The following is a 144,179-nucleotide window of genomic DNA, read 5'->3' on the forward strand; positions in this document are numbered from 1 at the left end:
CTATACCTGATCAAGAGTTACGTTCCCTTTTTATACTTGTTTCCCTCCCTGTATGGCTTAGCTATCTACACGCCCTTTTCATATTGGGTACCATTATGTATTGTTGGGCTGGGAACATGCCCTTTGATACTGGGAAGTGGGCATGCTTGTGTATTATTGAGCTACATGCATGCCCTTTTCATGTTGGACACCCTCATTGTACAATTAAGTTTCCAAATGCCCATTTGAAGCTAGACACTCTCAACACACTGCTAAGCCACATGCCCATTTCATAACATGTATCCTTGCCAAGCTCCTTACCACTGAGCCACATTCCTCTTTCATGTCATGCATCCTTACCATACGATCATGCCATTTTAATTTTTAGCACCCTTAATCTACCACTACCAAGTCAATTATATGTCATCCTTAATGCCAGACACCATTATAACTAATCTAATTCTGTGCCAATTTCACACTGAACACCCATATGGTACCATGAGCATTGAGATCCATGCCATTTCATTGTTGTGTTCCTTTCTATATGCCCTTTTATTATAAGGAACCCTTACTATACCATTGAATATAACATGACAGATCAAAGTTTTATTAAGATCCATGAAACTGCTTGGTTTGTGGGACAAAAAGTTATTTCCTATTGAGGCCAAACCTTTATAGAAGCATGGAAAGTTAAATGTAGGTATGTTGTATTAAGTAGATAAAGTCTATAAAGCCCATTTTTAAGTCTTTTTGAATAAAAACATTTGACTACTTATCTGGGCAACCCCCTCGGGGTAAGTTAGCAACTATGTTTGGGTGATCTTATACCAATTTGTTCCTGGCATGCATCACCCTTGATGCCCTTCCTGCAATATCGTCCATTTTGTTGTTATGAGATACCTTTTTGCCACCAATTATTTCGAATATCAAGCATTTTTTTAATGTGGTTATATGCCTTTAATTGGAGAAAAAGAATTTCGTTAGATCTCTACTTCCCCCAGTTGAGCAAACAAGTCGTGAAGTTTCCCAGTATGAAGCTGGAGAGAAAAAGAGTCACAAACCTAGCAAGTCTTATTGTCCCATTATTCTTTGGGTTCCCTCTATCTACTTGTCTTAGGTTGTAACTATAACCTGTGAGCTTCTCCTCAATTGAGCTAATGCTTTTCTTCCTCTCCATAGTATATTTAATTTAGATATATTTGTATCTAAATCTAGCATATTATAGGGTTGAACTGGTTGATATGCTATTGTTTTTTTTTTATAGTTTAGCTGTCCTATGGCAGCATTTTATGTAGTTTTTCCTCTCCCTTTTGTGGATTGGGCATTCTCTCTTTTATGAACCAGATTTTGATCCAATTTTTACATTGTATCTCCCATTTGTTTTTCATTCTATGAAGGAATTCCTTGATGATCTTACATGGGAGATGTTTGCTACACATAATATCCACTCTTTGTTTGTAAAGAATCAACAACTCTATCGCTTCCAGTGCAAGCGAGTATGAATTTAACAACGTTGTTTTATCTATATCGACTTCCCAAGAAGAAAGCTTCTAGTGCTATGAGGAGCTCTATTAAGCTTTAGGATATTCTTGCTACTAAGATGGCATCATCTACACACAGTAAGGTTTTTAATATTACTACGATGTTCATCCCTTCCCTGCTTTCTCGTTGGTCCATTTCTATAGATGGTTGATGTATAGTTAGAACAACATTGGGAGTAATAGGTACCCTTGCTTCACCCGTATAGCACTGCTAAGACAGTCCAACACACCCTCCTTGGTTCAAATTTTGGCTTCATCCTTATCATGCAAATCGTAAACTGCTGCTTTCCCTATCGGCTGGGAAGCCTATCCTGGAAAGTTGATCCCATATCACTAGGGACCACGTTAAAATATTTTCTAAAGTCTACTAAGTAACACAAGTCATCCTTTGCTAGAACTGAACTTAACTGGATTGCAGATTTTGAGAATATTATGGAATCTAATGGAAAGAATGAAGTCAATTCTTTGACCTCGCTCCTATTCATTAGATTCTAGAGCATTTCTAGAATCTACGATCAAGATAAGGATGGCACTCACCTACCATGTCATATCTATTATGTACCATCACTGTTGACCTATACATCCTTTTCATGTCGACCACCTTTGTTGGTTCAATGTTAAGGCTAAGACTAGAAAAAAATATAAATCAGTTAATTGAAGAAAATTGGTTGAGTACTCTGCTACTTTCATTTTCTCAACAGCCCTAAATTGCATTACTTCGGATTCTAGAGTAGATGATGTTACGGAAATATCTATTTTGATGTTCAGGAAATATATCTAACATCAAAACACTCAACTTTGTGTAAAATTGATAGCCAAGAATAGATCATCCTACCGGAAATCATCAAACCTTCAAATCAAAGCACTCGTTCTAGTGAATATGAGACTATCACCAGGAATCCATGTGAGAGCACACTGCATCATGAATACTATGTTCAAATTATTTTTCTTCTATCATTCACTTCATTCATGTTCCTGATTTTATTTTAGCAGAAGCTTGAATACATGATGGAGAATCCCCAAGAAGCAAGATGGGGGAATGAATTTGCCTTTTGGATGCTCCTTTTCTGATTACAAAAGCACCAATAGGAGGATGTCTTCCTCAAGTATTGCCTTGTCGTGAGAGTCGAATTAAAGAGGAAGAAAGCATCTTACCAGCCTACATTCAACTTGTTTCTCAAAGGCTTATTTCCCTGCATTTTTGGAGTTGATGTATTCACTGACCTTTTGCATTAAATGTTATCCAATGCATTTTTCAGTGATTTATTGATCAAATTTGACAACTAATAAAATCTAATCATTCTATTAATGGTAGACTATAATGAAGGCACTATAAAGAGTATAGCAGAACACGACTCTTCTATTTTCAAATGTAATGGGCCCAATGGGACTAGTTCAATTCCTTGACAACCCGGAAACTCATATCATCACCACCGACACTAGAATGCCTCAGGTGGATCTTTAAATCTGAGTTCCATATGTAATTTTTGAGGTTTCGGGATATATGATAATTATACATGGTGTATCTTTTTTTTTTTAATTATACTTATACCTAGTGTCTCTTTTTTTAAATTTTGCTTTTTGGTTTCAGGGCCTAATAGTACATTTTCTGAGTTATGATGGGAAAGAAAATCCTATATCAAATCTTGTAGAGGATATTAGCACTTTGTTTATGTGGAAATAATCTCATTTTCCACAAATATGGCAATTATATTTGTACCTGGAATGAAAGGAGCCACATTTTTCTACACCCAATCCTATGCCCCAGGCAATTTGTTTAGGCCACATGAGAACCCACGAAGCTAACACTCCAATAAGTAGTAATATATTGACAATATTTGGGTAGATCACACCTGCTCCCACATATTTTGTGCTCAAATCTAAGTAAAAACTGCAGTGGGTAACATATATCACATATTGCATAAAGCCCAATTCAGAAAACATTTTGATCAGCATTGTAATCAGAAAATTTACCTTTGTTTCCAAGCTTTCATGCCAAAGGTAGTGAAATTTACAAAGTTGCAATAATCACCACCAATGAAGAACCAGTGGAAAAAATCCACAGAGGAAATTGAATGTGAAGTATTTAGAGAAGCATCTGATTTGTTTCCTGCATCTAGATCAACAATGGCATAAAAAATATCAAATGATTAATTTTGTGACTTAAACACTTTCATTAGACAAAGGGATTGAAGTCAATTTCAATCTCATAAACACATTATACTTCTAACTACTTTGTCTAGATTCATGTTAAACTTGAATTTTATTAATCACAATGAACAATTGGAAAAAATAAGAATCCATCTTAACTCCAAATCTCTGAATCTATTAAGCACTAAGAGGGATTTTAAAAAATCAGGACCAAAACCTCTCTATATGAATCTATACCAGATTCCACATTAGAGAAGCAATGATAAAACTTATATAAACCTTACCTTGCTAATTTGTCTCCCTGAGGTGTGTGGAAACCATTGATGAGCACAATTGTTACAGTACCACTTGGATAATGTTGTTATTAATCAATACTAGAAACTAGTACAGTCTAATAAATTCAAACAATCTGAAAATTCCATTCATAACCAACATTAATATGTTGTGAAAGCTGAGGTCATGGATAGTAGTCATCATCTTTCTTAGAGGTACCAAAAGTAAAATACCACCAAAAGTGACCAGGAAAAGGAACCCAACCATCTAGCCAATGTTGGGTTGCTTTATGGTATTGGGAGAATTCCCTTCAACATTAATTCTTGCTTTTTCATGTCGTACTATTCATTTCCAAAAAATAAGATCCAAATCCACTTGAGATCTTCAATAAACAAAGGATATCACGAGCCTCCAAAATTCTTCACCGTTATCTCAAACTACTTAAAACTACATGTGTTCAACAAAAATATAATCTTAATAGGAGTGAGTGTGATGATACCAATGTCATACCTCCATAGCCAATGCTATAACAGGCCACAATGCAACTTTGTATAATAGTGTTCTCCTGTCTTGTGAACAGAGCATTCAATAACCCAGTCTTGTCCAATACTTTGCTCCAAGTTCTCATGAAAACAAAACCCAACAGTCCAGCAGAGATATTACAACCATTATGACTTGTAGATGGAAACCATTCCTTACCTTCTTCTCAGGTCCAACACTAGCTAGTAATTTACCATCAGAAGAGAAGTGGCAACATACAACTTTACTCGTACTAGCTCAAAGGAAACCAAACTCACTAAAGGAAAACCCTGTAAGTTAAAACAATGTGTTTATGTGTTGACATGATTAGTATTTATAACATTTCATTTAAGCCAAAGGATGCCAACAAATATCAGCAGAACCTCAAATAATGATATAATATTTACAAATAGTCTCTCTATTTCTTGCTTGATGCAACATTTGTAGTGATGTAGTAATCTCCCTACTTGTACAACTCTAGCTTGGACCTTTTTCTCATACCTTTAGTGACTTCCATGCATCTCCCAGCTGGATCTCCTAGATTTGTATCATCATGCAAAAATGAATCCACATTGTCATCCAATGATCCATCCTCCCCAAAGTGATCCATATCAAACTGCAGTTAAAGTTTTTATCATCATACTTCCAAAATGGAGTGCTCTTGAGACTGCATGCAACAATTTTTAGATAACTTTGCTAGGAAAATTGTTAAAGAAGTTTCAATTTAAGCTTAGTAAAAGTATTTACATAACTGTAAATAGATTTTAGTATCCTTACCAATTGGTTGGATGGGGAAGCAAGTGTCCCATTTGAGGAGCTAATGTTGTGCTGCAATGCACCTGCCATAGAAAACACATCACCAGGTGTCTGAGTAGATGGTGTTGAGGGTGTAGAGCTTGGGGAAGGGCCAACATTATGCATTGTTCCAGAACTAATTGTAGGACCGAAAGAGGAACCATACTTCTTCCTTTTTCTTGTAGTTTGACTCTTGGAGGCATCCTTTCAAGATCACAACATGGCAAAGGTAAGCCCATTAATGGAGTTCAAAGGAGTGAAATTTGAAGCAACTACAACATGGAACATATGTTTCAACAGTGGATGCAATGGCCAAGACTCTTTATTAACCCAAGAATTAGTTAAAGAAATTTTGGGGGTGGGTGAACAACAATCCCTTTGAAGTCTTGGCACAACAATAGATTTATCCAATGGCCATAATATCAGTCTCCAAGAGAGATATCATAACAGACATAATATGGCCCAAATCAATTCCAACAATTGATTAGATGTAGGAGATGGAACCAAGGGACTCAGTTGCAGAGTGGGTGTGTATTTGTTATGAAACCAACTCAAGAAAAGATAGAAAAGATAGATCAATGCCTTAGAATTCAGCCTCCTCATGGGGGCAACCTCCTTTACGTTACTTAAATGAACAATTCTTGGATGATACAATTGAAAAGACCTCCTTTCTATATATAGGAGTCTAAGGGGTCATAACATAATCAGAGACGACATAACAATAATAATGTAAGGGCACAATAATAACAATAGTGGGCTTCTATGGGGCACAATAGTAACAATATGGGCACTACATGGGTATATCAATATAATAAGTGGGTTGTACTAATAACAATGAGGGGCTACACTAATAATATAGGGGCCTAACATGCCCCTCTCCTTCAAAAAGCATTGTCCTCAATGCTTGAGTAGTTCTTGATGCTTCTGTATAAATTTCTTGTCCTCCCATGTGGAATCTTCAGCGGGTAAGTTCTTCCACTTGATGAGATACTCTAAAATTGATCGATTTCATAGCTGTAGGGTTCTTGTTTCTGTGACTGCTCCGAGTTCCAATATGATTTTTCCTTCCTCTTCAATTTTTGGCAATATTGTTTGAATTGGGATCTTTTGCAACTTTTGAATAAGTGGCCATACTTCTTCGTCCTTCTTCCATTGATCCCTTGCTTCGTTTATCCAATCTGGTTGGATAATAGAAATAGCACAAAACAATGCTTCCACATCCTCATCCTTGAACAGTATTCCCATTTGGTAAGGTCGCCATTTGTTAAGTGCATATAGTATTGCCAACATTTCCTTCTCATAAATAGCTTTCTTTAGATGTAGCAGTAAAAATACCCAATCACCTACATCAAAACATTTTTCACTATGATGTTGATCTACCTATTGTTTCATTTGATTTTGCACCAAAGTGGCGTTATCCTTTAAAAGTTGGAGAACTTGTTGTTGATGCTCGATGTGATCTTTCACTGCTTGAACCTTCTTCTTCTTGATATGTCCTTCTATCTTTAGAGTTTGAGGAGTGGTAATTTCTTCCAATCCTTTACAAGATATGGTTGGATTCATTTCTTGACGCTTGATGTGATCTTTCACTTCTTGAACATTTTTCTTCTTGATATGTCCTTCTATCTTGATAGTTTGAGGAGTGGTAATTCCGACCAACGAATTACAAGATATGGTTGGATTCATTTCTTCTTTATTGATGTGATCTTTCACTTCTTTCACCTTTTTCTTCTTGATATGTCCTTCTATCTTGAGAGTTTGAGGAGTGGTCATTCTTGCTAATAGTTTACAAGATATGGTCTGATTCATTTCTTCTTTCTCTAGGGTTGAGTCCTGGCATATATCCTCTTCTTTTGATGTTTCTTGATCGTTTTATTCCTCCTCTTCATACTCTATGTAAAAAAAATTCTTCTCAGCACACTTATGACCTTTAGTGCATTTTCTATCACAATTGTAACAAAGCCCTTTTTCTCTTTTTTCTTCTAATTGTTGTTGTGTAACCCTTGTAGGTTGTGGAAGGCTAGGAGAAACAACACTTCTATCTTTACAGTTGTGAGGGGTATACTTCCTTGTTACCATAATTTTACTTTCCAATTGTTGTGGTGTTGCTCTAAAAAAGGTGTTGCTCTTTGTATCCTCATAATGTGCTATGATTTCCTCCATAAGAATTGACCACGTAACAAGTTTTTTACAAGAACAAAGCCCTTTATACCATTTAAATTGATCCAGTTCTAAATATGAAGATGCAATACATACCTTTTGTAATAGTGGTACACCATGTAGATCAAAATATTGCTCCATCTGAAGTATCCAATTTACCGGATCCTTGCCATCAAACTTCCTCATCTTGCTTTTTCTTGATTTTAGGACCTTGATCTTGAAATAACTGTAACTCTATAGTTTCAGAAATTTAAGTTCTAAAATTGATACTTGTAGTAGGCCTCTTTGTCCTCTTTCCAATGCCACTAGTCTAATCCAAATTTGATTCTCCAAAAAAGAGTTATGCACAATGTCCCGAGATGACCTGATTATAGACCTTTCCAGAAGAGCAAAATTGTATGAAGTGCCACGTGTCAATTTTTTGACCTATGGCTCTGAAAAATATATACAGGAAACTAAAGTATGTCCTCTTTCTGTACCTTCTTACGAAATTTCAATCTGATGCTTAGAGAGAAAGTTATGATGATTTTTCCCAGGTCACCTGTTTTGAATGTAATTCAGGAGTCTGCAAAAAGACCAACTTCCTCAGATCATATCTCCATAAATGTAGTGCGAAAAGATCTGAAATTTGGACCCAAGATTTAGAACGATTTCTTCTCAAATGGGTTTTTGTTGTGACTTCTGAAACGCTGCAGAAAAAAAGTTATAGCAAAAATTCCATGATGTTTGGAGCAACGAAACCCTAGAATCCAAAGCTCTGATACCAAATGTTATGAAACCAGCTCAAGAAAAGATAGAAAAGATAGATCAACGCCTTAGAATTCAGCCTCTTCGAGGGGGAAACCTCCTTTACATTACTTAAATGAACAATTCTTGGATGATACAATTGAAAAGACCTCCTTTCTATATATAGGAGTCTAAGGGGTCATAACATAATCAGAGCCAACATAACAATAATAATGTAAGGGCACAATAATAACAATAGTGGGCTTCTATGGGGCACAATAGTAACAATATGGGCACTACATGGGTACATCAATATAATAAGTGGGTTGTACTAATAATAATAAGGGGTTACACTAATAGTATAGGGGCCTAACAGTATTCCCATGGTTCCTTATATAGCTAAAGGGGAAAATAGTTGCAATTTTATGAGGATAAAGTTAAGAGAAGATAAATTTTAAGACTTGGAAAGAAACAAAAAGAAAAATTAGAATGGAAGCAAACTAATGCAATAGCCATAGACACAAAGGACAAAGTTGATTTGGTCTTCTTGCTATATGAGATGATAAGCTCCATATTCACTTGCCAACAATATAAGCAAACTCACTGAAGGATGCATCAATTTACAAAACTTTATCGTTTTATTACTTAGGTTCTTAAATAAAAAATTTCATGTAGGTTCTTAAAAGAAAATTTATCATATACTTATTTTCATAATAGATAGAGGAAGGACCTTAGAATTTAAAAAGAGGATTCATACCCGACATCATGAGATTCTCCTGTGATGGTAGTTATGCACTGCCTGTTAGATCACATTGAAAGGAAATTCAAGTAGCAACATCATGCCCACCAATATAAATTTCTCGAAACATGTTTTATTCAAAGCCCAATTTCAACAACAAAAAATTAGTTTGGTCTTTCAAAATTTTCCAATGCTGTAATAGATGATAACAAGTTTAAAGCATGCCTCGCCAAACTCCTGGCATATAAAACTCTTCTAGGACCTGTAGGTTCTCTAGGTTTTTTAACAGCAAAACAAAAACAATGCTATTTTAGACATTTGGAGATCAAACATTTAGTTGTGGACTTGGGATCCCGCACATGTATATTTTCATGATTTCCCTTCAACAGTGAAAATAATTCAATCATCAACTGTTAAGCCATGCAACCCTTCAACTGGTGTCAACATTTGTGAAAAAACCAATAATTGGAAAACAACTTTCCCAACAAATGAATTTCAAGAAGCTCAAGTAAGAATTAGAAAACAATAACCTAGAAGCAAGCATGATAGGAATATGTTTAATGGAAAGAAAGTGTATGAATTCCACTATGGCCTGATAATATTTGGTCCTTTGGACCTTCATGTAATCCAAGATTACAAATATTTTGAAGCATCCTGAGATTTTTCTGATTCCACTTAAAACAACAACTACAATGGCATCCTACTGAATATTTTCAGCCCTGTGAAGGGCATCAAGAAGCATAATACAAATTTTAACACATATTTTACATCCATTCAATCATGTTTCTTCAAAAACCTTGAAAGCTTCGAGTGATTTATTTGCATTGCTCAGCCCAGTTATAAGGCCATTATAACATGCACAATCAGGCTTACGGCCTGTGGCTTTTAATTTCTCAAATAAATCATAGGCCTATGTTATATTCCCAGACTTAGCCAGACCATGAATCATAGTGGTGTATGTAATCACATTAGGGGTATGGCCAAGCTTTTGCATTTCTTACCAAAACACAAAATATTTGTTAAATTTTTGCACTGTGCAAAGGCCATATATAATAATACTATAAGTCACAACATTTGGAGAGCACTTCAAATCTTTCATTGACCAAAAACATACAAATGCCTCATTTATCTCCTCTGCCTTGACAAGAGCGTGAAGTAGACAGTTCCATGTATATACATTCGGGTTCAAGGCTTTCTGCATCATTTCATCCATAATCAATTATGCCTCGTCTATTCTTCCTACCTTTCCAAAACCATGTACAAGACTGCTATAAACAAATACATTCAAAACTATGCCTTTGGCCTTCCTCAAAAAGCATGTATGCCTCATCTAGTTAGTCAACCTTTGCAAGTCCATCAATAAGTGCTCCATAAGAAACTACACTAGGAGAATGGCCCTTTATCCTCATTTCTTCAAGGAGTTGGAAGGCTTTTTTCACCTTTCTTGACTTCCAAAAACCATCAATGGTAGTGTTATATGCAAGAGTATCAAGTTCACAACCTTGCTCTTTCATTGCATAAAACAACTTGTATGTTTTTTATGCTTCACCAGTATTTATAAGACCATGCAGTAGTGTAAAGTAAAAACATCTGGAACATATCCATGCTCTTCAATTTCTTCAAAAAAATTTACCAGCCTTGTAAATTTGCGCTACTCTAGGAAGAAAGTTCAGATATACATTATAAAGTGTTATATTTGGTGTGCAACCTCTACGAAACATATCCTTTAAGATTTTATGCCCACCATCTTTCCTACCCGACTTGAAAATTTTCTGTTGGAAATAATACTGAGAGGGGGGGTGAATCAGTATTATCAAGTCAATAAAACTTTTTCATTTCCATATTCAAATTCATATATGCAACTTCCATAACTTCTTATGATTCAGTTAGTTGATCCTTAATGAGTGCATTAGAATATTATCAACTATATTAACAATAAGCAGGTGCAGTAAAATAGAACAGATCATCGCACATAAGCCACACACATGAACACCATGATATAAGGTGGAAACCCAATGTGGGAGAAAACCACCTGCTGCAAGTTATCTCAATCTTCTTCTTAATAAGAAAATCCTTTTACAATATTTCTGTACTGGTGCAATCTTATACCAGTACGCAGGCTTCTACCTGTAGAGAGCTACAACTCCCATAGATCTTGTACTAGCCGATGCATTTACTAGTATGCAGGCTGCTACCTACTACAATGCTCCAAAGTTTTCAACTGCTACTGGAAGGGAGCTACCACCCCCTTAGCTCTTGTACTAGCTAAGATACTAGTATGTAGGCGCCGACCTACAATCTTCTCTCCTCCGGGTACCACGTTTCATACATTTTCAGACTGGATACACCTGAAGCACAACACATAATCTGAAAGGCCACGTTTCATCCAATTTTCATACTGGACCCATAAATATCATTGAAGCACATGATCAATCAATCTTCTAAATCACCCAATCACTAGATCAATACATATACGAGGATAATATGTGTGTCAGTAATCAGATCTAGTCCATTAGATCATATAAGGATAAGTCATTATGAACCTGATCCATTCATCTATCAATACTGAAGCTAAACATAATCAATCACTTCTCATAATGTTGTTATCAGAACATAATACTAGTAACCAAACATCACTTCAGATCCTAGAACACTGAAATAATAAGCAGGGGCAGCTAAATAGATTTCATGAAAAGTCCGCAGCTTCACCAATAAAACACCTACGTATATCTGCACCTTCTCCTGCTGCTTGTCTGCGTACCTCCGCACCTGACTCAACTGCTTGCCTGCGCACCTCCACACTACGTCAATTGCTTGCCTGCGTACCTCTGCACTGTGCCAATGACTTGCCTGCGTACCTCCGCACTGAGTCTTATGGATTGCCTAAGCACCTCCGCACTTGTGGCGCTTCTGGGCCTGCATACCTCCGCACTGTTCCTTGTCTGCACTTGCGGTCCTGCAGGTATAGACAAATTTCTAGACTTCAGGAATACCCCAAACTATCATATCTACAGATCTCATCATGCGCCGAGGAGATCTCAACCCATCAGTAGATCCGACTCGTAATCCACATGTTTCTCCTTGATTTAGATTCAACTATCACTCACCAACCGATCACAAGAATTTCAGATCTAGCTTTTCTTAAGATCTTCAACTTTCACAAGTGTCTAGCCAAATGATCTCCTTTCCTTTTTATAGTCAAGCTCTTGCTAAAACCATGAATCAAAACCATAGATAACCAATACAAGGGATCCAAATACCTGGGGCTCAATAGTTTAGATCTTATACCACGAACCAAAACCATAAGATCACTTAACGATGACTTAAATACCATGGACCAACCATCAAATTCCCACACATGCGCTTTTCTCTGCATGAAAGTGTGTGAACATTTAGGACCGCACCTTTTGTTTTGTGAATCTGCAAACATGTTCGCACCTTCTAAACAGAGTACTTGTGTACCCAGCCTATGACCACACCTATTACACAGCGCACCTACATACTTCTTATTTTCTTCATTCTTTGTGGGCTGATCATCAATCTTTGTTGTTGACCTGTTTTACTGTGATCTATCACCTGTATGATTTGCCATCAAGGACAACACTTTAGCCATAATGCCAACAATCTCCCCCTTTGGACTTGATGGCAAAGCTTACTTGTCATACTAAGAACTTGTCATTTGATTCCTTTGAGCTGTCCTGCATCCCATGTATTATGTCACATCTGATATCTCTTCTGTAGATTCATCTGATGAGATGTTCTTCTATGAGTGGGTTGCCATCAAGTACAACACATGCATCATAATGCCAACAATCTCCCGCTTTGGACTTGATGGCAACAACACCAAAATCACTCTCCCCCTTTGAGATCAAGGGCAAAGGGCAGATCAAGACATGCTCTTTCCTTGATATACATTCCACTGTCTATACTCCCCCTGAGTACCTGCTGAAGTCTCTGAATGAGCGCCCCCTTTGTATGTCCCATGGTGCACCAATATGACCATGCTCTTTCTGAGAACATGCTGAAATCTCTGCTCTACTGAATATGCTTGTTCATGCTCCCCCTGACTGTAGAAAATATCTGCAAAAGATGTTCTTCAAGAACAACCAAGACTTATACATCATAAAAGACCTTCCTATCACCAAAAGACTCAATACATACATCCATCACCCAACCAAGTGGGGATACATCAGAAATATGACAACCAAATACATTACATCTTCATCCCAAGCATAGTGGGGAAACCAAAATAGGCCGTTACATGACCTTGACATCATAAAAGAGATACATGACATAGAGACAAAGTATCTAGAGCAAGACTTATGAAAATCACTAATAATTGATAGCAGCAACATCTGTCAATCACCATTCAGATCAACAATCATTATTTCCTTCTGTTCTCGCTCTGCATTTGTTCCACCTGAATCCAACAACAGCTAGCACCAAAAGCTTCTAAGGTAATGCCAACAATGCATTATTTAGAAGTTAATCTGCTCCCCCTGAACCTGTGCCAGATGGTTTCTATCAGACCCATATCAGGCTCTTCTCACCCTAAGTCTGGCCCACTGATTTCCTCCATATTAACATATACGCGACTATATCCACAAGCATATATACGCGGATGAAACTCACGTACAACCAATTCCAGATTAGCAACTTGTAAATGTCTTATGACAGGGTATATAGATATCAACTTATCATCATAAAATCATTCAAATTATATCATATGTGAAAAAAACCATAGCCATCCAGATCTGCATGAACCAAGTATCATCAATTGGGAATATTTTCATCAATCAACATATGTATGAAACAACTTATCATCATATAGGTAAGAACTCATCATCATCATGTCTCCAGCAATGAAACTTTGAATAATCATCCATGTATCCAGCCAACAATCATCATCCATATGTGTGCCAAGAACAATAGGAGATGACAACAGCATACGAGTGACTCATCAACAAGTAAAGAAGATGTGAATTCAAGCTATGTACTTCTCCTTACCCTTATGAAGATCACCATGTAAGCACCACAAATCTGATCTAAATATCAACTATGTAACCCCAAGACTCATCTGAACAACTCATAACCATATCATAGCAAGATGAATCATTTATCCATATAAACATCATCACTAAGGACAATTAACCATAATGCCAACAATGCATTAAAATCATATGCTCCCACTAAACCTATGCTATCGTGTTTATTGTCAGATCTGATCATGCATATTAGAATCAAAACACTTCTAACCATCAAATCATTTCCACACATCATCAGCAAATTGCAACCATTATCAACGAGAGTAAAAATGAATCATAACTGATCCTTTTTTTGAACCTGTCCCTACTGCCTTTCCTCAAACAATCATATACGTGACTATGCAGTAACTAACTTGCGTATATACATGACTTCCCTTTATCAAACTTGCATATGAGATTTAGGATACTGAAGTTTTACACTTTCGGCTCCCCCTGAGTCTGTTATGTCTGTAAGTTGTTCTGTGCCACATCTCTCTGATTGTACTTCCTTTTTCTTCCATATCTTCAAGCATGATGATGACATTTTCTCATTTTGGTATGGTGCCCATACTTTGTTCCTACATTCTTTAGCTATATGTCCAAGCTTGTTACATGTGTAACATCTTACATGTCTCATATTTCTTCCATAGCAATCAACAACTTTGTGACCAAACATATTGCAAGTGAAGCAATATCCATTAAAGTACCTTGAATGTGATGATCTTTCTGCATGATGGTCCTGGACCCTTCTTCATATACATCTGGATGCACCATGTCCAACATTATGACATACATAACATTCAACATTATTCATAGGAGGAGTAAAAGATTTTCTTTGAAGAATCTCTTTCCTTGATTGTTGGGGTTGATCTCTTATCTCCTTGTTGATCATTTTAGATTTCTCTTTAGAGTTCCTTGCCTCTCCTTGTGAACTAGATTCACCTTCAATAGATTCATGAAAACCAAGACCAGTCTTGATAGCAAGAGACCTTTAACTATTAAGAATATCATCCAAGACCTTAGTGCTATCTTGAAATCGTAAAAGCTTATCCTTATCTTCTAAATTACCTTTCAAGATATTTACCTCAACCTGAAGTTGTTCCTCCTTTTCCAAACATTGCTTCTTCAAGATTTCTTCAGACTTTCTTCCTTCTTCCATTCGTTCCCTTAGTTTGAGTATCTCCTTTTCTTATTCTTCATTCAGATCCTGCTGCATTTGACGAATTCTGAAGGCACATTCCAGCTGAGATTTTAAGCTGATGACTTCGTTTTCCTGTTTTTCAATAGCTTGGAGTAGATCTTTATTCCGCTTCTTTGATTCTTCAAGATCTTCTTTTAGTGAGAAGATTGTAGCTTCAAGACTTTCATAATAACTGGATCTATCTCTGAGTTTCTTGATTGTTGAGTTCTTTTCATTGACTTCATTTCTTAGAGATGTTGCTTCATCATGCAAATTTTGATATTTATCCTTGAATAACTTCCTTGCTTCTTGTTGAGTCTTTAGTTTGGTAACAATTTCCTTGAAGGCATCATCTTCTTGATCTCTAATTTTATCTGTCAGTCTTTTAAATTATGCCTCTTTGATTCTTTCTTGTTCACCCATAAGAGCACATTCAGTTGTCTCGCTATCACTTTCATCTTTTCCAAAAGGATAGATAGCTGGAAAATCAGAGGATAACAAATTCATACCTGATAGTTCATCTTCATTCTGAAATGATTCTGAATCTGATTCTGAATCGCTTCTGCATAGTCCCCAATTGATTCTCCCACTGTCATAGTTCTTCTGAGATGACTTCTTCTTCTTAGGAGCTTTCTTCTTAAGCTTCTTTCCCATTGTTCCACGGATCTCCTTCAAGCGATCAAGCTTCTACAAAAGGACCTGCTCTGATACCAATTGTTGGAAATAATACTGAGAGGGGGGGGGTGAATAAGTATTATCAAGTCAATTAAACTTTTCATTTCCATATTCAGATTCATATATGAAACTTCCATAACTTCTTATGATTCAATTAGTTGATCCTTAATGAGTGCATTAGAATATTATAAACTATATTAACAATAAGCAGGTGCAGTAAAATAGAACAGATCATCACACATAAGCCACACACATGAACACCATGATATAAAGTGGAAACCCAATGTGGGAGAAAACCACCTGCTGCAAGTTATCTCAATCTTCTTTTTAATAAGAAAATCCTCTTACAATATTTCTGTATTGGTGCAGTCTTATACCAGTACGCAGGCTTCTACCTGCAAAGAGCTACAACTCCCATAGATCTTGTACTAGTCGATCCATTTACTGGTACGCAGGCTGCTACCTGCTACAATGCTCCAAAGTTTTCAACTGCTACTGGAAGGGAGCTACCACCCCCTTAGCTCTTGTACTAGCTAAGATACTAGTACGTAGGTGCTGGCCTACAATCTTCTCTCCTCCGGGTACCACGTTTCATACATTTTCAGACTAGATACACCTGAAGCACAACACATAATCCGAAAGGCCACGTTTCATCCAATTTTCATACTGGACCCATAAATATCATTGAAGCACATGATCAATCAATCTTCTGAATCACCCAATCACCAGATCAATACATATACAAGGATAATATGTGTGTCAGTAATCAGATCTAGTCCATCAAATCATATAAGGATAAGTCATTATGAACCTGATCCATTCATCTATCAATACTGAAGCTAAACATAATCAATCACTTCTCAGAATGCTGTTATCAGAACATAATACTAGTAACCAGACATCACTTCAGATCCTAGAACACTACAATAATAAGCAGGTGCAGCTAAATAGATTTCATGAAAAGTCCGCAGCTTGACCAATAGAACACCTGCGTATATCCACACCTTCTCCGGCTGCTTGTCTTCGTACCTCCACACCTGAGTCAACTGCTTGCCTACGCACCTCCGCACTGCATCAATTGCTTTCCTGCGTACCTCCGCGCTGCGCCAACAGCTTGCCTGCGTACCTCTGCACTGAGTCTTATGGATTTCTTGCGCACCTCCGCACTTGCGGTGCTTCTGGGCCTGTGTACCTTCGCACTATTCCTTGTCTACACTTGCGGTCCTGCAGGTATAGACAATTTTCTAGACTTCAGGAATACCCCAAACTATCAGATCTACAGATCTGATCATGCGCCTAGGAGATCTCAACCCATCAGCAGATCCGACTCGTAATCCACATGTTTCTCCTTGATTTAGATTCAACTATCACTCACCAACCGATCACAAGAATTTCAGATCTAGCTTTTCTTAAGATCTTCAACTTTCACTATTGTCTAGCCAAATGATCTCCTTTCAATTTTATAGTCAAGCTCTTGCTAAAACCATGAATCAAAACCATAGATAACCAATACAAGGGATCCAAAAACCTGGGGCTCAATAGTTTAGATCTTATACCACGGACCAAAACCATAGGATCACTTAACGACGACTTAAATACCATGGACCAACCATCAGATTCCCACACGTGCGCTTTTCTCTGCATGAAAGTGTGTGAACATTTAGGACCGCACCTTTTGTTCTGTGAATCTGCGAACATGTCCGCACCTTCTGAACGGAGTACCTGCGTACCCAGCCTATGACCGCACCTATTACACAGCGCACCTGTGTACTTCTTATTTTCTTCATTCTTTGTGGGCTGATCATCAATCTCTACTGCTGACCTATTTTAATATGATCTATCACTTGTATGAGTTGCCATCAAGGACAACACTTTAGCCATAATGCCAACAATCTCCCCCTTTGGACTTGATGGTAAAGCTTACTTGTCATACTAAGAACTTGTCATTTGATTCCTTTGAGCTGTCCTGCATCCCAAGTATTATGTCACATCTGATATCTCTTCTGTAGATTCATCTGATGAGATGTTCTTCTATGAGTGGGTTGCCATCAAGTACAACACATGCATCATAATGCCAACATTTTCTTAGTAAGAGATGCATTTACAACATCATTTGGTGCATGACCGTCATCCAACATCCTTTCAAATAGCATGTATGCTTCATCAACCCTACATTGCCTGCCTAAACCATCAATCAAGGAAGAATATGTTACTACATTTTGCGTAGAAGCCTTTTCTCTTAAATTATCAAAAAGGTTATAGGAATCATCCAACCTCTGATTTGTACACAACCTATCAATACGTTTGCAAACAAGCCTGCATGTGCCATTGTCTCCAAGACTCCAACACTTTGTAAGCATTATCTAATATATTTGCCTTGCATAGGATATCAATCATAATATTGTAAGTGGAGAGATTAGGTTCTACATCCATTTTCATTTCAGTGAAAAGGATATAAGTGTCATCCACTCTGCTTCTCTTTCCAAGGAAAGTAAGAATATAGTTATATGTTATGGTGTCAGGTTTCCATCTTTTTTCTCTCATTTTGTTTAGTAAATTGTAAGCTTCATCAAACTTTCCAGCATTTCCAAAGCCCATAATTAATGTGGTTTATGGATAAGCACATGGAACATTTCTGGTGAGTTCCATGTTCTCCAAAAATTATTCTGCTTCATCCAATCTATTTGCCTTGAAAATTTGGTATTAAATCCAACACTTGATGTGATTCCTGAGGACATTCATAAAAGAATTGGGAACTCTATTCTGTTGAAATTTTTGTTGATTACAGAGATAATGAGACCAGCAGTAGAGACTTTTTTTCCAAATGATTTTCATCTTGCAACAAATTGGGAGAGGATGAACAACAGATTTAAGTTGTTATGAGGAACTTCTCCAACCTTTGTATGGTGATATTAACAACTAATTACAGTGCTACTTTTGAATGAACTATGTTGGTCCTTTTGTGACTGAAATTTACATGGAGAAGGTTCCCTAGCTTGAGGAGTATTAGCCTGTGTTCATGGTGTTATTATTGGCTAGTACTTGTAGAGGGTGCCTACTTTTGAAACCATTTCAGTCTCAGTTAAGCAATAATATATAGCATGCAAATGAGCATTGTTTTGAAGAGATTAACCTATGGATGAGAACTTGTTTGAGGAGATATTTTTGTTGTCTTTACACCTTTTGAATGTAGATCTATTAGCATGAGATCGAAAATTTTTGGTTAATATATTATCATTCTTAAGGGCAGGTAAATATATTAGCATTCTTAAGGGAGCATCCCTTGTGGCCATTTTTAAACACGCATTACAACAATAGTGAGGAGAAGAACACACCAATGGGAGTTGCCTTACCTGCATTACCCTATGAAAAATCAGAGGATATTACATCAGAAAGTGAAAAAAAATGGCCAAGAGAAGAATGAAATTGATTAATTTCTATTTAACAAAATCTCACAAGAAAAAAGTCTTTGCACTTTTGACCTGTGTTTGATTTTCAATTTTCATAACAACAATATTTTCATGGGCACCATGAAGCCTATTCGATAAGTAGGAGTTCCAAATGAACACACTTTATCTTTTCCTTCATGACAAGTATAATCAATAGAAGAAAGTATAAGAATGTATGCCATACAGTTAGCATTGGTCATAATGGGAAAGTCCAATTTGTAGATTAGGTACACAACTTAAGGTTCAATAGTTGATTTAATACATAAGTCTTGAAGAAGCTTATATTTCCTCATAGAATTATGACAGACCACCAACTTAAAACATGTTCCATACACTTAGAGTTGGCCACAATGACAAAAGTCCAATTTGTAGCTATGCCACACAACTTAAGGTTTAATGGTTGATTTAATTCGTAGTTCTTGAAGATGCTTTTGTTTCCTCATAGAAATGATGACAGAGTATAGAAACCACCTTACCATTATTTCAATAGATATCTTTAAAAGGGTTTCATTTCAAAACTGTCAAATATGATGTCTAGACATAATAATGTTTGGTCAAGTCTAGCTTGATCATATTTTACTGGGCATAAGGGTTGCCTAAATGAAAACTAATATATGTAAACCAGATTTCTTTTCAATACATTCAACATTAAATGGTTGATTATAAATGTGTTAATAGAATTACTGATTTTCTTTACTTTAGGTGCCATGCATCTTCGTGCTTCTACATGTTGCATGCATCCCCGCTAACTCAATGAGGTTTGGATAGCTGATTTTAGTTCTTGATGTCAAATGTGGCTATCCTTTCAGCCTGCATTTATTGTGTAATGAGAGAAGTCAGAATACAATAGTTGTAAGAGGTTACAACTTTGAGGTATTTTTCATTCAAATAATAAATTTGAATTTGGTTTCAGAAAACAAAGACTGATCTTTATCCTCTATATTTTGATCCACTTCATGAAGTGGAATTTCCAGAAATGATTAAAATACCAGTCAATTTGAAAAATAATGTTTCACTGGCAGGCCTTCATATGCAGGTCCAGTCCCAGAGAATGTTGATTCTCATTATGTGAGTGAATCTTGTTGAGTATTTTCATTGCATTTTTGGGAACTACATCAGTGATTTCAAGCCTATTTATAATTGTTATTAAAGATTGTAGTGCAAGACCTATAAGACATTCAAGAACCATGGAAAAGTCACTGCATGAAATAAGAGATATATGAGCTCCTCTCTCCATGGAACATGTTGTCAAGGTATCACGTTGCATCTTGGCTATAAATGAAATTTTAGAAAAAGAAAACTTAGAAATTTGAATATTTGTTGAGCAGATATTTTTTTGTTAAAATAGGAATCATAAAAAATGCCCTCCAAAAGGGAAGCAGAGTAACAATTTTGCATTTCTGGAAATAAAATCAATAGGTACATTAAACAATTGTTAGGAGTGAAAATACTCACATACAAGAATAGAAAACCCCAAGAGATCAAACATGGTAGTAGAGAGATAAGATTTTTGCAATTTTCACATCATTGTATTAGGTATTTATAGAAGTACAAAATTGATGAAGTGTGATCATTTTTTACCATGTCTCCTAGGGTTAACCAAAATATACATATTTTGGTGGGTGATTGGAGTCTTGGACCAAGCCCCTTATGAATCATGTATAACAAGATTGGAAAAATAAAGTGAAAATTGCAAATTACAATCATAATACATATAACAACTAAGTCCATTGGAAGTGGAACTTAGTGACTAAATTGCATCAACTTCTCCCTGATAAGAGAAAATCATTCACAATTTATGTTTATGCTAACCTTCTTTCCAGTGAAGGAGACTGCATAATTGGTAAGCACTATGTGTGGGTTGGATTGTCCTAACAGAACACTGGAAGGTAAACCACTATTGAAATGTGAGCTCATGCAACCATTGGTGCTTGGCGAGAAGAATAAATGTCCTTCCTATAGTTGTTGAAGGGTAGGCTAAAAATCTATAACCTGCATGTCTGTGTGGAGAGGGGAACAATTAATAGGGTATCCTGAGAAAGATTAGTAATATTGTAGTCTTCTTGGTTGTGAGTGGGATTTTTTCAAGGCTTATATCAGTCATGCTTACTTACATTCCATTTGGCTATATGGTATGTCATCCTCCCTTCATCATATCCTATCATGTTACATATATTCATATATAAATATAAATTGTTTTAATCTAAAATATATATTGTCTTATGCACCTAGGTTCAGAATAGTGTAAATCCTCAGCTTACAGTCTATCATAAGATTAGCAAAAAAAAACAGTCCTCACATCATTTACTAGTTTGTCCATTCATGCAAAATAAAAATTTCCCCACACACACACCAGGCTCTGTATACTATTGTAATAGGATTTGGTCACATGCATGCCAAATGACATTGAGCCTCTCCCTTGGTTGCTTGCTTAGATCTCCACAAACAATGCATAATCAAACACATAATTGTCTCATGAAATGTTTTATTGTCAATGTGCCATTGACAATCCAATATGAATCACATGTTTTCTTGTCAATGTGCCATTGACAATCCAATATGAATCACATTTTTTCTTGTCAATGTGTCATTGACAGTCTAACATGAATCATATGAAAGTTGGTTTGGCTGTGGTAGAGGAGCTACAACATTCCCTGAATGGATACTATGTGGTGGTTGGATGAATTCCTCCTACTCCTTTAGGGGAAGGGAAATCCACCCCAACTGTCAGCCCATGTCAAGCACTTGGTTCCCACTTGGGCCAAAATGTCACCTTTCTAAACTTCTCTTTTCATCTCATACAAGAAAAGTCTTTGGCTGAAAAAATTGATTGAATGACATGCTTTTCATTGGCTGACCTATGAACACCACACATTAATGAGAAGTTTTATTTATTTTATTGAAATGTAAAACCCACAATATTATACTGAATTGAAAGGAGGAATCTAAAGGGTATCAAATTCAATAATTTGTTTTTTGGGTCCACAATTAATTGTCTAGAAGAAAATCAATAGAAAAGTCGCAATAGTAATGCAGTATTGAAAATTACAATTTTTTTTTATATTTAATGGGACCATTAATGTGGATGTGACAGCGTATCAGACCAATATTGTACCATATCCTCAAATTCATTTTATGTTTTCTTCCTATGCTCTAGTAATCTCTACAGAGAAAATTGATCATGAGCAACTACATTGGCCTGAGATTACAAATGCAATGTTTGAACCCTCAAGCATGATGGCCAAGTGTGACCCAAGGCATGAGAAATACATGGCTTGCTATCTCATGTACTGAGGGGATGTTGTGGAAAAATATGTGAATGTAGCAGTAGCAACCATCAATACTAAACAGACTGTTCAATTTTTAGAGATAGGCGAAATTATCTTTTTGTTTCACTTTGAAGCCTCACTAGACCTATGAAGTTTATTCCTCTGTTTCTCATAATGTGGAATTGGTGGTTACTAGGTGCCCCACAGGTTTCAAATGTGGCATAAATTACCAACCACCCACAGTGGTGGCTAGGGGAGACCTTGCCAAGTTGCAATGTGTTTTGTGCATGATCATAAGCAATATTGTTGTCGATTAAGTCTTTTCTTTGGTAGACCAAAAGTTTTTGGTTCCATTATGTTAGATATGATTTACATTCTCCAGTTGTTAGCTTTATCATTATGTACCATATGCAGATATACCAATACACTAAAAAGGAATCACACATTTATAATTGGCATACTTCTAGTAATGTGCAAGCATAAATAAGGTAAGAAATAACTATTAATACACAAATTTTGGGTCCGATTACCATTTGGGTAGGTAAATCTCAATATTTAGTCCCTTGCATGATAATTACAATGCTAATTTTTGAGCCTTGGTAGTGCTACATTAATGGAGGCATTAAACTGGACATGCCATCCTCAAGTCGTTCATGTGTTTTTATTTTTCTATTTGGGCTTCTGAATTCATGGAGGTTTAAGGTCTCTGTAAGACCAACAATCCATTCTTAGTTAAAATTTTAGTTGTTATAGCTTCATTGCATAAGGATTTTGGGTATTTGAAGGCCAGTTAGCTCAAATTTCTGCAATTGCAGCTCTGTTTTCTCATGTTGAGGATTTCTATTTGTGTACATTTTTCTCACAGGACCCAACAACTGATAATGTCATAAATCAACTAGATTACCCTCTTTTTCCTTTATTATGGCCCAAGAAGACTTAAGATCCTTGTTGAGAGAATCCAAGGCTATTTCCAAGTCTGTTAATATTCCCATAAAGCTTACCTTTTCTTCTTTTCAAATCAATGTTCTTTTATTCAATTCAGTTTGTAAAGAAGTGTTCTCCTCATCAAAGAACATTTTTGGAGTAGCAAGTGATGAAAGATGATCCTGTAAACCAGCTAATTGGAATCCTTTCTTCTCTACCATAGCTAGAAGCTAACTCTCTATATAAATGATTTGACCATCTTTTTCATTTGCAACATCTAAAATCTTGATACCTAGTTGAGCTATTTGTTGTTCACCCTTGGAAACATATTCTATCATTTCTTCCAAAGAAGACTTTGTGGAAAACAACTCTTCTACAAGTGCTTTATAATAGAGATTTCTAACAACAGTCTTTCATAAGAGAATATTTTTCTTTCTGAATCTGGAATGAATCGTTTGATACTTTTTTCATATCTTCTTTGATCTTATTCAGTTTAGTAGTTATCCCATCACAATTTAACTTTGTTGTCACCAATTATGTATGAAATCCCAATGACTAGCTCTCTAGGTCCAACACTCTCTAATCACTATTCAAATATTTCTTTGAAATTTCTTCAGATCTCTTAGTTTCCTCCTTGAGACTCAGAAGAAGAAAAATTTTCTCACTCCTAGGAGAAGGATTCTCTCCTTGCAGTGACTTGAACATCTTTCCTTGTTCTTCATTGTATTTCAACAATTGAAAGTGTTTTTCCTCAACCTGTCTAAACTTCTCAGCAACCTCTGCATGTAGTGATTCAAATGCCAAATTTTTCTCTTCCTTTTCCAACCCTAGCTTGATATGTGCTATCTGCAACTCTACAAGTCTCTTACTCAACTCCTCAACCTGCTTGTTAAGTCTAGATTTTTCGAGAATAAATTCTTCAATTCTTTGGTACTACCCACCTCTTCTTGTAGCATTTCATTATGTTGTTTAAGAGAATTTTGTTAAGCAAAATGAAGCTTTTTAAGCATCCCAATATTGTATGCCTATTTGAGGTTGTTTCTCAATGTTAGTTGAACAAAAATAGGATTTTGGATATATATCGATGATAAGTATTAATTGAGAATGAAGACTACATGGTAAAAAGGCCTTCTCTAATCTGGTGAGCTCTAAGACATGTGAAGTTTCTGATATATACAAAGAAACAAAAAAAGGGCACCTCTAAGAAAAGTCTGATATTTTTCCACCTAAATGCACACAATTTTGTAGAAACTTGAAGAATGCATGAGAAACGAAAAAGAGTCACTGTTGTACATTGTAATATACACTATTAAGGGAACATGATTTAGCTACTATTGTAAAAAGAGATATAATGGTTTATGATCAAAATGCATCATGTACCTGCATCTGTATCTTATGGGCATGCATTTCCCCAATTAATTTTGCTAAAGCCTATACTAACAAGGAGGATGAGAATAACCTTCCGTGATCCCTTTTCTAAAATTTGAACCATCAAAATAATGTCATAACCCTTGTTTCAAATTATCATTCCTTCCATTGTTTACAGATAAAAAGTTAAATGGAGGGTGTGTAATTTAATCTTGTGTGCATATATGGGTCGAAGATCAGGTATAATGGAGGTGCAATAGTAGCTTTCAATCTGTATGACCATAGTGGAACTCTAATCAATCCAGAAGTGGTACAGAAACTTGTAGAATGAAATAGGATCTCCCTTGGCTTGGGTTTTCTTAGTCATCTTTGTTTGATGGAAAATTATGCAGAACTCCAAGAAGCTTTGGATTCAAATAATACTTCTTTATGTGATCCCATGGCCAATGGCCGCTATGAAGGCAAAAATATGACAATTTGAGTGGGAGTTGTAACTACATCTCTTGGCTTTTAAATCAATTTTGAAGATGTGTACAGGATTTGGGATTTTGTGGAAAAGTTTCTCAATGCAAGTTTTGCAAAAGAAATCGATCTGAGTTAGTTACATAATCTGGAATAAGGTAAGGAAACTGTTAATTTTGGCCACTAGGGAAAAACTTCACATTGGAAAACACATATGAGGAAGCTCATATTTTTCATGGATTTCTCTCTTTGAGAGGTGTAGGATTGATCTAAATATCATCCCATTCTGACATGTACAAATGGAATTATGAATTTATTTTGATTATGGACAAATTATCAAGGGCGGCTAGCAAACAAATGTAGGCTCAGAAGCCCAACAATGACATCTATTAATCATCAATGTTTGCATATAAATACATGATGCCTCCTCCTCATTTTGGACACTTCACTCACTCACATCTTCTCTCTTCTTCATTGATTGGGTACAAAATTCAGAGGTTGCTCTCCACAGAGGTGAAGGAAAGGAAGGGTTTTTTGTTTCATCCATTAACTAGAGTTGACTGAAATTGCAAAGGCTATTTTGACTTGCGTTGAACAAACGGTGACCTATTTTGGTGTGGAGGATTTATGTTTGAGCTAGCCGCAGTTCTGGGCACGAAATACGAGGAAAATTTGACTCTTGTTTGACCAGCGTTGACTGTGCTACGGCTCACCGAAGCATTGACCTTTGTTGACCAGGTTTGACTAAACTTTTCTGGACTCTTTTTGGGCTGATTAGACTTGTTGTTGGAGGCCTAAGTTGACTGGGTTTGACCAAGATGAATTAAGGAAGATGTTTTCCCCATTGACCAACATTGAATTTCTGGTTAGGCCTTTCTGTTTCTGTTGTTTAATTGATCAGATTTTCATTGTACTTGGACAAGTAAATATTATACATTGTACTCTCTCTCTGTGTTGAATTTTTGAAGAATTATAAGAATTGATCAAGGGTTTCCCCACATTGGGGTTTGTCCTTGGCTAGTGCCATATCTTGTGTCCTCTAGTCTTGGCCAGTCTTCTATTGTTATTGTTTATGTTCTATCTGCATTTTACTAATATGTTGATGTGATTGCTAAACTGGATACTGATATTGGGCTAATAAAGAAATTGAAGTAAAATTTATCTAAGCATAGAACAGACCATTGTTATGCTAAAATTAACATCGTATGAGAGCTGAGGTGAAGACAAAGCCCAAGCAAGAGTGAGAAGACCAATCATCAAGAGGGGAAATCACTGATAAAAGACAAGATTCAATGGCTTCCACATCCTACTTCAAGTCTGATGATAAGCTTCATGATAAGTTTGATTATCATGCATGGAAGATGTTTCTTGATTTGACATTAGAAGAGCAAGATGTGATGGACTACCTGCAGGGAAATATTTTAGAACATCCTTCTAATGCACCAACTCCTACTAAGACCAAGTACAAGAAGGGTGAATTCAAAGCCAAGAAGATCATCAAGGATTCTATTCATAAGCATTTAGTTTCTTACATTTCTGATTTGAAAACTTCAAAGGAGATATATGACATGTTGGTTGGCATGTTCAAATATGGCAATGCAAATCAAATTCTTTTCCTCAAGAACAAGTTGAAGGATATAAAGAAATGAAGATATTCAATCCTGCTTCTTGAGGATTACAAAGGTCAAAAATGATTTTCTTTCAATTGGAGAAGCTATTATTGATCGGGAGCTTACCCTCATTTCCCTTAGAGGACTCCCTCATGAATGGAACATGTTCAACACTACTATTCTTAACAACCACAAAATTCCAAGTTTTGAAGAATTGTTGACTAGATTCTCTCAAGAAAAAACAAGGATGATGGAATTAGACATGCCTTCAAATAGGAATTATCCTACTGCATTCTTTGCTCATTCTAAAAAGAAGAACAATGTAGGTCCAAAGAAGCGATGTCAAGGAAGGTTGGGTTTTAAAAATGAAAGCAATGGAAGATGCTCCATTTGCAACAAGTTTGGTCACTATGATAGGGAGTGTGCTAATAAAATGTATACACCTCATGATGATGACAACCACAAGAAAAACAATTTTAGGGGCAAAAACAATCAAAGGAATGACAAATTCAACAACCAAGGAAAAAGGAATGCTCTTGTTTCTCATCAAGGAAATGGTCGCCCTCCCAAGAGATCAAGAAACACCAGGTATGATAAAAATAATGTTGTTGATAACAAGAACAAAGAATTATATCTTATATTATCTTCACTTTCTACTTCATCTCCTCCGGACACTTTGGGAAATTGGTTTATTGATAGTGGTACCTCAAGGCACTTCACCGAGTATAAGGAAGCTCTTTAAAATCTGATTGAAAGGGATAAAAATTTACGAATTATCCTTGGAGACAATGCCACCTATCCTGTTGAGGGAGTTGGGAATGTTACTCTTCAATTAAATCAAGGTAATACCATTCATTTATAAGAAGTAATATATGTACCCGATCTAAAGAAGAACCTGGTATCTATCTCGGCAAAGGAGGAAAAAAAGGTATGTGTGTGGAATAGAAATTTCAAAGATGCATTTACACTTGGCTTCAGGGTTGATAGCCTATATCAAGTTGGAGGAAGCCCATTAAGAGCTATGTCTTGTGACACATCACTTCAATATGAATTATGGCACTGAAGGTTTTCTCATCTACATTATAAGGCTCTACCTTTTGCAAGGAAGATAGTGAGAGGTATGCTTGAATTTAAAGTAGAACATGAAGGTGTTTGTCAGGGGTGTGTCAACGGAAACCATACAAGGGGACCATTCTGATGCAGAAGCATTCGGCCAAGGGAAATCATTGTAAATAGTAGACATAGGGGGTCATGCATTCTTAGAATTATTTTCCTAAGTTTCAAGTTAGTTTAATATTTAGACTTTTAAATGAGATTTAAATTAGATGCTCTCAAATAAATAAATAAGAGCATGAGTAGTCCCATGATTCTAGGAGTAAGGGAGAGCTTTTAGGCATAAAAGAAATAGATGTGGATAAGAGGCTTTTCTGTTTTAAAATAGAGAAAAGATAGAATAAAGCCTCAAGAGGCTTTCTGACATATATGCATGCATGTAGAGCAGTAGGCTTTTGATCGGACCTCAAGGATCTGATTCAACATTATTGTATATATATGTATGAAAGCCTATGGGCAGAGAGAGGGAGAGAGGCGACTAGTAATGATAATCAGCCTGTGAGAAAGAGGCCACGAGTGTTGAGAATCTGGCTTGTGAAGGGAGGCCATCAGAGAGAAAGATCTGGCCCGTGTGTGTGTGTGTGTATGAGACCGAAGTCTCTCAATGTAATTCATGCATCTATATAAATATATGCAAAGTTCCTGATGATGTTAGCACGTATGAAGTGCCTGCCTGTGATAGTTGATGATGTATCGGACTTAATGGTTTCCTGTTAACTGTGTATGCGTTACGTGTTTATTGTGTATCAGAAGTTGGTGAAATTGCCTTGTTTTCCCACATAGTGCTTGATTAATGCCTTGATGGTTATCTCCTTTACACTGCTGCTTCCGTAGACTCTCTAAGACCTTTTTATAGAGCTCTGTGTCTATTTCTATTTACACAGAGGACGAACCAATTCTTGCATAAGCGGAGCATTGAGGCGGATGTGAAACATTATCAAGATTGGTGCAGACCCATATCGGGTCCGAAACCAACATTGCATCGGAGGAGAAGCTTTGAGACTGCCAAAGTGGGAAGCTTCGAAATCCGGAGCCGAAATACAATAGACTGGAGTTTAATGCATATCGGGTCTGCAAGGGTAGGACTGTACATCCCATGAATAGACCCAAAATATTATAGAGGACCGTTGAAGGGTTCGTTGGGTCTGTAAGACCCATAACATTATAGATCGCCAACGGCAACCCGCCGATATACATCGGACCCAAAATCAATATAGAAGGGAGCCTAAAGGTGCGTCGGGTCCGCGAGGGCGTCGGAGGTTGGAGTTAAGAATTTTTTTGCGTTCACCGAAATCCGGACCCGCCGATAATTATAAAGGCGGGTGGATAATATTTGGGATCCGGCCATTTGGATGGTAGCGGGTGTTTTGTAGTGATTTCCATATGGCTAGTCGCGGGGTTTAAGGCTTAACGCCTATGTTGTAAAGCTTGCATGATATATGTATATGCGGATGGGTGGTGGCTTCCGATGGGTTAAAAGCGCCGATAAAGCAATGGCTCTGTTTTAAAGTAAGTCCACAGTTATAAAGGCAGAGAAGGCTTCCGATAGGACCTTGTGGGTACAACCATAGGTCCAAGAGTTGAGATTTATTTAAGAAAGGGGATTTTGGGCTTATGCTCAGATCTCTTTTCATCACATTCCCCTCAGGTGATAGCAAGACCACTGACATATTGCTAGTCATTCATTATGATCTATTTGGTGCAATTCCTGTGAACTCATTGGGAGGATATTTATATTATGCCATCTTTATGGATGATTTGTCTCATAAGACCTGGATATATTTCTTGAATAAGAAGGACAAAGTATTCTCATGGTTCTATTCTTTCAAATCTTTGGTCGAAAATAAAATTGGGAAGAAGATCAAACTATTATGGACCGATAATGGAACCGAATATGAATCAAATGAGTTCAAAGATTATTGTAGAGAAGCTCCAATTAAGAGGGAGACTACTATCACATATGCTTGTGAGAAAAATGGTGTTGCTGAAAGGAAGAACTATTCTATCATAGAAGCCACTCATGCAATGCTTCATGATCAAAGCCTTCTGAAGTTCTTATGGATGGAAGCTACAAATATCGTCATGTATGTTCAAAATAGATGCCCTCATCAAGCGTTGGACTCCCAACTTATGAAGAAGTTTTCACTTGTAAGAAACCTGATGTTTCTCACTTCAGCACTTTTGGCAGCCCTGTATATTTTCATGTGCTGAAAGAAAAGAGAAGATAATTGGATGCCTATGGGAAGAAAGGAACATTTGTGGGCTACATTGAAACTTCTAAGGCATATAGAATCTATGTGCCTAGTCAAAGAGAAGTGGAGATAAGTCATGATGTCACTTTAAATGAGGATGTTTCCCTTGGGAAGATTAGTAACCTTCGTCTTCCAAGGAAGGACAAAGAAGCAGATTCTTGAAAGCAGGGAGAACCACAGGATGAGCAGATGCCCGATGTTGAAGGACAAATGGATCCCATTAATCCACCCCCTCATAAGACCTCCTCCTTGAGAAGGAGACCCTCATGGCTTAGGGATACTCTCGAAGATGTTGAGAGACATGTTGCACCTAGGGGGACATTTTGTGAAAGCAAGAGGCCGAATAGGTACCAAGGGTACTTAGCTGCTATGAGCACCATTGTTCAATCTAAGCATTGCATATTCGAAGAAGCTTCCAAAAACCAAGTTTGGAAGGATGCAATGAATGAAGAGTATGATTCGATTATGAAGAATGATGTCTGGGATGTGGTCCCTAGACCCAAGGACAAATACATTGTCACCTCGAAATGACTCTTTTCAAGATCAAGCATGGAGCTAATGGAAGTGCTGAAAAGTTCAAGGCCATATTCATTGCTCAAGGCTTCTGTCAAATCGAAGGTGTAGATTATGATGAGATATTTGCACTAGTTTCCTGGTACACCACCATCCATTTTATTATAATCATTGTTTCCTCGCAAAGATGGAATCTTCATCAGAGGGATGTCAAGACTGCCTTCTTGCATGGTTCATTTAAGGAGGAAGTTTCTGTAGAACAACTTGAGGGGTTTGAAATTCAAGATCGTCAAACACATCTATGAGGTTGAATAAAGCCCTCTATGGGTTGAAGCAAGTACCCTAGGCTTGGTATGAGAGGATCGATAGCTATCTAATGAAGTTGAGATTTACAAGAAGTGAATTTGATCTGAACCTTTACTTTAAGGTTGAGAATGATAGACCTCTCATTTTGGTACTCTATGTGGACGATCTCTTTCTGATAGGTGCAGACTCTCTTACTCATCAATATAAGAGGGATCTGGCTTCTGAATTCGAAATGAAGGACCTAGGAATGATGCACTACTTCCTAGGCTTGGAGTTCTGGAAAAAGTTAGGCGAGATTTTCCCTTCTCAAGGAAAATATATTGTGAAGATACTTGAAATATTTGGGATGGTTGAAGACAAGTACGTGACTACTCTGATGGGACTTAACTTCAAGAAGTTATGCAAAAGTGTTGTTGGGTCCGATTTGGGAAATCCTTCTGAGTATCGTCAACTGATGAGGGCCCTGATTTCCTTGGTGAACTCCTGTTTGGACATATTTTTTTCAATGAATACATTGAGCCAATTTATGGTCAAGACTCATCACATACATTAGATTACTTCCAAGAATTTCTTCAGATATCTTTGAGGCACAATCATGTATGCACTGAGATACACTTTCAAGAATGTGAGGCTCCATGGTTACTCTGATGTAGACTAGGCTGGTAGTGTGGTGGATCATAAACGAAAATCTTGATGTTGTTTCTCTCTATGTTTTGCTTCGATATCATGTATGAGCAGGAAGTAGAAGTCGGTTTCCTTGAGCATCATTGCTGCTAGTTTTGCCTCATGTGAAGCTTGTTGGTTGAGGAAGCTCTTTAGTGAGTTGTTTGGAAATGTGTTGGATACCACTCTGATCTTCTGCGACAACCACAATTGGGTTCGTCTTTTGCAGAATCTCTTGTTTCATGACTGCTCCAAGCATATTGATATCAGGTACCACTTTATCTTGGATACGGTATAATGGGGAAAAATAAGGCTCAAACAAATTGGGACTGATGATCAGTTCAATGATATTCTTACGAAGCCCCTAGGGAAGGTCAAATTCTTAACCTTCTATAAACTACTTGGATTCATGGAGGCACCTTCTTATGAGGGTCCTGTATGAGATGGATTTTGAGCTCTGGGAGCTCCATGGGGCTTGGGGTATTTCTTGGAGTGATGAGCAACCATAGGGTAAGTGGTTCACCTTCCCCTAATGGTTCGCAATGTACAGGATGAGTCATCCATCTTCCCCTGTGATACCCCATGGTGGCATATGCATAGGATGAGTGGTTCGCCTTCTCCTATGGCATATGAGTAGGATGAATGGTTCACCTTCTCCTGCCAACACATCCTACCCATGCAATCTAGGACTTATGGGAAGTACCTCTCATCCAGCCAAAGAGTAGGGAAATGAGGATAGGGACAATAGTACTACTGATGGATACATTGTATACTACTGTATTCACTATGCTAGGATGTTGATATTGATCTGGGATCAATGGACACTGACTTCAGGTCAGTTAAGAGTGGTATGAAACACTCTCTATTATTGGATATTGACTTCTGGTCAATGAAGAATGGTGTGATACATTCTCAATCATCTCTTCTTTCTTCATAGTTCAACAGAGTAGAGCAGAGAGTGATGGTAAATATTGTCAGACAATTTGTAGGTGTAGTTCTCCTTAGTTGAGAGGGAGTGTTAATTTTGGAAACTAGGGCCAAACTTCACATTAGACAGCTCATATGAGGCAAATCATATCTTTCTTGTATTTCTCTCTCCAAGAGGTGTAGGATTAATCTAAAGATCATCCCATTCTGACATGTACAAATGGAATTATGAATTTATTTTGATTATGGACAAATTTACAAGGTCAGCCAGCAAACTCATGTAGGCTCAGAAGCCCAACGATAACTTCTATTCATCCTTAATGTTTGCATATAAATACATGACGCCTCCTCCTCATTTTGGACACTTCACTCACTCATATCTTCTATCTCCTTCATTGATTGGGTAAGAAATTTAGAGGCTACTTTCCACACGTGCGAAGGATATGAAGGGTTTTCTATTTTAGTTGTTCACCAAAGTTGACTGAAATTGCAGAGGCTATTTTGACTTTCATTGACCAAGTGTTGACCTATTTTGGTGCAGTTTTGGGTGGAGGATTTCTATTTGAGCAGGCCACAGTTCTGGGCATGAAATTCGAGGTAGATTTCACTCTTGTTTTACTAGCACTGATTGTGGTAGGGGTAGCTGCGATGTTGACCTTTATTGACCAGGTTTGACTAGACTTTTTTGAACTATTTTTGGGCTGATTAGACCTATTTTTGGAGGCTAAAGTTTACTGGGTTTGACTGAGCTGAATTAAGGAAGAATTTTGCCCTATTGACCAACATTGACTTTTTGGTTAGGGCTTTATGTTTCTACTGTTTCACTGATTAGATTTTCACTGTAATTGGAAAAGTGCATATTATACATTGTACTCTCTCTTCTAAACTTTTGAAGAATTATAAGAAGAATTGATCAAGGGTGTCCCCACATTGGGGTTTGTCCCTGGTTGGTGCCATGTGTTGTGTCCTCTTGTCTTGGCTAGTCTTCTACTATTATTGTTTCTTTTCTATCTGCATTCTACTATCATTTTGATGTGATTGCTAAACTTGGTATTGATATTGGGCTAATAAAGAAATTAAAGTAAAATTGTTCTAAGTATATAACATACCATTGTTATCCTAAAATTAATAGAAATGATAGTAACTTGATTATAGAACAACAAATTTTATCACCAAGCTGGATAAGGGAACAAGTCACTCTAGTGAAAATCCAGTGCTAATAATAGTGACCTCAAGACCCTTCCTGGGTTGCAAATGCATCCTCATTCGAAGCATGGGTCATGCTGCAAAATCAAGTTATAGTACCTGTGGACTGGTGTCTATATTGGAGGGTGTTATCTTCTGCGTCTAACCAAGAATATTTTGATGATGCAGTCCATACCATATGGACTTGAATTATAGCTCATTCTAGAAAACTTTTTCCTTTATATCCTTAATGAGGTGGATTGCCCTAGATCCTCAATATGTTTAATAACAATGATTTGGGCAGTGAGAAAGGCCATCAGTATAATAGAATTAAATTGTAAGAAAATGGTAGGAGCACAAATCAGTTGAATAGTCGAGAATATGGAGATAATAAATATGGTCAAGGTCTCTTTTCTGATCAAGGACTAATGAATCATATGGATGGGAAAGATATTGGTTGCTTTCGTCTCAAAATGTGTGATGTGTCTTTGCATATGACATTGACATCTATATATTGAGGTTATTAGATTGTAAAAGGTTATTCTACTTCAATAAAAAGCTCAACATTTTGTCTTGGCCAATGTTTGGTTGAGTAGATTTACTAATTTCATGATGAGTTAGTGATGTGTTCAATTTTTTCATTTTTAAATATGTCATAGGTATAACCCTTTTATTGGAAATTGGCAAGGTTCATGGGACTGGGAATGCCCACAATTTTATTGTCCTCCTAGTTCAACAACATTCTGATTTGGCTTTATTGGCAATTTTGAACATGGATACATAATAAGCATGACATTCCATTAGATTCCTGACATTCCATTAGATGCCTGAGCTTCACCAACACAAAATCATAAACATAATGAAACTCATCCAGCTACAAGCATGGTTATATTGTTGGTTAATTGGAAGATTCCAAGCTCAAAAGAGAAAACAATGCTTAACTTATTTAAATGAGTTTGAGGTAAAGTAAGAACCAGAAAGCAATGTGCAGTTGTGAGTACTGAGTGCTTCACAAGCTTAAAAATTAATACAAAGACAGAATGTTCATGATCAGATCCCAAAGAAAGATAACTTCCAGTTGAGAAGTTACAAAGATAGTCAAGCATTTAAAAGGAAATACAATGGCATCCCAACACTGAGGAATGCATCCATCTTCCAGCTAGCGGACTTTAAACAGTTCAAATCAAGTAGGCTGAGACAAGCTTCCCTGCACTCATACAAACTTGAGTGGCCTAAGGAAACAACCACATCTCCAAGCAGATGACCCAGGTGGCTCCAGAGAGACACATAAGACAAAGAGGTCATATGAACGCTCGAAAATCAAAGTTCTTAGAATGACTTCGACCCAAGACCAGAGTGTAGATCTCGTCATCCTCATTTTGGAGGTGTGAACAGCTCATCAATCCAAGCATATATGAGGGAGAACAGTCTAGTCAAAGTTTTGGTCAAAGTGGGCTATGGGCCAAGTTTAAGTGTCCTACAATTTAACTGACCCTGAGGCATAAACCTAGCTCTCGAAATTATATTAAGGTCGACAGCCATAACCCCCACCAGTCTAATTGCTCCAACCCTTTAAAACAACCATCACAACAAAATTTTAATTATTATAAGGCCGATGTGCCACAACCTCCCGCTGGCCAAAATCACAATCGCAATACAAATCGCATCAATATATGTATTTTTGGGTCGGCGACCATAACCCCCGCCGAACCCTCCTCCATCGCATATATATAACAAAACTGTTGTATTATTCGGGGTGGGCACGGGCCACCGGCAGTGGACCCAGCCCACACCATATCGCCCCGACCCATTATGCATATGCGATAACCATATTATAATATCGACGATCTTTGAAATTGGCACAACGACCTTATAAAGCACCGATACATACGCCAACGAACAACGTCGATCACCGAGACACCCCAACCAACCTCCATATATATCAAGTGTCAATCACCGATTTCCAGAAACACCAATTGTCGATATACAACAATGTAGGGATTTCGGGGGCAGTCCGCCCAATTCAGATGCGACCCTTGAGTTGTGTATGGTTTGTTTTGTTAAAAATTATATATGGAGGGGCGGGATTTGATCCCCCGACCCCTCCTCAACCAACGTATATTTTTACCATTAAGCCATAACTACTCACCTTGGTAAATCTACCAAAGGTTGTTTATATAAACCCTATATTTTATCTTTGCACACAGTTCAAGGAGGCAGAAGGTAGGCATGGATTTCGAGATGATTAATTAATATTTTACTGAATTTTACAGGAGAGAAAAACTTTCAGTTTGTTAAATTTTGACAAATTTTATATGGATTCTACACCTCTCATCGCCACGAGTGCAACAGTGTTGTCTATTTCTCCATCAGAGTTCTACATTTTTCAGTCATTTTCAGAATGCACATGGAACCATGATTTCAACAAAAATAGGGAGCGGAACCATGAGCCTTAAAACTTTCCCAAGGAGGTAAAATTTTTCCATGTCGGAATATAGTCAAGTTTATACTTGCTTTTCATGGTTTTCCATAGGGATCACAATGGCGAGATCAAATTTGCCATCTAAGTTGCAGATTTCTAGTCCATCCATGGAGCAAAATCTTTGAGGAATCTTGGGTGAATCTAAAAGATTCCTTGAGCCCAGAATTCTCAACTTCTCAGAATTCAGATTTTGGACTGTCAATTCGGCACTACTCGACACCAAAAATCTGATGGTACACTCAGATTTGTCATTCTCTCATTTCTTCTTCTAGTCACTTTTCTAAGTGCCAGGGCAGATGTCCACATTCATGTGCAATCAATCATCTTCATACGATTGATGTCATGAGATCGATGGTTCGAACAGCTTCAGTAGTGTGATATCCACTTCTTCATATGGCCCTAGGTTGTGAGGTATATGATCTATTCATGTACTTCTTCTTTATGCATTATGTTGCACAGATCCTTGATTGATGTTGATGCAAGATCTTATTTATTACATGTTGTCATGATTCCTTGCTTGATTTGATGTGGAATCTTCTATGTGATTTACTTGTTGTCATAGCTCATCATGTTATGTTTTGAGATCCCTTATTGTATGGTGTTGGGATACTCTTGTTTTTGTCATGCATGTTTTTTTTTGAGATCCCTTTTATGCCCTGTTGGCAGGATGCTCATTATCCATGTTTTTCTGTCATACTAATAGGAGTCTTTTGACTAAGAGTTCCTGAAGTGGAACAACTCTTAGAGCCACTCTTGCATGAGGGAATTTTTCCTTTTATGATCATAACATCATCTCTTGTGTACATCACCATTGTTGACAACGCTTAATGCAGTAGCCTACACCATCTTAACACCGGGGCCCAGAGACGTAGTCCTTCCTAAACGAACTCCGTTATCAATGCTTATGTTTTCATGTGCTGATGATTGTTATGTCCCTCTCATTTTCCCATGTAGTTGTATTCACTAATGTTCTTTTAAAATGCAATTTAACACATCAAGAAGGTAAAAGGTCTTGGAAGGTTCCTTCATCACACTCAGACCTGTATCAAGTGGTATCAAAGCGGTCTTTGCATTGATGTGAATTGCAGCGTGAACAATGGAACATGTAGCGACAAAGGATGAAAGCGCGATGTATGAGAACATGCTTAACATTTCCAAAAGAGTGGAAACAATGTATGAAACTCTATAGAAAGAGATAGAGGAAAAGGAACGATTGCAGCTTTAGTTGCAAGCCATGGAAGAGGCCCTAGAAGAACTAAAGCAAAACAAACATAATCTTCAAATAGAGAACGTTGAATTGAATATACATCTACATGAAGAGAATGTGGAGAAGCAAATTTTGCTACAACAGCTACAAGCTAAGGATGAGGCCTTGGAAAAGTTGCAGCATGACCCATGTGAGGTAAAAAGTAGTTCTCTGAAGTCATGTATGTGTCCTGATGATGATTTCACTGTTTTTGAAAATCATACCACAAGAATTGGCTCCAAACTATTGAAGAGAATGGGGTATGAAGGAAAAGGCTTTGGCGTTAATGGCCAAGGCATTATCAATCCCATCAAAGTAGAGGAATTACTTTGTCAAACATGACTTGGGTATGTCAAAAAAGAAGTTGGGGAATGCACCACGATAGTTAGCGAACCACCAAAAATGGATGATGAGACACCCTCATTGGTTCTTTCGAAAAAGAAAGAGGAGGTAAAAGATGTTGATTTCCTTTTGGTTTCATCTTATCATAGTATGATGTCTATTGGAGATTTGGAAATCTCAATTATAGGGACAAGCATGAGGCTCCTTACAAGGATGAGGCACAAGGAGAAAGAAGAACTTGGTGTTAATAACCAAGGCGTAACTCAACCTTTGGAGTTTGTGCATGAACATCGATTTGCAGGCTCAAGACACACTAAAGGAGAGTGCTCAATGGTGTCAGAGTCATCCGAGAAATCAATGAAATCATCGAGGAAAGAGAATGATGGGAACACATCCCCATCATGCCACGGTAATGCCCATTGCAGGGAGAGAGCTGAGGCAAGCTCTCATCGCCATACTGACATCAAATACAACAAAGGAAGATATAACCACTTTCAATCTTCGAATGTTCATTTTGCTTATGATCATGTTGTTAATAATGAACAAATATCAAGGCATCAAAAAACATGCACCTTTTGTGGATTCCATAACCATACATTCTCTAAGTGTTGGAAAAGAGTGACATCACTCAAAAGGATGAGGTGTGAAAGACCCTCTCAATAGCATGAAAAGAAACAGGTTAATCAGATATGGAGGAAGAAAACCTACTACAGTCATTGTGATAGAAATGGCCATCAAAGAGCCACTTGTTGGAGGCTCCATCCAGAGTAGCACCTTAAAGACAAAGCGTTGATGTGTGAACTAGGTGAAGCAGTTGTTTGACAAGAAAAACCACCTCAAGGAGGTGACCCATTCACATTTTAAGTGAAAAATGGTTTCTAGACATGTTGTTGTCTCATGGTCATTCTTTTGTAAATCATTTGTTGCATTTTAAAGTGTAAAAGTGATGATGTGTTTTCCATCACTTGTTCAGCAACAATGATGTCTGGTCATGTTCTGAGTCATATTTTACACTCTGAAAGTCATGTTATGTTTCCATCACTTGTGAAAACAATAGTGTCTAGCCCTATGTATGTAAATCATGTGTTGCAGTGATGATGTGTTTTCCATCACTTTTTGAAGCAACAATGATATGTTGGCCTTGTTGTCCTAGCCAGGGTATTGTGTCAATTTTGTTGTGAACTTGACCACCGAGTATGTGTTTTAAACTCGTGGAAATTGTGGGACATTTGGGTCATTAGTTTGTCATGTCATTCAAACATGTAATTTTCAAAACAATGTACTATAGGTTCCATAAGTAGCAAGTGTCAATTCGTCGCCTAAGGCTCTGAAGAACAAAGGTGAAGGAGATGGAAGCGAGACATTTTTAGGATGCTTGTGATGCAGACATGGTATAGAGAAGGTTATAGATTATTTTTCATACTTTTGGAGGATGAAAATATCCTTAGTGGGGAGGATTGATCCAGGTGGCTCCAGAGAGACAAACAAGACAAAGAGGGCTTATGAATTCTTGAAAAATCAAAGTGCTCAGAATGATTTTGATCTAGAACTAGAGCATAGATCTCGTCGTCCTAATCATGGAGGTGTGAATGGTTTTTTAATCCGATCCCGTATGAGGGAGAATAGGCCAGTCAAAGTTCTAGTCAAAGTGGGCTGTGGGCTAGGTTTAAGTGTCCTACAATTAACTGACCCCGAGGCATAAACCTAGCTCCTAAAATCAGTCGAAATTGTTTCCTCATTAATTTTCCCATTGACCCTTATTTTCTGAAGATTTTAAAAACACATATTCTTTATAAAAATAAAAGAAAATAGTTATTATGAGGTGGCAGGCCACCACCCCCACCACCCCAAAATTTCATAACCAAAATTAAATTAAGGTCGATGGCCATAACCCTCGTTGGCCTAATCACCCCAACCCTTTAAAACAACCATCGCAACAAAAATTTAATTATTATAAGGCTGACGGGCCACAACCTCCCACCAGGAAAAATCGAAATCACAATACAAATGGCATCAATATATGTATTTTTGAGTCAATGGCCATAACCCTCGCCGAACCCTCCTCCATTGCATATATAACAAAACTATTGTATTATTCAGGGTGGGCACAGGCCTCAGCGATGGACACGACCCAGACCCTATCGCCCCGACCCATTATACATATTAAACATATTATGATATTGTTGATCTTTGAAATCGGCGGAACCCCCATATAAAGCACCGATACATACGCCAATGAACAACATCGATCGCCGATACGCCCCAACAAACCTCCATATATATCTTGTGCAGATCGCCGATTTCCAAAAATGCCGATCACTGATATGCAACAGCATGGGGATTTTGGGAGCGGGCCACCGAATGCAGACCCAACCCCCCAATTACGTATGGTCTGTTTTGTTAAAAATTATATAAGGAGGGGCGGGATTTGACCCCTTGACCCCTCCTCAACCAACATATATTTTTACCATTGAGACATAACTGCTCACCTTGGTAAATCTGCTGGAGGTTGTTTATATAAACCCTGTATTTTACCTTTGAACATAATTTCAGGAGGCAGAAGGTAGGCATGGATTTTGAGATGATTAATTAATATTTTAATGCATGAACTATGAATTTTACAGGAGGACAAAATTTTCACTTTGTCAGATTTTGACAAATTTTATATGGATTCTACACCTCTCGTCTCCATCAGTGCAACGGTGTTGTCTGTTTCTCCATCAAAGTTCTGCATTTTTCAGTCATTTTCAAAATGAACGTGGAACCATGATTTAGCAAAAACAGGGAGTGGAACCATGAGCCTTAAAATTTTCTCGAGGTAAAATTTTTCCATGTCGAAATATAGTCAAGTTTATACTTATTCTTCATGGTTTTCTATAGGGATCACAATCACGAGATTAGATTTTCCATATGAGTCGCAAATTTCCAGTCCATCCATGGATCAGAATCTTTGAGGAATGATGGGGGAATCTAAAAGATTCCTTGAGCCCAGAATTCTCAACTTCTTAGAATTCAGATTTTGGACAACCAATTCAGCACTACTCGACACCACAAATCTGATGGTACACTAAGATTTTTCATTCTCTCATTTCTTCTTCTAGTCACTTTTCTAAGTGCTAGTGCAGATGCCCACATTCATGTGTGAGCAGTCATCTTCATATGATCGATGCTGTGAGATCGATGGTCCAAACAACTTCAGCAGTGTGATATCCACTTACTCAGATGGCCCTTGGTTGTGAGGTATATGATGTGTTCATGTACTTCTTCTTTATGCATTATGTTGCACATATCCTCGATTGATGTTGATGCAGGATCTTGTTATGCCGTAAGGCGTTCCCTCTGAGAGAGACATCCCTAAAATGTGACGTGTGCGATCGTGAGCCATTGATTTTGTGTGTTAGATGATTGGAGTGTTTTCTGCCGTTAGTTTAATCTATTTTATTTATAAAAAAATGATATTTTCCCATGGTAATGGGCCATGAAAAGCCAGGCCTGGCCTGCTTGCGATGAGACTCTTCTGCTGCTTCGCATAGACTGCCTGCTGGCAAAGAGACTCTGCGATAAGACTCTTCTGCTGCCTTCGCATAGAGTGCCACTTCAGCATTAGTATTACGTGGTTTAAACGTCGTCACCACCATCAACTTGTAAAAACCGAAGGGGCACTGAACATGCCACTGTGCCAACAAAAGGTTAAACACAGGCAGGTATAGAGTTTTCCGTCCGTTACAAGAAGGGCGAGGAATGAAGGCTTGGTCAGGTAAGGCGGCTAAGTTAGTAAGGAAGTCACGATTATAGGTCTGTTTGTGGTCCCCACTCGTAGAAATTGCAGGTCCAGCTGGATGCAAGCATTGTGGAACTCAAGCTGCTACAACGGGCACTGGTATCTTGTCTCCTTGGCGTTATAAATCTACCTCAATTCCCATCCCCACTTACTCTCATCTGCGTGCGACTGTGAAGTGCTTTGCGTCTTATTTTTGGTGTCGGTTGTGGAGTCATGGCGTTGGCCGTTTCTTCATCATGTGCCCCTGAGTGGATATGCATTTTGGCTCTGGTTTTGCTATTCTGGCAATGTGCGGGTGATCATGGCAGACTCACGGAAGCAGAAGCCGACAGAGTTGTCAATCTTCCCGGTCAGCCACCGGTCGATTTCGCTCATTATTCGGGATATGTCAATCTAAATAAAGAGAGCGGCAAGGCTCTGTTTTACTGGTTCTTTGAAGCTGCTGAAAATGCATCACAAAAACCTCTTGTTCTCTGGTTAAATGGAGGTACCTTACCTTATTTTTGCCTAACCTTGCCTTACCTGCTTCCACTCCATACCTTTTCATTGTGGTATGTGTGAATCCACATCTTCATAGCATAGCAATGAAGTAAACTAGGGTAACGGCCAGATGAGTAAGTGACATATCTGCAATGCGTAAATTCAGGACCAGGTTGCTCATCCGTCAGCTACGGAGTGGCTTTGGAATTAGGGCCGTTTCTGGTGGAGAAGAACGCACCACACCTTCGCTTAAACAAATTTTCTTGGAATAAAGGTTATTCACCCTTTTCTTTCTACATTTGCTTTTATGGAACACTTTGGACTGAGACCTGGATGTACAGTGATAGTTTATTTTCATTTTTATCGGTGTATTTCTCTGCTCCCTTTCCCGCTTGCACTTACTCATCATGGACTAGAAATACAAATTTAATGACGTTCCGGACTTTCACATCTCTACCACTTGCTACCATCTGAATGAGTGTGTTATGTTTATTGCAACATTTTAACTGTTAGTATTTTCGCTTTAAAGCCAGAGTCTTCGGTCTTTATTTTATTATCTTTTTTACTGTATTTTAGTGGCAAATATTTTATTCTTGGAGGCACCTGTTGGAGTTGGCTTCTCTTACACAAATAGATCCTTGGATTTGAATGAACTAGGTGACAGAATCACAGGTGTAGTACTATTCACAGTCTGATTTTCTTTCTCTGTGGCTTTGCGTTATGTTAATACTTAAACCCTTATGCCTAGAGAGGAAAAGTAATAAATAAAACGCTATTCCGCTTGAATTTGCAGCTAAGGATTCGTACACTTTCCTGTTAAATTGGTTCAAAAGGTTTCCACAGTACAAATCTCGTGAGTTTTACATAGCTGGAGAAAGCTATGCAGGTAATGGACTAAGCATTAGGATCCAGGGTTGCTCTTGAAGTTCATCTTATTCATAGGTGCGTCACAGGTTTTACATATTTAACTTAATCATCACAGGGAGAGGTTCAAGCCTCAAGGCACATCGATAAGCTCATTTTTGTCTGATTGTCAACTAAATTTTAAAATGAATTAGAGTTAAGACTATGAAAGCTACACTTTCGGTTGATCTTCTAAAGAATGCAAGATGAGGACGGATTCTGAAATGCAGTGATGGATGATGATCATGATCTGAATGGTATGATAGATTATGCATGGAGCCACGCAGTTATTTCAGACGAAGATTATCACAGTTTCAAGGACTCCTGCGATTCCAAGTCGAATAACGAGTCATCACCCCTGTGTGATAGTGCCATCAGAAACTTTATTCAAATGTACGCGGATATCGACATTTACAGTTTGTACACGCCCGTTTGTGTGCACCGGCTCGATAAAACTACATCACGCCTTGCGGCATCTGCCAAATCCCTGTCAAAACATGCATTTAACACTACTTACTCCCTTCCGTATAAGTATCTAGTTCTTTCTTGTCCATGGTTATTTTCTCATTGTAAGGTCCGTTCTCTTAAACGTGTAGGACCTGTGGCATAAATTACCTTCTGGTTATGATCCTTGCGTGGAAGATTATGCAGAAGCATATTTCAAGAGAGCTGATGTGCAGAAAGCACTACATGCAAACAAGACCAAAATTTCTTATCCCTGGACACTGTGCAGGTACGGGCAGAATTGTACAATTCTCGCTCGTTCTAGGGATCTCTTGTTTTTATGGCTTTCTTACCTTATTAATGGAAATGTCTTTTCTGTATACAGCGAAGTGATCTCCTGGAACGATTCTCCCACCACCGTTCTACCCATTTTCAGAAAGCTCATCAAGGGCAGTTTAAGAATATGGGTATACAGGTACGGAAGTTTGTCCTTGGAGCTTTCTAAAAATGCAACAGTTGAATTGACTCAAGGGAGAGAAATTTTTTAGTTAACTACTCTGGATTCCATCCAGCTGTTTGAATATTTTGCCCTTCGAAATCCTACAGGGCGATCCGTTTACATATTGGATATAAAATAGAATGGATTGTCGTGATCTTTGTAATGCAAATCTCTCAAGGCACCTAGAGCTATATTTTCTATTTCATATTTAAAACTAATTCTCTGAAATCACAAGACCTGTATATATTTCACATCTTACCTTACTAATTGAGTACTTTTTTATCTGTAGCTGCTCATGGTTTGAATAGTAGAGCATGGGATGCCTGCCATCTTCTTTATCTCGTTCTTTACTTTGTTATTATGCATAGAGGCTGTAAATCTTCTCCTGGTCCTAAGTCTTCCTATTCTGATTAAGTAATCAAATTGAATTTAAACTGACTTTTTATCTGTCTTCTATGGGAGATATTTTCTTCCTATTTTCTCTTCTAAATGATGCAAACTTAACCGACATTTTATTAGTCTTCTATGAGATTTTATACTGCAGATGATGATAACGCTGTCTAGTATATATGATGCTTAATCTTGCATTCATAAAATTTTCAAATCCTCTCATTATCTGTGTGCTAAATCTTCTCCATTACCTTCAATACGGCAAATCCTTTCCGTTGCGTTCAATCATAACTTTCAAATAGCCAGCAGTTTATCAGGAAAGTCAGTCTTTGTTATTCCCCAATTCTTAGTGCTTTGGTACCATTCTTTATGTAGCCCAGAGATTGATCTGGACATCTAAAAAGTTGCAGAACTGCATCCAAAGATTTGGAAAGAAATATTGCTAATCTAAGATCTCAAACGTTGTTGTTCGACTTCAGTGAACACAGTCTATAATTCCAATTGAATACCGTTTTATTTTTTGTAGTGGTGACACCGATGGTCGAGTTTCTGTAACTTCAACACGGTATAGCTTAAATGCCCTTGGGCTTAAGATAAAAGAAGAATGGAGTGCTTGGTACAACAGCCAGCAGGTAGATACGGTACTCTACCCTTCTGCCTAACCCTAGTTTAATTTTCAATTTCATTAATGGTTTCTTAAATAGCCCTTTCCAAATCAATATGGTTGTCTGGTTGTTGTTCGCATATTAATTTAATTTCCCATTTGAATAATGATTTCTTAAATAGCCCTTTCCAAATCAATATGGTTGCCCGGTTGTTGTTCGCATGGATTCATTCATTTATCTTCACCTTTAACTCCACAGTTTTTTCCAACAACAAACAAAGGTCTCTAAACAGGTTCAATGCATATTTATGGCTGCTTGCATTCCATTTCAACAGTTTTCGGCATCACTCCCTCAAATAAAAGCTCAAATTCATCGACCCTTGCTTCCAAAAAAGCCCGGAAAAGCCTATTCACGTTTCAATATTCTTCTACACACTATGCCTTACGGCGTTTCCTTTGCAACACTAGGTGCAAATGCTAGTTTATTACATGTCGTCATGATTCCTTACTTGATTTGATGCGGAACCTTCTATGTGATGTACTTGCTATCATAACTCATCATGTTATGTTTTGAGATCCCTTGTTGTATGTTGCTGGGATACTCTTGTTGTTGTCATGCATGTTTGTTTTTGAGATCCCTTTTATGCCATGTTGGTGGGATGCTCATCATGCATATTTTCATGTCATACTGATAAGAGTCTTTTAACTGAGAGTTCCTGTAGTGGAACAACTCTTAGAGCCACTCCTGCATGAGGGCATTTTTCCTTGTATGATTGCGACATCATCTCTTGTGTACATCGCCATTATTTATAGCACTTAATGCAGAAGCCTACAGCATCTTGACACCTGGCCCTAGAGATGTAGTCTCTCCTGGACGAACTCTGTTATCAACGCTTATGTTTTCATGTGCTGATGATTGTTATGTCCCTCTTCTTTTCTGCATGTAGATGTATTCATTAATGTTATTTTAAAATGCAATTTAACACATCACGAAAGTAAAAGGTCTTGGAAGGGTCCTTCATCACACCCGAACCTGAATCAGTAGAGCACTTTATAAAGACACATCTTTGCTGGTATTATGTTATGAGAGGAATTTTGCTACAAAATCTGAAAGAATCCAACTATTCTGGTTATTTAATTTGCGTTGAGTCTTTTTTTTCCTCTATTTCAAGCCATTCTTTCATGTTTTGAGCTTTTCAAGGGATTGATGTTGAGTCTCCATATTGTTGGAGTGTTGTTTATAAGATTGAAGTTATTGATAACTATTGTGTGTAAAGACCATGATGTAGTTTTGAGTTGGAAAACACAACATTGTAGATATTTTTGTTACCTCTGTACAAAGCCATTGTGAGCATCCTCTTTGTCTTGGGTCTTTTGATGGAAACTGAGAGAACCAGTGGAGATCTTGATGCGTTCCAGGACTTCTGCGTGGAAAATACCAAGTCCTCTGTTTTTATCAATGGAAGGCCCTGCCTGAATACTAATGAAGTTTCTGAAACACTTCATGAGTTTAGACCTGGTGATGCAAGATCATTCAACCCAAGTGAAAATCATTGTAATTAAGTAGACATAGGGGGTCATGTATTTTAAGGAAGTTGGATTCTGAAGTGATGAATTAACCTAATATTTAGGCTTTTGAGTCCATAAAATTGGAATTAAATAGATAATGTGAGATGTTTTGTAAATTCTCTCGGATATATAAGAACATGAGTTGTTAATAAATACAAAAGAGTTAAAAGTCAATTATACCTCTTAAGCAGTTTCATGATTCGAGGAACGAGAGAGAGTTTTTAGGAATTCAATGAAGTTATAAGTGGACATAGAGGATTTAGGAGTCAGTTCAGTAGATTTAGGAGGGGAACTAGAATTAGTTCAACAGAGCTTTCTGGTATAAATGTAAGTCTACGAGCAGAATTGAGGAAGAGGCCACTGATATTGAAGAACAGCCCTGTGAGAGGTACAAAGTCTTGAATCTAATCATTTGTTTATACGTATGTATATAGAGGTTTATTCCTAGTTGTGTAGATGTGTGAAATGAGTATTTTATGAATGAATTACATGTAAAATTGTAGGTTCTATAATAGAAGCTTGCAAGCAGAGTTCTGTGGATACGCAGAGGAGGGTATGATTCAAAGGAATCATAAGGGATCTTTGAATCCAACTAAAGGAAAGGAGTAAGCTCTGTAGAGGCAGCGAAGTAAGAATTTGCAAAGTTAAGCTCAGAGGAAGTGGAAGAACGAAAAGAATGAAACCCTGAAGAAATAACCAAACCCATAGAGAAACACTGAAGAGATAGTGTAAAACAAAGGAAAAGGACTGAGTGGAGAAGTAAAGTGGCAATACATAGGAATCGTTAGATCTTATAGATCAATGGTCTATATCAACCACTGAGGATCAGTGAAGCATAACCCTCAAAGGTAGAGAAGTAGATTTTGGGTGGAAGGAAAGTCATAAGCGGTTTTTACCATTTGGCTCCGGTTCCACTAATCAGAGGACACGTAGCAGCGGAGTAGTGAGGGGAAACTGCTTTATCAGGTGGTTAACCCCCGTGCCGGTTGTCTATCTAAATTCATGGTAGACAGTTGGATCTACTAAGTGTAGATCAATGGTGGAGACTATCAAGCAACTTTGCATTAGGAAAGGATATAGACTGTTGGATCGAAAACTGATCAATGGTCGCGATCTAATCGCAATCGAATTAGACAGAGGTCAAAGGTTGGTGGACTGTGAAATGTCGATGCACTAATAGCGGTAAAGCACTAATCGGTGATCAGATGTGGTCAGATATCAGTGTAACGTTGAAGGAAATCTTTGAAGGGTGCGGACCTGAAAGCTTATAGAGGCAGACTCAATTCCATTTGAGTTCCAGCCTTAAGCTTTAGAGCAATGTTCCGTGTATTTCCTATGTAATGCAGAGTTCAGAAGAGATGCGATAAGGCATATGGAAAAGGCAGACCCGATAAATTATTAAGGCACAATTAATAATATTTGAGATCTGATAGTGCGTTATCGCATATCAGATGCGATAGAGCCAGTGTTAACGAAAACCCGCGGAGGAGCGATACCTAATTGTGATCAACAATAAAGGCGAAACCTTGAGAAACATGAAGGACCATACTAAGGCAGAAAGGTATGTTTTGTGTATATTTCCTTTGTAAGTGAGTTATAAAGGATTAAGTGTGAATATGTGAAGTTTCATATATAAGTCCACCATTATAAAGGATAAAGGGGTTATAATAGAATTAAAGCGCCGATAGAGGGTTATGGTTAAGTCCGATATAACAAAGGTTAAATAGGGGTTTGTTATATATATGCAGAAACAATGCTATGAAAGCCTAAAGTACAAATAAGGCTTAAACTAAGGTTTATAAGGGGTGATTGAATCTCGATAGAAGGAGATGAAAGACTAGGGTATTGTAATGAATGGTTCTGTTGAGTTAATAAGGGGGCCTTAATCATTGAAAATTGAAGATTTTGACTCCTTAGAGAGTTAATTTCCTGGGATTGATGTGTTTATGCATTTTATATGCATACTATGGGTGTAAGCGGGGGTAACCCTACATCATTTGGTATCAAAGCAGAATTGTAATTGAAACAATTGGTATTAAAACAAAACAAAGAAATTCTATGTGAAAGAAGTGAGAACAAAGTTATGTGTCGAAGATGTTTATGCAAGCAAGGAAGGATCAGATTCTAATCTGACATAAAGTAGGCACATAGAGGGGATGTGTAGCAAAACTTGTAGATGCAAGAGACAGACTACAAGCCATTCAAGGTATAGGTGGAATGGTGAAACAAGATCATGCTGTGATCTTGAAGGTGAGGTGATATGTTCTGTTTTGATTTGAGAATGTGCATTTGTACAGTAATGCACAGATAAAGGTGAGAAGTTTGTAGCAATATAAAGTAAGGAGTGATTGAATTGGTTCTAGAGGAAAGAACCAGAGAGATGCTAAAAGACTGAGCTCAAAGGAGAGAAGCTTAGTGAAGCATATGTAGCAAGAAGGAGACTTGTTAGTGTAGAGGTATTGTTGTAGATCACAAAGGCAAATCCACAGAGGATGTGGGTAGAATTGCTAATGGATGAAGGAAGCTGGTAAGAATTTCCAAGTGAAAGGGGAAGTGGTCAGAAACAAGTATTTCATGGTGATTGAAATACAAGAGGACAATTGTGTTCTTGAGAAGTGCAGATGAGTTGAAGCCTAGAAGGAGTAGAGAGAAGTGCTCAAAGGAGGTTCTAGAGACATAGAACCAAGGGGTTTTGAAAAGACCAAGTATAGAGGAAATCTTGGTGAGGTAAGTTGCAATAAGGAGGACTTGTTGTTGCAAAGGCTTTAATGCAGCTCATAGTCAGTGAGTGAGGAGCACATGAAGATAGAGAAGAAGAAGATGACTACTGATATTCATAGCAGAGGTTTAGAGAGAAGCCACAACAGAAGATATGAGAAAGAGGATGCCAAGGCAAATGGCAAGAGGATGAGTCAAGAGGAAATTAACAAGGAAATTGTAGAGTTAAAAGAACAACTCAATGCATTAAGGAGAATACTTGAGGAAAACCAGAGACAAGGTTGGTTATTAAGGAAGAAGCCACTGGAGTGGCATGAGATGCAGAGAAAGCTACAACAAAAGAAAGTAAAGTGGCTGAGGGAAAAACTCAAGGAAGTTGAGTTGGAAATGGAAGAGTCCATTTGTGAACCAGAACAGGGAGAAATTCTAGGAGAAAGTGAAGACTACACTGAAGCTAAAAAATGGAGATCAAGTAAAGATCTCATTGACTATTGGGATAGTTAAAAATAGCATGAGGAGATGCTGACTGAAGATGAACACTTGGAAACTGAAACTTCAGGGGAGGCCAAAGGGTCACATGGTTTTAAATCTGGCAATTTGTGTATGTTTGCAGGTGCAACATGTAAAGAAGGACAACTTGCAGATATTGGCATAAAGGAGGAAGAAGACAAGCAGAATCTAAATTCTGTTATGGAAGAAGATGAGATAGATAGGTCTCATATACAGTTGGGGAAAGATATAAAGCAACCAAGTAAAGGGCTTGAGGAGAATGAAGAGGAGACCATAGAAGAATTTATGAGTCATAAATAGAACTTGGAACATCAAGGAGATATGATGATTGAAGCATCAAGTGAGACCACAAGGTATAATGTTTTTAAAACTGATAGTTTGTGTATGATGGCAGGTAGTGTAGGAGAAAAGCAACCTTTTGAAGATAGCTTCAGAGTAGATGAAGATCTAGAAGTAAAAGCTGACAAAGAAAACTTCTCAGAAGAGGAAGAATTTGACTGCATACAGAAGAAAAAGTCTATGGATGAGTCTATAGAAGTTGTCATAGAGATGAAGAATTAGGATCTTACTCTGATGAAGAATGAAGAAATATTGTCTCAGTTTGATTAATGATTTTGATGAAGAACAAATGCAGGAGAATATTAATGCAGATGGTGAGACAAGGATAGCTCTTGAAGAAGGTAAACAACAAGAGATTAAAGGCAAACTTGAAGAAGAGTCTATGTTAACTGAAAACATAGTAAAGGATCATCAATTCACCATGATGATAGGCACAGTCGAAATAGCCATGGAAACTATTGAGACATTTAGTAAAAAGGAAGGACATCTACTAAAAGATGTTAAGGAAGAAGGAGTCTATGCAAAAAACCTAGAAAAAGGAAAAGGGACATCTAATGATTTATCAATAATAAAGGAAGGTACGGAAAATTGTGTGAAATTTCCAAATTCTACTCCAATTGAAATTATTGAGTTATATAGAAAATTAGACTTTCAAAGAAGGGAGTTGGAAAAATAGAGGATAGATGTTCAAGATAGATTGTTGAAAAAGGAAGACAAAAGAATTGTCATGAATGAAAATCATAAGAAAAAGGAGATGGTAATGAAAGTTTAGCAAATCTACATTGCAAAAGAAGGAGTTCACTACAATGGACAAGAGCGGAGAGATATTAATGGAAAAGATGATATGGGGGAGAGATTAGTTAACAGTATCATGATTTTTTTTGAGAATTCAAAATAGCATGCTAATGTGCTGACAAAGGAGAAAGAAACAGAGCAGCAAACTGAATTGTTGCCAAAGGAATATAAGGCACAAAAGCCTTATGTTTTTTATTTTAACAAGTGTTTTGTGAGTGCGGGTTTTGTTACAGATGCTAAAGGAAATTTGGCATAGATGAGCAACCAATAAAGATGAAAGAAGAAGATTCTGTGGAAGAATTCAATCCATGGAATAGAGATGTTAAATTGCTGGAGAGAATACTGGAAAGTCATGATTCAGTGCAAATAGAAATAATCATGAAAGAGGGTAAGGATGAAAAAGAGGTAGAAAGAATAACAAAATAGGTAAGAATTAGAGGAAGAGTAAGAGTAAGTGATAACATTCGAAAACTCCAAGAAGAAGAACAATAGATTAAAGAGTTGGTGGACAACAACAGCAACCTGAAACAAAGAGAAAGAGGTAGAAGTAAGTGGCAAAGTATAGACCAATCCAAGGATGTACTGGAGATGGAGATTGAAGAATTATGGCAGCTAATGATGAAACAGGCCATAGGGAGGAAAATGATAGCAACAGGAAACATGATCAATCAGAATTTGAATCTGAATGACAAGGATAAGAAGATGGAGCAAAAGACAACAGAAGTGTAGCAGCAGTAAAGGAACAAGACATTTGGGCAGTTACAAAACAAAGTATGGGATCCATGAAGACAAAGACCAAAAGACACATGATCAGGAGATCATGAATATTTTCTACTTCGGGAGTCTGATGCAGGAGCATTCAACCCAAGTGAAAATCATTGTATTAAGTAGAAATAGGGGGTCATGTATTTTAAGGAATTTGGATTCCTAACTGATGAATTAATGTAATATTTAGGCTTTTGAGTGCATAAAATAGGAATTAAATAGATAAAGTGAGATGTTTTGTAAATTCTCTCAAATAAATGAGAACATGAGTGGTTAATAAAGAAAAAGAGTTAAAAATCAATTATAACTCTTAAGCAGTTTCAGGATTCGATGAACGAGAGAGAGTTTTTAGGAATTAAATGAAGTTAGAAGTGGACATAGAGAATTTAGAAGTCATTTCAGTAGATTTAGGAGGGGAACCATAATTAGTTTAACGGAGCTTTTTGGTATAAATGTAATCCTACGGGCAGAGTATAGGAAGAGGCCATTGATATTGAAGAACAGGCCTGTGAGAGACACAGAGTCTCGAATGTAATCATTTGTTTATACTTATGTATATAGAGGTTTATTCCTAGCTGTGTAGATGTGTGAAATGAGTATTTTATGAATGAATTTCATGTAAAATTGTAGGTTCTATAACAGAAGGTTGCAAGAAAGTTATGTGGATATGCAGAGGAGGGTATGATTAAGAAGAATCATAAGGGATCTTTGAATCCAGCTGAAGGAACAGAGTAAGCTCTGTAGAGGTAGCGAAGTAAGAATTCGCAGAGTTAAGATCAGAGGAAACGGAATAATGAAAAGAATGAAACCCTAAAGAAATAACCAAACCCATAGAGAAACGCTGAAGAGATAGCGTAAAACAAGGTAAAAGGACCGAGCGGAGAAGTAAAGAGGTGATACACAGGAACCATTAGATCTTATAGATCAACGGTCCAGATCAACCACTGAGGATTGGTGAAGAACAACTATCAAAGGCATATAACTATGTTTCGGGTGGAAGGAAATCCATAAGCAGTTTTTACCATTTGTCTACGTTTCCAGTAATCGGAGGACACATAGCAGCGGAGGAGTGAGGGGAAGCCACTTTATCGAGCGGTTAACCCCCGTGCTAGTTGTCTATCTGAATTCATGGTATACCGTTGGATCTACTAAGTGTAGATCAATGGTGAAGACTGTTGGGAAACTTTGCATTGAGAAAGGATATCGACCGTTGGATCAAAAATCGATCAACGGTCATGATCTAATTGCAATCACATTAGACAGAGGTCAAAGGTTGGTGGACTATGAAATGTCGATGCACCGATAGCGACAAAGCATTTATCAGTGATTAGATGTGGTTGGAGATCGGTGGAACGCTGAAGGAAAGGTTTGAAAGATGCATACCCGAAAGATTATAGAGGTGGACTCAATTTCATTTTAGTTCCACCTTGAAGCTTTGGAGCAACGTTCCATGTATTTTTTGTGTAAAGCGGAGTTCGAAAGAAATGTGATAAGGCATATGGAAAATGTGGACCTGATAAAGCATTGAGGCGTGGTTAGTAATATTTGATATTCGATAGTGTGCTATCGCATATCGGATGCGATAGAGCCAGTGTTAACAAAAACCCGTGGAGGAGCGATACTCAATTGCGATCAACGATAAAGGGGAAACCTCGAGAACCGTGCAGAGACCATACCAAGACAAAAAGGTATGTTTTGCATATATTTCATTTGTAAATGAATTATAAAGGATTAAGAATGAATATGTGTAGTTTCATATATAAGTCCACCATTATAAAGGATAAATGGGTTATAATAGAATTAAACCATCAATAAAGGGTTATGGTTAAGTCTGATATAACAAAGGTTAAAGAGGGGTTTGTTATATATATGTGGCAACAATGCTATGAAAGCCTAAAGCATGGATAAGACTTATCAACAACCATCCTTTACACTGAGCCTCACCATTTAGCACGCAGAAAAATTATCAACAACCGTAGTTCAAGAGCAGGAATCCTCCTCATTCTCATTCCAATTCCATGTGTCAAATTCCTCCCACCACTTCTCTTGGCCAATTGTATAAGAGAAATCATTCCCTCCAATATTTTCAATGAATTTATTTTTAAATTTATTTTTTTATATTATCTTTTCAATTTATTTTTTATAGTATCTTAAAAGTTTTTTTTGAGAAAATAATATTTTTAACTATTATATTCAGGTATAAAAGGTAATTTATTGCCACCAATATGTGTATGTTGAATCAGTTTGGATTCATTTTAATGTTGAATATAAAGTGAATAGGAAGGAATTAATTTTTTTTTAACATTTAGAAAATGTATGGTTAAGAGGTATTAATATGTAAAGTGAATTTTTATTTGTACATTGTTATTAAGTTAAAGAAAAAATGGAAGACTTTTCCACAGGAAAATATGAAATGGATATAATTTTATAAAGTTTAATAAAATATTCAAAGTTTGGATATTTTTGCTTGGATATCATATTCAAGATTTATTTTGAAATTTTTAATACAACAAAATGTGAATTCATGATTATTTATTTTAATTCTATATTTCTTTCAATTGAATTGTTGGGTCCCTATAATACTAGTGATTACCCCATTACTATTGTAGTTATACCCCTTATTTATATTGTTGTGCCCCTATTACCCCCATATTGTTATTTCTGTGCCCCATAGAATCCCTCTATTGTTATTTTTGTGGCTTTATATTATTATTGTTAGGTCGGCTTGATTATATTGTGACTCCTTAGACTCCTATATATAGAAAGGAGGTTTTGTCATTTGTATCATCCAAGAATTGTTCATTTATGTAATGTAAAGGAGGTTTCCCCCTCGAAGAGGCTGAATTCTAAGGCGTTGATCTATCTTTTCTATCTTTTCTTGAGCTGGTTTCATAACATTTGGTATCAGAGCTTTGGATTCTAGGGTTTCGCTGCTCCAAATAGGTCATCGTGGCATTTTCGCTATAACTTTTTTTCTGTGACGTTTCAGAAGTCACAAAAAAAACCCATTTGAGAAGAAATCGTGCTGAACCTTGGGTCCGAATTTCAGAGCCTTTCGCGTGGCATTTGCGGAGATATGATCTGAGGAAGTTGGTCTTTTTGCAGACTCCTGAATTACATTCAAAACAGGTGACCTGGGGAAAATCATCATAACTTTCTCTCTGGGGATCAGATTGAAATTTCGTAAGAAGGTACAGAAAGAGGACAGACTGTAGTTTCTTGTGTGTGTGTTTCGATTCAAAGGTTGAAACAGTGACTCGTGGCATGTCGTACAAGTTCGCTCTACTGAACCAGTCTAAAAGCAAGTCACTGTGGGAGATTTCACATAACTCTTCCTTGGAGAATCCAATTTGGCTCAGACTTGTGGCATTGGAAAGAGGACGTAGAAGGCTACTACAGGTACCAATTTCAGAACTGGATGATCCGAAATTACAGAGATACATCAGATTCAATATCAGGCTTCTATAAAGTGAAAAAAGGTGTGTAGTTTTTTTTTAAGCTTGGTTTAACGGAATTCAAAGGGCATAGTAAAGCATTATTATCGGTAACTGATGCCCCGAGGAAAGAAAATGCAAACACCTAGTAAGGAACCTGAAAGCTCTAGCATGACTCATGAAGAAGAGGAAGAAATGCTACATGATATATCAAAATTACAAGAACAAGTGCAACAAATGTCACGCTCACAAAAGCTAACAGAAGCTAAGATAAGTGGCGTGGAATCTAAGATAAAGGGAATGGAAGCTAAGATGGATGATTCAAAGACAGATTTGAAGAGAGACATGGTAGATTTGAAGATAGATTTGAAGAAAGACATGGAAGAATTGAAGAAGTTGCTACAAGAAAGGGTCACTAATGGTGAAAAGGTAGTAAAGGAAACTCATGATGAGAACAAAAGAAATGTTAATCATGATTCCATAGACGCTAATGTTGGATCGAAGAATCACCATATTCCAAAAATCGATATGAGGAAGTTTGATGGCAAGGATCCCGCCACATGGATATTACAGATGGAGCAATTCTTCGATCTCAATAATGTGCAAAACACACAAAAGGTACGTATGGCAACTGTATATTTGGAACCAAATCAGTTTGTATGGTATCAATGGCTTTGCTCTCGTAAACAATTTATCACTTGGGCAATTTTTACGGAAGAATTGATAGCACATTATGAAGATACAAAAAGCAACACTTTTTTTAGCCAATTGATAAGTCTCAAACAAAAGGGTTCAATAATGGAGCACATTGAGGAGTTCCAAAAATTGAACATAAGGGTAAAAGATATTCCAGAGGAGCATAGGATTGATGTGTTCATAGGGTCTTTAAAGGATAATATCCAACATGATGTTCGCCTTTGGGAACCTGATTCATTAGAGAAGGCATTCAGGTTAGCAAGAAAAATGGAAAGCAAAATTATGGCAACCAGGAAGCATACCACTCACAACTATAAAGACGGAAGTGTTGTTGCCCCTAGTCTTCCACAACCTATAAGGTTGACACCACAACAATTGGAAGAAAAAAGAGCAAAAGGGCTTTGTTACAGTTGTGATAGCAAATACACTAAAGGTCATAAGTGTGCTGAGAAGAAATTATTCTACATAGATTGTGAAGAGGAAGAAGAAAAGGAGCAAGAAAGGTCAAAAGAAGAAGATATACTCCAGGAACAAAGCCTAGATGAAGAACAAATAAATCCGACCATATCTTGTAATGCATTGGCGGGAATTACCACTCCTCAAACCATCAAGATAGAAGGACAAATCAAGAAGAAAAAGGTAATAGTGTTGATTGATTCAGGAAGCACCCACAATTTTATTCATTGTAGGGTAGCAAAAGAATTGAATTGCTTCCTATATCCAGCACCAGAGTGTCAAGTGATGATTGCAAATGGAGGAACAATAAATTGCTCTGGAAAGTGCCATAATATCAAGCTATCCATGGGAGAATATGTATTGACTAGCCCAATGCTTTCCATTCCAATGGGAGGTGCTGATGTTGTACTAGGAGTCCAATGGCTACAATCCTTGGGTACAATAGCTTTTAATTTTCAAGAACTTTTCATGAAATTTTCTGTGGAAGGAAAGGAAGTTGAATTAAGGGGTATTGCAGGGAAACCAGGAAAGATAATCAGCTCTAATGGCATGACAAAGCTTCTAAAAAAGGAGCAAAGAGGTGTAATTGCACAATTATGTTCGCTAGATGTTTCCACATTGGAATCATCTATTTCTCCAGATCTCCAAAAAGTCCTGGACAATCATTCCAAGGTATTTGAGACTCCCAAAGGTCTCCCACCTATGCGTGATCATGATCATGCTATTCATCTGATTCCAGGAAGTGTTCCTCCAAACATCAGGCCGTACAGATATCCCTATGTCCAAAAAAGTGAAATTGAACGTATGGTTGCAGAAATGCTAGAGGCTGGTATAATTCAACCGAGTCAAAGTTCTTTCTCAGCTCCAGTAGTATTGGTGCACAAGAAGGATGGATCATGGCGCATGTGTCCGGATTATAGGGAGCTCAACAAGCTCACTATTAAAGATAAGTTCCCCATTCCTGTCATTGATGAATTACTGGATGAATTGCATGGATCAATTTACTTCACCAAGTTGGATCTTCGTTCGGGATATCATCAAATCAGAATGAAGATTGAAGACATTCCGAAAACGACATTTAGAACTCATGAGGGTCATTATGAATTTTTGGTCATGCCTTTTGGCCTTACCAATGCACCTTCAACATTTCAAGGTTTGATGAATTCAATTTTCAAACCATTCCTTAGAAAATTTGTGTTAGTATTTTTTGATGATATACTAATCTACAGCAAGTCTTGGAAGGATCATGTTGAACATGTTGACAAGGTGCTACAACTATTGGAGGAGAAACAATTATATGCAAAAAGATCCAAATGTTTCTTTGGAGTCCAGGAGGTGGAATATTTGGGTCATATTGTATCTCATGAAGGAGTTAAGGTAGACCCTAGCAAAATTAAAGCCATTAAGGAATGGAAAATCCCCACATCCATAAAGCATCTGCGAGGATTTCTTGGGTTGACAGGGTATTATCGCAAGTTTGTTAAGAATTATGGGAGAATAGCAGCACCTCTAACAACATTATTGAAGAAAGATTCATTTTCATGGACTCCGGAAGCAACAAAGGCCTTTGAACATCTTAAAGAGGCAATGTGCCAAGCACCGGTCTTAGCTACACCGGACTTCACAAAAACCTTTATTGTGGAATGTGATGCTTCAGGAAATGGAATTGGTGTTGTTCTAATGCAAGATGAAAGACCCATTGCTTTTGAAAGTCGTCCAATCAAGGAAAGTTTTTAAGCAAAGCTATTTATGAGAAGGAAATGTTGGCAATACTCCATGCACTTAAGAAATGGCGACCCTACCTAATGGGAAGACACTTCAAGGTAAAAACGGATCATGATAGCCTTAAATACTTTTTAGAACAAAGATTATCCTCTGAAGAGCAACAAAAGTGGGTCACAAAGATGTTGGGTTATGACTTTGAAATCATCTACAAAAAAGGGAAGCAAAATGTGGTGGCAGATGCACTCTCAAGAAAGGATGAGGATGTGGAAGCATTGTTGTGTGCCATTTCTATTATCCAACCAGATTGGATAAACGAAGCAAGGGAGGAATGGAAGAATGACGAAGAAGTGTGGGCACTTATTCGAAAGCTACAACAAGATTCCAGTACTTCTGATACATTTAGCTGGCAAAATGATTCGTTATGGTACAAAGATCGCTTATACCTCTGTAAGAATTCCCAGCTAAAACAAAAGATTCTTATGGAATTGCACACTTCTCCCTTAGGAGGGCACTCAGGATTTTTAAAAACTTACCACAGGGTTAAGAAGGAATTTTTTTGGGATGGCCTTAAATCAGATATTCAAAAGTTTGTGGCGGAATGTTTGGTTTGCCAACAAAATAAAGTTGAAACAATTAAGACACCGGGTCTATTACAACCTTTATCCATTCCAAGCCAACGTTGGGAGGAGGTTTCAATGGATTTTATCACAGGTTTACCCAAGTCTGAGGGAAAGAGTGTCATCATGGTGGTAGTTGACAGACTTACCAAGTATGCACACTTTTGTGCATTATCACATCCATTTAAAGCCAGTACAGTTTCTACTGCATTTATGGAAACAGTTCAAAAGCTACATGGAAACCCAAAGATTATTGTAAGTGACAGAGATCCCATTTTCACTGGAAATTTTTGGACAGAATTATTTTCTTGTCTTGGTACTCAGTTAGCTCATAGCTCATCTTATCATCCTCAATCTGATGGGCAAACTGAGATAGTAAACAAATGTTTGGAAGGATATCTTCGTTGCTTTGTATCTGATAAACAGACACAATGGGTCAAATGGTTGCCTCTGGCTGAATGGTGGTATAACACTTCCTTCCATACAGCAACAAAAATGACCCCATTTATGGCACTTTATGGGTATCAACCACCATCCATCACATCATATTTAAGAGAAAATTCTAAGGTTCAGGCAGTGGAACATCACATCGAACATCAACAACAAGTCCTCCAACTCTTAAAGGATAACCTCGTGTTGGCACAAAATAGAATGAAACAACAGGCAGATCAACATCGCAGTGAAAGAAGTTTTGATGTAGGTGATTGGGTATTCCTACGGCTACAACCATATAAGCAAATGTCCCTAAAGCAAGCTAAGAAGGATAATAAATTATCACCAAAGTATTATGGTCCGTACAAGGTGTTGCAAAAGATTGGTACTATGGCATACAAATTGGAGCTTCCTGCAGCTTCTCGATTGCACCCAGTTTTCCATGTTTCATGTTTAAAGAAGGTTATAGGTGACAAGCTCCCAATTCAAACAATATTGCCAGAACTTGACGAGGAAGGAAAAATTATATTGGAACCGGAAGCAGTCACAGAAACAAGAACTCGACAGCTACGAAATCGATCAATTTCAGAGTATCTTATCAAGTGGAAGAACTTATCCGCTGAAGATTCCACATGGGAGGATGAGAATTTTATGCAGAAGTATCCAGAACTACTCAAGCGTTGAGGACAACACTTTTTTGAAGGAGAGGGGCATGTTGGGTCCCTATAATACTAGTGATTACCCCATTACTATTGTAGTTATACCCCTTATTTATATTGTTGTGCCCCTATTACCCCCATATTGTTATTTCTGTGCCCCATAGAATCCCTCTATTGTTATTTTTGTGGCTTTATATTATTATTGTTAGGTCGGCTGGATTATATTGTGACTCCTTAGACTCCTATATATAGAAAGGAGGTTTTGTCATTTGTATCATCCAAGAATTGTTCATTTATGTAATGTAAAGGAGGTTGCCCCCTCGAAGAGGCTAAATTCTAAGGCGTTGATCTATCTTTTCTATCTTTTCTTGAGCTGGTTTCATAACATGAATCAATCTATCTAAATTTTAATATTACAAATAGATTTACAGACTCTCTAAATTTTAACACTGTAAATGGATTCAGAGACCCCTTTGTCACTAAATTTTAACACTGCATATGGATTTAGAGACCACTTTGTCTCTAAATTTTAACACTGCAGATGGATTCAGAGGGGGTATTTGAATCCATCTGCAGTGTTAAAACTTAATGAAATGTAACACTTCAATATCAAAATTTCAATTTTCCATTCCCAGAGTGACACAATTAAAAATTATTATCATAAATGACCAGTTCATATACTTGTTGTACCTGTTAGTTGGTCATATTTTCATTCTTGGGTTACAAGAGTCATTTATGTTAATCATTTTCGATTTTTTCACTTATTATCTAGATATATTTTAGACTTGAACTAAATTAGTCATTTAAGTTAGTCTCTTTTAGTTTGGTCACTTACTACTTAATCTAATATTTTATCCCTAGACTGAATTAGTCATTTATGTTAGTCATTTTTATTTTGGTCACTTAATACTACTAATTTCTGGTAGTATTTCACTTGGAAAAGTTGTGGTGACTAACTTTTTTAGTCACCTAGTCACTAATTTCACCATTTTCTACTAGTGTATCCTCTATTTCTCCCTCTTTGGATGTATGCTTTTTTCCTACAACTTTGTATAGAATCCATGTCATCCTAAACTTTGAAATTGTATTACATCTTCAAAATTTCTCCTTTTTCATCCCTTTCATCATCTTGACCTTCTAGAAGATACATAGTTCATATTAGAACATGTTCTATATTGTGTATGCTAAGTCTCTTTTCTTCCATTACTGATTCTTCAAACGTAATATTGGTAGCATGTAAGATCCTCTCCACATGTGTAACTTCAAATACACCACATGCTTAGATGCTTTATCCATTGCTAGTTAATGGAATATATATTTCTGTCTCCTTCAATTTAGATTTATTTCTTATATTCGAAAGGAATTTCCTCCTACTTTACCAATGTATATGGATTCCGAAATTCCTCATGCTTCAGTAAGGTATATGGATTCTCAAGTTCCTAATCCCACAAATCATATGAATTATTCCACTATTAGAAACTCCTTAATCGAATCTTCTAATCCTCATTGACAAATCCCTCATACTTGTTGAATGCTCATTTATCAGGTTCGTCAATTGGTTTGGTGTAGACTTCATTCACCTTAGTTTCCTGTAGAGGTGTCACGTAGAAATCTACATTATTATCCTTAGAGACAACCTTTTCTCCTTACCTATTAGCACATATTCATATTTAGTAAAAAAAACTTGTTATATTAAAGGTAAATCCATTACCTTATCATTGATATTTTCCTTCCCTATAGGAATTCAATTCTCCTCCACCATGATAAGCTTCCTTTCTTTCATTCCATTCGCACAATTTTCGTTGTTTCTATCTCTTAGAGACAATTATACCTTATCTTCTTATTTTATGACAATGATTAATAAATATCCACACATGTGATCTAGAACATCTACATTCACACACAATTCACCATCTTTTAAAAAACAAGGCTTTATAGGCTCATTTAGTGCCTCTACCATTAGTTTCTCTTGTTATCGTGAAATATATACATAGTTCATGACACTCTAAATTGGTCCTTTGGTAACATATTCATCATTCTCTTCTCCAATGAATGCTCCTAGCTCTAGTTCACAATAGTGAACTCTCTCATCCCCTTACTCAGTTGCTTTGATCTTTTCATCTCTCGACTAAACACTCAAAAGGTGTCACATCTTCCTAGAATAGAGATATCTAATAGGCCACTTGATAATTTTCTTCATATCCCACTGACATATCTAGTTTTCATTCTCCATCTCCTCCAGGTGAAAATTCACCACAATGTGCCATTCTTTTAAGCTATCCAAGTCTCTCTCAAATTCCATATCTCTCATATTAGTGTGAATTCTCTTAGAACCCTCAACCTGAATATCCATATTCATCTCCTTCTCCTTCTTTATGACCTTCTCCATGCTCACTATGAGCTACAAATAAAACTTCAAAATGAACTCACCAAGTTTCTCTCCTCCATAGTTGGTCATTTGTTATCACAAGTTTTCTCCCATGTATGCCCTTGAGCTTACTCTAGCCTTCTAGATTATGCACTCTAACCGCCTCCCTTGAGAACACCTCCTATTCTCTCCATGAATTTTTAACACTTCCTCTACCCTCTTCACCTTCCAAACTCAACTGGAATAATTTCACTATATCAACAATTCTGTATCACAATCCTCTTCCCTTTACTACTACTTGTATCCAATAATTTCTTTTCATGGATTAGGATAAAACTTAAATATTGGATTACTTACCACATCTCATCAACATTGATATATACATAATATTTTGTATCCCTAGCTTCAGTGTCCTTGGATTTTTAATCCTCAAGATCTGCTTCTTACTTGGCTAGCTGGAAATATATTTAATCTGCTACAAATCCTCTAGCTCTGGAAATTCTCCTCCATTTTCTTATTGTAATGCTTTATTCTCGCTACTACCATCTATCCCAAATCTTGTAATCACTCTATCCTTCACAGGTATCCCCTTTAATCATCGTTTCTCACTTAAAAAATCCTACAACACAAATACTTTTGTTTCTTCCCCAATCCCAAAGAGCATAATTTTTGTTGTGATACCACTTGACATAACCAACATAAGATGAAGTGGACTCTTGTTGGTGCCTTGGATTATATTCTCCTTTACTAATGCAAGAATGGTGTAAATACCCCTATAAATAACATTTCTTCGTTTAAATCCTATCGTATTAGGTTCCGAACAAACATTTTCTTAGGCTCTTGGTCATTGGGTTGTTAGGATGATAGACCCAGGGTGGTCTCATAGTTATTTTTCATATTGAATTATAAATCCCTAAAGGTTCGATCCCCTTCATGTAAGTGAAATGTTTGATAAGTGAAGGTGTGACTGGAGGTGACACTATTATGTGATTCAAGCCTTCGGCACCATATCAATCATATTTTTCCACAAGCCTCCCTACATGATTTACGAGTTTGCCTTACACCCATGTGAAATCCTTCTAGCCTCAAAATGGAACTTGATCGAATCCTTGGTAGCATTTTCATCTTCTTACCAAAATCCTTTTGATTTCCTAAGTAAAGACACATTTTGCTTCAAATAGCTTAATTACCCTTAGCTAGGATTTTAGCCAACGATAATCATAATTCAAATTCGCATCAATGCCTTGATTTAATGCAAAACATTAGAAATCCATCCACAATTTGACTCCATGACTCAAAAAATCTCATTACAATTCAATTATACACATACAAAATCAATACATGACAATTTAAATCCTTAAAAGCATTTTCAGCCCATATATAGGGATTGTGGATCCTGTAGTTGTATAAAAATGTACAACCATTAATAATTTTCTTACGTTATCTATATTATAGGGAGCACTCAGACATATACACAATTTCATGAATCATACATCCAATTTGTCGTTCACATTCAAGAGAGAGATTATGGGGAATATGCTTTTCTTAATCAAATTATAACGTACACAATTATGTATCCTAATGAAACTATATGGGCATCCTTTTCCATGGCCCTCTCTCTTATCTACCTCTCACTCTCTACGACTGTGCCTTTCTTAAAAAATATTTTTCCTACTCCATATATATATATATATATATATATATATATATATATATATCTATACTTTTTGATTAGCTAGAATTTCTCCTAACAAAACAAAGACTAATTGAACATCTATCACAAGTCCTAAATAATTTGCTAATACCTTAGCCTATCATTTTTCACTCTTATTTGGTACCATAAGGCTAACAATGCTAGTTGACCATAAAAACCTACTTTCTTTTTCCAATTTTGACACATATATTTACATGAGAATTTCATTAATTAATAAACAATTTTATTGAGGATGTTTCTTCCCCTTTGGGAAATTTCATGGCTCCCCTTTGGTCTAGGAAAATGTTTTTCCGAGGGTTGATGCTTTTGCAAAAAATTAATAAGTATTGGAAATATATATTTGATGATGGAAAAATATAGAATTATTATCTACTTTTGTATGAACTCTAATGAAATATATAATCATCATATTATTTTTAAATTTTCAATATCAGGAATACTTTCCTTACAATTTTACACTCCATAGTAGAACTCGATTCCTATATATTCTAACTCAAAATGGAAATATTATAAATTTATTTGTTAATGTGTGAACAATATCAAATGAAGTGTCCTTTAAAGTTGTTACAATTATATCTTATTCGAACTTAATCATACATTCTTTAGTTAATAACTAAGCCATTGGTAATGAAACTTAAACAACTATTTATAGAATTTGGTTTAACCTCGTATCACCAAATCAATTGTATTAAGTGTTCAATATCATTATATATTCATAAAATAATTGACTAAATTGTGAAAAACATAATGTAATGTTGGAAATGTTGATAGGGGAGGTGAACCAATATTTTAGTCATTATTGTTACCAATTAAACTTTAACACCTCCTTAATCAATACTACTTAATAAATAATTATCAGTACTGTGCATGAAATTAGTAAATAAAAAACTATATGACAAAGCAAATGAGAAACACATAAGTCACCATTATTCTTATTTTACTCTTAAATTTTTCTTTACACTTGTTCATTGGCACGGAATAACAGCAAGCACCAACTCACATTCATTGTTTTGTTGGTGCACACCAACACAAAGCACCCACTTCCTTTACAACATCGTTGGCACCCACCAGTAGGAATCACCCACTCCCTTCACTATTTCACTGGCACCCTCCAACAAGAAGTACCTACTCCCTTAGTTCATTGGTACCAATCTCTGAATCAATGTCGACCTATGTTTCATCCATTTTCAAACTGGATCTACTGTCATTAATTATATACATAAAACAAATTGTACAAAATCATTCTCTACTCAACAACATAATAGCTCTTCCATTAGCAACTATACTTTGTGGTTAATTATCTCAAAATGAAATCATCATCATCATAAGCCCTACATATGTACCATCAATAATACTAACTTTAACTAATCATCAACAACATAATCCTGACACATATCATCAATAAAAACAACATTTTCAGTCTCTTTTACCCTTGATCAATAAATATATATTCCTTGTATCAAGATCTACATGTTTATATCATGACAAAAAATCCAAACCCACAAATGCTCTATAATGCATACTTCTTTAGCATACTCTCCAATAAGCATGCAATGTTCTTGTCATGCTTCTTATTCTACAATCATAAGTGAAGCAGATCCTAACGATCAACATCGACTTATTTCATCAATGGAAACTTCATCAATATTCATACAAGTATAACCTTCAAAACCGATTGTCAACACATCGTTAGTAGAAATTCTTAGCACAATACATAAAATTTGTCATTATCAATTCTAATTGAGACTGGTCAATCCACTTCAACAAATCTATAGGCTATGTCAAACAGATTGATATAAACGTTGTAATACTCTATCTTGGAAAATATCCATATTACAAGTTTAAAAAATAATTCTAAAACTTATCATTAATAACTTATTTCAACAAATCTAATGTATGATTATCTCCCTCTCAACCATAATCAACAGTCCATTAAACCATAGACATAACAACATATTGAAGATAAGGACTTCTTTCCTCTAATCAACTCTATGATTTATCACCAATCAAGCTTCTATAGGCATAATATTCTCAACATATATTAGCACGATCTCTGATCAGTAGTATATAATCACCTAATACAACTCATTTGGTCGGATAAGGTTAAAACCAATCCTCTAAATAGTTGTTTACGTAGGAATTTACAAGGTAAGTTCCTTAGATAGAACACCAAAGCACATCGCTCACAAACGGATCATAGATTGGTCCACCAGTATTCTGGACGTGGTTAAAATCCTCAAAGAGGGAAATAGTTAATGGCCTTAGCCAATGCAACCACTTCAGGAAATTTATTAATGTAAAAGAAAGAAAATTTACATAACCTTCTCTCATGAATGTTCACCTTACAAATGACACTCCATGCTCTTTAAATAGAGATCATGGACCAATCAAGTGTTAAGCCATAGATCAAGTTTTGTTAATACTGAGGAGAGAATGAACCATCATATCACTTCATGTCTATAGCATACCATGACCATCGGATTGTAAGTTACAAAAATTAAATACTAAAGAAACACACTTTACCTAACTATATACTACACCAAGTTGTACTGAATTATTTCCTACGTGTCAAAGTATCCTAACATTCCCCCTTAAGAAAAAGTTGGGATAAGATTGAAGGATGTACAAATATGACACAATAGGAGAAGGAAGGAGGCATTAGAGCCTATCCTCCATTAGTGACAACTTTCTGAACTCCAACCATACATCGAAGTTTAGTAAACTTCGCCTTTGTGAGAGCCTTTGTAAAGATGTTTGCAACTTGATCATCGGTTGAAAATATTGCACTTCAAGACAATGGTCATGAATGAGCTTTCTGATGAAGTGCATGTGTAGTTCAATGTGTTTTCTATGCTGATGTCTGACTAGATCTTTGCATAGTTGAATGGCACTTTGATTATCACACCAAAGTGTAGTCGGATGTTGCTACTGAAAACCAAACTTTGACAGGATCTGACAAAGCCACAAGGCTTCCTTACTAGCTTCAACAGTGCCAGGATACTCTGCTTCTGTTGAAGAAAGAAAATGGCATTCTTTTTCTTGCAAGCCCATGTAATAGGTCCAAAACGAAGAGTGAATACATAACTGCAGTAGACTTTTGATCATTAGGGTCACCAGCCCAAATTAGAATCAGTGAAACCAACCAATAGAGGAGATGCTTCTGCATTGTAATGAATCCCAAAATGAGCTATACCTTGAATGTAATGAAGTATTCTTTTAGCTACTTTCCAAAGGAAAGGATGGGACAGGCATGGGTCAGACACAAATTTTTTCCAACAAGCTGACGGTATAAGGTAGCATCAACTTCAGGGGAAGTACAAGTGACTGGAAGTTTGGCTCCATACTAAAAGGGAGAAGGGGATGGCTTAGAGTCTTCCATGTGAAAGTGGCGTAAAAGATCACAGACATACTTGGAGTAGGAAATGAAAATAAATTCTTTGGATTTCAAGACTTGAAGACAAAGAAAATAATGCAAGTGTCCTAATTCTATCATTTCAAACTGCTTTTTAAGGCTAGACTTCACACGATTTATAAGGTTTTGATCACTACTAGCAAGGATAATATCATCAACATAAAGAACAATAATGATAAGAGACTTACCCACTTTCTTGATGTAGACAGTATTGTCAGAATGACACCTAGAAAAGCTAGTATCTAAAAGAAAGCTATTCATTTTGGCATATGAAGTTGGAGGGGCTTGCTTGAGACCATAAATGGATTTATTAAGCCGAAATACAAGGATATAGTCTTCTTGTATAAATCTAGGAGGTTGTTCCATATACATTTCTTTATGCAAGTCTCCCTGCAAGAAGGCTGATTTAACATCCATCTAATGGAATTCCCATTTGAAAGAGAAAACAAGGGAAAGAACAAGGCGGATAGAGTTTTTTTTGGAAACAATGGAGAAGGTTTTAGTAAAGTCAATGCCTTCAACTTGTCAAAAGCCCTTAGAAGAAATACGAGCTTTATGTTTATCAACTTTTCCATCTTGTCCAAACTTGGTTCTGTAAACCCATTTGCATCTAACAACTTTGCATCTAGGAAGGGTGTCTTTTTTTTTTTTTTTTTGCTCAATGAAGCTTTGAGTGTGTTCTTACTTGAAAAATCCCTTTTTTCCTACAAAACAAAAAAACAACCACATAGACCAAATGAACAAGAAAACTTAATCCAAAACTTTCGGCTTAAAGTTATATTTCGCCAGAAACTAAATATTTTCCTCAATGTTTCTGATTTTGTGAGATCACACTAAGGCACAACGGAAAATAACATACATATGAGAAAAATCCTTTCTCTCTATTTCTGGTTTTCCCAGATTGCACATAGCCATGAGGAAAAAATAATACGCAGAAATGAAATGTATTGATCCTAGAATAAAATAAAATATAGAGGACTATAACCTAAAATAACCAGAGAGATAAATAACTATAACTGCAAATAAAGATTATATACCTCCAGATATGAAAATTGACATAGCTAGGGCTACTAGAAACATTTTCGCATCAAATAAAATGGGTTCCTTAGTGGAAAAGATGCTCCTAACACAATAGAGAAGTCCTCTCAGCACGAAAGTGGTAAAAAATAGTAGATATAGGAAACGACAGCCAGATGCAGTTGTACCAACTTCAGATTCGGATCAACAATTGATGTGAACCTCGAATAGTTGTGATACCATGTAGGAATTTACAGGGTAAGTTCCTTAGATAGAACACCAAAGGACACCGCTCACAAATAGATCACAGATTATTCCACCAATATCCTTGACGTGGTTGAAATCCTCAAAGAGGGAAATAGTCCATAGCGTGAGCGAACACAACCACTTTAGGAAATTTACTGTTGTAAAAGAAAGAAAATTTACATAAGCTTCTCTCATCAACAATAACCTTACAAATGACCCTCCATTCTCTTTAAAAATATATCATGGACCAATCGGGTGTTAAGCCACAGATCAAGTGTCAGTAATACCGATGAGAGAATGAACCATCAGATCACTTCATGTCTAGAACATATCGTGACCTTCAAATTGTAAGTTACAAAAATTACATACTAAAGAAACACACTATACCTAACTATACACTAGACCAAGTTGTACTTAATTATTTCCTATGTGTCAGAATATCCTAATAGTTTAAGTTTCATTACCAATAGATCAGTTATTAACTAGTGAATGTATGATGATATTCAAATAGTATATAATTATAACAACTTTAAGGGTACCTACATTTTATATTGTTCAAACATTAAGAAATAAATTTATAATATTGACATCTGAGTTAGAATATATAGGAATTCAATTCCACTATAAAAAGCATTAACAACATGCTAACTCAGCATACATTGCTAGCAACAACATACTTAGCATACAAATAAATGACTCTATGTAATTAGTCAAAAATATAATTATGAAAAGAAATGTAACATGTCACGACTCTTGAATATAAAATTTGTTACAACAAAATCCCCTGATGACACAACCTCAGATCTCAACTATCAAGAGAAACCTTGATCAACAATCCTATACCTCTATAATCAATAATAATATTTATTTGACACTCTCGGAGAGAAGCCTATACTTTAGCAAGATATATGATATGGAATCTCTGATTTTTCAACATTAAACAATATATTACTTCTATGATATATTCAAATTTGCATGAAAGAGCGTGACAAATCATGTATGCAAACACATAAACAAGAAGCAACATAATGGAAACCATAAAATAATGCACACAAAAGTTTTATAACATAGTTCGTCAACTATGGACTACATCTGAAGACCCTTCTTCAATACTAGGGAGGTTGCTTCATTCATCTCATAAAAAGAAGTGAAAGTACATGGAAAGATACATCATTATACCTCCATTCCTAAAAGTGACTTAAAATTTGGCTACTCAAATCACAATAATCATAGCACCAATAAATTCATCTCTTCCTCCTGAGACTTTTGACTATAAACATGACCTACTTCTAATTGGTGCATTTTTGTATCAAACTTTGTGCTTAGTAATTAATGATGAAGAAGGCTTTATGTCGTGAGCTCTAATATTTGTTTCCTGGATAAAAAAGATAAATGCACCATTGTGATCGTTCTAAAATTCAGGTTAAAATGAATATAAAGTCGACCCCATTCTAACACTATCAACTTTGTCTTCATAAGGAATCTAAAGATTCCATGTAGATTTTGTGTAGGAATATTCTAATAGAAAATTCAGTTGGATCCTCCTTATAAGTCTTGCTTGGGTCAACGTTCTAGTGGATGGACTCCACACACTATTCCAGAAGGGCTTGGTTCCACCCATCTGACTCTGTCATTCATATGGTAGCAATGGTTTACATAAAAATGGCTTGGGTAGATAAAAAAATGGGGCCATTGGCCCAATGACTACCTTGCACATATTGGAACGTTATTGGCTAGTAAGTTGGTGGCTAAAACCCCATGACCAATGGTAGATGTATTAACTTTTAATAATAAAAATAAACGACCATGTTTGTTGAGTTTGAACTGATTGCTAGTAAATTCGGCTGAATGCCCAAATTAACTATCTTGTGGTTCCACAAAAATCATTGATGTTGATTAGCCCATGTGGCGTCATGTTATTGGACCACCTCAACATCTGTACTATCAATTATCTCATGTTCTTTGGTCCATACATCAATTGACAGTGTTGTCCATATTGGCACATGTCGCACCTTGATTGGTTCGTACATCAACTGATAGTGTTGTCTATAATTCCATGTGTCACACAATGATTGATATGTACCTCATCTAATAGTGTAATCCATACTACCAAATGACATCCTATGGGAGTGCCATGTGGCACCCCAAGGTACAGCTACAAAAAAAATTATTGTTGGACCAAAACATCAGATAATCATAGCTTTAGCATATGGTGTTAGATTGAGGTGCCATTCATTCCATTGGATTTAGAATGGCGAGCTATTTAATCTAAGATAGGTTTTTCTAAGATTTAAGTACTTTGAATTTTTGGCCTTTGGTGTCCGATTGAGATGCCATTCATTCCATTGGATTTAGAGTGGTGAGATATTTAATCTAAGATAGGTTTTCCTGGGATTTAAGTACTTTGAATTTTTGGCCTTTTGGTATCCTCCTAGATTATTCCTCCCCACTAAGAATCTTTTGGTCCTCCAAAAGTATAAACATGATTTACAATCTCAATTTGCACAAAAGATATATTTGATAGAACACCTTCCCTTTCCTTCACATTTGTACTTTAGAACTTGGAATGAAGAAACTGAGACCCATATTCATATGAAAATTTATGGTTGCCAATACATGTCCAACTTGCAAGACCCAAACAAAACAATACTTGCCAAGAGTTTATAAGACACTCATGGTCAATTTTACATTAGAAACCATTCCCTTTTCTATCCTATTAAAAGGCCAAAATATCACTATGTTTCATATACAAGTGATGTTATACACTTCATCACTTTTACAAATAGTTGTGTAACATGTGATTTATAATCATGGCCATACCAAACTACTTAAAAAGGCTTCCAACTCTTGTTGTAGCTTCTTGGGATACAACTTTGGATAGAGCTCCCAATAGGTAGCTCTTTAGTTTCCTTTCTTATTGCAATGGCTACAATGGTTCTTCTTTCTTTAGACACTGTTGAACTTCTTTCTCCCCTAATGTGGAGAGGTATCCTTATGCCGTGACTCCTTCTTGGTCAACATAACCTTCATCAAATGGCTACCTCTAATGCACATTTGATGAGGAGAGTTTTTCTTAGCTCTTCCTTTGGAATTCTCACCACCACTTGGAGATGACCTTCAATCACGATCACTAGAATGGTGTGATGTAGCTTCAACACCTTTTAATATCTCATACATGTTTCTTGAAGACTCTCGTATCTTTGTGGGGTTGGAATTTCTTTCATTGATAATATTTCATAATGAACCATATTCCTTTATGACATCGCCCAATCCTACATGTCAAGATAATTCCACCACTTGGATGGGATTCACGACGGCATGGCCATTAAACCATAGGCCCTTTCCCTCATATCCAATCTCCTTCATTACCTTCAAAACAATCGTTATAGTGTATTTTTCAAGTGCACCAAAATCATCATCATAAGGAGAACATGAAACTGAAGAATCACTCACACTTTTTAGCTCAGTTTTAGATTTTGAAGATGAAGGTGATGGCTTCAATAAACCTTCACTTCTCTTAAAATTTTCCAAGGCTACTTCAACGACTTTTATTTAAAGTTGTAATCCCCTCTTTTCCTCTTCTTCTTCTCATGTATCTTTCTGGCTTCTTCTTGCCATGGGACAATGTGTTGTAAAGGAAAAAGTGGGCTTGATTGTTGTTTACTATGTATGGAGGCGATGGATAGCCAAACTCATCTATTTCTTGGATTCTCCTTAGAAAAATCGATTTGGAATGGTGTATTTAATATGTTGCATTTACAGGCAGATTATAACTACTCATTTGTGGTTGATTGTATTCAAGACTGGATTATTGAATATAAAACATTTGGACCACTTCCAATATACATTGGGGTTTTGACCCAAAGAATGCATTATTGTCCTGAGATCCTTTGTCGTAATACATCCACCTCCATCCTTGTCAAAAAAGCTAAAAGCGTCCCTGAACTTAGACATAACCTCCATCCCATATTCCTTAAATGAAATGGTGGTTTACACAGGGCTCATGAGATATGGGATGGAGGGTAGATTGGCATGGTCAGAAAATGAGAGAAGGTGATTCTTAGAACTAGTGGTATAGTGTTTGGTAATGAATGAATAATCAAGAAACCATAAGCAATAAAAGGGGGAAAGTATCTAACAAATATGGTTAGAATACTATCACCACAATAAATGTATATTTTTTTAGAGGAGACAAGAATTGTATATTTCCCTTTGGGACACTCCAAAAATATTTAGATGCACCTTTGTGACCTTTATCAATTTATGACCTTAATTCCCATTCCATGTTCATCCATGTGGATGCACTTTATGATGTTCTATGACAACCTAATGTCCTTGTCAACTTCCTCTCATCTTCCTTGTCATGTTTTCAAGACTTGTGTATCCAACAAGAAATTTGGTAGATGAATGCCATCAAGGTAGAAAATCAAGGGGGTTTCAAGTCATTTATTTAAGGTTCCCACTAGCACAGTCCCACCATATGATCCACCCAATCCCTAAATTAGGTCTACTGCTATTTCAATTAATTATTAGATGATAATGGTGGGCCATAATTCCAAGTTAAATATTTTGACTCTTCATATGATATTGTTGGAGATACTCGAGGAGACATCTTTTTGGCTAAAGGGTTAAGGGAGGATTTTGACTTCAATATCGAACCATCAACCATATCCTCAACATTTGTCCCATCAACCATATCCTCAACATATCGAACCAACAATCAAGAAGACAACTAAGGTGAAGCATGGGCATCCTCTCTCGCCCATGTTGTTCAGGATATATATCAATCTATAAATGCCTCTACACTCCACCAACTATGCATCAATAAAATTTTAGGTTGCCCCACTATCCTCCAAGATGGATACATGTTGTCCCTGCACTGTGCCTTTGATTGCCAAAATTGAAAAATTGGGATTTTCCATGTCAAAATTTTAATTCAATATTGACCATGCATTGGAAGGCCATTAACACAATATTAAGACATAAAAAATGAATATTTGACACAATACCAAATAAAATACATACATTGAGTTTTATCTCACAAGGTATCTAGATTTTAATTGAGCAAGTTCAGACAAAGAGAGAAAGGCAATGTCATGATACATTGTTCAATTTGTAATTAAGAGAATTATATTGGATAAGGGAGAAGTAACATTTATTTTCTTTCTCATATACAAAGGAAAAATTATGAAGCAATGTCAAATGCCTTTCATGAAGCAATGTTGTTGTAAAGGGTTTTAGAAAGCTATCATTGTAGGCAAGACCCTCACACCATACTAGATTGTGTTAACCAAAGAATGTTAACCATGTCCAATGATCTTATATTTCATGAGCATGTTCAATGAGTGATCATAAATGAGGGTTGTCAAAGTGGCTAATAATGATAGTTTATCGTGGATGATTGTCATCATACATAACATCCTTGGTAAAATTCATTTGTTTGGTGCCCAATGTTGGTGAATCATTGTATTGCATCATGGTGGCATATATTTCCTTTTTTAAAGGAAAAATATATTGAAAATAAATCAAGTTATGTCTCATGCAAATGTTCAATATTGTTATGTTGTGTCTGGTTTGCATATTATATGTATCATATATCTATAATCACTTATTTCAAGGCTACTTTAACAAATAAAGGAAGAGGTGCAAGCCCTTGCCATAAGGACTCCCACCAACTCCTCTTCTTGTAGAAAATTTTCAAACGTTAGCCAATAAATCAAACACGTGCCCTTGTTTCTCTAGTTTGGAAACCCTTGGATGTTTCTCGCAATGAACTCCTCCCAACCACTACTTTAACCATCTATTGAATTCTTTTGATTGGTATGTGTAAATTATTTTGATTGATTCCTGGAGAGGTGTGAAATCTAATTTTTCATTGACATGATACAAACACCAAATTTAACCGATGGCAGCCAAAATTTCAGCCTTACAACTCTCTCATCCAATGTTCAATACTTCACTAATTATTCGATGTGTAATCTACTTAACAACATATTAAATATTATAAGCATTCATATTAATAGAAAAAATAAGAATAATGTTTAATATTAAGTTATAATGCAGGTAACTGCCAAGTTGACATATTCTCTTCCTTGGAAAGTGAATAGTCAGCCTGACTTAATGTCTGATGTTAGTTTTAAAAAAATTAAGATAAAACGTTTAAGAGAGCTTAGATAGATCTATAAGTGCTGAGATGATAAATATGATGCAAAAATTTATTCAAAAGTTCACATTGTAAAAGAGGTTTTCACTTATAGTAATATGATCCCATTCCTCCCTTGATAGATCCAAAGTTAGTATATCTTTCCCAATATAATAAATGTGTTTCTCTTTTATATTATTAAATTAGGTTGCTTCAATAACCATGTCCTTCTTGTTAAGGGGAGATTGTCTTAAAGTAAGTGTTGTCATAAGTAGTGTGATAGAAGTAACAATGGGAAACTATATCTATATATTTTTTTAAACATGTGAAAAGGTAATCCCTAATTTATCTATGTCCATGGTAGTGAAAATCTCTTTGTTATAGTGGTAGCTCAATTATTTGTCATACTAGTATGATAGCTCAATTATTTGTCATGTTAGTATGAGTAGTGGTACCTTGTGGTCATTGTATTATGTTTAGTGGATATAGTAATAGATGGTGTAATTTAAAAATTTTAATTTAGACTACATTTACATCACAATGTGATACTCTATAATTGTACCAAAACTTAGCAGTGAAGACATGGCAAGTAACTAGATGTATTCAACAAAATTTTAATTATCATTGAGTCTTTGAATAATATTTAGAGTGCTAGCTAAATTTGGTAGTATTAACTTACTTTTACAATTCACATAGATATCATCATAACTCATTGGTTTTGATACCTTGATTATTTGAAAATAAATGCTAGTTAAATTAGGTAGTATTGACTTAGTTTTGCAATACATATAGATAAGAACATAACTCATTGGTTTTGATACCTTAATTACTTGAAAATAATAAAAATTATAGTATGTAATTGAATCTATGAATTTACTTGAAAATACCTTAAATAGCCCGTGCATTACGGTACGCATAGTCTTATGCACAGTATTCAACACTTCATGCCGAGACCTATCAAATACGGTGAATTTAACTCATCCCTTGCATGTTTATCTATGGATCATTCGATCCGGGGCTTGATGATCTCTACGGCTCTACCATGGCTCCATGGCATGAGCAGGCCGTCCCTCCATAGCTGGATGTCTCGGGATTCCTACCCCCATCAACGGTGGAGAGTTCAGATCTCGGATCCGACGGCTATGACCTATTCGGCGATGATACACATTCTTGGTTGTTGGATTGTGGTTCATTTGGTTCCTAAGTTTTTGGCGCTTGCTCGTGCTCTGCTCTTCCTTCCTCCATCCAGTTCTTCGAATATGGTGGATACTCTGTCACTGAGGACCAAACAAGAATTTCTGGGTTGTCTTTTGGAAAGGTAAGCTACTGAAATCCTTCTGATTAACAACACTGAGCTCATAAATTCCTTTGATTTTTTTCTTTATGTCATCTATAGAATTCTTCTTATTAATTGTTACCACCTTCTAAATATATAAATGGCGGGTACGGGCTCAAGCTTCCCCAACTATCCACCCTTGCGGATTTGGTTCATTCCAGCAAATACCAGTGCGGTTAAGCTTTCTGGGTAAGCTTCGTCTTGAAGTATTTGTGTTTTTGGTTATATGATGGGTTTGACATCCAACGAGATCTTGAACTCTGCTTCGATTGTAGTTGTGGGTGTTATCTGCCCAGTTGTATGTTGCTATTTAGAGGGAAATCATCCCCTTATGCCTCTTGATATCTCCTCGAGCAGTCCTACCTTCTAGGTTACACCACTCTTTGTTTTCAACAGGGGCTACCGGATCTCCGGACTGTTTTGTTGTTATGTTGCTATTCTGGGGAGGTCCTTGTAATTTTACAGAATTAATAATATGCATTTATATTTTCTTATCAAAGAACATGATATGTGGCCACAGCCATGACGAGTTTTCTTGTAAGATTATGTTGTATTGTTTCTTGGAATACCTTCCTTGGGTCAAGGCCTGGATACCCTCCTGTGTATGCTATCTTGGTTCCCTATTTAATGTAATTTGGACGCTGGTCATATAAGATTCTATTCCCAGATTTACTGTTATTATAAATTTAGGTTTCTTGATGTCGTCCTGTTATCATGATATATATACTATGAAAGTTCATTTTCAAAAAATGCGCATAGGTCTACTTGACTACCATGAATTTGGCATGTTCAGTCTTTTCTTTGACTCTGCGGGTATGTATTGTCTTAGAAATATTTAATGAAAGCCTTCAGACTGAAGATTTTGTGTACAGATAAGTCACTATATCATTTTTTGCTTATCACAATGATTTTACTGTTTTCAAAGATTGTTCACTTCACTGCTCTGTGTGTTTTCATGTTAAAGATGAGGTTAGGGTTTATTATTTATGAGCAGAGCTTCTTGGCTCCTTCTATTTTCCACTTTTAGCACGCGGCTATAGTATATGATTTCCTCGGGTAAATATTTGTTAGGGTTTTCCATCCTAACCCCGGTTCTGCTTAAACCTAGTAGTTTACCTCAGGGTTTCCTCCTTTGGAGACAAGGCTGCTGGTTAATCCTACTAGGAGTACTACCAGTTTGCCTGAGTATTGATCTACTTTCCGGTTCACCAGCTCTATGGCTTGATTCTTCATGCTATGACATTTTGATTCACACAGATTCTCACAGGAATCCCATCTTTGGGCTAGGGTAAGCACTGTCTGGTTAATTTTGAATTTCCAGGTCAGTCTACTCAGCTCCCTACTAGACCGTATTTTGGGTCGATTATTTGAAATAATAATGCTCTCTCTGTTTCTTCCCAGTTGTCACTTCAACAGTACATAAGTTCCAGTATAATTTTTAGTTATTACAGATCAAACAATAATTCTGTTTCTAACAACAGAAAACACCACAGTACATAAGTTCCAGTATAATTTTAGTTATTGCAGATCAAACAATAATTCTGTTTCTAACAATAGGAAACACCTCTAATTCTTATTCTAGCCTTCTATATTATTTGCAACTAATCTTTCAGAACAGGGTCAATATTTCCTCTTTTCCCTGTTCTATTATAGTACATTATTGTATTGCATAACACATGCTTGATTCATAACACATGACTAAATTTCAGGCTAGCAGATTAGTTCCAGGAGAATTTCTACATACCTGTACTTTCCAAGAAAGTTAAATAGGCTCCTGGGTTAAGTTTCACCTTCGTTGTCTGCTTCCTTTTTCCACCCAACCATGAGATTCGTCCATTAGGACCCCATCTCCCCCCAAGCTTGCTCGCAAGACCATTGTCTTCTGCAAGTCAGTCACACACTTTGCGCATGCTATCTTTTCATCGCCATACTTAGCATTTCTTTCCCTTTACTGTCTGACCTTTCAACAAAAATTTTCCTCCCCTCCCCTCTTTTTCTTGGGAGAATTCCCCAGTTAGGGGAGGTAGTTAGGGTTCTACAAGCAACTGCCTTCTTTCCACTTCTCCCATGAGAAGTTACAAAATCTGTTATTTCCCAAACACTTTATAATTTCCAGAAAATTAATAATATTACTTTAATAAACAGAAAATAACAATATTGTTCAGTTTCATTTTCTTACAGAAATAAATAAAATATTTACATTTCTTCTAGGGTCATTACACTTGTCTAAAGGAAGCCTCGGTTTTCAATGGTCATGTTCCAATGAAGTTTCAATCTCTTTTGAGTATGTCCAAGTGTCTTGTCTAGAGGAAAGCCTCGGTTTTCAACGGTCATGTTCCAATGAAGTTTCAATCTCTTGATAGTGTGTAGAGTACTCGAGTGGACCAGTTATATCTGTATAACAGAATCAAACTAAATAGTTGGTTCAAATATAATACATGCTCCCAGATTAAAATCCATGTCCTGCTACATATATAACATGAATATGGATATAGAACCATGGAAATTTTGTATATTTCCCAATGCTTGAAAAAATTATGGTGTAAGAGATATATAATATTCCAAAGATGTCAGTTTGCAGGGAAAACATTAAGTTAGTTTGGTTGGATATAAGTTTGCAACAGAATTATAAATGCTAGATTGTTTATACTTAAACATTCACACTCTTATAACAATAGTCCCTTGAAAAGTTATCTTGATCCATGTAATCATTTTTAATTGACCCACAAGCTTGATCATTTTATCAGGCCAGAATTATAAGAAAATATTGCTTGAAGAAAGCTGACATATATTAACTTGACATTTGTTAAGAAACAAATGCCTAAAAATACAAATAAACTAAAAACTTCATTGTCAATTTTGTTTGTATGAGCATACAGAACAGGCAGCATTCCTTGATATACTAAATACAATGCGTTATATCTTCTCTTCACCTGTAAATGCAAAACTAACACTATATTTCTTGGGCTTGATGAACCGAAACACAAAGTGACCAGAGATTCAAAAAATCTCAATATTTGATGAGCGATCAACTTGAATCTCAAAGAAAACTTATTTTTCTCCAATCTAAATAATGTAGTTGTACATAGATATCTTATGTCATTTTGTAATTTCTTATTGATAAGCATTGAAATCATTCCATGATATGGACTTTTCTCTTTTGTGATTAGGAATATGGAACTTGGGCTCCTTGGGGATGGTTGGAAGCTTTGACAATTTGTTCAATTTGTAATCACAAGAAGGTCTCAATTTGTTTAGACATCTTGTTAACGGAAACATAAACATCTTGCTTAGTACAATAAGAAACCATACCTTTTGGGAATGAAAGGTCAGTCAAAGAAGGGCATTGGTTGAGCACGTGGAACCAACTCTTTTCTCAACCTCTTGATCTCCTCTTCTTCGGCTAACTATTGAATTCAGTTGTCAAGTGCATGCCTCACTATGCTAATTTATAGGTTTCAAAAAAACAAGATAACAAAATGACCCAAGAATACATACCTTCTGCAATCTCTCTTGTTCTAGCCTTTCTTTCTCTATGGCTTTGAGTCTTTCTGAAATCTACTTGATTCACCACAGAAGAAGATGATTAAAGGCTGTGTACATTTAAAGGGCATTAAAAATCATAGAGAGAAAAAAATTATGCCTTACAATGCAGTCAAATTCAACACGGTCAACTGCCCTTATTTCAGTGTGAAGCTTCACATCCAATGGTTTAGTGCTTTCTTTCACAGGGGGCTTTATCAAACACTGTCATTCCAAAACAGATGCAAAAGATTCAGATGATGCCCAGAGATATTTTATTGATACAAATATACAAAATTTGGACTCCAGTAAACATATAACTTTAATTCAACAGTAACCTCTCGCTCATCTGTTGTCCATGGAAACCCTTGTGCAATTGGAATTTGAAGTTTTTCCTCCTCATCGAGCATCTCCTGGAGCTTCTTCATGAACTCTCTCTCTTTCATGAGGCCTCTTTGCTGCAAGTTGTTAGAACTCATTACATCATGGAAATTTATTTCCATTTTGGATAAATCCAAAGATGGATAGGCAAATGCATTTATTTCCAGGCAGAGAGAAATCAATAACAAGATTATGAGGAAGGCTGCAGAGCATGCATTACGGGCTAAGAGCAAGAGTATGAAACAAGCACAGTACTAAAAGTACCACTAAATTAAAACATTTCTAGAATGTTAATCTAGTTATTAGTATGGTTGTTTAAGAGATTTTGTCACGCCCCTATTAAACTACGACACTCCAACATGCAAAAATCAACCCAATTCCAGGGGATTGTTGATTTGATTGGGGGACTCTAGCTACTGTAGTTCCCTTCATATTACCTTACATAATATGATTCACACTATGAGAAGCATATTTTTAAGATTACGGTCAGGATCAATTATAGAACTTGTGTCAAAAAATTAACAAAAGGAAGAAAACAATTGTTATTCATAGACAAGAATTAGGATACATCCAACTATTTACAAAAAGAAATAAATCAAAGTGCTAAGTTAGTTCTAGGGAACCATTTACAAGGAAATCATAGAAACAATTATAAGGAAGTCAAGAAAGTTCTAACTCTAGACAGGGTTGAAATGAAAGAGAAGGAAATGAACATTCTATTCTTAATTATCTCCTCTGATATAGTACATGCCTACATTATAAATAAATGTAAATGTTCCTAAACAAGAAGTGGTCAAGGAATGGTACATAAAACTACATGTGTGAGAAAAGAATTACCCACAAAAACTGAACAAATTGGCTAAGTTTTGCATTTTCATTTTACCTCCATTTGGAGCTTGAAAGGTTGTGCGACGGTGACCTTAAGTTTCTTCTTCCATCGTTGCATACCATTTCTCACTAGAGATCCTCGTCCACTAAAATCCAAGCTCAGGAAAGAATCATAGTGTTATAGTTGTGAGAGGTTACATCATGTTAACATCTTCAGAAAAACTGATGTACAAGCAATAAACTACGAGTCATGGGAGGAGAGTGTGTCAAGTTAAAATTGTAGAATGCCAAGGCTTCAGTAGATTGGTAAGTAATTTTCCTTTCATTTTCCCCTTTTTTAGCAAAATGATTCAATTTTGCATTTCCAGGCTTTTATTTCATCTTTATTTGTCAAACAGTTTGTCATCTATCAGTGCGTTTCAGGCATTTTAATGTATGAAGTAAAGCTTAATGTATTGAACACATCTTTGAGCAGGTCCCTTCAGCCAGAGGGTTTTGCTTACTCTCGAGGAAAAACAGGTCCCATGCAACATGAAGTTCATTGATACCAATAACAAACCCGACTAGTAACTTTCTGGTTTCGAGGCCCATATAGTATTTTTCATTTTCATTGTAGGCCATTTCTTTACGGATATGGTTAAAATCGATTACGAGTATGAGATTGTGCCTATGTTTATGTGGGAAATTAGGGGGAGCTAAGTTGAAGATGTTGGTGCACAGGTTTTTGCATATGAACCCTCAAGGAAAAGTTCTTGTCATCAAGATTGATTATAAGTGGATTCCAGACTCCGATGTTATAACCCAGATATTGGAGGAAAAGTACCTGGAACCACCTTTGGCAACCCCACCTGAGAAGGAAATTGTGTATGTATTCTCAACTCTTTTGAATGTTACATTTTTCCATAATCTATAATTTAATCCTGGAATTATGGATTTGTTGCTTTAGAAGTGAAAATGACGTCACAAACCAATTAGAAAACAACCCAAAAAATCTACGTACTATTTGTTGCTCCATTAAAGAACCCAAAAATTTACATCCTTACATCAAAATACGGTTCCAGATTCCATAGCTGCAAATAGAGTATTATTATGGGTAAGATCACTGCAACGTAATCATTATAACAACCAACAAATGAAACAAGTCCACTCTAATGATTTTGCTACACAACATTTACTCGGGAGGGCCAACAACTGATTCCTTTCATATAACTCGTGTATTAATTTCTCCCAAGTTTGCTGAAAATGCATCCACTCCATTCATTTTTACACTTGCTACTGTTGTTCTCACTGGTTGCTCCTTTGGGATACATGCAGGTTAGAAGATGTATCGTCATATGTGATAGACTGATTAATTTCTCCCAATTGCTCCTTGAACTCTGAGTCTACAATTTGTCTATTTTTTTTACTTTATTTGTCATCTGTGATAGATTGATTAATTGCTACAAACTGCTCCTTGAATTTTGGGTTGGCAATTTGTCAATATTTTTTGGCAGCATAACCAACTCTTCATGCCACTTGAAGCCAGATATTCATATGATATATGGATTTAATTCGCTTTTCCATTCTCTTTATCCAGCTGTTACCAACACAGACATTCACGGTGCTCACTGCCCATCTTTATAAACAATTTATTCGTTGTTGCATGAATCACTACCATCAAGATTTCCTAACTTTGGTTGCTTTCACAATGCCTTTCCACATAATTTTTATGTTTAGAGGCAGGCATAGAGTGTGAGAAACTCTTCGTCTATTATTCTTCAATAGCCATTTCAAATCTTAACAGTTGCCTCTATTATTCCTCAATAACCATTTCAAATTTTAATTGTTGGCCAATAAGGATAGCTGCTTCCAAACAAAGACTCGTTTTTCTCCATAGCATTCATTTAGGAGGCCTAAAATCTGAGTCCTTGCATATACACCCTTGTGTATTAATGTCTCCTTAATTTCCTGAAAATATTTCTACTTCGTTTGGGTTTGTAACTACTACTGTTGTTCCCACCATATGCTATTTTTGGATATTTGTAGCTTCAAAGATGCATCTTCCTATATGATAGATTTATTAATTGCTACAAACTGCTCCTTAAAATTCTTGATTGGGCAATTTTTCATCATGTTTTTCCTTCATTGTGGTTAAAGGATTTATCCTTCAGCATACCCATATTGTTTATGTCACTTGAAGGTATAGATCTTATGATATATCTCTAATTCACTCTTCTATTAAATTTCTTTCAACATAAGTTGTGAGAACATGCAACAGAGTGGGAGTGTCATTTACCAAAAAACCTCATAAGTAGAGTGTCACAAGAGCATCTATTTTATATTTATGTGTATATTTATATTATATTGCATTTGCATTCAAAAGAGGCATGTAGAATGCTAAACTAGTTACCCCAGGGCAACCACCTTGAAGCCATCACTTGTATGCATAAGACCACACTACATAAGACTGAACAATTATACACCACTAAAATTTAAATTTGTCAATATATATGGAATACATATTTACAAATGCATTCCTCATATTATTCTAGCAATTTAGAAAATCTATGAGCCTGTCTTTTCACCTTTTGCGGCAATTGCTAGTAGACTAGATTGGTGATACTCCGCACTACCAACACTCGAGGGGAATGCAAACCACCAACCCTTTTGAATGAAGATTCATTCTGCTCAACCTCTCTTCATTGAACTCATTTTCTCATGTTTCCCAACTCATTATTGTAATAAGTAATTGCATTTGTGGGAGAGTTCTCTTTGTGATTTACTGCAATAGCCAAAGTACCATTGAGTTGAGTAGTTCACTGGGAAGGAGGACATTTATTATGTTTTGAACCAACTTGCCTCTTCTCCGTTTGATGTTTTCCAGTTCAATCACCACTTGATCTCACGTCATCTGGCTAGGTGGAAGACTTCACTTCTCTCTCCCCTATCTCCTCATTTAGGGAAAATCCCATATGATTTTGAGTATTAATGTTGATTGAGATTCTACAAGTTTTAGTCAAAGATTTTGTTCACTCTTTTAATAAGAGTTGTCAAATAGTTCCCATCCCACTACAGAGAAAAATAGGTGATGTACTTTCATTTTAAAAGGGTTTGAAACTTACCTAGTATTTTCACTAGTATTCATAACATTTTTGGGCTTTTATTGGGAACAAATAGTGCTACCAACCAAAAATAGAGATGGTATCATCATTAAAATTTATGTTTATATTAAAGAGTATATTGATTTTGTTTTTGAGCCATTTTTATATTGAGAGTTTAATAAGTTTGTAGAATTTTATTTTTATTTCAATTATTAATTATTATAAATATGGTAGGGGTTTTTATTATAAAAAGAAAATGACTCTACTATTGCATTTGCAGGTGCTTGGGGGAATTAGACAAGGCACGACAAGGCAAGTGATAATGAAGAAATACTAAGAGTGCACACATTTCTATTTCAGGTACACACTACATTTATTTTATTTTATTTCAGTAAGTAGCTCTCTTGGAAATGGTTGAGCAATGGTATAAAACTTGCCTTATGGGAATTTATTATTTTATTCTTAACAGGAAGAAGGATGGGTGGTTTGGTGTGCCTCCAAGAAATGATTAACTACCCAGAAAAAATCTAGTGATAGAGACTTTTCTGCAACTTCAGCTTGTTATGAAGTTGATCATAATAGTTCATTACCCAAATTAGATTCATTGGATATGAAGCATCCTTGGGAACTATATCACCACCAGTTTGGATACCAATTGCAGCAATTCTTGGGCTGCAACAAGAGATAGAGCCAACTCAAATTATGAAATCTAATAGTGGAGAAGATAATTATGTAGGCCACCAATAGATTGATAATTGACCTATATCATGTTGCCAGGAACTGTGTCAATTTTTCATCTTTTGTAAAACCTTCATGAAGACAGAATTTCCAATCAATTGTAAATTCAAATTCATATACATTATTACAATTCTTTTTTATCAAGGAAGCCAATTCCAATTATATAAGGGTATTGAAATTGTGTTTTAACCACTGGATATGAATTTAATTTCCACCATTTAATGTGATTGAAGCTTTGAATTTCTATGTTAGAGAGTAAACCCTCTTGTAGGATGGAGAAATCTAGAAGATTTCTTTTTTTACTCATAATGTCTTAAAATGAAGTTCCAGCTGAGGATTCTGCATGTTCAATGATGTGAATGCATTTTCAAAAAATATAAGTGTGTTGCCTTATTATTTTCAATGTTCCTTTCCAGAATTGTTTTTTTCATTTAGATTTAAAATTACTTTGCTATTAGCGTTAAAAATAATGGATTTATTTATTTTTTATTATGTTGGTATCCATAAACAACAAAGATTTAAGGTAATTAAAATCACTATTTGGGAACTTTGAATGTGAAACTACTTTGAAAGAACATTCAAAATGATTTTATTTATTTATTTCTAAATATTTTTTTATATTGTCTCTAGAGAGACAATAGTTTGAATTATGGACATATAGTCTCTATAGAGACAATATGTTTTTAATATTAGCTATTGTCTCTAAAAAGAGAAAAATGTAATTGTCTCTAAAGAGACAAAAATGAAAGTGTCTCTAGAAAGACAAATGAAATTGTCTCTTAATAGACAATAATTCTTGTCTTTGTAGAGACAATAATAATATGTGTTCTATATTGTCTTTATAGAGACAAATTTTTGAGACACCCAATATTTAAGACAATACACAAGATTCTTTTTGTCTTAAGTTAAGACAATTGACTAAAATATTGTCTTAAATATTGTCTTAAAACCCCCCTACATGTAGTAGTGGTAATACCACAAAGTCTTGTAGTAATTAAGGAGGTCTTCAAGTCTATTCTTGGCTATTTGGAAGAGTGGTTAGGCCTTACTACCTCAACAAATCAAGTTACAAGAAGCCATGACAAGCATCATGTATAAGTATGTCAGCCATAGTGATTGGAAACTTTGTTGACAAAATCAGAATCAGTTAACCAAGTTCGATAATCAGTGAAATGGATATGTCCAGTATATATCCATTCTGGTTTATCATAATCAATTATGAAGGCGACTCAAATTGAACTAGGAACAAACTCTATTTGGATTCTTCCTTATCGTTGTTGTGTCTTCTGTTGATCTCTAGTTAGGGTATAATCAAGTTGATATTGTTTGAGTAGAGAATGGAAGACTTGCCTGGGCTACCTCCTTGTCATAAATTGCATTTTCTCCCTTTCTTTCTCTGCTTAACATTTGAATTTAATAATAAGAACATTTGATCAAGGGTTTTTCCTATCTCGGTGCTTTTTTATGGCTTGACCCAATCTCGATGTTCCCTTGTCTTGCCATATCTTTTGCACATTTCATTTATGTTATTTCTTCAATTATTGACATAATAGTGATGGGGCCAGCCCACGTGGTCCCGCCGTCGGTACGCTACCCTTGATGGTGTACAATAAATGAATGCATTAAACAAAAAGATTTTTGTTGTATGTTAATTGATTTCTAATCTGCATTGATCTGAGTAGGGTTACGGTGTTTGTGCGCTGGTTGTTTATCGGGTGGACATCTATCCCTCCTCGGAATTCTACGAACCTGCCTTGTATAGAGTGTTACTCCTTTGTGCTCGTTTGGTCACTTGTGATTTTTCCTGGTCATTTGCTCCGTGAACTCTCGCGTCCCCTTGCAGCTTCGCGACAGTTTTCTGTGTGTTGCTCTGAGGTTTGTCTGCTTGGTTTCTTGAGCTACATGCTCCTGGTAACCTGCACAGCCTTGATCATCAGGGACTCAGCCTGGAGGTCTTCCGTTCACCCGGCAACTCTATGAAACCCTGGTAAGGTTTGCGTTCTTATGTTCTTTTGCTTGCATGTCGGCTGTTGCTACGCGTTTGGGGTCCGTCTTAGTGGGTCTCCACCTTTGTGTGTCTTTTATCGGTTTGTTGTCTGTATTTTCATGGGTGTTTACAGTTGTTGATGGCCGTGTGGTCCTTGGTAACGTTCCCACAACACTGGTTGATTCGACTGGATTATGGTGGCGTTCTCTGTCTGTTCCTCCGCCAACTTACCTGGTAAGCTTCTGTTCCATGCTGGACATTTACTCTCCTCTTCTACTTGAGTCTAATATCTTTGGCTCCTTCGTGTGTAGGAAGGTCTCTCGACGGTGTAGCTATGGATACAACTCGCCTATCAGGTAAAAAAAATGCACTACATTTCATTTGTTCACTCTATTCTCAGTCGCCCTGTATTTGGTTAATTGGAAGCTAATCTCATTCTATTGCTCCTTTTCACAGGTGGAGCCGCTCGAGGGTTTCGACGTTCGGGCTCTCAGCTATTTCCGAAAATAATATGGGTAGCATCACTCTGTTTGTGGTTTTCTTGTCCTTCACAGCTTGACTGTGGGTTTGATATTTTCCTTGCTGGCCTTGAGCCACTGTCTGTATTTGGTTCTCGAGTCGTTAGGCACCGTTGCAGGTTAAGGAAATGAATTGGGGTCTTTTGGGGTTTGGTTTCTATTTGCAATTGGTTTGCTTTCCACGTCTGTGAACCGGGTTCGGTTCTTTACTTTGACAGAATGGAAATGAACAATGCATTTTGGATGACTGTAACTTATAACCCTATGAACTCAGCGTTGTAATAGATTTTGGATTGTGTTCATAAATTCACATACCTGTTATGGTTATTTGATGTCTGGTTATTTTTCATTTTTGTCGCCTACAACTGGGCACTGTTGCCTCTCTCCCAACTTTGGTTCTCTTTTTCTTTTGTATTAGAACCTGTAGAAATGCATTTACATTCTTTATATGATTATTTAATATCAATTACTACACAGTAATGAGGACGCTGTAGAGATGTGTGTGCACAGAAAACAGTTATATCTCCCTCTCTGTCTATTTCTTATTTCGTTCTCCTCCTCTTTTTAATAGCACTGTTTTTCATATTATTCCAACTGCTGTTAGTTTGTTCAATTGGTTACAACAGTTAGTCCTCATACAGAACTTTGCATGGTTTCTAATACATTTTCTTTTCATGCTTTTACAACAGTAATTTAGCTGTCTGGAAACAACGACTCTAACTAATTACTACTGCTCCTAATTAAAATTTATTACATTAATCTTAGGCAACTTAACGAAAGAAAAGTAAAATAAAGAAAAACAAGTATACCATCCATCCAGTAAATTAATTTCTCCATCCTCTTCAAAAACCATATCAACCTTGCCTCTGTCTTTGCCCTGTCAACCAGATGCTCCTGCATCAGGCTCCCGGGGTAAAAGAAAATCATGGCTTCGTTCCATGAGCTCCTCCACCGAATAGCCAGCCTTCTGTATCTGCGCAGCGTCGAGCCATGAGCTATCCTCCATTGGACGGTCTCTCCACTTGACAAGATATCGTAGATATTCTTTCCGACATGTCTTATTGGCTACCTGGGTACTGAGGATCCCTTCAATCTCATGGGATTGAGCCGAAGGCATATGCTTCATCCAAGAACTGTCTCCAATTTGGGTGTCCTATTCTGGCCGTGCCACACTGTCTTCCTCTACTTGGGCAGTATATGGGAACAGATCCGCCACATTGAAAATAGATGATATGCCTATATCAGGTGGTAGCTGAATTTCGTAGGCGTTGGCTGAAAATTTACGTAAGATCTTGCAGGGTCCAATTTTCTTAAATTTTAGTTTATTATACGCGCCCTTAGGAAATCGTTCCTTGCGCAACTGTGCGAGGACCTCATCCCTAACATTAAATTGCACTTCTCTTCGCCTTGAATCTGCTTGTTCCTTATACTTCTGGACGCTATCCTGCAATTTTAATTTGACCTGTTCATGTAGTTCGCTCATTGCTTCGGCAAAATCTTCTCCATCCACGCTTCTCCGTTCCAACTTTCCCAAATCTCGCAGTTCATGTATTCCCCGAGGGTGCATGCCGTACAAAATCTGGAATGGACTATACCCGGTGCTACGATTGGGTGAATTGTTATAAGCGAATTTTGCCTGAGCGAGAGCACGATCCCATAATCGTGAATTTTCTCCAGTCAAACTCCGTAGCAAATTCCCCAAACTCCTGTTCACCACTTTTGTTTGTCCATTAGTCTGCGAATGATACACGGAGCTGAAATTCAATTGCGTGCCCAACTTTTTCCACAGGGTGCGCCAGAAGTGTCCAGTGAATTTTACATCCCTGTCAGAAATGATAGATCTGGGTAGGCCACGTAATCTAACAACCTCCATGAAAAACAGGTGAGCTACGTACGTGGCATCACTAGCTTTTCGGAAAAGAATAAAATGAGCCATTTTTTAAAATCTATCTACCACCACCATCACTGAGTCATATCCCTGCTGCATTCTAGGCAGTCCTAAGACAAAGTCAATGCTAACTGAGTCCCATGGTCTACTCGGAACAGGTAGTGGCGTGTAAAGTCCAGTATTTTGACTGTGTCCTTTCGCCAGTTGGCAGACTTTACACCTGTTTACATATTGTTGTACATCCCTGCTCATTCTGGGCCAGTAATAAAAATGTCTGAGTTGCTCCAAAGTTATATTGATGCCAAAATGACCCGCTAGACCACAACTATGCTTCTCCTGTACAATATTTTCCCTCATCAAACAGTCTGGGATACATAACTGTCCACCTCTAAACAATAATCCTTCCTGCAAATTGTAATCCAACCATGGACTTGCATTCCTCAGCACAGGATTTTGGCAAGCTTCAAAATCTTCCTTGAAATCTGTGTCGGTTCGGTACAAATCCTTTAGACGTTCAAATCCCATCACCTGTATGCTACTTTCCTGTAAGAGAAAATCTCTTCTGCTCAAGGCGTCTGCCACTTTATTGGCTTGCCCACTTATGTGTTTTAATATGAAAGTGAAACTCTACAAGTATTCTACCCATTTGGCATGCTTATGGTTTAGTTTGTGCTGCTGCATTACATATTGTAACGACCAATTATCAGAAAATAATACAAACTCATTTCCCAGTAGGTAGTGCCTCCAATGTCTTAAAGCTTGGACCACAGCATAAAATTCCTTGTCATACAAAGAGTATTTCTGTCGGCTCTCATTTAATTTCTCACTAAAGAATGCCACCGGCCTGTCTTCCTGACTGAGCACAGCACCAATAGCTATCCCACTTGCGTCACACCGAACCTAAAAAAGTTTATTAAAGTCGAGCAGCCTCAAGATTTGCCTCTCCGTAATCTTCCGCTTCAAAAGCTAAAAACTGTCTTCTGCCGCACTGGTCCAACAAAAAGGCTGACTAACCTTTTTGATGGTGTCCAACATTGGCGCGCAGATTTCACTGAAATTCCTAATAAATTTCCGATAAAAACTTGCCAGTCCGTGAAAACTACGTACCTCAAATAAGTTCTTCGGTGACAGCCAATTTATGATTGCTGCAATCTTTTCTGGGTCCATCTTCAATTCATTTTCTGCAACTACAAACCCCAGGTAGACCAATTCCTTCTGCAGGAAAGTGCATTTCTTTAAGTTTATCAGTAGTTTGTTCTATTGTGACTTCTCTAACACTCTTTGAACATGTTGAAGATATTCTCCTTTCATTCTGCTAAAAATCAAGATATCATCCAGGTAAACTATCACAAACTTGCCAATAAATTCTTTCAACATCTCATTCATTAATCTCATAAAAGTACTAGGAGCGTTGCTTAATCCAAATGGCATGACTAGTCATTCGTACAGCCCTTCATTGGTCTTGAAAGTTGTCTTCCACTCATCCCCTTCTCTAATCCTGATCTAATGGTATCCACTCTTCAGATCAATCTTCGTGAAATAAGCTACCCCACTAAGACAATCCATCATATCATCCATTCTGGGTAGGGGAAATCTATACCGAATAGTGATTTTATTGATAGCTCGTGAATCTGTACACATCCGCCACTCTCCACCCTTCTTGGGTGTGAGTACTGTTGATACCGCACAAGGGCTCAAACTTTCTCTGATCAGTCCCTTATCCAGCAACTCTTGCACCTGTTTACGAATCTCTTCATTATCTTTTAGGCTCATTCTATAAGCTGCCTTATTTGGTAGGCTTGCTCCAGGTATGAAATCGATATGATGGCTAATTCTCCTCTTGGGAGGCAACTTATCTGGTAGATCGTCAACTACAATGTCTTTAAATTCTTCAAACAGCTCCTGAATCTCTGCTGGCAATTTTGGCTTTTCTGTGTACAGCAACATAGTTTTTTTCCTCCTTACAATCGCATAATTGACCTCATTTTCCTCAATCTGCTTCACAAAATATTTTCCTCCTACTAACAATGCTTTTGTTCTACTTGATTCTGCTACATCCTCCTCTTTGATGGGTACAAGCATATGTTTGATCCCATCCTTCTCAAATTTGTAACAATTTGTCTTCCCATTGTGCATCACCTTCCAATCATACTGCCACGATCTGCCTAGCAGTACATGGCATACGTCCATTGGCATAATATCACAGACAACCATGTCTTGGTATTTGCCAATGTGAAATTCAACTTCGCATTGTTCATCAACTAATAGTTGGTGGCCTTTCTGTAGCCACGACACCTTGTAAGGTGTGGGATGCTTAAATTGTTTCAATCCCAACTTTTCCACCATCTCGGTGGCAACCAAATTATCTGTACTTACGCTATCTATAATCAATTTACAACACTTGCCATGTGATTGGCAATACTCCATGCACTTAAGAAATGGCGACCCTACCTAATGGGAAGACACTTCAAGGTAAAAATGGATCATGATAGCCTTAAATACATTTTAGAACAAAGATTATCCTCTGAAGAGAAACAAAAGTGGGTCACAAAGATGTTGGGTTATGACTTTGAAATCATCTACAAAAAAGGGAAGCAAAATGTGGTGGCAGATGCACTCTCAAGAAAGGATGAGGATGTGGAAGCATTGTTGTACGCCATTTCTATTATCCAACCAAATTGGATAAACGAAGCAAGGGAGGAATGGAAGAATGAGGAAGAAGTGTGGGCACTTATTCGAAAGCTACAACAAGATTCCAGTACGTCTGATACACTTAGCTGGCAAAATTATTCGTTATGGTACAAAGATAGCTTATACCTTTGTAAGAATTCCCAGCTAAAACAAAAGATTCTTATGGAATTGCACACTTCTCCCTTAGGAGGGCACTCAGGATTTTTAAAAACTTACCACAGGATTAACAAGGAATTTTTTTGGGATGGGCTTAAATCATATATTCTAAATTTTGTCACGGAATGTTTGGTTTGCCAACAAAATAAAGTTGAAACAATTAAGACACCGGGTCTATTACAACCTTTATCCATTCCAAGCCAACGTTGGGAGGAGGTTTCAATGGATTTTATCACAGGTTTACCCAAGTCTAAGGGAAAGAGTGTCATCATGGTGGTAGTTGACAGACTTACCAAGTATGCACACTTTTGTGCATTATCACATCCATTTAAAGCCAGTACAGTTTTTACTGCATTTATGGAAACAATTCAAAAGCTACATGGAAACCCAAAGATTATTGTAAGTGACAAAGATCCCATTTTCACTGGAAATTTTTGGACAGAATTATTTTCTTGTCTTGGTACTCAGTTAGCTCATAGCTCATCTTATCATCCTCAATCTGATGGGCAAACTGAGATAGTAAACAAATGTTTGGAAGGATATCTTCGTTGCTTTGTATCTGATAAACAAACACAATGAGTCAAATGGTTGCCTCTGGCTGAATGGTGGTATAACACTTCCTTCCATACAGCAACAAAAATGACCCCATTTATGGCACTTTGTGGGTATCAACCACCATCCATCACATCATATTTAAGAGAAAATTCTAAGGTTCAGGCAGTGGAACATCACATCGAACATCAACAACAAGTCCTCCAACTCTTAAAGGATAACCTCATGTTGGCACAAAATAGAATGAAACAACAGGCAAATCAATATCGTAGTGAAAGAAGTTTTGATGTAGGTGATTGGGTATTCCTATGGCTACAACCATATAAGAAAATGTCCCTAAAGCAAGCTAAGAAGGATAATAAACTATCACCAAAGTATTATGGTTCGTACAAGGTGTTGCAAAAGATTGGTACTATGGCATACAAATTGGAGCTTCGTGCAGCTTCTCGATTGCACCCAGTTTTCCATGTTTCATGTTTAAAGAAGGTTATAGGCGACAAGCTCCCAGTTCAAACAATATTTCCAGAACTTGATGAGGAAGGAAAAATTATATTGGAACTAGAAGCAGTCACAGAAACAAGAACTCGACAGCTACGAAATCGATCATTTTCAGAGTATCTTATCAAGTGGAAGAACTTATCCACTGAAGATTCCACATCTAAGGATGAGAATTTTATGCAAAAGTATCCAGAAGTACTCAAGCATTGAGGACAACACTTTTTTGAAGGAGAGGGGCATGTTGGGTCCCTATAATACTAATGATTACCCCATTAATATTGTAGTTATACCCCTTATTTATATTGTTGTGCCCCTATTACCCCCATATTGTTATTTCTGTGCCCCATAGAATCCATATATTGTTATTTTGTGGCTTTATATTATTATTGTTAGGTCGGCTGGATTATATTGTGACTCCTTAGACTCCTATATATAGAAAGGAGGTTTTGTCATTTGAATCATCGAAGAATTGTTCATTTATGTAATGTAAAGGAGGTTGCCCCCTCGAAGAGGCTGAATTCTAAGGCGTTGATCTATCTTTCTATCTTTTCTTGAGCTGGTTTCATAACATGTCCTTTCGCAGCAAATCCTTCAGGCTGGTACATAAAAAAAATTCTCTTTTAGATCTCCATTCAAGAAAGTATTTTTAACATCCATTTGATAGACTTTCCAACTATTCTGAGTTGCTAGGGCAAAGAGTGTTGAGATGGTAGCTTATTTTACTGTGGGGGAAAAAGTCTCCTCATAATCGACCCCTTCCTTTTGTGCAAAACCTTTTTCCACAAGCCTCACTTTGTGCTTCTCAAGTGAGCCATCAGCTTTATACTTGTTCTTGTAGACCCACTTGTAGCCAATTGGTTTGGTTTCCAATGGAGGATCAACTAGCTTCTAAGTGACATTATTTATCAAGGAATCATACTCCTTTTGCATCGCTTCTTTCCATTCATCATGAGAAGCAGCTTCTTTGAAGGAAGTTGGTTCAAAATGTGTAGACAAATTCAATTCACAATCATAAGAAACATCCATATCAATAGTTGAATCAGAGTCATTTGCATCACCTCCACTTTGACGGGTTGAATTTGTAGTTCCTATCTTTCCAACGTCATCAGGATGAACACTTTCAATTGTCTTTGTTAGCCACTTTGGGGAACCTTTCTGAGATGGTCCAGACTACTCAGTTGATTGAATCAGGCTTGAATCAAGATTGAGTCTCCCAGTTCTGTCAATCACATCACTTAAAGTATCATCCATTGTTGGAGTTTCATGCAGGGGAGAGAGTTCTTTAAAAGAAGATTCCACAGGTTGATCTAGTATAGGAATCCCCACTTCAAGATGTGGAATCTGATTATCAAATTCTTGAAAAGATTTTTCATTTGCGAATCTATCCAAGTGATCAAGTTGTTGCTTAACAACATTGTCAACTTTGGATGATTCAAGAAATATTACATCTCTAGATACAACAAAATTTTTATTGACTTCATCATAGAGACAATATGCTTTGGAGGTGTCTGAATACCCCAGGAAGATACACTTATGACTTCTTGCACCAAGATTGTTTCTATGTACCTTTGGTATCAAGGCATAACTTGTGGAACCAAAGAGTCTGAGATGATTTACCGAAGGAATGTGTCCATAGCACATTTCATAAGGAGTCTTGTTTCTAATAGCATTATATGGACATATATTCTTTAAATATACATCACATATAACTGCATCAGCCCAAAACATTAATTTTACATTTTTGAAAAACATCATGGAGCACACCATATCTAAGATTGTCCAATTCATTCTTTCAGCTACTCCATTCTGTTGGGGATTATAAGGAACAATTGTTTGATGTTTGATCCCATGTTGGCGAAGAGAGTTTTCAAATTCAGTTGAAGTGTATTCTTTTCCATTATCAGTGCAAATAGAGCCAATATGAGATTGTGCATCATTTTCAATCCATGTATGAAAGTTCTTGAATGTTTGAAATGGATCAGATTTGTTCTTCAATAAATAAACACAAACACATTTTGGTGTAGTCATCAATAAATGTCATCATATATTTATTTCCATTTGCAGAACGCACATGCATTGGACCAGATAAATCTGAAAAAATAAGTTCAATTTTTCTATGTGCTCTAGAATGTGAATCATGAAAATATTGTTTTCTATGATTTCCTAGAATGCAAGCATCGCATTTCTTAAGTTTTTTAGGACTTGTAGGAAAACCAGTAACACAATTTTTCTTCAACAAGCAGAGGTTGTCATAGTTCAAATGTCCAAATATAGCATGCCATAATAAACTTGATTGAAATGTACCTTCATCATAATGAAAATTCTATGAGAAATTGTGTGCACGAGCAGAGGTACCCTGTAGCTTGAGAAGCCTTTCTTCTTCTATCCCCATCATGACAAGTTAGAGGTCTGATGCTTTTCTCACCTCAACCTTGCCATCAAACATGTGAATGGAGTGTTCTTGCTGGAGGACATGGACCAAGGACAACAAGTTTCTCCTCAGTTGTGGGAGATATAAAACATGATGCAAAAGAAAGACTAGAAGACCCAATAGTTTAAGCCTCATTATGCCAACCCCTGATGGCTTGAGTTTTGATTTGTCTACAAAGTATACTGCTCCATCAACATTTTTAGTAAATTTATCAAAAAAATCTCTTCTAAAATTCATCTGGAAATTTGCTCCTGATTCTAGCAACCAATCATTTTTCAAAGAAGCAAGTGAAGCATTAAATAAGTCTTCATTTACTCCAATATTACAGTGTGCCACAACATAGTGAGCAAATTTAGGTGCTTCACCTTTCTCTTTGTCATTATTTTTACCTTTGGGTTGGATTCTTTAATGCTCAGTTCTATCTCAAGGCAACTTGCATGTGGATGCATCATGTGATCCATCTCTTTTGCAATGTATGCAATGTAAATCTAAATTTTCTCCTCGAGCGTGCCTCCCCCCCATGCCTCTAAAATTTCTTCTTCCTCTTCCTCTTCGTCCACCTCTTCCTCTAGAGGAATCTTGAGCAAGATTATTCTCTATATGTGCAAGACACATATCTTCTTCAGAAGACTGAGGAGTTGTCTTCTTCCCAAAATCTTTCTCTCTTTCAGCAAATTTATTCACAAGGGAGTCAAAGGTAATATCTTTGAGGTTCCATTTGCTTGCAGTGACTCAAGATAATTTGAGTAAGTGGGATAAAGTGCCTTGACAAAAGCTATCAAAAAAATGTCCAGTTCAACATTAGTGACTTTGATATCATGCATAATAGATTTTACTTCTGATGCAAGAGCAAGAGCATCATCATTTTGTAATTCAAGGCTAAACAATTTAATCATGAGTTGAACAACTTCAAGTCTAGAGTGTGATTCATAGATTTCCTTCAGTTTTTGTAAGGCTTCGAAAGCATTTGAAAATGGTGAAATATGGCAACTCACCTCTTCATTTACTGATGCTGCAATCAATGCATAGGCCTTGTTGTTCTTATTTTCCCAAATGACGAATTCTTATCTAAGGTAGGTTGTTCTGGTTCTTTGTCTCCTTCTCCAACACACACTCCTTTCCATAGCTCATTAAAAATGAGAATGTTTTTGATTTCCCAATACCACTTAGGATAATTTTCCTTCCCATTAATGACCACTCCCATAATAGATATTAATGAATGAATTTTAAAAATCGGTGTACTGTAAAAAAATACTTCTGCTGGAAAAAAAATGCAGTTTTGGTATCTTCCAGGGTTTGGATACCCATATTATTCAACATCACATCACAGTAAAATATAAGAGGAGGAGGAGAGAGATGGCTGCATATTAGAGCAAGGAGCAACGTATATTGGGAGAAAAAAAGGGCTAAACATTTGTGTATTTATATGACTTCACCTCTTACCAGACTCATAGCTCTGCAAAAAGTAGCATGATTGTAAGACTTGTTCAATGGGAAGGAGATGTGCAAGAGCATCAATACCGAAGAAGCAGTGGATTACGGCACCATGGTGTAGGTTGTTATCCTCATCAAAGAAGGCAACCAGAAGGTTTAGGACTTGTTGTTGCTCGATGTCACATGGATAACTAGCCTGGAGTGTTGATCCAAGTGTACGAGGGGGAGCCCACAAAGAAAAAAGACAACAATCTGCTAGGAAAATTTGAGCTTGTTCAACTCACACTCTTGGATCTGTAGAGTTTCTAGTCGATTCTGAAACCATGGGTATCTCACAGGGTTCACTTCACAAGAAACGTGCAACTGGAGGGAAGACAGCCTTCAATGACAAAACTGTCAAGTAACAAGACCGTGAGAAAGGTGTGTTTGAGAGGAGGTGAACATTTCAAAGGTCTTTGCAAGCATGCGGGCATGCATGTACAAAGGGAAGGCAGAGGGCCAAGCTAAGTATAGCATGTGTTGGAATGGTATGTTCAGTGGCAAGAGGTGGACTGTAGTGACAGGAATGTCAAAGTGCACTCATGATAGTTCAACATCCAATTAATTTGACACAAAGTAATAATAATGGTAGATATAATAGACTAGGAGTTACAAGGCAGAGAGGGAAGCCAAAGAATGGTGATGGCTCTGATACCATGTCAGGCCACGAGGTAACTACTCAAATGAGATTATTATGATTCATTTAGGTTGTTCATTATTATACACATGAGGGAGTGACTGTTGAGTTTCATCCCCTGATGAGTCTCCACTTTCTCTATTATTTATTTACACTATTTACATTTGTTCACCCAATCGCTATGATTAGGTTTAAATAGTAGTGATACGACATAAGCAGTTTTGAGTAGGGATGACAAAATTCAGTGTGAATTGAATGTGATGGAAGATGGTTAGATAGATTGTAAACTGTCAAAAAGTATTCACAAGAAAGACTCATTAGTAGATTTTCTATTCAATATTCCTCAAATTGCATCTTTTCCTTAGTATTTTTTTCATTTTGCCAATGAAATGATCATAATGTATTAACAACCTTGAACAACTCAATGGAAACCTTTTCAATGAAATGAGATTTTTCATGGTGATAGAGCTAGAAATCAGTTGTTGGGATCATGTAATTATATTTCTTGTAGACTATAATTTAAATATTGGTTCAGAGAACCTTGAGGTCATTATGCTTTTTGGGTTGAGTAAGATCAAAATTTTGTTGATATTTTTCTCTTGGAAGGTTCTCAGCATGGTCCATTATCAATGCAATATGATGAGAAAAAGGTTATTGCATTTTTCAATTTAATGCACTCTCTTTTAGAAAAGAATGTCTCTCCAACACATGCATATAATGGGAATACTGTAAGCTTAGAAAATTCAAGGGCAGGTCATGGTTTGGGGAGGCTAGTGAAAGCAGAAGATGATGGACAATATTGTGAGATAAAAATTGATATGACAGAGGCAATTTTGAGTAGGGATGACATAAAGTTTGAACTGAATGTGATGGAAGATGGTTACATAGATTGTAAATTATCAACAGGTATTCCCATTTAAGACTCATTAGTAGATTTGTTAGTTAATATTCCTCGAATTTCAAATTTTCCTAAACAAAAAAGTCATTCTCCTTATGAACTCATCACAAGTTCATAAAATTCTTGAACAACTGGATGGAACTCTTTTCACTAAAATGTGATTTATTGTGGTGATAGAGCTAGAAATCAATTACTGGGATCATGTAATTGTATTTCTTGGAGACTATCGTTGAAATATTGGTTCATAAAACTATAAGATCCATATTATTTTTGGGTTGTGTAACATGAAAATTTCGTTTATATTTTTCTCTTGGGAGGTGTTAAGCATTGTCCATTATTTGTGAACATAATATTTAGATTTCATACTACATGAATGTAAGGAAATGTTGTCTCAAATTTTTGAATTAATGCAAATGTACATCTCAATATATGAGTTTGTTCTTGAATTAATAAAATTATAGACCTTGCAATTCTAAGGTATGGAAATTATATTCAAACTGTTGGGTTTCTAGTGAGTCTTGTGCAAAGAGGAGTGTGTGGTTTAAAATTTAATGTATTACTCTCGAGGTATTGATGTGGGTTTAAGTTTTGTTTTGATTAATAAATGTATGATAGATACCCAAATTAAATTTGAATATATTTGATTTGATATTGAAATTTTGAAGGTAACTCTTATTAATTGAAAAGCTCCCCCCTACACATTCAATTATGAGCTATTGGCACTAGTCTAAAAGTTAGAGTTATAACTATTTGGATTTGAACCTAAACTTAGCCTAAATAACCATAGTATATGTTGTAACGGCTGTAACACCCTACAAAATTTTTGCCTACATCCAATTTCAGAGGCTTCGTTGGTTTTTCCTTGATGTTTGCAAGCTCTCAAGCTCATCCCATGAGCTCATGTTGAGTCTTTGCACCCTCCTCACTTGACCATTCACTGTACATCTTTGAGCATGTTGGTCACATTGTCATGCTTGTAGCCATGTTTTGGCTATGCAAAAAGTTTGTCGTTTGTGTGTACAATTTGTATTCACTATGTAAGCATATGTCGTGCTCACATATGAAGTTGTATGCAATTTCACAGAAGTGGTGTCATGATCATTCAAAAATCTATCTCAAGTCTTGTGCTTGTCGCTCACACCCGTCGGTTAGTCACACTGAGTGTATTTTGTCTTGATTGTTTGAGGTGTCTTATCATTGAGTCATGTTGAGTGTGTGTTTGCAAGGTCATGCATGCATAAGTTCATTGGCTCACACACTTAGTCATTTTTTTGAAACTCTATCGACCAGACCACCCCACAACATTTAGACCTCCACTGAGCTGGACTGAACAATCTCAGCTCTCGATGATTATGTACTTCAACCTAGAATTGCGTAGATCTTGAGGCTACCTCCGAAGTAGTGTGCACTACACAATCCTAGAGTTGACCCAATTGACTGTCACCCATAACAACGCATAAGTTTCTGAGCAAGACATCTCAATATGCGCTTCTCACAAGCAATTTTATCAAGCCTCAAGTTGGTCAATCAGAGAGTTTGACTGGGCAGTGACACTAGGCCCCACTCTAAAACATTATGCAAAAGCTTCCAGCATGCCCAACTACACTAACTAAAGAAATTTCATAGACATGAAGGAAAAGTACCCCGTGACTATGACTACAGTTTCCTTGAAATTTGCATAGTTCTGTTAGCTAGTTTCCTTGTTAGCCGTCTTCCTGCTCCTCCTGAAAACTGCATAGTTTTCATCGGTTTTCTCCCAGCTACCTGACACCCCGCTCAGCCCAGAAAATTCACAGAGATGTCTGGTAAGCTAGCCTCCAATTTATACGATGTTTTGGCTAGAAATCTCCCACAGCCCACTGCCAGCCTGTTGGACACCTAATCCTCTAAGTGTTGGTGTAGAAGCTGAATAGCCAAATGGATTCCAAGGGACCACTTGGAATATAAAACCAAGGGTCACTCCTATGTATTATAAATATTTATCATTGTGAATAAGATATTCAATACGATGTTTATCATTCATATTCTGTGTTTTCCATGTATGTGTTTATGATGGTATTAGAGCAGGTGATCTCCTACCCTCCACATATTTGAGCCACTTGTTTTCTGGCCTCTCTGTGCATATTTGGAAGAGTATTTATGAGTGAGTGGGCATCTCGAGCTGTGTTTTTTCATTGCTGGTTATGGATTTCTCTAGATGCGTTGAGCATATCTGTCTCTATTGGCATTCTCAATATGTGGCAGAATTAGTAATACCACTACTGTCATACCGCCTTTGTATCTCTATTATACCTTATGACATATAATTTTTAATATGCTTGACAAAGCTTATTACATGCATTTTGGCCATTCATAATACTGTATATGATTTTTCAGCTATATACCTGCACCATGGCATAATTACCTCCCGTTATCTGACCATTTATTTCATATTCTCGATTTTTGTTGAATGGATGTCCAACATTGGTATAGTATTCCATTATGTCACCTATGTTTTGTGGAATTCTCTATGCATTGAACACAACCTTTTGCGTAGGATTCTCCTTTGACTGGCGCACTGCTCTCTCACGATTTCCTTAGAATAATTTCTATCCACTGTGTCCTCAACCAGGTCTAGATGTGGGAGTGGCACCCCATATTGATCCTGTCACTATCACAATTTGCCTTGACGAACAAATCCAAAGGTTTTAGATTCAGAAATATGAAGGCTGGATTGATTTCTAATTCATTTCTAGTGCTCTGCCTGTCAATATCGGCGATCAACTCGAGATATTGAGCAATGGGAAATGCCACAGCATTGAGCACAGGAACGTGGTGCACAAAGACCACTCAAGGGTGTCATGGGCAGTTTTTTGCACTCCGCCATTGGATGCGGTGATTTCACCCCTAAGAGATTAAATCATTGCCACTATTTGAAACTAAGTACCGCTTTTAGTACTCACTAGATTTTCAAGACTAGAAAAGTTGTTACCAGATCCTAGTTTTTGCTTCAGAATTTGGCATCGTATATTTTATTAGCTCATCACCCTAAAAACAAGCTCTTTTCTTAAACATTTTGACTTCCTCTTTTGGAATTAATCTACTCGTCACCATCAAAATATTTTACAGGAGCACTCTAACTTGGTTTCTCACTCTTGATCTCCTCGTCACCCTGAGAGATTAAAACATTTCCAAGGTATCGTTTTCTTTATCTCCTAGTTTGATGTAGCAGAAAAACCAGTTCTCTTCTCACACTTTGGTTTTGTAGTGCTACATAACTCCAACAAGTAAATGTTCATGAAGAGTAGTGGGATGTATAGGCCCCTTCTATTATAACTAGAGTCAACATTGTGAGAGCTTGAAAAAATACCGAGGATCGAACTATTGCTGAGAGTGAACACCTTGAGCCTCTGATACCATTCTTCTGGCATGCCTAGTGGGACATTCTAGCAAGTTTATTGGAGAAGAAGATATTTGTCTACTGTGGGAAGTGGAGATACATTTAAAAGGTTAAGGTGACTTAACCCTTAAAGGATAAGGCGACCTGTCTCTTGCAAGCGATTGCCAGGGAGAATATTTCCAAGGTGAATCAAACAGACATCATGCTAGGACAATACCCTATCTAATATTTATGAGGGGAGGAATCAACCCTTCTTCCTTCATAAAGTTATGTATCATACTAGGTGAGACTGATCTTGACTTTGAAAGAGGTGGAGAGCATCTATTTGACTCGATGCTTCTCTTTAGTTTGATCTTCATAGGTAAGTATTGCACATGAGCATTCTGTCGATCCACTTGCAGGTGGAAACTTCATAGATGGTGATGTTCCCTTTCCAAATCTAGAATTATCTTGGTCGATGGTGATGTCGACTCATTCAGAGTTCAAAATTTCTAGATATAAAGGTTTGATTTCCATTATTTATTAAAAGAGCCTTCGTTGGCCCTCTCGTTTCCTCAATCCACTAGATATGAGGCAACTGTTGTAAAATTCATCACCAATTTCTTGAATTTGTTCTCTCTTCACCACTTTAAGACTATAAAATTTGGCGATTTCCACCTAGATTCTCTCTAATCTGGTTTGGAATTTTTTATCATTTGGGGCTTACATACCATTTTGGTAGATCCATTGGGCTGCCTTTTCTTATCGCAAGGAAGAGAGCTTCAATTTATATAGACAATAGAAACATATTAATTCTCTTATTGTTGGTGTATTTTCAATAGAAATTGACACACTTTAATTTTAAGTTTAATTTTTCTGAAAATTTACTAAAAATTATGAGGTATTAAAGTTCCTAAAAACTTTGATACAATATACTACTGATGACACCATCCAAATCAACAAAGACTCTCTCTTAGAAATCCAGACTTGTCTGCAAAATGCACATGACAAAATTGATTTTTTGCAGCTTGAATCTATGCTACAACAAGAGGATTTACAACAACGTAGTCATGATTCTAAACTTATTTTTGTTCTGAATAATCCCATTTTTTAGTCCAAAGTTGACTGTAATCAACAACTAGAAATTGTTCAGATCATTGAGCCCAGTACAAGAGCAGATTTGAATACAGAAGTAGAAATTCGACATACACTTCTCAAGCCAATCATCAGACCTTGGGAAGAGCTTGTTCATAACAAGCACAAAATAGGTCTTGGATATGATAAGGAGGTTTCCTTTCACATTATAGACTATTCCAAGCCCATTCAATTTCAAGGTGTTAGATTTCTTAAGGATGGTTCATTTTCACCTGTTCGTCTGCCTCTACAACAACAGATTGTGAAATTTCAACGTTGTGAAAGAGTTGGCCATGTGGAATATCATTTTTTTAATCTTCATCCATGCAAGCATTGTGGCCATCATACCCATTCTTAACACAGATGCTACAAAAACAAACCTCCTGCAAGAAAAAAGATTCATCTTGGATGTATCGCTTCTTGGCAATGGGCTTCAACAACCAAGAAGATATTTCGCTCATACAACAGGATTTTTTCTCGAATATTTAAAAGTCTTGCAATTGATATCTCTTCATCTTCTCACCTTATATCTGACTGGGGGAAGTGATGGTCATGTACAAGCTTCAAAGCCACATCAAGCAAGCCTAAGCAACAACCTGCCATACCAGATTTGGAGTTGTATCCAGAGAAAAAGATGTCACTGAGAATTCCTTCGGTTGACCATCTATGTGGGATTCAGACATCTCTTCAAATAATTGGGGACACTTCCTCTAGTATAGGACTTCAAGTTATTTCGAGTTTTGGAAGAGTTCTAGGAATTTCATTAAGCATTCTAGAGTTGGTGGTCATCCTTAAACCATCACAGGTTGAGAATGAGATTATCCTTTTTATGCGGGGTGAGACCTCCCTTTGAAGGTTGAAGGTTTCCCTCTTCAAAACATAAGGAGAAATTCCCCTAGCAGAAGACCTCATCTTCATGTCAGATTTGCAAGAGTTCCGGAAACTTCACTAAGCATTCTAGTGTTGGTGGTCATCCTTAAATCACCCCTTATACCAACATTTTAGAGACCACATTCAACCTAATGATGCCATGCAGTTTTTTCACCTTTTGTATTAGAACTCTCTTCTTGGACTCATACATGTCCCTTCAGATTAAGGGGGGGATGTTGGACACCTAATCCTCTAAGGGTTGGCATGGAAGTTGAACAATCAAAGGGATTCCAAGGTACCACTTGAAATATGAAACCAAGGGTCACTCCTATGTATTATAAATATGTATCATTGTGAATAAGATATGCAATACAATGTTTATCATTCATATTCTGTGTCTGCCATGTATTTGTTTAACACAAGCTCCCTAAAGAATCTTCACAGTTTTCATTGCCAGTGTCCTCCCTGCTGCCTGCACTCCCTACTTTGAAAAATTGCGCAGATCTGCCCTTGAGATGAGCCAAATCCCGTAGACAATCAATACTGATACAGAATGCCCTTCTCAACCTCCCATTGACCTCTGTGCAATTTTCCTTGACAGTGCCTAGAGCGCACATCCTAGACTGAAATGTGCTCTACGCAGTTTTAAAGCCTTGTACTCTCTCCCGGTCACCTGCACCGAAAATGAAAGATGATGCATCACAGTAGACTAGGAGATTTCTAGCTTTGATGTCATCTCCTCATGAGTGATTTCAGGTATAGGTACATGGATGAGACATGGCAGGATGGTGAGCGAGATGAACAAGGAGCATGCTAGGATATTTGTTCATGAATGGATGAACACATGGAGCATGCCAAGTACAAGCAAAGGAGAGACATGCACATGCAACATCAAGAGAGCACCAAGACCATCAAAGACCCTACACACCTTTCCATGTAGAGGTGAAGTTATGATACACCAGGAGCACATCCATCACTCAGCAGCACTATAGTTCGAGATGGACACCAACAATAGCATGAACATGCCATATCTATCATGTCGAGTCATGTCATGAGTCATCTTGGCCACATCACTACTATGGGCCATATTGTTGTAATCAATGTAATGTAACGTGGAAGTCCAAGAGACCCACATGTAAAGTTGAAGAGCGATGTAAATTTGAAGAGTCCTGTAAGTAAAATAGTCATGAGGGAATTTGAACAATCACAAGGGTCAGTTTCACCCTTGGCTATATATGCCCCTTATTTGTACATGCAAAGGACTTTTCACCTTAGCTCCTCCCACATAGCCTTGAGAGTTTTTAGTCTTTTCTTTGAGGAGCGAGTAGTGGCTCCAATACCCCACTATCGGGGATAGTGATGTAATGGTGTACCGATGTGTCTTGGAACTTTCACTTAATTGAGAAGCTTGATAACAGGCCATCACATTTTCACACATGTATTTTATTCATTTGTAAGACTATTCTTTGGATGCTTGTAATGCATGTTCTTTAACCTATATTAAGATAGTTGAACTATTTCGGGTTTTTTAATACATATGCTTTCAAAAATGTGTTGTATAAGTTGTTAACATTGTCTCGCTCATGTGGATTATTCTGCTAGACACTCGACAGAACCATTCTCATAAACTTGTTATAATGACCGTCGCACTCGTGTGGACTATTCCACTGGGTGTTGTATGTGCTATCCATTCACTATGTTTTTTCAACTACCGCATCTGTGTGGACTACTCTACCAGAAGTTATGCATGTCTTGTTGTGTTGTGTGTCTCTAACAAAGTTGGGAATATTCCCTTTCGACTTGAGACTCACTCCCACCCTATCCCTTTGCGGTGAAAAAACCTTCATACAAGTAATATTAGGCACTCACCAGGAATGCGAACCTCGTTGTTTGAAGACAAAGCAAACCACTCTCATGTGCTCACAAGAAAGAGCTATGGAAAACCTTTAAGACAATGGAAGTTGGGCCATCATACTAGACGGGACTCCTATACCAAACAGTGTGAAGTCTAGTTGGGACTTCATACCAGGGAGATCCCCTGAATGTTGGCGGGTCTAGCACCATCAATAGTATATTACTAGTTCCATTTCTTTTATTCTTTTAATGTATATTTGCACCTTTAGGGGAAATTGCTAATATACTTTATGTGGCTGAAATTAATTATACTTATACCTGATATTATTTATTATTATAATTAACTTATTTAAATTTGTGTTTTCATATTAAATGAACATGCACATTGTATGGCATTTTATTTATTTATTTAAAAAATCATACTAATTAATTAATGTTGAACACATAAAATAAATCTAAAATTACTAAATTATTAGTTTATATTGATTAATGATGAACACAAATAAAATGAATGTATGACGATTAAATTAGTCATTTATAATTATTATTAATGATAGTAAATGAATTGAGTATAAACTACTAAATCAATTGTTTATGTAATGAATATGAAACTACCAAAAAAAGGATAAATGGCTACAATAAATGATAAATTTGTCATTACAAATGACGACGAAATTTTGGATATATATGACTATTAAGAGCTAATTTGTAGTATTTTATAACACGAACAAAATTTAATCATATTTATTTGGTCATTAATTGATTTCAAACAATGACTAAAATATGCATATATATGAATATTAATAGCTAATTTATAGTATCATATAACACAACCAACATTTTGGTCACATTTCCTTATTTATTTATTGGTTTTCTCGAGTGATCATGTAGTAGTTTATTTTGTTGTTTATTGGGTCATTACTTTTGTAATTAATAACTAAATCAATGACAAAATTAATAACCAAATTATTGACTAAATATACTACTAGACGATAAAATTGAGACAACCAATTATTTAAGCTAAATATCACTAAAAGTTGGTTGTGTTATACGATACTGTAAATCAGCCACTCTTGGTCACCAACTAAAAAATGGTTGTTTATATGAAAAATTTAGTTTTTTCTAAGTAACTAATAACAATTTTGTAGTAGTGATCCGAAAATACACTTCTATATATCTTATCCAATTATTAAATTTTTCTACATTTGATTATTCCATAAACATATGAAAATAAAACTTTACATCCAACTTAAAAAAAGTATTTCTAGAAGCATTTCTATAGTGTTTATTAGAATGATGAGAATGAGATGATGAAGAAGAAGAAGTTTCACTAGAATATGGAGATGGAGGTTTTAGAGGTTCTACTCCATTTCCTTTTTTTATCGAAGCATTGTCTTCTGCTTTCTTCTTCTTTTCCTTGTTTACTATCCTCTCCTCATAATATAAAAACAATCTATCAAACTTATTTACCATGGTGCAGAAATATTCCGCGAAATATTTTTCGTTCTCTCTATGGGCATTGTCATTTTCCATTTTCCTTCTACATGTTGCATGTCAAATCTCTTTATCAAAGGACTTAAGTTTAGCTGCACCCTTTTTTAGCTTGTTCCTAGTTATCCTTCATGCTCACAATTCACATTAGCAAGAAGACCGCTCTCATACAAGATATGATTTAAAATATCTTATTTACAAACATTATCCAAGATTTTTTCTTCTATGATGTATTCATAATTGCATGAAATACCATGTAAAAGCCATGTATGCAAACACATAATGAAGAAGTGACATAATGGAAACGATAAGACCATGCACGCAAAATTTTTGTAAAGGATTTCATCCAATGTGGACTACGTCTTTGGGCCTTTGTTCAATAGTGGGGAGGCTACTTCATTTATCTCACCAAATGAAAGGCAAGTACATGGAAAAATACGTCATTATACCTGGATTCCTGAAAGCGACCTGAATTCATCTATGAAAATCGCAGTAATCACAACACCGGTAGATATGTCTCTTCCTCCTGTGACTTTTGACTATAAATGTGACCTAATTCTTCTAGGTGCATTATTGTCTCAAACTTCATGCCAAATGATTAATGATGAAGGTGGGTTTTTGTCATGACCTTTGAAATATACTTCCTAGATGAAAAAATGGGTTGCACCATTGTGATCCTAGGAAAATTCTAGTTAAAATGAGTGTGAATTTGGCCACATTTGGAAACTATCAACTTTAGCTCTTCAGGGTATTTAAAGATTCCATGAAATTTTTGTTCCTGAACATTCCAAAAAATTTCGGTAGAATATTCACTTAAATCTTTCTCATAAGTCGCACCTAGTTCAGAGTTCTGGTAGATGGGTTCTGCACATGTTTTCCACAAGGGCTTGGTTCCACCCATCTTTCACTCCTATTCATATGGCTTTAATGGTTTAAATAAAAATTCTTTGACCAATAAAAAAACAGGGTCATTGACCCAATGGCTACGCTTCCCTTCTTAGAATGATACTAGCTCGCAGGTCGAGGGTTCAAACCTCATGACAGTTAGACAACATATTTTTCTTTAATAATAAAAACATATGACAATTGTTGTAGAGTTTAAATCATCCACCAATAAATTTGGTCAACCAACGAAAATAAATATAAATAAGTTCAAAAAAATCATCATTGTTGAGTGCCAACTTGTCATGAGGTCTGCACAGGTTTGACAAAGGTCCCATGGGCTACCACCATGGTTCCATGTGGTGCCACCTAATTAGCCCATGTGGCATCATGGTATTGGCCCACCTCACCATCCATACTGCTAAGTGTTTCGTGTTGATTGGTACATACTTTAGTTGTCAGTGTTGTCCATACTACCACGTGTTACACTTCGATTGGTCCATACCTTATGTTAGCCTCCTGCTGCAGCAGGTTAATCATCTTTCATGATCGACAGTTTTACATGCCAAATATGTCATGTTATGCATGCTGCAATGCTCCATATTTGCTACAGATGGCCAAAGAAGTATCCATAAGAGTATGCTAGTCTAAGTGCCACTGTTGTGTTCCAATTTTGATAAGCAATCCATTTTTTGGTTTAAGGCAGTTTTTCAGTTGGAGGTACTCAGGCTGGAGTTCACTAACCTCTCCCTTCTTCTCATCACCCTTATTATATAACTCCCTAACAATTTTCCCTCTTCCCCTATTTTAATCATGTATATAAACTCCCCTATGTAAATACCCCTCCCTGGCATTATAGCCATAATTCTACTAAGTCCGGGAAATCACGGTCCATCTGGGATTGTTTTTAGCCCATCCACGTCATTAAGGAACTAGTTTGACATCTGGTCAGCTAGTAATCCCCCCCTTAACCCTAAAAACCCCCAAAAAACCCATATTCCGCCCCTAAACCAAATTTTTGTGCATAAATATTAACCCGCGCCTGTGAAAACCCACATAAACCCATTTTCCTAAGTTTTAACCCATCCGCCGCGCGTATTAAAAAGGGAATATTCCTGCGAATATTCCCACCCGTTAACCCGCCTTCCCTTCGCGTCCGCCACCAACCGTTGGATCGCCCGCCCCACAGATCAACGGCTGGCAGGCATCCCCATTCCCGACACGCCCGGCCTTTAACGTCCGGGAGTTCGGCGGTTTTGCCGCCGTGCTCCCGCCACGCGTCAGGCTCTGGACTGTGGCAGAGCCCCCTCCCCCGAAACCGCCTTTGCCCATAAGCGGTGCGCCACATACCGCTTACCGCCTCCTGCCAGGTGACATCACCACCCACGTCACCCCCTGCACAGTCATGCCCACGTCACTCCCCTGTCCAGTCACCCGATGAGTCACCTGCCTGCGTGGCCTCCTGCCACGTCACTGCCACGTGTCCCCGCCACCGTACCTGCCACATCATCGTCCGTACGTGATGACATCATGCTGACGTCATCCCGCCATGTCGCCCTACTGACGTCATGCTAACGTCACCCGCCATACAATGCTGACATCATCAGCACCTTTTTTGGGCGCAGAGGCGCAAAAGTCGCACTTCGGAGCCTCGGAATCGAATTCTGAGGCAGTTTTTGATGAGCGATTTGCGCAAATCGCTCATCGCAGGATTTTTTAGGCCGAAATGGAGAATCTTCAGGGAATATTTAGGGAACCTTCTTACCATGCGGCCCCAGGAAGCCCGAAAAGGCGCAAAAATGATCTGTTTTCTTCACAAAGCATACCAAAAGGATCAGAAGACAATTCCAGATGATACCGAGGCCGAGCAGTGGCCATATACTGGTGATTAGACCTGCAGCAGATCAGATCAGCAGTCCAGTTTTTTTCAGAGAGTATCAGTGGAAGAAAAGACGCCAGAGAGTATCATTCAAGGTTTTTTAGGGGCTCAAGGCACCTGAACATTGATGAAGCCCCCAGAAAGTGTTACACTAAAAAATGTCACCTTGACTACTTACAGTTAGTATGGCTCAAATCAACAGTCATGCTACCCTCTTAGGCAAGTCTCATGCCTTTGTTATCCATCTCAAACTCAAAGAAGAGAGAAAGTCTTGTAAAAACTATGTTTATCTCTGGGGTCGCAGGTTCTCTCTAGCCTTACCTGCGGGGACGCTGACCTTGTTCACAAAATATGCGTCCATGGACGCTCTGTATGTTAAGGGACAGGTGCGTCCCTCTGTAAAAGGCAAAATGCGCGAGTTTTATCTTGAAAAAGTTACTTGTGGTTACTTCTAGAACATTCTAGAGGTCGGTTTGATGAAATGGATGCGCCTCCAGTTGGTTCATGTATCTCTATTAAGGGGGAACTTATCCCATCAATAAGGGAGCTATCCCACCCAAAGAGGGGGATGATCCCATTGATAGTGGACCTGAATAACCTCTTTACAGCACTATAAATAAAGGCATTGAGCCAGAAGGAGAGGAGGTTGGAGCTATACATTTTCTTTGGGTAAATGCTGCAGGATTTAGGTCTTCCATTAGAGCCTTTGTGAGGAGAGATTGTCTTCACTTGATTCTACTTGGGAGAGGGTGAGCTTTGTCAAAGTAGAGGAAAACCCTTGATGGACCCTGGGAGGAACTTGCACAACACCAAGGCCAGGTTGTAAGAGTTTCTTTGTTTCGTTATTAATACAAACTGGTTTATTTTTCTCAATAGCTTGTGTTAATGAGTTATTTCATGTGTTCCTTGGTCTGCATGTTGAATATATGTTTTATTATATGAAATGCAAGTGCTTGGTAATTGTTTGATTGTTTGTGGTTGCAGGAATTGACTTGAAGGAGGAGCTCATCCGGATCGTCAAGAACGGACTTCAACAACAGCGTTTTGGAATAAGGTAAGCCTAAACACTTGTAGTTTTCATGTTGTAAAAGGTGTATTTAGAGAAAGATCACTCCATTTTGTCTTGTTTGTCATTAGAATGTCTTAGACTTCTAGGAAGGTCAGTCGTGTCCGCACCCTTGACAGATTCCGTGTGACAAATTGGCGACTCCAAGTGGTACATTGAGTTACCACGGGCCTCTTTTTACAACTTTAGCCAGTTAGCTACCTCGTTCTTAACTCATTTTCAGTTACCAGTCAGATACGATAATGGTACAGAATTATTAACTTCGCTAAAACAATCGACATCCACGTACATTTCTGATCACATCCATGAGTGGAGACGTCGAAGAAGATTAGTGAAAGTTTTTATCCCGGACCAAATCTTAGCTGAATGGTTTGTCAAATCATTATTACCAAGAATTACTGAAGATGTAGCTAAGGCCGGAGTAGTTACTGAGGAGCAAGTCATTGCTCAGGCACAATACCTTGACTTAGTTTACACTCAGTCGGGTACGTTACACGAGAAAATTCCGGATCTTCCAAAGTCAAACCAAATCGCTGCTGCTCCTTCGGGATCTCATGCCGCTGATGGTATGATTGGTATCATGACTACGAAGAGTAAGAAGAAGTCTTCCAAGACCTCCAATACTCCAATTATCACTTTGCCTGATTCTCCGACAGGAGAGTCTTCTCCTCCTGAACTTACCGCCGACATTCACGCTGTAGAGTCATCTACGACCAAATCAAAAAACGGTGGAAAGAAGAAAGGAAAGAAGAAGGCTAAAGCAGACAAGGCTCCAAAGGAGAAAACGGAAAAGTCGGAAACCAATGACGAAAAACGCAAACCTCGATATCCTTGTCTTATTTGTGAAGAAGATCATTTTACGAGAGACTGCCCTCATCGGGCCGAGGTAGTCAAAATAGTCAAAGGTTCTCCCACTCCTGTTGTGTTAAAAAATCCATTTCCAGAGCAGGAGAATAAGATGATAGGTTCTTCTTCGAATGCCAGTGAAGAACCCATTTTGATGATGTCTCATGTCAGGATTGCGACTCGATCGCAAGATTATGGTAGTAAGGCTCCTGTTGATGGTAAGGAAGCAGAATCTTCTCACTCTAACCCATCAACCTCAACTCCTGGTTCCGATCCACTACAGATCGAAAAACCTAACCCAGACTTAGTGATTAAGCCGCCCGCCAAGGGTGTACTTCGAAGGTCTGCTTTCAATCCACATGCGAGAGCAGCCCAGAATTACAACATTGTTGAAGACTTAGTTGTTTCACCTTCAGCAATGTCGGCACTCGAAGTGCTGCAATCATGTCCAGCGCAACGAAAATTGCTTTTGTCGGCTATTGGAGCTGTCGATGTTCAGGACCCGAACCTAATGATCTTTGATCTAGAAAGTAGTACACCGCGTCTCCCCCATCAAATGGCTTTCCAAATTCCAGTGATAGTCAAAAACAGGCCTATTCATCGGACTGTGATTGATGAGGGAGCTTCTACGTGTATTATGTCGATTCAATGTTGGAGATCGCTTGGTTCTCCTTCGTTGAACCAATCCCCCACCATCCTTAAGGCCTTTGATGGCCGTGGGTTCCGTCCGTTTGGTATTCTACAAGAATTGCCTATAGGGGTCGAAGGTAAAACCGTTAGTCTGGATGTGGAAGTGGTTGATGCCCCTCTAGACTACAACCTTCTTTTGGGTCGAAGTTGGTCATATGCTATGACAGCGGTCGTGTCATCGGTCTTCAGAGTCATTAAGTTTCCACATAACGGTAAGATCGTGACTATTGATCAGCTGACATACTTTTCATCCGACCCAACCTCTTCAGAAACTATCCAGCATGTTGGTAAAACGACAATCCCTTATAGGGACATTGGTGTAGGTTTAGTTAAGGATTCCGGTTTACTGGGAACTTTTCCTCTCCCTCCACTCAATGTAGACCCTTCGTTCGCAACAATTCATATGATCACGTCAGAAAACATTATTTATGATGATCCTTGGTATGTTCCCTCTGACTCTGAGCTAGACTCACTCGGTGATGTTATGCCATTGAGTCCGTATGAGATTGCTTATGAAGCTCTTATGTCTTTTACCGACTTTCATTCAACCGAAACCGACCAAATGAATGTGGTCAGTGAAGAGTCTTTTTTCACCTCACCCTTAGAACGGATAACGTTTCCCGAAGAAGTGTCATCTGACGAACAACTTCGCGAAATCCTAAGTGTAGATGATCTACCATGGGAAGATCTCCATCACAGATCTTCGTTTTTACCTAAGGATGATGCATTTGAAAATGATTTTTCATCTATCTTTACCGCTGAATATGTCAAAGACGCTCAGGATCCAACGAAACATTCTGATTCAGAGCTGAATTTAGGGAATATTTCTCGTACTATTCCCATTGATATTTCAGTGAAGCCCGGAATCGAGGAGAACATTCATATAGGTGCCGCATGTACTGAAGAAGAAATCCAAACTTACAAGGCCCTATTCCAAGAATTCCGCGACGTGTTTGCCTGGTCTTACGAGGAAATGCCGGGAATTGATCCTGCCATTGTTGTTCATGAAATCAAAACCTACCCGGATGCTAAACCCATTCGGCAACGGTTGCGTCAGATTCACCCTCGAAAAGCGGCTGCGATTAAAGCAGAAGTCGAAAAGCTGTTGAAAGCAGGTTTCATTTATCCGATCCCGTTAACGGATTGGGTATCGAATATTGTTCCCGTCAATAAAAAACAAGGAACAATAAGAATCTGTATCGACTATAGGGATATCAATCGAGCTTGTCCAAAAGACAACTATCCTACGCCTTATATCGATCAAATCATTGATGATTGTGCCGGAAGTGAGATGTTTTCCTTCATGGATGGTTTCTCAGGCTATAATCAAATCAATATTCTACCTGCCGATCAACCAAAAACGGCATTCATTTGTCCATGGGGGACATTTGCTTATTGCAAATTACCTTTTGGGCTTAAGAATGCCGGCGCTACTTTTCAACGGGCAATGTCTTATGCATTTCATGACATCAAGCACATTGTGCAACCCTATCTCGATGATTTGCCTGCTCATTCTTTACAACGAGCTGATCACCTTGTCCACCTACGAGCAATCTTTATGAGGTGTAGGCATTATCGAATTCGGTTGAATCCCCACAAGTGTGTTTTCTGTATAGAAACAGGTCGATTGCTGGGATTTGTTGTTTCAAAAGCCGGCATTCGCGTCGATCCCTCGAAAGTCGAGGCTATCATCAAATTGCCTCCTCCTTCGAGTTTGCGCCAACTCCAAAGTTTGCAAGGGAAAGCGAACTTTTTACGCCGATTCATCCCAAACTACGCCGAGGTCACTAAAGGTTTTACACGGTTGTTGAAACAGAACGCACAATTCTTTTGGGACGAGATTGCCCAACAATCTTTTGATGCACTGAAACACGCGTTGACCCATGCACCGTTATTGCATCCTCCCAACTACAACCAGGACTACTTCTTATACCTCGCAGCTTCGCATTCCACCATTGGAATGGTGTTAGTTCAAGAAGATGAATTCAAAGCAGAGCATGTGATATATTATCTTAGTAGAACCTTAAATCCCACTGAGTTAAAATATTCGCATGTGGAGAAATTGGCCCTGGCAGCCGTTCAAGCTGTCCAGCGTTTTCGTCACTACATTCTTCTCCGCAAGACTACAGTTATTTCGGATTGCAACCCTATGATTTATATTTTGACAAAACAACTGCTAGGGGGCAAGTACTCTAAATGGATTGTTATCCTGCAAGAGTTCGACTTGGAGTTCGAGAAGTCCAAGTCTAAGAAATCTTTAGTTTTTGCGGAATTGATGTGTGATTTCCCGAGTGCTGACACAGAGACTGTGGCAGAGGAGTCCATTGTGGACGAATCTTTGTTTCTTATTAGCACTTTAGATCCGTGGTATGGGGATATAATCATCTATCTCCAAACCCAAACCTTTCGGCCTGAAGCTTCCAAGGAAGACCGTCGAAAAATTCGGTTTCGATCCCAGCAATACAGAATTATTGGAGATACACTTTATCGCCGGGGGGCAGACTTAGTTTTTCGACGTTGTTTAACTCACGAAGAGGCTGAGAGAGTTTTGAATGATTGTCACTCTGGAGCATGTGGCGGTCATATGTCTGGGTATGCCACAGCTCAGAAGGTGTTGCGCGCTGGCTATTTCTGGCCGTCTATGTTTAAAGATTGTATCCTTGCTGTCAGAACATGCCACAACTGTCAAGTGTTTGATCGAAAGATGCGCGCTCCACCTGCTCCTCTCCACCCTATAATTGCCGCTGGTCCATTCGCCAAATGGGGCATTGACTTTATTACTTGTAACCCTCACTCGGCCGGGGGGCATGCGTATATCATCCTCGCGGTTGATTATTTTACAAAATGGGCCGAGGCGATGCCTACATTCGACGCAAGCGGCAAGACAGCTGCAGTTTTCGTATTCAATCATATCATAACTAGGTTTGGTGTCCCACAAGCAATCATTACTGACCATGGGAGCCATTTTCGAAACGTCATGATGACTGAGCTTACAAGCCAGCTTGGTTTGCGCCACGATAGCTCTACTCCTTATTATCCGCAAGCCAACGGTTTGGTTGAGTCAATCAACAAAGTTCTAGTCATCATGATTCGACGGATCATTGGTATCCATCGAACGAATTGGCATAACATGTTATTTTCGGCGCTATGGGCATATCGAACTTCAGTGAAAAATTCAACAGGTTTCACCCCTTTCCAGCTAGTTTATGGCTTAGAAGCTGTGTTACCTATTGAATGCGAAATCCCATCACTTCAAATGGCTGTCGAATTACTTCCAGCTACTTCCGAAGAGGAGAAACGGTTATTATACTTGGCTAAATTAGATGAGACTCGACGTGACGCTACTTTAGCTATCGAGACTCACGCGAAACGAATGAAAGCTCAGTACGATAAAAATGTAACCCCTCGAAGTTTTTCGGAAGGAGACCTAGTACTATTATATGATCAAGCTAACGATAAGCTAGGTGCCGGAAAATTCGTTCCCATGTGGCATGGGCCCTACATTGTAAAGCGAAAGCTAGCAAAAGGGGCTTATGAGTTAGTTGATTTTGATGGGGACTCTTTGGGTAAACCCAGAAATGGACTTTACCTAAAGAGGTATTATGCTTAAAATGATGGGTATGGAGAAATTTTTAGATAGGTTAGATTTTCTTTCTAGCTAGCAAGTGTGTTAGTTTAGTCAGTGTGCTTAGCTTAGCGAGTGTGGTTTTTCGTCATTATTCTGGCTTATCTTGGTTTTACTCTTGATATTGTAGATGTCGACGCCTCTCCAAACATACATTGGATTTGCTGATGGTGCTTGTCGTAATACACGGAATATCTCTTCCGCAGCTTGGGTTATCTATTCGCCCTCTGACGAGTTAGTTTCTATGCATGGGGTAAGCCTCGGTCAAACAACGAATAACATTGCAGAATACAGTGCAGTGGTTGAATTATTATCCGAATCTATTTCATTTGGAATTCGACGTTTGATAGTGAGGTTAGATTCTGAACTTGTTGTATTACAGCTTAATAGAGTTTATGCCATTAGAAATCCTGTGTTATTAAGGTTGTTTTTGAGAGTGCGTCTCTTGGAACGTGAATTTGATTACATTGAATATCAACATATTCCAAGGTCTTTGAATACATTAGCAGATGCAATTGCTTCTCGAATGTTGGACAGACATTTACGATAATCATGCAAGTAAATTTAAAAACATTTCATCACATATGTTAAACAAGATAAGCCGGTAATAGTGATATATATAGATAGAAGTGTGTCAAAAAATATATACATCGTCTTCGATCATAGGTTTAAAACACCTTATGATCGGCAAAATGATAGTACAAAAAGTCAAAAATGTCACATGTGACTACAAAAGTGACTAGTCAATCACTGGTGGTGCTCTCTGTACGACACCACTGCGCGGGCTACCTTACGCAAAAATCTCCTAAACGGTCCAGGGACCGCGACTACGAAGCGCTGAAGCCTGATAGGAATGTCGTCCATAGTAGTCTCAGGTATATCTGCCGTGAGACGCTCTAGATCATGCTCCAACTCAGCTAGTACTTCTGCTGTCGCGTCCTGTGGGGCCGGTACCGGTGCAGCTGGATGTAGTCTATCATAAGGCCGGAGGTTGGCTGGACGCTGTGGACCAACATCTGCATTTTGAAAAGTTTACTATTAGTTTTGAGACGATATATATAAAAAATACAAAAAATACATAACTAGAAAACTTGTGAAAATAAAAAGTACCTCTGTCGTCCCATTGTTCTCCCTGTGGAAGAACCATGTCCGGATCACCTCTGAAATCCATTCCGGCATACGGGAAGTCCTGTATCACAAAAAGCTGGCCCTCTAACCAGTCAAAATAACTATCTGAGAATCGAACTACTGTCGCGCCCTCGTCAGGATGCCGGGCCATCACCGCAACCCATCGTATCAGCTTTGGCTGCTGGGGACCCAAGATATCAACAGTGAGTTGCTGAGGGATCAGCATTGGAATTCTCTCCAAGGCAAAGCTCACGACTATAGGCCCATATCCAAAAGTCTTTAGTCGTCCGTTCTTTGCCTTGGTCAGTTGGCTCTTCATATGAGCCGACACAGCTTCACACCAGTTGAAAATGGTGCCTTGGTAACAGTCAATTGCCATCCGCATTTGGGATCCGGAAGCAATGTGTAAAGCGGCCGCGCCGCAAATTCTGGTAACCGTGAACGCTATGACTTTGAGTTCCGGTAGAGTGATGTGTTTTATCTCTATGCCTTTTGAATGGTGAGCCCCACGTGTGCACCAATCCTCGCGGAGACTATCAAGGGATTGGCCACCCGGCCTAGTCCCCGCAAGACTGAGTTGCTCACCTCTGTTTGGCAAGCCAGTGAGAAAGTATACATCCGAGGGCTCTATCTCGAGCTGGTGCCCTCCTATGTAAAAGCATTGTTCTTGTACGTTCCATCGCTCAACCAGCCATTCCAAGAATCTTACCTGGCCCCTCATGCCCGGTATGGTCCAATATTTGTATAATCCGCATGCTCTTAGGGCATCCAGGGAAGGTTGATGATTTATTGCAGCTTCATCTTCCTCTACATGCTCTCTTTCTCTCCAGTCTAACATGATTAATGCCCTGCATATCAAAAATAGCAATTAGAAATTGATTTGGGAATTTTTGGTGGTTTTTTGAGAGAGTTGGGGTTTTGAAATGCGCGTTTCTCGGAGGACGCACCCCGGCTTTGTAGCACAGGGCGCCCGGACGCAGCTGGCCTGAAGGCGGGCTGCGTCTTCCGACCGTTTTCCCGTATGAGAAAAAGTCGGGGGACGCAGGTCACCCGAAGGGCACCTGCGTCCGCCGAGAGGCGCATTCCAAAACCAAAACCCCCCCAAAAAATGAAACTAAAACCTAAAAATTGATTCTAAACGGATAGAAATGCAGAGTAGGATGTGTAAAATACCTGGATGAGACGGCGTTCGATTCCGACGGTCAGATTTTCCGCAGCGACCACGGGAAGTTTCTTGTCAAAAGCTCCTTTTTCAACCTCAACAGTGAAACGGTAAAAATGACATGGTAAAAGGTCTTTTTATAGGTTTTTTGGATGAATTAGTTCATTTTTTACCATGAAAAGATGTTTTTGAATGTATTTTTGCCTATTTTAAACAGGTATGAGTAATGTGTTGCTTTTGTGCAGGACAAAGGGATTTCGAGGGAAATTGTAATTTTTCACAAACAAAAATATCAGAGTCATCTTTTAAGCCCTTTTCTGACTCCTAAAACATGAAAAGATCGCCGAGTGTTTCTTTTTCACTCGTTAAAACGGAATTAAAAGACGGTCCCCTTTTAGCTCTTTTCTGACCGCAAAATCAGGAAAAGATTGCCGGGTTTTTGTCGTTTCGAACTCGATAAGGAAATAAAACGACGTGTCCTTGATCGCTTTTTACTTTTCAGGTTAACGACACTATTATGAAAGTACTCCTTGGTCGCAAGATCAAGCGGTTCCCCCAGGTATTATTTTATACTTTTTCGGGCTTGAGGGACACAAATATACGAAAAAGTTCAACGTGGAGTCTCCTTTAGTTTTTTCAGACTCTCTAAAATTGAAAAACGCCGAGTTTTTCCTATACTGGGCTCGTTAAACTTTTACAGTAGAGGACCTGTTCAATTACAAACAGGAACGAACCACTCCTTCCTAGGGTTCGAATTTAAACTAGGTTGGACTCGTCCGAAGGATGAGCTTATAATCAAGCATATGTTATCCTCCTCAAGCTTGTTAAAAATAAAGAGGTACTTGCCAGAAATGGTGGGGGAAAAGAAAGAAGAATGAACCTGTTTGTCACCATTTGTCTCAGAAGAAACTTTATTACCACTCTTGAACACGACACTTTTCATTCACCTGGGTTGGGAAATCTTTTACCTCACAGTTGACCAAATCACTTTGAAAGTCTTTAACCGGGTTTCGGGGATTAACTTTGAGTTATTCGTCACCAAGCCATCTGTCGTGTCGTTATGTGTTCAAGAGGTCTGCAAGCAAAAACTTTCATCTGCAAAATACTTGTCATCCATTTGACCATCCCTGAGTCAGTCCTTACAGCAACATTTCTTCAACTTGAACAATGATTTCGTGTTGCAGGCTTGCCTGCAACGGGTCGCTTTCTATCGACATCGACACATTATCTAGAAAGATGACTTAGGAATCGACAGTACCTTGAAGTCTGCATGCATCAATGGCAGGTTTCTCGCCTTTGACGTCAGTTTACATCATTGACTTTCGATCAGAGGATTCCGTGAAGTGTTCGACATCAAAACATCTATTCACATTTCACGGGTTGTGCTTGGTACTTTGAGAACCATTGACATTACTGGTGGTTTCTCTCACGCTTGTTAACAGTTCACATCATTGACTGGTAATCAAGTGGTTTCTAACATGTTCGACATCGAATCATTTAATCACATGCTTAGAATCGTACCAATTCGGGAAGTAGAAGTGAAGACCCTGGATCTAGTTTCTACCATCCAGGCTGCGAGGAGTTTTGTATTCATTATCTATGTAGACTAATCATAAACAGATGGCTGCGTCCATACTGTGTCTACAAAAGTCTATAAAAATGATGTACTGCAAGATCATTCATGTATCAGAATAGTTAGTCCATTAGTTAAAGTTTTGAATCTGAGTATGGGAATGCCTACCTCAGTGATGATATAATCTTATCCATGTATTTTGTGTTGAAAATTGCAGGTTCCAACCAGGCCATCCACAAGGCAATCCTTGAAATGATAAAGCGCTTCACCCTTCCTAGAATTACAAAACCCTATTCTATTCCAGGCTTCGCACTTTAGGGGGCAATCTGTTACACTAAAAAATGTCACCTTGACTACTTACAGTTAGTATGGCTCAAATCAACAGTCATGCTACCCTCTTAGGCAAGTCTCATGCCTCTGTTATCCATCTCAAACTCAAAGAAGAGAGAAAGTCTTGTAAAAACTATGTTTATCTCTGTGGTCGCAGGTTCTCTCTAGCCTTACCTGCGGGGACGCTGACCTTGTTCACAAAATATGCGTCCATGGACGCTCTGTATGTTAAGGGACAGGTGCGTCCCTCTGTAAAAGGCAAAATGCGCGAGTTTTATCTTGAAAAAGTTACTTGTGGTTACTTCTAGAACATTCTAGAGGTCGGTTTGATGAAATGGATGCGCCTCCAGTTGGTTCATGTATCTCTATTAAGGGGGAACTTATCCCATCAATAAGGGAGCTATCCCACCCAAAGAGGGGGATGATCCCATTGATAGTGGACCTGAATAACCTCTTTACAGCACTATAAATAAAGGCATTGAGCCAGAAGGAGAGGAGGTTGGAGCTATACATTTTCTTTGGGTAAATGCTGCAGGATTTAGGTCTTCCATTAGAGCCTTTGTGAGGAGAGATTGTCTTCACTTGATTCTACTTGGGAGAGGGTGAGCTTTGTCAAAGTAGAGGAAAACCCTTGATGGACCCTGGGAGGAACTTGCACAACACCAAGGCCAGGTTGTAAGAGTTTCTTTGTTTCGTTATTAATACAAACTGGTTTATTTTTCTCAATAGCTTGTGTTAATGAGTTATTTCATGTGTTCCTTGGTCTGCATGTTGAATATATGTTTTATTATATGAAATGCAAGTGCTTGGTAATTGTTTGATTGTTTGTGGTTGCAGGAATTGACTTGAAGGAGGAGCTCATCCGGATCGTCAAGAACGGACTTCAACAACAGCGTTTTGGAATAAGGTAAGCCTAAACACTTGTAGTTTTCATGTTGTAAAAGGTGTATTTAGAGAAAGATCACTCCATTTTGTCTTGTTTGTCATTAGAATGTCTTAGACTTCTAGGAAGGTCAGTCGTGTCCGCACCCTTGACAGATTCCGTGTGACAGAAAGTCAAATCAATAAGTATCAGCCCATCCTTGCCTTCAAATCACCATTAAGGCATTCAAGGCACCAGGACAGCAAGAAAGCAGAAACCCATACTCATTTATTGCAGAAAACACTGCAGTAAGCCACCAAGGACAGCATCATTTATTCAGTTTTGACACATCGGCCCTGAGCACGGCCCGAGATATTTTTTACATTCATTATTAGATAGGATTAGGTCAAGTAGTCATTTTTATGACCTAATTAGGTCAAGATGTAATAAAGGAACTCTGCAGAGAGTTTTTGCCCTATATATACCACCCTCTGTATAGTTTTAAGGGTTGGTCAATTGAGATTTTTCACTAGAGACTCGATGTGTATACCTAGATTTTTCTGTAATCAAAGATTGCTTAAAGCTTGGAGAGTGAACTGTCTGTTGTTGATGAACGTTTTGAAGAGTTGAAGATGGAATTCCTGCGCTGCGGCCTGAAGCAATAAGTGCCTCTTATCTCTGTTTATGTGTTTGCCATTATCTAAATAGCAGAAAAAAGGAATAGCCTAGAATTAGTTTAAACACTCTCTATGCTCAATTTCTGCTGTTTCTTGATGTTTTCCTCTAAAAGAATTGGTTATGAACATTGAATTCCTCCCGGCTCATGTTTACCCCAATTCACCTGTGTTGGCCAATTATCTAGGGATTCTTAACTGCCCCTAGGTAGCGCCCTGTTATTTTCTCTGCTAATCTGTTGGAGAGATTCTTAACTGCCTCTCTTTCTTTAGCATTCAGTTCATCCCTTAAATCTGAAGATTTCTTCAAACCACAGTTATCTTGCTCCATCTTCCCTCGCTGTCATTAAGGAAACACACCAGCAGTTCCCCTCCTCGACTCCATGCCCAATGGCTTGAAAAATTTAGACTATACTCTGCCTCTCTACCTGAAAGTGTCAGTTTTCCCACCAAAACTCAATCAAAACCCCTGTGCATCATATCTAGCCTAAAATCATCCCTTTCAACAAAGCTAAATCATAAAGAGAGAGCCCTCTCTGACTGTAGGTAGGCTAGGGCCTGCAGTCCAAAGTTGGTTTGTGGTTACCTCGGCCGTATCCCTTTAGGAGTCAAAAGGGACAACCTGAGTGATAACATAATGGCGACTCCGTTGGGGAAGTGAATCATGTGTTTATTAGTGTAAATCCTCAATTTTGACTAGTTCGCCTCGTTTTCTGGAGAAAGTGTTCCTTTTCTTCAGGGTTTTTCATGTTAAGCTCTAATCTGTGACGGTGGACAGAGATCAGGCACTTCAAGGTTAATTCATCCACCTGGCGACTCCACATCATCCTCATAATAAAGACTCCGCTGGAGAAATGAACCCGAAGGAATTATATAAGCAGATCAGGCTCTTGACTTGGACTATCATCCAAAAGATCATGTTCTTTCTCTTGCACCAGATTTTGCTGTGCATATTGTACTTTAAAAACAATTTTATGTCAGATTTTTATGTTTTTCCTTTGGAAAATGTTGTTGAAAAGCCTCCTTGCACATCAGAGCAGCAGCTTTCAAATGCTGTTGAAGATCATCATACAGCCAAGGAGGAACCAAAAATAGAGTCCAGTCTTCTAGTTCCTGTACATACTCCTGTGCCTCGTAAAGTTCCTGAAAGATATAAGCCGCTCATTTTGCCTCCTGTGCTTGGTCCCCTGCCGGCAAATCATCCTGAATATCTCCCTAGATTTGATGGAGAGAATGGCATTACTGCCCAGAAACATATCTGGGCTTTTGAAGATTATCTTAATACATTTGAAGTGGAAGATGAAGATGTCAGTCTCAGACTATTTGCCCTTTCTTTGCAAAGCGAAGCTAGGACTTGGTTTAAAGCGTTGCCTGAGGCGAGCATCTCTAAGTTTCGGCAGTGTGTCAAGCTTTTCCTTGATAGATGGATGATCAGAGGTAATCTCTTCGTGCTCATTGAAGAATACAATCATTTAGAAAGGCATCCAGATGAATCTGTTCAGCAGTTTTCAGACAGATTCAATCAAGTTTATCAAGCCATGCCTTTAAATGTAAGACCTCCCCTTGATCTAGCTCTATTGCAATATCCTAGAGCATTTGACACAGAAATGGAGTTCTGTTTGAGAGAAAGAGACCCGTCCACTTTGAAACAGATGCAGGACATAGCTGTGGACGTGGAAGCAAATCTAAAAAGGAGGGAAGAACAGCGCAAAGCAGAGCAAGAAGAAAGATTTCATAGTGTGTTACAAAAGACAGAGGAAATGATGCAGCTGATCACAATGAAAGTGGAATGTTCAGAGCACCAGAACAGATCTGTTTCACAACAGGAAAGTAGTGACATTCACAAACAAACATACCACAAAACAGATGACATATTCATCCAGCCATACATGATGGAGCAGTCTCCTGATATACTGTGTGAATATAATAGCTTCTCTTCTTTCAACTGTCTGCCCAAATATGATCTGTATGATGATGATTATGAGCCTAACGACCAAATCAGCCTTGCAGAGGAATCAGATCCTATTTTGGCAAGAAGCAGTGTTCAGGTTCAGCAACCTGAACCCAAGGATCAGCGTGCTCATCTCAGCTATGAAGAAAAGGAAGAAAACGCAGAGTGTGTTGATTTCAGTGAAGGAACTTTACCCTTTTGTTTTGAATCTTTTCAATTTATCAAGGATAACTATCATGCTATATATGATCAAGTGTCACCGCGTGCTGCTATTGACCGTCTGGAGGTTAATCAAGATATTGTTCCAAAGGTATTCCCTTTAATTTTGCAGCCCCAAAGAGCCATTGAATATCAGATTGAGGAGGATCCAGAAGCAGCAGCATATGACCAAATGATCCAAATGGATCCCCCGCCTCATTATTTTCAGCCATCTGAGTTGTTCAAAGAAGAAGAAGACCAGCAGCCTGCACAGATCAGTCAAGTCCTATTTGAGGCAGATTGTAACAAATTACAAGCACCTCCGCAAGTTCTAAATGACCTATCCGCTGGCAGGCAGAATGATGAAAGAGATCAGTGCTTTTCTCCATCAACAGGCTGCAAGGCTCAGTATCGAGTTATCGATGATCTCCCGACTCCAAGGCATGGTAGCGATCCTCAACCTTTGTACAGTTCTTTAATTCAGCCTAGAAATTGTATATATATGTTGCAGGACAGTTTTGTACAGTATTTAAACAGCGCAAAGGAGGTCAGTAGCTTCCTGATCTTCTCAAAGATTGACAAAGCCATAACAAATTGCAGAATCTCAGTTGGTCTCACCAGCAAGCACAAGCAGCAAAGCCAACTCATGTTATTATTGCTTAAGTGGCTGCATTGGCTATTTCACTTCACCTAACAGCAAAGTAAGTACTGGTTAGGGTAGGAAGGTAGGTAGGATCAATAAGGTAGCTAGCCAAGGGAAATTTACAGAACACAGCAACAATTGAATACAAGGTAGTCTGACCTGCTGTTCTTGACTTTTCACAAGGAAAAGCCATCCCCAAGTGGAGCCACTGTTAGCCTCCTGCTACAGCAGGTTAATCATCTTTCATGATCGACAATTTTACATGCCAAATATGTCGTGCTATGCATGCTACAATGCTCCATATTTGCTACAGATGGCCAAAGAAGTATCCATAAGAGTATGCTAGTCTAAGTGCCACTGTTGTGTTCCAATTTTGATAAGCAATCCATTTTTCGGTTTAAGGCAGTTTTTTAGTTGGAGGTACTCAGGCTGGAGTTCACTAACCTCTCCCTTCTTCTCATCACCCTTATTATATAACTCCCTAACAATTTTACCTCTTCCCCTATTTTAATCATGTATATAAACTCCCCTATGTAAATACCCCTCCCTGGCATTATAGCCATAATTCTACTAAGTCCGGGAAATCACGATCCATCTGGGATTGTTTTTAGCCCATCCGCGTCATTAAGGAACTAGTTTGACATCTGGTCAGCTAGTAACCTCCCCCTTAACCCTAAAAACCCCCAAAAAACCCATATTCCGCCCCTAAACCAAAGTTTTGTGCATAAATATTAACCCGCGCCTGTGAAAACCCACATAAACCCGTTTTCCTAAGTTTTAACCCATCCGTCGCGCGTATTAAAAAGGGAATATTCCTGCGAATATTCCCACCTGTTAACCCGCCTTCCCTTCGCATCCGCCGCCAACCGTTGGATCGCCCGCCCCACAGATCAACGGCTAGCGGGCATCCCCATTCCCGACACGCCCGGCCTTTAACGTCCGGGAGTTCGGCGGTTTTGCCGCCGTGCTCCCGCCACGCGTCAGGCTCTGGACTGTGGCGGAGCCCCCTCCCCCGAAACTGCCTTTGCCCATAAGCGGTGCGCCACATACCGCTTACCGCCTCCTGCCGGGTGACGTCACCACCCACATCACCCCCTGCACAGTCATGCCCACGTCACTCCCCTGTCCAGTCACCCGATGAGTCACCTGCCTGCGTGGCCTCCTGCCAAGTCACTGCCACGTGTCCCCGCCACATCATCGTCCGTACGTGATGATGTCAGGCTGACGTCATCCCGCCACGTCACCCTGCTGACGTCATGCTGACGTCACCCGTCGTACAATGCTGATGTCATCAGCACCTTTTTTGGGCGCAGAGGCGCAAGAGTCGCACTTCGGAGCCCCAGAATCGAATTCTGAGGCAGTTTTTGATGAGCGATTTGCGCAAATCGCTCATCGCAGGATTTTTTAGGTCGAAATGGAGAATCTTCAGGGAATCGTTAGGGAATCTTCTCACCATGCGGCCCCAGGAAGCCCGAAAAGGCGCAAAAATGATCCGTTTTCTTCACAGAGCATACCAAAAGGATCAGAAGACAATTCCAGATGATACCGAGGCCGAACAGCGGCCATTTACTGGTGATTAGACCCGTAGCACATCAGATCAGCAGTCCAGATTTTGTCAGAGAGTATCAGTGGAAGAAAAGACGCCAGAGAGTATCAGTCAAGGTTTTTTAGGGGCTCGAGGCACCTGAACATTGATGAAGCCCCCAGAAAGTCAAATCAATAAGTATCAGCCCATCCTTGCCTTCAAATCACCATTAAGGCATTCAAGGCACCAGGACAGCAAGAAAGCAGAAACCCATACTCATTTATTGCAGAAAACACTGCAGCAAGCCACCAAGGACAACATCATTTATTCAGTTTTGACACATCGGCCCTGAGCACGGCCCGAGATATTTTTTACATTCATTTCTAGATAGGATTAGGTCAAGCAGTCATTTTTATGACCTAATTAGGTCAAGATGTAATAAAGGAACTCTGCAGAGAGTTTTTTCCCTATATATACCACCCTCTGTATAGTTTTAAGGGTTGGTCAATTGAGATTTTTCACTAGAGACTCGCTGTGTATACCTGGATTTTTCTGTAATCAAAGATTGCTTAAAGCTTGGAGAGCGAACTGTCTGTTGTTGATGAACGTTCTGAAGAGTTGAAGATGGAATTCCTACGCTGCGGCCTGAAGCAATAAGTGCCTCTTATCTCTGTTTATGTGTTTGCCATTATCTAAATAGCAGAAAAAAGGAATAGCCTAGAATTAGTTTAAACACTCTCTATGCTCAATTTCTGCTGTTTCTTGATGTTTTCCTCTAAAAGAATTGGTTATGAACATTGAATTCCTCCCGGCTCATGTTTACCCCAATTCACCTGTGTTGGCCAATTATCTAGGGATTCTTAACTGCCCCTAGGTAGCGCTCTGTTATTTTCTCTGCTAATCTGTTGGAGAGATTCTTAACTGCCTCTCTTTCTTTAGCATTCAGTTCATCCCTTAAATCTGAAGATTGCTTCAAACCACAGTTATCTTGCTCCATCTTCCCTCACTGTCATTAAGGAAACACACCAGCAGTTCCCCTCCTCGACTCCATGCCCAATGGCTTGAAAAATTTAGACTATACTCTGCCTCTCTACCTGAAAGTGTCAGTTTTCCCACCAAAACTCAATCAAAACCCCTATGCATCATATCTAGCCTACAATCATCCCTTTCAACAAAGCTAAATCATAAAGAGAGAGCCCTCTCTGACTGCAGGTAGGCTAGGGCCTGCAGTCCAAAGTTGGTTTGTGGTTACCTCGGTCGTATCCCTTTAGGAGTCAAAAGGGACAACCTGAGTGATAACACCTTACATGATAGCGACATCTATACTACCATGTGTCACGCTTTGATTGGTCCATACCTCAGCCTGAAATGTTGATCCAGGTGGATGTTGGTGGCCAGCCACCTACCCCACCTGGACCCCTACAATTGTCTCTTCCAGTTTTTCAGTTTCCTTAATTGTAGCACAACTTAATATTTTTAGCGATTTTTCGGGTCGTGAACTTCTGGCGCTGTTTTGAGGCCCTAAACGACATTTTTTGGGAAACCTGGGAGCAACATGGGTCCATGGTCTAAATTTTCTCTTCCCAAAGTTGTAGTCCTCAGATAGATCTTTCTAATGAGATATTATGCACGTCAAACGAAGATCGTATGCCAAAGTTATGACCCGAGGAAGTTGAAGTACCACTTTACCCAAACGAGGGCCATAGTTTGGCATTTCATCTCCTAGGTTTAGGTGTTTTGGATGTTTATGGTTTTTCATTATTTCTCAATGATAAATAGGCCTTTTAGCCTCGTTGTGACAGAGTTCACAGTCATGTACCCACCACATCTCTTCTAAGATATAAGCTACCATCGCCCTAGCTAGTTTATTTCCATTTCTGTTTGTAAGAATATTTCAGTATTTTACAGTAATGAAATGAGGTATTATTTCTGCTACATCTCTATATGTATGGTTATATCTGTAATTTTTTGTTCGTTTTTAAATCCGGATCAGTGGTATCAAAACGATCTGCTTTTTCTCTTTTTTTCTTTGCATGTCCCCAACGAGGTTGGGATATAAAGAGTTAAGGCTTGAACTAGTTGAACCCTTGCAAGATAAGCCTCGCAAATCCTGACGGCCTCCCATGGCAGATGAAAATAAAGATGAGGGGGTAGGAGATCCTATCAAAATCTTGCTTGAAGAAGCCCTGGAGCAAAAAAGGGATGTGATGATGGAAAACATTGCCTAGATCCTTCAGCAGCTACCCAGAGGGGACGCATCGGCTTCTAATAGCTACTCTGGAAATGCCACACCCTTTAAGGTACAAGTTAATTTTGAAATCCCCATATTTAAGGGTCAGATAGATGCAGATGCTGTAGATAAATGGTTAAATCTGCTAGAAGGATACTTTTCTGTTCGTGATTTTTTGAGTTGGGAAAAGATTATTTTCACTCTTCTCAAAGTAACACCCCATGTCAAGGACTGGTGGGAAACTGTTGGGTCCCTATAGTACTAGTGATTACCCCATTACTATTGTAGTTATACCCCTTATTTATATTGTTGTGCCCCTATTGCCCCCATATTGTTATTATTGTGCCCCATAGAATCCCTCTATTGTTATTTTTATGGCTTTATATTATTATTGTTAGGTCGGCTGGATTATATTGTGACTCCTTAGACTCCTATATATAGAAAGGAGGTTTTTTCATTTGTATCATCCAAGAATTGTTCATTTATGTAATGTAAAGGAGGTTTCCCCCTTGAAGAGGCTGAATTCTAAGGCGTGGATTTATCTTTTCTATATTTTCTTGAGCTGGTTTCATAACATTTGGTATCAGAGCTTTGGATTCTACGGTTTTGCTGCTCCAAACAGGTCATCGTGGCATTTTCACTATAACTTTTTTCTGCAACATTTCAGAAGTTGAAAAGAAAAACCATTTAAGAAGAAATCGCGCTAAACCTCGGGTCCGAATTTTAGAGCTTTTCACGGTATATTTGCGGAGATATGATCTGAGGAACTTGGTCTTTTTACAGACTCCTAAATTACATTCCAAACAGGTGACCTAGGGAAAATCATCATAACTTTCTCTCTAGGGATCGGATTGAAATTTCATAAGAAAGTACAGAAATAGGACAGATTGTAGTTTCTTATATGCATCTTTCAGATCCATAGGTCGAAACAACGACTGGTGGCATGTCGTACAAATTTGCTCTACTAAACTAGTCTATAATCAAGTCACTGTGGGAGTTTTCACATAACTCTTCATTGGAGAAACTAATTTGGGTCAGACTTGTGGCATTGGAAAGAGGATGCAGAAGGCTACTACAAGTCACAATTTTAGAACTGGATGATCCGAAATTACAGAGATACATTAGATTCAATATCAGGCTTCTACAAAGTGAAAAAAGGTGTGTATCTTTTTTTAAATTCTTGCATAAGCGTGGTTTGAAGGAATTCAAAGGGCATAGTAAAACATTATTATCGGTAACTGATGCCCCGAGGAAAGAAAATGCAAACACCTAGTAAGGAACCTGAAATCTCTAGCATGACTCATGAAGAAGAGGAAGAAATGCTACATGATATATCAAAATTACAAGAACAAGTGCAACAAATGTCACGCTCACAAAAGTTAACAAAAGCAAAGATAAATGGCATGGAATCTAAGATAAAGGGCATGGAAGCTAAGATGGATGATTTGAAGACAGACTTGAAGACAGACATTGCAGATTTAAAGATAGATTTGACAAATTTTCTACAAGAAATACTTACTAATGGTGAAAAGGTTGTAAAGTAAACTCATGATGTGAACAAAAGGAATGTTAATCATGATTCCATAGACTCTAATGTTGGATCGAAGACCCACCATATTCCAAAAATCGATATGAGGAAGTTTGATGGTAAGGATCCCGCCACATGGATATTACAGATGGAGCAATTCTTCGATCTCAATAATGTGCAAAACACACAAAAGGTACGTATGGCAACTTTATATTTGGAACCAAATCAGTTTGTATGGTATCAATGGCTTTGCTCTCGTAAACAATTTATCACTTGGGCAATTTTTACGGAAGAATTGATAGCACATTATGAGGATACAAAAAGCAACACTTTTTTTAGCCAATTGATAAGTCTCAAACAAAAGGGTTCAATAATGGAGCACATTGAGGAGTTCCAAAAATTGAACATAAGGGTAAAAGATATTCCAGAGGAGCATAGGATTGATGTGTTCATAGGGTCTTTAAAGGATAATATCCAACATGATGTTCGCCTTTGGGAACCTGATTCATTAGAGAAGGCATTCAGGTTAGCAAGAAAAATGGAAAGCAAAATTATGGCAACCAGGAAGCATACCACTCACAACTATAAAGACGGAAGTGTTGTTGCCCCTAGTCTTCCACAACCTATAAGGTTGACACCACAACAATTGGAAGAAAAAAGAGCAAAAGGGCTTTGTTACAGTTGTGATAGCAAATACACTAAAGGTCATAAGTGTGCTGAGAAGAAATTATTCTACATAGATTGTGAAGAGGAAGAAGAAAAGGAGCAAGAAAGGTCAAAAGAAGAGGATATACTCCAGGAACAAAGCCTAGATGAAGAACAAATAAATCCGACCATATCTTGTAATGCATTGGCGGGAATTACCACTCCTCAAACCATCAAGATAGAAGGACAAATCAAGAAGAAAAAGGTAATAGTGTTGATTGATTCAGGAAGCACCCACAATTTTATTCATTGTAGGGTAGCAAAAGAATTGAATTGCTTCCTATATCCAGCACCAGAGTGTCAAGTGATGATTGCAAATGGAGGAACAATAAATTGCTCTGGAAAGTGCCATAATATCAAGCTATCCATGGGAGAATATGTATTGACTAGCCCAATGCTTTCCATTCCAATGGGAGGTGCTGATGTTGTACTAGGAGTCCAATGGCTACAATCCTTGGGTACAATAGCTTTTAATTTTCAAGAACTTTTCATCAAATTTTCTAAGAAGGAAAGGAAGTTGAATTAAGGGGTATTGCAGGGAAACCAGGAAAGATAATCAGCTCTAATGGTATGACAAAGCTTCTAAAAAAGGAGCAAAGAGGTGTAATTGCACAATTATGTTCGCTAGATGTTTCCACATTGGAATCATCTATTTCTCCAGATCTCCAAAAAGTCCTGGACAATCATTCCAAGGTATTTGAGACTCCCAAAGGTCTCCCACCTATGCGTGATCATGATCATGCTATTCATCTGATTCCAGGAAGTGTTCCTCCAAACATCAGGCCGTACAGATATCCCTATGTCCAAAAAAGTGAAATTGAACGTATGGTTGCAGAAATGCTAGAGGCTGGTATAATTCAACCGAGTCAAAGTTCTTTCTCTGCTCCAGTAGTATTGGTGCACAAGAAGGATGGATCATGGCGCATGTGTCCGGATTATAGGGAGCTCAACAAGCTCACTATTAAAGATAAGTTTCCCATTCCTGTCATTGATGAATTACTGGATGAATTGCATGGATCAATTTACTTCACCAAGTTGGATCTTCGTTCAGGATATCATCAAATCAGAATGAAGATTGAAGACATTCCAAAAACGACATTTAGAACTCATGAGGGTCATTATGAATTTTTGGTCATGCCTTTTGGCCTTACCAATGCACCTTCAACATTTCAAGGTTTGATGAATTCAATTTTCAAACCATTCCTTAGAAAATTTGTGTTAGTATTTTTTGATGATATACTAATCTACAGCAAGTCTTGGAAGGATCATGTTGAACATGTTGACAGGGTGCTACAACTATTGGAGGAGAAACAATTATATGCAAAAAGATCCAAATGTTTCTTTGGAGTCCAGGAGGTGGAATATTTGGGTCATATTGTATCTCATGAAGGAGTTAAGGTAGACCCTAGCAAAATTAAAGCCATTAAGGAATGGAAAATCCCCACATCCATAAAGCATCTGCGAGGATTTCTTGGGTTGACAGGGTATTATCGCAAGTTTGTTAAGAATTATGGGAGAATAGCAGCACCTCTAACAACATTATTGAAGAAAGATGCATTTTCATGGACTCCAGAAGCAACAAAGGCCTTTGAACATCTTAAAGAGGCAATGTGCCAAGCACCGGTCTTAGCTACACCGGACTTCACAAAAACCTTTATTGTGGAATGTGATGCTTCAGGAAATGGAATTGGTGCTGTTCTAATGCAAGATGAAAGACCCATTGCTTTTGAAAGTCGTCCAATCAAGGGAAAGTTTTTAAGCAAAGCTATTTATGAGAAGGAAATGTTGGCAATACTCCATGCACTTAAGAAATGGCGACCCTACCTAATGGGAAGACACTTCAAGGTAAAAACGGATCATGATAGCCTTAAATACTTTTTAGAACAAAGATTATCCTCTGAAGAGCAACAAAAGTGGGTCACAAAGATGTTGGGTTATGACTTTGAAATCATCTACAAAAAAGGGAAGCAAAATGTGGTGGCAGATGCACTCTCAAGAAAGGATGAGGATGTGGAAGCATTGTTGTGCGCCATTTCTATTATCCAACCAGATTGGATAAACGAAGCAAGGGAGGAATGGAAGAATGACGAAGAAGTGTGGGCACTTATTCGAAAGCTACAACAAGATTCCAGTACGTCTGATACATTTAGCTGGAAAAATGATTCGTTATGGTACAAAGATCGCTTATACCTCTGTAAGAATTCCCAGCTAAAACAAAAGATTCTTATGGAATTGCACACTTCTCCCTTAGGAGGGCACTCAGGATTTTTAAAAACTTACCACAGGGTTAAGAAGGAATTTTTTTGGGATGGCCTTAAATCAGATATTCAAAAGTTTGTGGCAGAATGTTTGGTTTGCCAACAAAATAAAGTTGAAACAATTAAGACACCGGGTCTATTACAACCTTTATCCATTCCAAGCCAACGTTGGGAGGAGGTTTCAATGGATTTTATCACAGGTTTACCCAAGTCTGAGGGAAAGAGTGTCATCATGGTGGTAGTTGACAGACTTACCAAGTATGCACACTTTTGTGCATTATCACATCCATTTAAAGCCAGTACAGTTTCTACTGCATTTATGGAAACAATTCAAAAGCTACATGGAAACCCAAAGATTATTGTAAGTGACAGAGATCCCATTTTCACTGGAAATTTTTGGACAGAATTATTTTCTTGTCTTGGTACTCAGTTAGCTCATAGCTCATCTTATCATCCTCAATCTGATGGGCAAACTGAGATAGTAAACAAATGTTTGGAAGGATATCTTCGTTGCTTTGTATCTGATAAACAGACACAATGGGTCAAATGGTTGCCTCTGGCTGAATGGTGGTATAACACTTCCTTCCATACAGCAACAAAAATGACCCCATTTATGGCACTTTATGGGTATCAACCACCATCCATCACATCATATTTAAGAGAAAATTCTAAGGTTCAGGCAGTGGAACATCACATCGAACATCAACAACAAGTCCTCCAACTCTTAAAGGATAACCTCGTGTTGGCACAAAATAGAATGAAACAACAGGCAGATCAACATCGCAGTGAAAGAAGTTTTGATGTAGGTGATTGGGTATTCCTACGGCTACAACCATATAAGCAAATGTCCCTTAAGCAAGCTAAGAAGGATAATAAATTATCACCAAAGTATTATGGTCCGTACAAGGTGTTGCAAAAGATTGGTACTATGGCATACAAATTGGAGCTTCCTGCAGCTTCTCGATTGCACCCAGTTTTCCATGTTTCATGTTTAAAGAAGGTTATAGGCGACAAGCTCCCAGTTCAAACAATATTGCCAGAACTTGACGAGGAAGGAAAAATTATATTGGAACCGGAAGCAGTCATAGAAACAAGAACTCGACAGCTACGAAATCGATCAATTTCAGAGTATCTTATCAAGTGGAAGAACTTATCCGCTGAAGATTCCACATGGGAGGATGAGAATTTTATGCAGAAGTATCCAGAACTACTCAAGCGTTGAGGACAACACTTTTTTGAAGGTGAGCAGCATGTTGGGTCCCTATAATACTAGTGATTACCCCATTACTATTGTAGTTATACCCCTTATTTATATTCTTGTGCCCCTATCGCCCCCATATTGTTATTACTGTGCCCCATAGAATCCCTCTATTGTTATTTTTATGGCTTTATATTATTATTTTTAAGTCGGCTGGATTATATTGTGACTGCTTAGACTCCTATATATAGAAAGGAGGTTTTTTCATTTGTATCATCCAAGAATTTCTCATTTATGTAATGTAAAGGAGGTTGCCCTCTCGAAGAGGCTGAATTCTAAGGCGTGGATTTATCTTTTCTATCTTTTCTTGAGCTGGTTTCATAACAGAAACCTACCACGAGTAGAAGGATGAGAGTATGGACTCATTATTTTCAGCCGCACCCACTTGGAATTCATTCTGAGATGCCACCAAGGAGCAATACTACTGTGTCAAAAGCTATGAGAAAAAATACATGAAGTGGACCATGCTGCGGTAGGGAAGGGACCAAGATGTGCCGGGGTTCACAAACATTTTTCATACCCTTCGCACACAATTGGGTATTAAGGATTATGAGTTGCATTTGGTACTCAAATACTACGGCTGCCTACACAAATATATCCAGGACGAGATGGAGTTCCTGAACATCTTCTCGCTTGGAACAACTTACCGATACGCTGTCAAAATCAACTAGAAGTTTAAACAAAATAAACGAGACTTTAGATTTGCAAATCTGAAGAACAAAGGACAAAGCCAAGGCGGGGTGACCCAAGACAACCTGTCAGAACCACAAGAAAAGAACAACACCACGAAGTCAAAGAAGGACATAGGAAAGTGGTGTGAGTTCCATAAGAGACCCACTCACAACACAAGTGAGTGTCAGAGCAAGAAGTCGCTGGTGGCAGAGTTGAAGGCTTCAGAACCAGATTCATGTTCTGACCCTGAGTCAAAACCTAATAAGGGGAATGGCAAAGGGAAGCAGATCATTGATGCAAAGCCTAGTGCCACTATTTCCACCGCCAAGATCTAGAAGAATGAGCCCAAATATCTGGAGGTAGGGAAGAGTCTTTTCCACTCATAGATGTGGGTGAAGGGTTCGTCGCTACAATTCATTGTTGACAGTGGGAGCCAAAACATCCTCATTTCAACAGAGGTTTTGAAGCGGTTGGGCCTACCAACTACACCACACCCACATCCATACAATATGGGATGGCTTCATCAAGGATGAGATCTCCGAGTCTGCCAGCAATGCGCCTTCTCTACAGCATCAAGCCCTTCACAGATGAGGTATTGTGTGATGTTGCACCTCTTGATGTTTGTGATGTACTATTAGGCCAACCATACTTATGGAGGTGACATGCTTTGTATGAGTCAAGGCCTCGCACTCTTATTATTTCTCTGGGTAATTAATTATACAAGATACCGAAGGTAGTCCCACCTACCGCCATCTGTTCAATCATTGCAAAGAAAGGCAGCAAGCTCATCTCCTGGATAAGGAAATTTATTTTTTGTCTAGTTCGCTCTCAAAGTAAGAGGAAGATCATAGCCACATCCATGACCCTTGCAAAGGGTTCCTTCATGCAGAAGCAACAACAGATGGATACGGTCATGAAAGTAGACAAGAACATCTTCTCTTGACCCACATGGGTACCATTGCACTATCAGGTCAAGCATTCATTCGATATGACTCCTAGAGCACCACTACCCAACAGGTCAACATATCACCACTCCATTCTGGAAAACGCTAAGTACAAGGAGTGACATGATCAACATCAGTTACCACACAAGTTTCAAGTGGGTGACAAAGTCTGGTTGCCTTTGCAGAAAGAACACCTTACCAAAACCCATCAGAAGCTCAGACCACTTTGACATGGTCCCTTCACCATTACCAAGGTTGTGGGAAACAATGCTTTGGAGCACAAAATTTCCCCATTCCTTCGCTTGCACCAAGTTTTCAATGTGTACTGCCCCGACCATGCTTCCCACCACTACTAAACACATTAGAGGTTGCAGAACAACTCACCAGGGACCCATCTCAACAGAAGTTTCCTCATCTCATGGAGGAACTCAATGCAATGGGGACCATTTCTTCCTAAGGGGGGGGGGAATGATCTAGGTGGATATTGGTGGCCACACACCTATCCCACTTGGACCCCCACAACTATCTCTTTCAGTTTTTCAGTTTCCTTAATTATAGCACAACTTACTATTTTAAGCAGTTTTTCAGGTCCTAAACTTCTAGAGCCATTTTAATGCCCTCAACGACGTTTTTTGGGAAACTTGGGAGCAACATGAGCCCATGGAATAAATATTCTCTTCCCAAAGTTGTAGTCCTCGGGTAGATCTTTCTAGCGATATATTGTGCGCATCATACAGAGATCGTATTCCAAAGTTATGACCGTGGGAAGTTACCCAAACAGGTCCCATAGTTTGGCGTTTCATCTCCTAGGTTTAGGTTTTTTGGATGTTTAAGGTTTTCCATTGTTTCTCAACAATAAATATGCCTTTGAGCCTCATTGTAATAGAGTTCATAGGCATGTAGCTGCCACATCTCTTCTCAGAGATAAGCTACCATTGCCCTAGCTAGTTTATTTCCATTTATGTTTGTAAGCATATTTCAGTATTTTACAATAATCAAATGAAGTATTATTTCTGCTACATCTCTATATGTATGGTTATATCTGTAATTTGTTGGGTTCATGTTTAAATCCAAATCAAATGTCATATGTACTACCATGTGGCAACCTATGGGATCACCACAAGGCACCCTAAGGTAGAGTTGCTTTCTTTTTCCAAAACTTCACCTAGCCATAATTTTCGCATATGGTGTCAAATTGAGGTATCGTTCATGTCATTGGATTTAGAATGATGAGCTATTTTATCTATGATATTTTTTGGTCAAATTTTAGGTCTTCAAATTTCTAGCCTTTTGGGATCCTCCTAGATCATTCCTCCCCATCGAGAAGTATTTGATCTTCCAAAAGTATAAACATGATTTGTAATCTCAGTCTACATAATAGATGTCTCTAACATATCACCTTCTATTTTCTTCACCATTTTACTTTCGAAATTCATATGATGAAAGTGACACATGTATCCATGTGAAAACCTGTAGTTGTCAACACATGTCCATCTTGCAAGTTCCAAACAAATCCATACCTAGAAAGAGTTTACAACACGCTCATGGTCAAGCTTAAATCATAAATGATAGCCTTTTCTATCAAATAAAAGGCCAAAATATCACTATGTTTCATATAGAAGTGATGTTATGCTCTTCATCACTTTTAAAAAAATTCACAACATGTGAGTTATAATGGTGGCCATTCCAAACTACTTAAAAATGCTTCCAAATCTAGATATAGCTTCTTGGGACACAACTCTCAACAGAGGTCACAACAAGCATCTCTTTGGTATCCTTTCCTATTCCAATGGTTGCAATGGTTCTTCTTCCTCTAAAATTTCTACACCTTCTTTCTCCTCTGATGTAGAGAGGGATACATATGTCAAGACTCCTTCCTGGTCAACATAACCTTCCTTGAACGATTATCTCTAGTGAAAGTCTAAAAAGGAGAACTTGCCTTAGCTCTTCATTTGGAATGCTCACCTCGCCATGGAAATGAATTACAATCACGATGAGTTGAATGTTGTCATGTAGCCTCAACATATCTCACTATCTCAGACTGATCTCTTCGAGACTCTCTTGCCTCTATGGGCTTGAAGTGTATTTTATTTGTAATCTTGGAGAACGGACCATCATTCTTTCAAACATATCCCAATCCTACATATCGAGGTAATCCCACCACTTGGATAGAATTCACAACACCCTGGCTATTAACTCCTAGGCCCTTTCCTTCATATCTCATCTTCCTCATTAGCTTCAAACTAACCCCTGTAGTGTGATTTTCAAATGATCCAAAATCATAATCGTAATGGGAACCTACAAGTGAAGAATCATTTATACTTTTTTACCTCAGTTGTCAAATTCAATGTTGGTGATGATCGATTTGCTAAAATCTTGTTTCTCTTTAGCTTTTACAAGGCCTTTTCTGTGGCTTGTAGATAAATCTACAATCCTTGCTTCTCCTCTTATGCTTCTCATAGAAGTCTCCTCAGTTCAACATTCTATGCTTGAATTCCTTGGTTGATCTCATCAAGTTCTTGGATCCATGCAATCTTTGGTGCTCTTCTCCTCTTTGGTGCAACACCTGCTACAATCTTTGTCTCATTTCCTAAATCCAAACACAAGCCAATTGGTCCATCTTATGAAATCCAAATAGTTGTGATATTCATCGCATCACCTAAGTCAAAATCCAAGCCATTTGGTCCAACACTTGCAAATACAACAATTGTGAACTTCACCTTGTCATCTGAATCAGATTCATGGTGTTGTTTTACAGTAGCAACTATCATTTTCTTCTCTTTTTTGTCATTCCTCTTTGGCTAGAATTCGATATGCAATTTCCAACAATTCTCCTCATCATGCCATTTTTTCTTGCAATGGGTGTAATTGGGCTTTGCTTCCTTTTTCTTTCTCGTCACTACCTTCTTCATGTGGTTATCATGTTCATATGTTTCCCTATGTTGTCACCAATTTGACCCAATTAGATCTTGTCACCTTCTGCCATTTTTTCCTTATGCCTCATCTAATATTCTCATGATTGAAAATCACTTCCTTGAATTTTCGTATTTTCCTTACATTAATTTGGTTGTTATAGAAATCATTATAACTTGTGGAAATTATTGCATTTAATGCAATAATGATATTTTAATCTTAAATTAATATTTTGCATAAGATATATTCTAACTATAAGTTATAATTATCATTATAATAATCATTATTATTTAAACAATTGAAAAATAAATAAATAAATAAATAATCAAATAAAATATTATTAATTAAAAATTAATTACCTCCTCACTTCGCCAAACGTATTATATCCCAGTCATGACATATGACATATGGAACATTTTATTTCAAGAAAAAGGGTAGTGGCTACACACTATTAACTATAGCTACCACAGTTAATAACTTTTAACGTGATGTTTGGAACCATGAATAATTATGTGATGGGTAATATTCTCATAAACTTCATTTCCCAATAACATAAAATATACCTTATGCTCTGTTTCAAGCTCATGTATAAGGGATTCGACTCCAGCCAAATAAAGGATTCAGTAACTCCTTCGTATGAGTGCCCTCGGGGTTTCGAGCGAGGTTAAATATTGACTCGTTTCTCATGTAATGATCATTCGACTAAAACTTTCAAGGGTTATGATGGTTAGCTTCCCAGGTTTCTTCTTTCCTGACATGGACCTGACATGGATATTAAATGTGTTGAAGAAAGATTTCAATTAAAGTTTCTCACATGTTAATTTTTATTTTTTATATAAGTACGGGTATTATATTAAATTCATACATATTATATTATATTATATTTATATATATATATATATATTAAAAATTATAATTATATATTTAATATTATTTGAAATTTAAATTTATACATTATATATATTATTATATGATATTCTATTATATAATTTGTTTAGAAAATTCTTTGAAATCTATGTCAAAGTAGAAATTGGAATTTATACTTAAAATTTAATATATATATATATATATAATTCATTTAAAGTTAAAAAAATTATTTCTAATGATTGGGTGAAGAAATTGTGCAAGCATCAATTTGGCATGGGAAGAGCATTGAAATTTCATGGCAGATTTTATAGAAATTCAAGCATTTAAAAGAGAAAATCACATTAAATTCATTAAATTTAATATTTTAGATTCTATCTCACGTTTCCGAAAAATACGTTCATGTTAAATACATATCTTATGAACTATTTTTATATAGTGGGAAAATTTTACTAGGTTTCACCTAAGGTAAAAAATAAATTTCATTAATAATGTACAGGAGATAATGTTATGAGGAGAACATTATGAAGGGTGAGTGGTATTTTAATTTCATTTATTATAATGTTTTATATTTGAGATTTTTTTTATCGCAGGAGATATTATTTAAAGGATTTTTAAAGTGGAGGATTTGAGTGGTGATTTATTTAAATGATGAAATTTATATTACATTTAGTCAAAGTAATTGTTATTAATGTAGTTTCATTCGAGAAGTTGCAAGAATTAAATGAAACAAACTTCCATACATTTAAAAGAAAATGTCAAAGATTGTTCTTGGTCATTTTGTTCAAAGAGTTATTTTTTGGGCAGATTGAAGGATGGTGGTGCATTAGAGATGAAGACTTTTTCTTTTTAAAGCCGATATATACTTCCTACAATGGTGTTGTTCATTGTGACTATGAAGATTTTTGTTTAATAATATATGTTTCTTTCTTTTCTTTTTGTGCATTTTTTTATGTGAGGTTTTGTTGACTGGTTCATTGTGTAGGTTATTGATATAACATGATTATTCAATAATATTGCATGCAATAACAATTTAAATATTTGAATACTTATTATTTAAATTTTTTAATTATATTTGAAATTTTTTATTGCATAATTAAACTCTCACAATACATGTTGTTCAAGGTTTTATTTGCACAACAATTTAAATACCGTAAAACCAGTTGTCCTATTTTATTTATTATTGTTAATTTATTTTTCATTTCTCATTTCTCTTATTGCACTAGTAATATGTGGTGATTAGTGATGCTTTCACATGATAAAAAATTTTAATCTTCCACACATTAAAATTTGTTTAGTTTTTGCTCAAATATTTATTATCTAGAAGAATTAAATCAAAAAAGTTAATTTTTTTTGTTGCAGGATCAATAGTAATAACACTTGGTAACATATTCTTTTAACTACAACATTTCTATTAAATGCATTTAAACTTAGTTTTCCCAACTTAATTCTTTTCATTTTATTTTAATTTTAATTTTTACTAACCCTAATGTTTTGTGAGAAATATGATATATTAATTTAAAACCTCATTTAGTCACAATGACAATTTATTTTTAATAAGTTTTCACATGTTATATGTCTACCATCTCTATTTCCTAAAAAAAAATATTTTATTTAACACACTCTTTATTCAATAATCTCGCCTATTTATTTATTTAATTAGAAAAATTATTTAATTCACAATATTTTACAATGACTATTCATTTTTTATTATCACCATGGAATACTACTTGTGGTGAAAGGGAGGCCAACCCTTGTCACCTAAAACAGGAGGATATAGGATCCTCAGTGATGTGGTCTCAGGTTGTCCTCAGTTACCTAGACAATTTGAGCACGAGCATCTTTTGGCGTCATTTCTAGGGAATGAGTTGTTAAATTTTCATTTTCCTAGTAACTAGATTAATCAATTAAGTTTGTCACATGCTGGTGAATGGGATCACAGCTACATGCACCTAAAGGTTTTAAGTATATATTTCTTTGTTTTGTTCAGTTAGTGACTCATAAATTATATATATTATTTTTATTTTCCAATGGATTTCGCTTGGACATTTCTACAATCCAAATTATCTTGTAACATACCTGGTGCGTTTCATGTTTTTTATTATGCTAATATTAAATATTATGAATATAACTTCGAGGAGGAATCAAGGTTATTTGATCACTAAGAAGAAGAGGTATGTGATGGTGTTTTCATTAGTTCTGATGTTGATTCATTTCAAGTTCATGTTGATTACTCAAAACCTCATATGTATGATGTATATGATAATAATTATTCATTTGTAAGTTTAAATTCACGCAACTGTAATGTTTTTCATATCAATAACCATGATAAACATAATTATGTAACTAATAATGACCTTTTTTATGGTGATTATGCACATGATAATGTTATGGTATATGAAATGCAAATGAATTAACTCTAAACCATATTTTAACTAATATGCATTTAATTATTTTATCATATATATGTCATCACTTCAACCATTCCTTCCAAACTATACATAATTCTTCTTCTTATGATGATGAAGATAAATTTCAAAAACATATAAGTTTTCACATGAAAAATCCTAACATGATTTCAGATTTCTCTAATATAGAAGTAAACTATAAATATATTGCATATACATTATTGTGAGAAATATTTGATCACTTAAATAATCACATAAAGCATTATGATTTTGTCGAAGATTGGATGGAAGAAGTATTTAAGAGAATATAATTTTATCGTTATGTAGAGATAAACTCCCTTCTAGGAACTAAAAATGAGCAAAACCTCTTACCCTTTCTTACAACGGTTGAACATATAACTATTTTTGAAACTTAAAGGTAAGAGTCTTGGAGTTGATAAATTATTGTCTTGGTTACACTGGTTGTCTGACTACTTTGAACAATGTTTCTTCTGAAAACATATTGTATATAAACTTTGTACATAAATAAATCATTTCTTACTTATGCTTCTTGTGTTTAGAATGAATAAAGATGAAGAATTTTTGCATCTTAAAGAGTATTTATGTGATCATAGTAAAATAGAATACACATCCATGAGTCCTTAGTATGAACCATATTAACGAGTTTCGTAATACTTATTTAAAGAATTGGTTCGTAAATCATGTTCGAGGGGTAACAATATTTAAAGGGCTCAGATCTCAGTTTCTTAGTAATGTCAACTTCATATTGAATATTTCTCACCACATCTCTCTTTCATACTACTTACACACAAATATTAAGGGATCATATTAAGTCATAAGGGCTATAACTATAACCATGAGATTGGACTTTCATAAAATTTAGTTTAAGCTTTGGTAGGATTAGTTAATTTATTACCATGCATGATACATTCCCTTATCACCATACTACCCTAGGGATAGGAACTTATGTTTTCTTGGGTGGGGCATACTGGTATCTCTGTCGGGGCTATAGACGCTCATTGCTAGTGGAGCAAGGCCAGTGGCATTAGATTAAAATCTAGTGTGTAATCTTCCCACTCCTTCTGTTGAGGTAACCTTTGATGGGGCATGCTAACATCTCCACCAAGGCTATGAATACTCACTAGCAGTGGATCAAGGTCAATGGTATTAGACTAAGTCTAGTGTGTAATCCTCACATCCTGTGAATTCCATATTTACTGAATAAATTGAAAGAAGGACCTCCAACATGAAGAGAAAACAAGAATCCAAAAACTTCCTTATATTAGGATAGTGGATGACTCCGTAGGGGCTATGGACACTCATTCGCAATGGAATGACATCCGATTTTCGAAAATCATGTCATGTTACCAAAAGGGAACCAAAATCCATGACAACTAGCCTCCTTAGTTTCAATCAACTCAAAAATGGAAGTCACTCTTATGAATCTTAATTATCCCCATGATTTATGTAATTTCTTAATCACAAACCATAAGCATGTATGACTTGTTATGGTGTTGAATGCTCCTATGAAGTGAGACATTTATCATTTATGAGCGTCTTCCCTTAATCATTATCATAGATACCCCAATACACTTAGTATTAAAAAAAATTTCTTATGTATGTAAATAATCATTGAACTTTTTAATATATATATATTGGGGCCTCACGTTTATTCTTGTTTCATTCTTAGTATGGATCAACTAAGCCTTTAAGATGCAAACGATTTACTTTTATTGCTTTACTTTTTGTCTCTTTAATTTACTTTCTTGACTCTGGCATGTCGAATACAAAAGCTTTTGATCAACATTCTTGATCCTCCATAGACAAGCATCATCCCTAGTTGGAGCCAAATGTTGTTGCAAATTTGACTTCAATTAGATCTTGTCTCCTTCTGTCAATTTCGCCTTGTGCTTCCTCTCATATTCTCATGATCAAAAATCACTTCCTTGAATTTTCTTGTTTGCCCTGCATTAAGTTAGTTGTTATAGTAATCATTATAACTTATAAAAATTATTGCATGTAATGAAATAACGAAATTTTAATCTTAAGTTAATTTTTTGCATAAGAAATATTCTAACTATTATAAGTTATAATTATCATTATAATAACAATTAAATTTTAAAACAATTGCAAAATAAAGAAATAAATAAAAATATAATTAATTAATTAAATAAAAAATAATAAACCCAAATTAAATATAAATTAAATAAATTACTAATTTTTAATTAAACCAAAACACAATGGACATAAACTATATTAATTAATAAAATAATAACAAACTCACGTCACCATTACCTCCTACCTTCTCCAAATGTATTATATCCGAGTCATAGCATAGGGAATGTTTTATTCAAGGAATAAGGGCAGCGGCTACCCACTACTAACTATAGCTACGACAATTAATAACCTTTTAACGCTATGTTTGGAATCACGAATAATTAGGTGATGGGTAATAT

At 37.4% G+C, this 144,179-nt stretch overlaps 1 protein-coding gene and 3 pseudogenes across 2 annotated transcripts; 1 reads left to right on the plus strand and 3 right to left on the minus strand.

Annotated features, from left to right (window-relative positions):
* Positions 1 to 9,516: 9,516 nt before the first annotated feature.
* LOC149195776 (uncharacterized) lies at positions 9,517 to 12,867 on the minus strand (annotated as a pseudogene).
* Positions 12,868 to 17,828: 4,961 nt separating this feature from the next.
* On the minus strand, positions 17,829 to 41,869 carry LOC149195777 (uncharacterized; annotated as a pseudogene).
* Positions 41,794 to 86,970, plus strand: LOC149195778 (serine carboxypeptidase-like 35; annotated as a pseudogene). Its single transcript, XR_016255127.1, has 11 exons — positions 41,794 to 42,141; positions 42,301 to 42,408; positions 42,711 to 42,806; positions 42,928 to 43,087; positions 43,236 to 43,536; positions 43,634 to 43,770; positions 43,867 to 43,956; positions 44,897 to 45,011; positions 86,156 to 86,255; positions 86,594 to 86,694; positions 86,917 to 86,970. The product of XR_016255127.1 is annotated as a serine carboxypeptidase-like 35 (transcript).
* A 2,809-nt stretch (positions 86,971 to 89,779) lies between these two features.
* Positions 89,780 to 91,080, minus strand: LOC149195779 (uncharacterized). The gene is made up of 3 exons (XM_089408021.1): positions 90,604 to 91,080; positions 90,062 to 90,178; positions 89,780 to 89,854 (listed from the first exon to the last, which is right to left on the minus strand). Exons 1-3 carry the CDS (start codon positions 91,078 to 91,080, stop codon positions 89,780 to 89,782), a joined length of 669 nt encoding a protein of 222 aa, XP_089264147.1.
* Between the last annotated feature and the right edge of the window lie 53,099 nt (positions 91,081 to 144,179).

The sequence above is a fragment of the Pinus tabuliformis genome, chromosome 2_2 (genome assembly GCF_031772625.1).
Source record: "Pinus tabuliformis cultivar Carrire ecotype Pingquan chromosome 2_2, CPIR1, whole genome shotgun sequence".
NCBI lineage: Eukaryota > Viridiplantae > Streptophyta > Pinopsida > Pinales > Pinaceae > Pinus > Pinus tabuliformis.

Bases quoted from the DNA above. Each gene is read 5' to 3' on its own strand.
- LOC149195779 (XM_089408021.1), bottom strand. From the start codon at position 91,080: ATGGTTGTCTGTGATATTATGCCAATGGACGTATGCCATGTACTGCTA. The intron at 90,179-90,603 runs GTGCAAGAGTTG...GATTTTTAGCAG, and splicing joins ATGAAGAGATTCGTAAACAG to AATGAAAGGAGAATATCTTC. The intron at 89,855-90,061 runs GTTTGTAGTTGC...TTGTTGGACCAG, and splicing joins AAGGAATTGGTCTACCTGGG to TGCGGCAGAAGACAGTTTTT.